The 144,179-nt window shown below is 35.7% G+C and overlaps 2 protein-coding genes across 2 annotated transcripts in view; both read left to right on the top strand.

Moving 5' to 3' along the window:
* Nucleotides 1–25,219: 25,219 nt before the first annotated feature.
* On the top strand, nucleotides 25,220–83,008 carry LOC122788724 (proton channel OTOP1-like). The gene is made up of 4 exons (XM_044055615.1): nucleotides 25,220–25,296; nucleotides 25,386–25,513; nucleotides 51,506–52,449; nucleotides 82,675–83,008. Exons 1-4 carry the CDS (start codon nucleotides 25,220–25,222, stop codon nucleotides 82,843–82,845), a joined length of 1,320 nt encoding a protein of 439 aa, XP_043911550.1. The 3' UTR covers nucleotides 82,846–83,008.
* A 55,979-nt stretch (nucleotides 83,009–138,987) lies between these two features.
* The window catches only part of PDZD7 (PDZ domain containing 7), an 809,774-nt gene continuing 804,582 nt past the window's right edge, over nucleotides 138,988–144,179 (top strand). The window contains exon 1 of the mRNA XM_044056491.1: nucleotides 138,988–139,118. The gene's annotated coding sequence lies outside the window, so the exon portion shown is untranslated. The remainder of the gene's footprint in view (nucleotides 139,119–144,179) is intronic.

The raw sequence follows: 144,179 nt of genomic DNA, 5'->3' as shown, positions 1-144,179 counted from the left end.
TCTAGTGTTCATATGCAGAGCCCCTTCCATTCAATATATAATTTATTTCACAAAATAAATCAATACAGCATTGCTTAAAATACAATAATAATATTGTACTTATTAAAACCAGCAGAGTCTAGCATGCATTTGATTTATATTTCAGTATTACTGTTATGATGTTTAGAAACATCATCTGACACATGTACATCTTGTATCCCAAAAATAATCTGAAAAAAATTACTCTCACATTGAGTCTCAATATATTCCTATTAGTCATTGGCAGTATTAGCAAGGTGTTGATTGTACATAAAATTTTACATAATGTGAGATTTTAAATGTCTCAGTTTTATTTGCACTGGAACCTGAAGAAGGCCGTGTTTGCCTGAAACAAAAAAAACTTGTTTGTTTGTTTCTTATTAATAAAGTAAATAGTTTCCCAATTTGCAGCTTGCAATTTTGGTTTCTTGCAGTGCAGTTTCTTTCTAATTTATTATTTGTTTATTTGCTTGCTGATTTATTTATTTTGGGAATAAGTATTGTCCATTGACCAGTTTTGGTCTTTAGTTCTAGTATTTTTTAATTATCTGACAGGAGCTTCAAGAAGAGACCCAGTTCTGCTTGCAAATGCATGTGCAAGAATTCTGAGAGATTAGCTGATTCACCAAAATATGTATGTGCACATGCTCATATCTCTTTTGATTGAGAAAATAAAACTGAGAGAATGATATTCCTATCTTTCTAAAAATGAACTTGTTTCTTGTAGGTGGACTCTGTTTTTTTGCCTTGGCTACTTTGGTGCTTGACTGCTTGTACCTTGGTTATTTCTCTGAAAGTTTCCATTGCACATCCATCCTGATGGTCGCATACCCTGTGACTCAAGCTCTGTTCACTATGATCCAGGTAAATAAAATTCTGATTTGGCTTTATTTAAACTCTCTAAGGATTAATGTGTGAATGTTATTCTATTTATCTGGTACAGCAATTAAGTTATTGCAGATTAGTAAATAATGTAAATAACAATGTGATTTACACAAAAGGGTACTTGATATATAACCCAGTCAGTAATAAGATTTCTTGTGTGCAGATAGCTAGAACCATAGCTGAAATGTTTATTTTATTTATTCATTTATTGACATTTGTTTACTGAGAAAGTCCACTGGGTCAAGCTAGCTCATTTTCAGTGGAGCCACGGGGAGAAAAGCTTCAAAGTAAAGAAAAGTACATAGAGTTAAAAAGTAAAGCATAAGAAATACATAAAAGTAATGCATAAAAAAATACATAATTGCAAAAATGAGTACATAAAGGTGTAAGAAGTTTAAGTAATTACATTAATGAAATATGCATGAATAAAGCAATGTATAAACAATGTATAATTAGAATAAAAGATGTATAGGACTTTAAAATAAAATAATAAAGGAGTAATGAGGAAAAACTGGATACAGACAGAACAGAGTTCAGGGTTCAATTAGTAGCTTAGGTTTAAGTAATGGCTGAAGACAAAAATGAACAGTTACATATCCATATTGAGGAGAAGTGACTGTGCAGGGCACTTTTGATGTTAGAATGTCTTGGTTGTAATTGGATCGATAGTGGAAGGTTATTCCAAATTTTGGAAATTGTCCAGAAGTATAATAACTGACCTGCAGGAAGTTTGAGTTTGTGTGTTTGGAACAGATATTGGTGCTCAGAATAAAGAGGTTGGGCTGGATTGTACAGGGTGAATAGAGACCTGAATGCTGGTCGGCCATGGGGTTTGTACATCAGTTTATGAGCAGAAGAGAGCTGGAGGAGGAGTAGGTAGTGGGGGAGTTCTAGCCATTGTAATTGTTTTAAGGCAATGCAGTGATGAGTATAATGGTGGCTCTTTGTGACAGATTTAGCAATCTTATTATAGCATGTATCTAATTTAGCCTTCAGGGAAGAGTGAAGATTAGCTAATAAAGGGACACCGTAAATTAGTGAAGGTAGAAGGTATGATGGTGCTAATGCGTGAGATATATGATTATATATTAGATGTCTTCTGTTCACTAGTGACATCAGCCATATAAAACACACCCTTGTTTTCTGCCCCTTGAAGCACATTTGATTTGACCTTATAAAACCACTCTACATGTTAAAGTATGCCTTTGTGCATAAGTTATTAATTATTAATAAGTAAAGTCAATCTGCACTTTAACAAAATAATTATGTTGTGTACAATGAACAAATAAGCAAAGTGTTTCGGTGTTAGATTGTTAGGCTTCCCTCTTTGTATCTTCATACTATGCATACTGCTGTGAAACATTGCTTACAATAGAATAATATTGTTGGACTTATCAAAACTAATACATTCTAACATACATTTGATTTATATTAGAGTTTTACTGTTATGATAAAAAGAAATGTCACCTGATGCATTTACATTATGAATCTCAAAATGACTCCATAACAAACAGTTGTGCTTTTGGATTTTGCACTCTGTCATCCTGCAGTAGGCAGACTTAGTTTTTGTTGTTCTCTGTTTACTCCATTATCTGTAGACTTCTTCTTTTATGTAATAATATAGAATCATGACAAAACAGCTCTTCTGATCAAATATATTTCCACAGCCATAATTTAAAAAATGCTGTTTCTGCAGGTTGTTCCTCTTTCCTGAGTGTCAGGTGCCCAAGTCAAAATGATGATGCTGCCACTTGAAATCCTACTGATGCAGACACAGAAACTACACAAGCAGTGACTCCTTTATTTTTGGATGTTTCTCTCCTTTTCATGTTTGTGCAAATGTAACATTGGTGTATGTATAACATTAGTTGTGGGGGTGCAAGGGAACTTTCTCCCCACACAAAACTCATCGCCCTTGTATATTTCAAGCACCTTAAACCTACTAAATTCTTCACATCTACTACATCTCCATTTCTATTTATCTCTCTCTCATCCATATAATTATATAAAATTTATATTTCGTTACCACAGTACAAATAGATGATCATCCTGTAACAATCATATTGCCGTCTACTTTAATCACTTTACATCTCGCTACACTCTTCACTTACCATCCCCTATAAGACACACTCAAGACTATTTTATCTTTCATCTCACAACACCCCACCTCATACATTTTTTTCTACAACTACACTCTTTTTTCACAACATCTGTATTTACATTATTGTTGTCTTTCCTAAAATTTTACCCCTCCACTGACATGCTCTCACTTTAACATGTAGAACTCCCTACCCATCTCAAACTTTTGAACTACACACTTTTTCCTGTTTTCTGCACCATCAAATCACATCTCATACTCCCCTTCATAGCTTCCAACCCTTCTCCTACCACCATTCTCTCCATCTCAAATACTAAGTTTCACCTCATCCCTCTTGTTTTCCTATTGCTCCAGTTATTCTCCTTAACATATTATCATACCAGCACCCCCATCAAATCTTCTATTGGCTAATTTCTTAACAAGAAGCTTTTCTCCCACCCTCACCAGTTCTCTTCCATCTCTGCTAACCTTTTCAATCCAAACTTCCAGCACCTTATCTCACCTCTTCACTTAGACTCTTATTTCACACCACCTCCACTTCATCCATACCTACATATAAGTACAGTTGCATAAGTCTTACTTACCTGTAACAGTAGATGTTCAAATTCCTACCTGCTTCACTGGCATTGTGGATTATCTGCCAAGATAACCCAGTACTGGTCAGCATTCAGATGCCCAGACTCCCCCTTCCTGTGGCAGCTGATTAGCTGATCATATCCTGAGAGGGAAATCTTCATCTGTGACAGAAAGTGAGTATTCAGACTTTTTTACTTCCACAAAGAAGAGGAAAGTACCTGAAGCAAGAATCAGCTAGCAAGAGTAAATTTGTAGCCAATCACCATACCATATAAAAAACAAATCACAACTCTTTGAATCAACGAGGTTGATACCGACTTCAGCTATGCACAGTCTGGCGGATGGCTGCTGCCACTGAGGCAGTTAGGAATTTGAATATCTACTATTACAAATATGTAGGACCTATGAAAAGGTACTATGTTCATCATTCCCACTGCCTCAGTGGCATTTTGGGTAGATTCCTTGAGCTCATCCTACCGGAGAGGTGGAATGATAAGGATCCAGGAGCCACTGGAGAACTGTCCTAGTGAAGCCTATTCTTGACTATGAAAAGGAGAACAGTTTGTAGTACTTTGAGAATGAATTAACACAGAAACAGGTTGCTGCCTCTAGAATGATTCTAGAGTCCATCCTTTCTAATATGCCATCAAAGAGGATAAGTCTCTAGTCGAATGAGCCTTAACCTTATCCGGAAGAGATTTATGATGGTGGGAATAACAGAAAACAATAGCAGAGAGCAACCATTGTGCAATAGTTGGTTAAAAACAGGATGACCTTTCTTTGCCCCTTATAGAGTACAAACAGCTGTTCAGCATTCCTGAAGGGCTTTGTTCTGTCAAGGTAGTACCCAAGCTGCATGTGTGCATCCAAGATATGTAGAATCTTTTCTCCTTTGTTTTGTGGATCAGGATAGAATACTGGAAGATTGATGGCTTGATTCAAGAACCCAGAAACAACCTTAGGCATGAATGATGGATTTGTGTGTAACACACCCCTATCCTTATGAAAAATCAGATATGGTTAGCCCCCCATGAGAGCTTGCAGCTCAGAGAATCACCTTGCAGATGTCAGACCAATGATTAAAACAGTCTTCCAAGTAAAGAACTGTAAATTAACCTGACAGGCAGGTTCAAAAGAAGGCAAGATCAATTATTCAAGAACAAAGGTGAGATCCAAGGAAGGAGGAATTTTCTTTTGAGGGCATCTGACATGCACCACTCTTTTAATAAACTTTTTGACCACAAACAGATATATAAGAAGCATATGACAAACTATCCCTAAGTTGTCACACAAATATTTCAAAACCTGAGGGTTTGAAACTCTTTTGAGACCTCTGCTATTGGTCAGGCACTACGTATAACATCTTTTCCACTTGTAAGATTTTCAAGTTGCAAGTTTCCATGCCTTCTTAAAAACCTGAAGTACATCCTCATAGAACAAGTACCTAAAAGGTATCAAAATAGAATTATCCAGGTTGTCAGTAGCAATTGCTCTAAGCTGGGGTGTACCATTCACACTGACACTGTGCGAGCCAATCCAATCTGTGAAAAAGCTTGTGGTAATTGCCCTTGGTGAGTTCCATTAAAAGGGAGAACCAATTATGCCAGGGCCAAATGGGGGTTAACAAAATGATCTTTGGTAATTCTTTCTGAATATTTAGAAGTACCTTGGAAATTATTGGAAAGAGTAAAAAATACATAAAGGAAAACTCCAGACCTTGTAATGTGAAAGGAATACTTTTTGTTTGGTTTTGCAGAGTTATCCTTTTGCCATTTACTTTGGATCCCTGACTTTTGTTTCCCTGGGAATTTTTTTTCTGCCACTAGAAGGAAAATGTGTTTCTTGGGGAGAACCTGGATACATGAAACATCCTATTTACACCATAGATTAATTTTCCTCTATCTTACCACTGTTTGAGAATCTGTATAAGAGATCGCCCAAACATCAATTCAGAATTTAAAGGTGCACTCAACATTTTGGCTTTTAAATTATCAGAGAAGTTGTAATTACATAACCAAGCACACAACCTTAATACAACAGAAAAAGCAACATTTCTTGAGACTGCATTTGCACATTCAAGTATACCTCTAGAAGCTTGTTTTGAAACCTGAGTCAAATTAGAAACAATTTCATTCATATAAGACTTTTGATATGCAGGTAAGGATGCAGCAAAATCATCCAAACTGTACACATGGTGTAAAATACATTTTCTTATATAGTCTTGATAATTTAACATTCTAAAGGAGAGATTAATAGAAAGAGGCATCCTTTGCCCTAAAGATCTAACCATTTTCCCTCTTTATCAGGAGCATTGGATTAGTTGAGGCCAATGAATTTTTATTTGAGCTGGCAGCCAGGGAAACCATATTCTGTGTCACCAGACAAATGAGAAAAGAGGCTTGTCATCTCCAAGGAGACCGTATCTTTTCTCTGAGCCTTTTTAAGGACTGCTGGAATAGATACAGGTGCCTTGCAAGCAGCTTTATAAACATATTCTAAGGTCAGTAAGAGAGGGGAGATAGCCACATAATTGGGATTCTTGTCCTCTGTAAGGTCATATACCTTCAGATTTGTGATGGTCTAGTGTAACCTTTGTATGGATAAGAGAGCCCATAAAGCATTTCTAGATAGTATTGATAAATATCTTACCCAAAAGAAATCTTTTTCTTATTGGGGATTTTAAGGATAATATCAGTTAGTATGACTATCGTACATATAATTTATATGGAAATCAGTTTCTGGACTTGTTAATTTTTCATCAATAAATCTCCTCCTTAACCCAGGAAGACCTACCACTCCACCCCAGCAACTAATAGCACTACTGACAATTCAGTACCCACTTTATCACCTCCAACAACTCATTACTAAATAACAATGTCAATTCCACACTTTCCTTACCACCTCCTCCCTCTGACCACAATACTCCTCCTTTCTCTCTTAAACCAGTCCCAACTAATTATATACAAAACCTCTTAACTAAAATAAAACCATGTACTCCTGCTGTAGATCAGTTACCTGGTGAATTTCTTAAACTTCCAGATAAATCAATCTCCTATCCTATATCTATTCTTATTAACCATTCTATCTCTGAACAGTATGTCCCCTTGCTTTGGAAAATATCTCATGTCATACCCCTTCACAAAGGAGACTGCACTTCAGAACTTTCAAACTATAGGCCCATAGCTATAATTTCTCCACTTGCCAAAATCTTAGAAAAAATGCCTTCATAAACAAACTTTAGACCACCTTCTAACACATAACCTTCTATCTTCTACTCAGCATGGCTTCTGCCCCAAACATAGTACTAACACTGCCTTATTTAGTTTCACCAATACTGTAAACCACCTCAGAAACAATAACCACATTGTCTCTGCCAACTTCCTTGATATGTCAAAAGCTTTTGACACTGTATCCCATCAAACACTCATAAACAAACTTGCCTCTCTCAATTTCAGCTCCAGTGCACTTTAGTGGTTCCACAGCTACCTCTCCAGCCATAAACAAGCCACCTTATGGGAACATAAACTATCACCCCTTTTGCCCATCACTGTCGGCATCCCACAAGGCTCTCACGTCTCTATTATCTTTACCAATAATCTCTATACTGCAGCATCACCTGCCTTTATTATACAATATGCTGATGATGCTTCCCTTATTTGTTCTGCCCCCTCAATAAATGAACTCCAAGTAAAATCTCAGACTGCCCTTCATAACATTGAATAATATCTCTCAGACCACCAACTGATTCTATATCCAAACAAGATAAAACTTATGATATTTTCTAGTCCCTTGAATAAAAACCAACAAAAGCATCTCTCTATCTTCACCTCTAATGGCACAAAAATTGAACCTGGTAAATATACTAAACTCCTTGGTGTTACCCTAGACTGTAACCTAAAATTTGACAGACATATTGCTTTAACAATCAAAAAAGTCCACACAAAATTAGGTGCTCTCTGCCGGGCAAAACCATATCTTTCTAACCATGCAGGAATTGCTACTATCAGAACTCACCTACTATCCACCCTTCTCTATTGCTCACAAATCTTCACAAATCTGATCTAAATAGCCTAGAAGCTTGCTATAATAAAATTGCCAAATTTGCTACAAACCTTCCCCGTAGAGCTCACCATTGTATAGCCCTCCAAAAACTAAACTGGATTGAACTCCCAAACTTACTAGCCCTAAACCAACTAATAGTTGCTCACTCCGTTATTCATAACAATGACTATTACCCAGCCTTATCCAACCTTGTACAACCCTATTCCAACCTTACCTCACTCAGGTCTGCTAATAAAAACTTTCTCAAAGTCATCAAAACCCACAACACCTATGATGATTCTTTATATAGCTACTCCATAGCCAAAACATGAATTCCCTTCCCCAGCATTTGCTATCTATACCTAATACCCATAGCTTCAAACAGCTGCTCTCAAATTATTTCTCCAATTACTGGCTATGCTCCTGTACTGTCCCTGGCTAAGCAAACACACTTCCCGCCTACTGTGTTTTTTCTACCTATGTAACTAAATATTCTTTGAGTTCTACTGTAGTTTTATATCATATTTGACTTTTCTGGTTTAAGGTGTGACTTTTCATCTTATATTAACTTATTTTTACACTGTATTCATTATTATGTAAACTTTCATAACAATGTTTTGAATGCTGTAATTATCATACCTTAGTATAAGTATTGTAAACCTACTTTTTTGGGAGCTTTTCTCCCTGGGTCTCTGCTGAAAATGGGCTTGTTCATAGCCCAGTCAGACACTACCCAGTTACCAAATGTAAATAAATAAAAATAATTAAATTTAAATCAGGTCATGACAGAGAGAACTAGAGGCAATAATATATTAGATTTAGTAGCCTCTAATATTCCTGAAGTTATTACTAGTGTGGAAATAGGTCCACCTTTAGGTTACTGTGATCATAATTCCATTATATTCTCTTTACAGAACCATTTGTCTCTGTGTCATACCATCAAAAGATTTGACTTGAGGTTTTTGGACTTTGAGAAGAATATTCTTCAGGTCAAATGGAATATATCTGCTTCAGGGAAAGATAATGATTATGGATATTGTGTACTTTAAGAAATATTAACTCATTACATCTGAGTGATGCCTCTACATGCATTTGGCAGTTAACTCCTACTGATGCCTCTAGGTGTCAAATATTGCTTGTTCATATTTACAACAATAATTCCAAAACTATGCTGTGTACAAGGTTTTAAAGGATTTCATCTTAAAGCTTACATGATGGCAAACTCAGCTGCATTAATATTTGACCTCTGTCTAGTGCAGGTAACTAGATATTAACTGTTGTTTTTATGATAATTTATATAGATATAATTTTCACATTTTTTCTAAATATCTCAACAACCAATTAACACAGACAGAACTCTTTAGCCTCATGCAAAAGCTCTTCTCTAGATGAATAAAATGTTGCTGACAATATGTGTGTAATTTGAATGATTGCTGAGATATTGTAAGATGTTTACAAAACATTACAAATGAAATAGTTACTATGTTTACTCTGACTTATAAAATTCAGTTTAAGACCTAGAACCTAAAGAATACTACCACTATAAAAATAGCTTGTGATGAACAGTTTGCCATTTACACTTCTTTCATAACCCTGTGGTTCCAGGGATAAGGCAGTCAATGATTTACAATTCTTTGCAGAAAATTAAAAATATTACTTCAATGGATCCTGACAATATACCAGATATTAATAAAGTTATGAGTAACTGACCGCCAAATAACCTGATGAACACTCCGTTGCCGAATCCTAATAAAGCAAAGATAAAGTCAACAAACTGATAAGGATGGAGTGAAGCAGGAAAAAGTATATCAATAAAAACGTAGTTTATTCACTGGTGTCTAGACAGATAAGCGCTTTCGCTAAAAGCATCATCAGATCTTTAAAACATTCACCTTAAAACAAGATACTATATATACAACTTCAATGTATATATTGCCCAATCAAAACTTACAACCAATTAATTCATTTAAAGTGATACTGCAAGTAATACTATATATTAAAAACAAGTCATTGCAGCATACAATACTTGTTATAAACATATTTTACAAAAATATATAAAATGCTTTCATATATAAAAAACCTAAGTGCTGCATATATATGTGCAACGCATCTCCTGTCCCTATAAATGTATATTTGTACAAACATTAAATAAACTATATGTGTCTGTGGACATATATATGCAAGGAATGAATACATAGAAATAACTAGCATAAAATGTTGAAGAGTGTGCATGTTAGATAAAAAGACTAATGTTGAACTAATCATACTGTCATAAATAGTATATATGGAAAAAATAATGCTACTCAATATTCATAATACTTATTAATATTCCTACGTCTTCTTAGCACTGGCTTGATGGATGCCCTTTCATTGAGTCCCATATATAGTATGTTGTTTTAAGGTGAATGTTTTAAAGATCTGATGATGCTTTTTAGCGAAAGCACTTATCTGTCTAGACACCAGTGAATAAACTATGGTTTTATTGATATACTTTTTCCTGCTTCACTCCGTCCTTATCAGTTTGTTGAGAATATACCAGATATACTGATTAAAAAATTGGAAAGTATATTAATACTCATTCTTTCTCTTATTTTTACCAAACTACTGCAGAATAATAGTTCTACCTTTGTGGAAAATATTATTACACTAATATTAAAGAAGGGTAATGCTTCAGATAAAAATAATTATAGGTAATGAGTCCCACCTCTACAATCTGTAAGTGCTTTGAGAGCTGCATCATTGGTCTTATACAATGTGAGGATAGTCATCCCGATATTGCAGACATTTGTCAACATGGCTTTGTAAATGGAAGATCTGTATTGACTAATTTGATTGATTTTTGGGATAAAGTTACCCTTACTGTTGATGCTGTTTTTTGCCCATGGTGTGGCCTATTCAGATTTTGAAAAAGCATTTGACTCTTTATTATATATGTTTGCATGTAAATACTAGTACTATGTGAATTGGATTATAATCCTTTCATTATCAAATGAATATCGGACAAGCTTTCAGATAGATCTCAATATGTAATTTTGAAAGGGCATACTTCCACTGCAATGAAAACTCAGAGAGGTGTTTCCCAGGGCTCCACGCTCAGTCCTATACTCTTCAATTTGGTGTTTTCTAAAACACTACTGAATAAGTCTTTTTAGTTAAACAAATCTACAGGTGATTGTTAAATTGGTTTTGCTATATCTAATAACAATGATTTTGTGGAATTTAATTAAAACGTAGTTAAGGTTAGTAAATGGGCATCAGATGTTGGCCTTTACTTCAGTAATGGCAAATGTAAGATTATGTATTTTGGTAAACCAAATCTATGGCAGAATATAGTCTTACAATGTTTGTATTTGGATTAGGTTACCCATTATAAAGATTTATTAACTCTAATTGCTAATGACATTACTTTTTCTAAAAATTTAAACACTGTTATTAATAAATCATTACTTCAAGTGGGTATCCTGTAAAAACAATTTCAAGTAGAAACATAGACATTATGGTCAGTTTATATAAGATGTTTATAATACATTACTTGAAATATAATAACTATTTTCTGTATTTACTTAAAGAAGAATTTAACAAGAACTGAGAGATTTCAAAGAAAGTTCATGAAAAAGATTCATGGTTTATTTCACATTAATTATTCTGATAGACTTAATATATTCAATTTCATTACTTTATGGACAGTATAGGGGCAAAATGATTCTTGCCCATAAGACAAGTGTTGATCTCAGAACTCTGTTGAATTTGGAGTCGCAGGATATGTCTAGATGTTCAAGGCACAATGTTTTAAATTTTAGAGTTGGTATCAATAGACAAATTTATACAAAATTTCATCACTCAGTCTTTACCTGTTTCATTGAATTGCTTACCATTTTCTGTACGATCTTCACTTAATGTTGGTTTTTTTTTTTAAATATGAATTTATGGGTCGGCTCAGAAGTTTTCAACCCTCTTTTTAAGAAGAATGTGTGCCATGAAGACCTTAGGAACAGGGCACCATTCTTGAACTTAAGAATTTATGAACATATATACCCTGCCAAGCTCTGTATTAGTTCCAGACTGCTCCCAAGCAAAGACATTACTAAATCTAGCAATCACCTAAGGAAATGTGAACACTTGTTTGGACTTAAGCTCAGGTTCACCTTCTGAAGAATCAGAGTGACTGGATTCAGTGTCAACTAGGAAATCGCCATTATCTTCATAATTCTCTGAAAGAGTACTAGCACTAGAGCCATGTATGGGAACACAACCACCAGAATTAGCTGTCTGAGAACATTGTTAGCCAAGGAAACAACATCAGTCTTATAACATCTATAATCTGATTATCAGCTCTGGGATGAAGCTTCTGTTTCCTTATGAACTTCCCTATTATGTAAAATATCTGGGGACAGAGTAATGTCTGGCAAGGGGTCTCTTATTCATAAATTCATAGACGGTTACTAGACTAATAACCTAAGGGGCCTTTCTAAGCCTAGCCAAGTTTTCCCAAAAAAGTAATGATGTCCTAACTTCCTAATAGGACACAGAGGCCCGGGCATTTATAAGCTACATCTGTCCATATGAGTCATGGGTGCCAGGCCTAGTGTAAATTTCCTATTCCCCATCTACTTGTCTAGATTGTGTTTAAACTGGGTAATAGACAAACTCAGTTTTACATGGAAGCCTTTTCCATAAGAGGGGCAGTCTCTGGGAAACACATCTATCTCTCCAGCATGTTCTGTTTATGTCACAGACAAAATTCAGGTCCCTAGACCTTCTATTTCTGGTACCCTTTGACTTATGAATACGTAGGAGATTCGTAAGTGTGGGGTTTATGGATGCCTTGTAAGCCAGGCATAGATCACCTCTCAGGAATCTATAGGAGACTGAACAGAGGTAAAGGGCTTTAACCCACTCTGCATAAGGCAAGTTTGTTATACCTTGCATTCTTTTTGTAAGGAACCTTTGAGGTCGCTCTAGTTGCTGCATATGTCTGGTCAGGTACATAATAAAATGAGCATTGTACTCTATGACTGGCTTGATAAGGGCAGAGTACAGTGGGATAATGACCTCTATGGACCTAGATGCCCAACACTTACTTATAAGTTGCGCAACATAAAAGGATTTCCTCACTATTGTGGCCATATGGTGTTCGAAGGTAAGGCTGCTATCTACATGCATACCCAGATCCCTGACCACTGGGTCAGCTCTTAGAGCTGTATTATCAACATGATAATTAGCCAGGATGGTTGATTTCTCAAAGGGTACAATTATGCATTTCTTAGCACTGAGTTTAAAACCATGGATTTGGCACCATTTATTAGACAGACATACAACTTCTTGAAGAAAGCTAGTATCTGCAGGGGAGTTTATGATAACCCCCAGCTTGTAATCATCTGCAAACTTACTCAGCCATAAACCTTCAGTATTTGCTTCCATTTCAGAGAAGTAGTTCCCAAAAAGGGGCAAGACTAATACCTAGCACTGAGGGACTCCATTAATGACTGGCCTCTTGGTGGAGGTAGCCTCACGTATTTTGAACTCCTGGGTCCTATTAGTGAGACAGTTGGCTATCCAGAGGGTGTTAAAAGGATTTATACCTAGATTAGTGAGCTTATCTATAATGCCTGAGTGGGGCATTTTATCAAAAGCCTTAGCCAGATCGAGGTAAGGTGTGTGCACAGTCTTACCTTCAGCAATGCTTTGGTGAACCTCTCAAAAAATCCACCAGATTTAATGTTTCTATATTACATGATTGAAGCTTTACTTAATCGAATAAGTAAAGCTCGAACTTGTAATATCGAAACCGTAAATTGTTGAACGGCCGATTTAACCCAGGGAAACACTTCCCTTGGCCGTTCTGTGGAGTATGCCCATTTCTCCAATTTGAAGTGATCTCGGAGTTGGTATATTTAGGTAGGGAGGTGTGGGGGGGTGAAGCACTCCACTTGATTTCAGATGTAAATTTCATTTTTTGATTTGGCCAAGGGAAGTGTTTCCCTTGGTAGAATCGGCCATTCGGCAAGTTTACCTGTCGATATTACAAGATCGAGCTTTAGTTATTTGATTAGCTAAAGCTTCAATGTTGTAATATGGACGCAATTTAATAGGTATGACCTTCCTTTAACAAAACCAAACTGTGATTGGTCCAGCATTTGCAGGTTACCTGTGTCCTCATTTATCATGGCCATACATATGAGACTGGTAACACTTATGGATCTGTAGTTACCTGGATCAGTGGTTGGATCTCCTTTGTGCAGGGGAATGACTGTAGCCATCTTCCATTCCTTGGGCACAAAACCTGACTGAAGACCTCAGTTAAAAAGTGATTCAAGTTGACCAGAGAAGTCATGTTTCATGCTATTTATTCAATATCCCGGAATGCTATTGGAGCCCATCAATGTAGTATTTTTTGCCATGGAAAGTGCATTAATGACCTGTTATCTAGTAATGGTTGGGGGGATTATGTTATGTGATATTTCCTCTGTACTATTTGGGGGGGGGGGGGATTTGAGCTGCACCTGTCAGCCAAAAATGTTGGCAATGTTCGACATTTCAGTGTGGATGATGCCAATTACAATAAATTCTGTGCATTGTTGTGTATTTTTTCTGAGGTTACGGATATAGCTATAGAAAGCTTTGTGGTTATATTTTGCCTGAGAAGCTATTTTTCTTCAAATTTAGCATTTGAAGTATTAATTAATCCTCTTAACTGCCTGTTTAGATTCATCAAGGCGCTTTTGTTATGTATCGGTTTCTACCTCCTACGCTTGACCAAGATTACTTTTGTTTTTGTTGTATAACCAACTGATAGTGCAAGTCCACCAGGGTGGCTTGTCTTTTGAGTTTGTTTTATTCTTAATATGAGTGGGCACAGCTTAGCCTATACATCTATCAATATGACTATAAAGAGATTTTGTAAATAGCTCAGTGTATTCCATGGTGTTTACTGGGTTGGGAATGCTTGGAATTTAGCCAAGATGTTGTTTAGTAGAGAGAAGTTAGTCTTAGAATAATTCCTAAAGTTTTTGGCTTTGTTGGATCCCCGTATTTAATTTTTATTTTAAGTAATATTGCCTTATGGTCAGATCTGATGAGCGAAGATATTACATTGGGTGAGGAACATTGGCTGTCTGTGTTTGTGAGTATAAGTTCAAGGAAGTTTGTACCCCTGGTAGAAGAACGGACCAACTGTTCCTGGATGTTGGTATTAACAAAGATTAGGAATCACTGGGCTTGTGCATTAGAAGTGGTGTAGGATTCCCAGTCAATAGAGGGGTAGTTGAGATCTCCCATGAATACCATATTGGGTTGAATGATTAGGGACTCTAACACACTGAGATAGGTAGTATGGGTTTCCAGGGACATGAAGGGGGACCTATATGTTGCAAGGATATGGTACTGCACCCCCTGTTTATGGTGAGCGGTACATGTATGAGTTCCAGTGGGTCATACACTTTAACCAGTCTGGATGTGAGACTGGTTTTAATATAGACTGAGACTCCCTCACCTTTAGTTCCCTGCTGTGCAGCAGCTGGTCTAAATGTGTGAAAACATTATAATCTGGCATTGCTGGGGTACTCTCAGCAACTTTAAACCATGTCTCCATTACTACACAGATGCCTGCACCCTCCAGGGAGAAGAAGGCATGCAGGGAATGGAGTTTCTTGTTAAGACTTTTAGCATTGAGTAGTGCCACCTTCAGATATTCCTTCATAGATTCATTTAAGTCGGTAGGTTTATCAGTTTGGCATTACACTATGGGGGATGAAAATATCTTTGACAATATCTAAAAGCCTAGAGGGGGTAAGTGCAGACTGTCCCTGGCAAAGCAGTGTGGTCTGTCAGCCACGTCATCCCAGTCTGTCAAATACTGTACCACTCAGAAGCTAAGCCGATTGTTAATATCAATCAATTTCTGTGGTAAAGTGGCATCATCCTTGGTGAAGGTAGTGTGCTGCACAGTGCTAGGCTCATACTTGCCTGAAACACATAATCAGTGATCTCAATCTTGTCTTACTTCATATAGTAAAGGGAGGTATGTCCCAGGGCATTAACACTCACACGGACTATGACAGAGTCATACTGGTACTATGGTTCAGTGACCCGAGTGCCTGTGTCACTTCACAGATCCTAGCCTCAGAAATGCAGCTAACCATGACTCCTCTCTCCTTACTCAGTCTGCTGAGGGTGACATCAGTGTGCCTCACCATAGAATCAACAATGACCAGGAAATTTGGCTGTGTGCTGGATTGCCTTAAGGGATTAGCAGTGGAGGCATTGGATACAGTGTTACTATGTGTAGCTGTAGTTGGTGTCATAATGGAGTGTTTATGTGATGACTGAGGACCCTTTTTTGAATGTACTGTGCAGGTGGTCTTAGTGTTTTAGGAAGGTTACCTGTAAGTGCCTCTGCATAAGTAGTTTTATGTGTAAGGTCTTTACCATGTGCAGTAAGTGTGGAGCAAGTGTCACTGACAACTGCTATAAGATTAGTTATGGTTGTATGAGAGAGTTTTGCCTCCAGAGTTTCATTAAGAATAAGTGGGTTGTCATTGTATATGAAGCAATTGCTACAATGACTCAGAATACCCATCTCAACCAAACTGACCAAAGATAGAGAGTCAGGAAGTGCATATTCATGGCCACTGATCTACTAGAGTGAGTGAAAAGAACTTAAATATTGAACAAGTCAATAAGACAAGCAACGTGATGAGCAATGCTCAGCTATGATCAAACTAGATGCTCTAATAGTTAAAAAAAAATCGGTCTAGACAGTAATGCCACAAGAGTGTAGACCACAAACCAGACAAAATACACTTAGAATAACAGGCACAATTAGCCTTCATCAGCAATTCCCAGCTCAAAAGGGTGAAGACTACCCTCTCCTCCCACAAGAGTGTAGACCACACACCTTCCTAATGTAAAATAACTGGTTTGGAACCCAAGTGCTTAAGCCTGAACAAAGACACTTAGAATAACAGGTACAATAAGCCTTCACCAGCAATTCCCAGCTCAGAAGGATGGAGGCTTCCCTCTCTGAGTGTAGACCACAAGCCTTCCTAATGCAAAATAACTGGTTTGGACCCCAAGTGCTTAAACCAGACCAAAGACACTTAGAATAACAGGCATGATAAGCCTTCAACCAGCAATTCCCATCTCAGAAGGGTGGAGGCTACCCTCACCACCCACAGGAATGTAAACTACAACCCTTCTTAATGTAAAGTAATGGCCTGATGCAAAAGCGCTTACATTAGAACTAAGACACTTTTAGAATAATAGACATAAGTCTTCAACCAGCAATTCCCAGCTTAGAAGGATGTAAGCTACCTCTCCTGTCACAAAAGAGTAGACCGCAAACCTTCCTTACGTAAGTTTACTAGTTTTAACACCAAGCGCTTAAATCAAAACTAAGAGGCTTAGAATAAAAGTTACAATTTAATTGGGCTAATAAATGCAGCAGAATAAATGCAACTTAGCTTTAAGAGCAAGCAGCAAAAAGCAAAATAAAGTAATAAAGTAGGAAGAGACACAGATACACTAAAAGCATCTGAACAAAGCACAAATTATTTTTTTAAGTAAGTGGGAAGGGAGGAAACAGAAAATAATTAAAGTTTAAGAGAGTAAGGGGGTAGTCCTTCCCAAATGATCTCTCCATACCCAGTATAATGAGCTGATGAGATGGGACTGGGAGGAGATTCCAAAATCAGATTCATAGTAGTGGTGTGCAACTCAAAAGCCACAATGTTTAAAAGTACAACAGTTGTGTTGGTGGGTGGGAAAGATTAAGAGCATACCAAGATCAGTAATAGCCAGGCTGAGAACAGTAAGCAAGTCAAACAAGCACACTAGCTAAACAAGGATGCCTCCATACATTTCTATTTAAATAAGGAATGCTGTTTCTCAGTTCCTCCCACTACTTAGCTAGATGTTATTCACTCTCTGCAAAGGAATTATTTTCTAACTTTTCAACTAACCCTAGCCAAGACCTCTTAAAACTCCAACAGAACAAATAACTTAAAGCAAAACAAATGCAACATAAGAAAAAGTTAAAAAATAGAAGTAACAAAACTTTAAATGAAAATTTTCAATTCAAAATCAAATGCAGACAGAGATCAGCAATAGTCAGGAAGAGAAGAGCATGCAAATCAGACAAGTACTCCAGCAAAATAAAGATCCTCCAAACATTTCTAGTTAAAGGAGAAATGCTTTTTTTCAGTTCCTCTATCTAATTAGCTGGAAGCTATTCAGTGTCTGCAAAGGAATTCCTTTTTAACTTTTCTAACAGACTCTAGCCAAGACCTCTTAAGACTCCAACAGACCAAATAACTTAAAGCTGAACAAATGGAATATAAGAAAAAGATAAAAATAAAAGTAACCAAACCTTAAATGAAAAACGTCAAAAATCAAATGCAGACAGAGATCAGCACTAGTCAGGGAGAGAACAAGCAAGTAAGTCAAACAGGTACTCCAGCTAAATAAAGATGCCTCCAAAAATTTCTAGTTAAATGAGGAATGCCATTTCTCAGCTCCTCTAACTAATTAGCTGGAAGTTATTTACTGTCTACAAAATAATTATTTTCTAACTTTTCTAACTGACCCTAGCCAAGACCTCTCAAAACTCCAACAGCACAAATAACTTAATACAAAACAAGTGCTATATAAGAAAAAGATAAAAAATAGAAATAACTAAACCTGAAATGAAAAGCTTCAATTTGAAACCAAATGCAGGCAAAGATCTGCAATAGTCAGGCACAGAGCAACAAGCAAGTCAAACAACTACTTCAGCTAAATAAAGATGCCTCCAAAAATTTCTAGTTAAATGGGGAATGCTATTTCTCAGCTCCTCTAACTAATAAGTTGGATTTTATTCACTGTCTGCAAAGGAATTCTTTTTTAATTTTTCTAACTGACCCTAGCAAAGACCTCTTAAAACTCCAACAGAACTAATAACTTAAAACGAAACAAATGCAACATAAGAAAAAGATAAGAATAGAAGTATCCAAACCTTAAATTAAAAACTTCAAAATCAAATGCACACAGAGATCAGCAATACTCAGGCAGAGAACAGTAAACAAGTCAAAGAAGCACTCCAGCTAAATCTAAGTGAATACTAGGCTAATTGCCTTGAATGGTCATTTTAAGCCTAGCCAACAACCCAAGCCTAGAATCAAACCTTGTACTTTGGGCTTATTACATGAAGACCTTAATCATTATGCCAGATCCACTGCACTTATGCCAGGCTACTCCTGCTCCTAAAGGGTCTGCTTTTCCCATACCTGCACCAGGTACAGGAGCAGCTCCAGTGGATGTGTCTAAATATTGTTCCATAATGACCAGCTAAGGTACACTAGAGGGAGATGGGGAAGATGTAAGTGGTCTGCAGGACAAAGAGTGGCCCCAACAGAATCACTAACCATTGGCTGAGGCATATTTTTTTTCTATGTGGGTACAGCTAGATTTAGTTGGGGGGCTACCAGAGTTAGGATTCATAAAGTCTATGGAGAGAACACTAGTCAGAATAATATGCTGACAGTACGGGATAATGTATAATATTAAACACTTAAAGTTTCTCGTAATAAGTATGTCCCGATACAGTTACCAAACTTTCCTATTATCACAGCAAAAAAAGTCTGAAATGTGTTGATAATTATTTTAGAACTGACAGAAGTAACAAATTTGCAGGATATTTCTGAAGTTGGCGTAATGGTTAAGGTTTTTACCTTATAAACACAGGGTGCAGGGATTAATTCTCACATGAGGTAAATGGCTAGGCTTAAAATGGCCCACAAATGCATTTAACTTAGTACTAATCTATATTCTATGTGCCAAACCAGAATTAAAAACTTAGCTCCACAAACTAATCATCTTAAGCTGCCATAAAATAACATTTAATAGCAATTTAAACTATATTTTCCTGTCAGAGAGAATAAAATCCCCACATGCATTCAAATAACTTCACTGACAGTGTGGAAGAAGGATACTCCGTTCCAATAGAAGTAGGAGCAATGGGTCTCATAAATAATAACTTAGAGTTATATTTAGATATGTTACCAATTAACTCCATATGAATTGCAGAAGGAGTCAGTTCTGGTCACATTTTGGATGGTTTGAAGTGTACTTTTGGCTAACATTGAAGACTGAAACAATGCTAATTTCATGAATGTTAACTATAATTTGACTTTGGAATGGGGTTAATTTCCATCATGTTAGTAGAAACCCAAAAGTCTTGGAGAAATTAAAAAAATAATAAAATCATGATCTGATGTTAAAAACATACTAAATAGAGTCATACATCTAGTAAATAATGTATAAATGCTGAAAAAAATCAAATTTCTGAAATACTTTCCTATCAAAAGATGAAAATAAAGTAGATTAACAGTAGTAAAGACAGGTATTATTAATTTGCAGTTCTTACTGCACAATGAGGCGGCCATGGTGGTGCAGCAGTTAGCGTTTCCTCCTTACAGCAAGAGGTTCTCCGGTTCGATCCTCGGATGGGGTGCCTTCTGTGCGGAGTCTGCATGTCCTCCCTGTGGTCGCGTGGGTTTCCTCCGGGTGCTCCGGTTTCCTCCCACATCAAAAAGACATGCTGTAGGTGGATTGGACACTATAAATTGGCCCTAGGCGTGAGTGCGTGTGTGTGTGCCTTCTGTGGAAGGTTGGGCGCCGGGCTGGCAACTCGACAACGTAAAACTCCACTGCCAATCATGAGCGGACAGGTGATCCGCTGTGGCGACCCCTAACCAGGAAAAGCTGAAAGAAGAAGAAGTTCTTACTGCACAAGATGGACCCTACTGTCCAACAGTATACATGCATACTGCATGCCTGACATAAATGCTAAAAGTTTCCTTTTCCTTAGAAACAGTAAAAACAAGCATTTGTCAAAGACTTAAGTGAAATAAACACTGCTACTAGCAGAAATTCCCACAGAAATTACTATAAACACTGATAGAAATAAAATATTAAACTAACTATTTTTAAGTAAACATAAAAATAGAAAGAGAATAATATATCTAATAATAAATGAGAGGAAGGGGCTGCAAATAGGAGGTGTTTGATCAATAAGCAAGAAATCAGCACTGAATCCTATGAAGAGTTATATGACTTTTGTCTTTGGATGGCAGAAAAAGACGAAACACAAACTTCTTGTGACAGCTGAAGCCTTCCCTTTCAGGCTATACTTAGTCAATCAGCTGTCACAGAAAAAGAGAGGGAGGGGTGTCTGAGCTTTGAAAGGTGGCAAATACTAGGTTACCCTGGCAGATAACCCAAAATGTCACTACCCTCACTATCTCATATTTTCATCTTTGTCTTTTGTCATACATCTAAACTGTGGGGATTTTCATCCCAACTAAGCTCAATTCCTTTTCAGTTCTACACCAGACCATAATATCCCAGCACTTAACCTCACTAACAAGCTTCAAACTCTATTAAACTATTCAGCTTAAACATCCACAGTCTGAGTAACAAAACATCACTATGTTATGCATGGATCTACCAGTATACTCCTGATATTCTGATACTAACTGGAACAAGGACCAGCTTTCATAAAGAGTGGGGGAGGGTTCCCAACACTGAATTTTAACTTACAAATTAACTTATATCCAAAACCCAATCCTCCATTTTCTGAGACTTAAATCCCGTGAGCCATTCTACTCATAAACAATAAAAAATAGACATTTTTGCTCTTCACATCCCCTCTGCTAAACCTGGAAAAATGTCCATTATGGAAGATATCTTCTCTTGTTCCTGTGCTAATATAGCCTCTGAAACATTAATAGTCTGGGACACTAATTGGACCAACATCACCCTTTCTCCTCTGTCACTGAAATTGCACAGTTCCCTTACTGCTGCCTACTGTACTACTCCTCTCATGTAATTGCCACTCCTACTAGATTTAACAACTCTACAAACTCAGAAACAACTACTGACTGGATTCTCACAAACAGCTCCAGTAATATAACATAAGTAGGAATATGATCTCACTGCTGAAGTGATCATCACATCACTTTCACCATCCATTCACCCCAATCTTCCAAAACCCTGCCATCTATTGCTATGTAAGAAACGTAACCGATTTTAACACGTACACCTTTAATGAATCTTTTAGACTATATAAATGGAATAGCCTTAATGTTCTCCCCCTCAGTGAAGCAGCCAATCACTTTACTCATAGAATTCCAAGTATACTAAACGGTCAAGCCTCAATAAGAAGGAAACATGTCATTTCCAGCCTTTCTCCTTGACTATCCTTGCAGAGAAACAACTAATGAGGCAATGTGACAAAGCACTGAACATCTGGAGATCAAATAAAATCTCATATTCTTTTCAAATATACTGGTATCTGAGAATCACTACTAAGATCCAAGTCCTTTGTGGTAAAAGGAGCTACTAAACAAAGCTTCACCCTTTAAATAAAAAAAAATCATACAGTTTGATCAGGTATATTTCAACTTCTGAAATGAGGCAGTTCTTCTCCACCTAACCTCTACCCCATTCCTCCAGACTACGGTACAGCTTGAGCCTTTAACTCCCCACTTCAATGCTGCAATGACTCTCTCACTTTATAATGGATCACAAAATCCTCTATTACCCAGGGTCTAAACCAATAAATACATTCCACTTATATTTCAGCCCATTCCCACTGCTAAAATCAAGACCTTACACTTCAGAGAAAAAAATACTGCACTAGCCATAGTTACTGTTCCCACTGAAATTCAGGCTAGCTACAGAGTCTATGGCCTACTGATTTTCTATACAGATCACTGGATCTATTCAATAATCGTACTTACGGATCCTCTAGAAATAAGCCTACATTCTTCCTGTCTACAGAGGTGTTACATCCATGAGCTTGCCAGCTTCTCATCCATTTTTATACTCCCTCCTTCTAAGAGCCTTGAAAAATGCATACATAGGCATCTAATCCACTAACTTCTGTCAAGCAACCTGTTATCTCCACCTCATCATGGTTTACAGCCCTGTCATAGCAGTGACTCTACACTGCTATCATTGTTCAAAACTTTTCATCCGGCTAGAAATAACAATAGCCTAGTATCTGCTTTCTTCAACAGCATTTATCATCAAAGTCTCTTATTGCAGCTCTCACAACTAGGTTCTTTTACCACTCTTGGTTCATGTCTTACCCATCCAACAAACTGTGAAATGGTCATAAGCTATATTCAGCTTTCTGCCTAGTCTTGTTGGGGTACACCAGAGCTCCATCTTAAGCCCTCTACTTTTTAACATCTTTATTAATGACCTACCCTCCGCCCTCACTCTGTCAACTCTTGCATAATCCAGTACATAGATTATTCTGCTATACTTTATTCTGCCAAAACACTCCAACAACTTCACTCTTACACTTAATTATCTTTCTTCTCAGCAGAATTTTGGATAAAAAAAATAAATTTGGTTATCAATGCTAAATAAACCTTTCCATTCTTTATCCTATGCATAGGGTCCCATCATATTATCTATGGTATGATCCTAGTTATTGTTATTGGAGTAATATATAGTTATCAACCACGGAATGAGTAAGACTAATCTCTAGCCAAATGGGAAATGTTAATTCAAGCATAAAAAAGGGAAACTGGCTTGGCTTAAATGACTCACAAAAGCAGCTAGCCTGATACTTACCTATGAGCTTATTAACATTAAAAGCCGTTTTCCAGTAGAACTGAACTGCCTCGATAGCATGAAAAGCTTTGCCATTCTTTTGGTATATCCATATTTAAATACATCTGAAAAAGACATCTATAATCATGCAAAGTCATAGGAGAGGTTCATAATATCTATGTTTGGTTTTCACTTTTTCATGTCATATTCCACTGCGCCTTCAATTATTATGCAAAAAACACATTCTTATTGCATCACATGCAGTAACAATTAATTTCAAAGGCAATCCACAAATATATCACCTGTGAGATGGTTCTTCATGCATGTTATGTCAGCTTATAATATTTCTGAAAGTTAAATGAAACAGAAGAACAGTATGTCTACAACAAAACAATTAAAAGGAAGCAATTGTAGTTCATTGATTGTTTATCTACAAATTATCAAAGTAGCGCATATATAGAATACGTTTCTAGAAATATTAATAAAAAGTAAAGGCAGAGCTTACATGCACAATGTGATACTTTCTTTGTTGCCCAATGTCAGCAAGTGATTAAAGACAGAAAAAAAATGTATTGCGTGCATCCCAAAAATTGTGTATAGCACAACATTTTGAAGTGACTGAAGGATTCCTCCTTTAATTTCTGTTTACCACCTTCTTCATACATTCCCATTTTATTCACCACGTTTTCTAACAACTATTTCAAGTTTCAGTGAAGACATTTGGCAATGGCAAGTTCATGTTTTGGTTCTGTAACCATAAAGCACTCATGCAAACATTCTGTAATTGATTCTTATTGGTTAAATATCCCATACTCTTTCATGCTGTTCTCATAGACTTTAGATGAGATAGAGTTATGCTGTACATTAAGCTCTGTATTTGATTAACATTATTTCTTATTGCATTTACTTTGATAGTACATCCATATCTTCAACAAAAAGTAATACCTGTTTGCAATCAGTATAACTTCAGAGTGGTATTATAAATAAACTTCTTAATCCATTAACTAAAATGTGATAACCTTACTAGCAAATGGTTCCACTCATTACCTCAATTTTATTTTATTCAGAATTTACTTTGCATCATTAGCTATAAAATTAATTTGGTTAAATGCTTTAAAGTATTTATATAATTGCTGGTTGGTGTGTTTTTTTATTAGTGTCTGGGAATGGATGTGCTCTGTTTACTTACACTGATCATTTCTGTGCAGAATGTTTTTTTTTTATTTATTGCTAAGATCAGTGGGGTAAGAGAATTTCACCTTTCTCCCATTGTTATGTGATCTCAGAGTTGGAATATACAAAGTAGCAGGTGGAATAGGGGTGAAAGGGCAAAAACATAGTCTTTGCATCTTGTTTTAAGGATTTCATTAAGTTTGATGATACCCTGTAGTTTGATGTTTTCATTTCTGATCTGTTACTGCTAAATGTAGTATGACACAGATGACTGATACAGATTCATATAGGGTCACTCTACACTCATAGCTGCTACAAGAGAAATAAATTAGGTCAGCTGTCCCTACTGATAGCAGTTCTTCAGAAGATGTTTGATTGTTCTGCATTCATTAGCCAGGAATGGCAGATTCAGCAAGAGTAAAGCTTTATTTCTTTATAACATCTGTTCACTAAGGTTTTCTGCAAACATACAAGTACAGGAATGACAGTGCAGACATTCTTTACGTAGTTATGTATGAAGTAATATGCATATAAATGGGTTCAGTCACGTCCTTGATGCATGAGAAATCTTGAATACTGTGGTTTGCTTTACCACAGTTGTGCTGGAGTGTGCCATCTGGCAGTATACCACATGTTCACAAGTGTCAGCGCAATGAGATGACATGCGAATAATTCACAAGGTGTGCAAACTGAAGCAAGCAGAGCAATACATGACCTGATGTCGTATACCACTCAAATATCATGCTCCTTTTTGTGTCATTTTCCCTTACTGAATACTGCAAAGTAGGAATTGCTTAAGTAAATAACCACTTACATCTCAAAAATGTCATGCTTCTGTCCCCACAGGTATCCTTCCTTTCATTTAATGCGAAAGTTTGTATACAGGACCAGCCTAATATTAACAGGTATGTTTATCTCTGCTCTAAACTATGCATTTGTCCTAAAATAAGCCATTCATTTGAATTGCTGTGAGTGTTCATATGTTTCATTCCAGGTTTGGTCTCATGCATACAATTGCAACAAATATCTTAGTGTGGATGAGTACAGTATTGGATGAATCTGCTGAGCAGTTGAAGGAACTTTACCATGTCAACAAAACAGTGGGACAAGCCATTCTGCAGGGTAAGACTAATAATGTTTAATGCTACTTTAAGACTGGTAATGTTTAATACTGCTTTAAGACTAATAATGTTTAATGCTACTTTGACTGGTAATGTTTAATGCTGCTTTAAGACTAATAATGTTTAATGCTACTTTAAGACTGGTAATGTTTAATGCTACTTTAAGGCTGGTAATATTTAATGCTGCTTTAAGACTAATACTGTTTAATGCTATTTTAAGACTGGTAATGTTTAAAGCTACTTTAAGACTGGTAATGTTTAATGCTGCTTTAAGACTAATAATGTTTAATACTACTTTAAGACTGGTAACGTTTAATGCTGCTTTAAGACTGGTAATGTTTAATGCTGCTTTAAGTCTAATAATGTTTAATGCTACTTTAAGACTGGTAATGTTTAATGCTGCTTTAAGATTAATAATGTTTAATGCTATTTTAAGACTGGTAATGTTTAATGCTGCTTTACGACTGGTAATGTTTAATGCTGCTTTAAGACTAATACTGTTTAATGCTACTTTAAGACTGGTAATGTTTAATGCTGCTTTAAGACTAATAATGTTTAATGCTACTTTAAGACTGGTAATGTTTAATGCTGCTTTAAGACTAATAATGTTTAATGCTACTTTAAGACTGGTAATGTTTAATGCTACTTTAAGACTGGTAATGTTTAATGCTGCTTTAAGACTAATAATATCTAATGCTACTTTAAGACTGGAAATGTTTAATGCTGCTTTAAGACTAATAATGTTTAATGCTGCTTTAAGACTAATAATGTTTAATGCTACTTTAAGACTGGTAATGTTTAATGCTACTTTAAGACTGGTAATGTTTAATGCTGCTTTAAGACTAATACTATTTAATGCTACTTTAAGACTGGTAATGTTTAATGCTGCTTTAAGACTAATAATGTTTAATGCTGCTTTAAGACTGGCAATGTTTAATGCTGCTTTAAGACTAATAATGTTTAATGCTACTTTAAGACTGGTAATGTTTAATGCTGCTTTAAGACTAATAATGTTTAATGCTACTTTAAGACTGGTAATGTTTAATGCTGTTTTAAGACTAATAATGTTTAATGCTGCTTTAAGACTAATAATGTTTAATGCTACTTTAAGACTGGTAATGTTTAATGCTGCTTTAAGACTAATAATCTTTAATGCTGCTTTAGGACTGGTAATGTTTAATGCTGCTTTAAGACTAATAATGTTTAATGCTGCTTTAAGACTGGTAATGCTTAATGCTGCTTTAAGACTAATAATGTTTAATGCTACTTTAAGACTGGTAATGTTTAATGCTGCTTTAAGACTAATAATGTTTAATGCTGCTTTAAGACTGGTAATATTTAATGCTGCTTTAAGACTAATAATGTTTAATGCTACTTTAAGACTAATAATCCCTCTACTTCCCAACCTTACTCTACTCTACCTCCTATCTAAACCCATGGTACTTCCTCACCTACTTAACTTATAACCTACTAAACCTCTTCATACACTCTCCTTTCCTTACTACTTCACCTACTAACACTTCTTACTCCCTACTTAAATCCTAATACTATGGCCCCATCTAATAAAACTATATTCACCATTTTTTTATTTCTAACTACCACACTAGCCTTTCTTACCATACCTTACTCACTTACCTCCTACGAACATCTTTCTCTGTCTGAACAAAACCATTGCAGCCAACAGACTTTACCATCTTCTATCACCCTTTTCCTTAACCATAGTAACATAACCTGTTTCTCTAACTATATATTACCAAAATTCCACAGAGCAACCCACATTATTTACTTCTCTACCAAAAAAACTTTTAATAACCTCTATAAACTCCTAAAATCTCTACTATACCCCCAGCAACACCACCTCTTAGACGGTGACATTCATCCAAACCCTGGCCCCTTTACTGACTCCCCCACTAACTCTACCAATTTTACAGTACCTATACTTTCTACAATTACAAATCCATCTAACTCCCTTCTGATAGCTCACCTTAACATTAGAAGTATTAACAATAAAATCTCCCACCTGCATGCACTCCTTGATATCCACTCATTTGACATTCTATGTCTTACAGAAACCTGGCTAAAACCATCTACTCTAGACCAGGAAATTAGCCCTCCTGGCTATAACATCCTCAGAAATGACCGTAAAATAAAAAAAGGTGGGGGGTTAGCCATTCTCTTTAAATCTAATCTCCAAATTTCCCCCATTAATGTGCTTCCATCATTAGACTCTAAATCTGAAACCCTATCTATCAAACTCCAAATCAATAACTCCAATTCTATCTATATAATCTGCATGTATCTACCTCCAGGTAATAACACACATTCTCTGGAGAACCTGCTGAGTCATCTCTCTACCCAACTACCCCAGGAGACCATTGTACTTGGTGATGTTAACATAGACTGGTCCACTTGTAGTTCTCTAAACCCTACCAACCACATAAACCTCTTCGGATTCTCACAATTAATAACAACTCCTACAAGAATCCATAAACCTAGTAACAAGGAAAGTACTCTGGACTGGATTCTTATCAATAGATACCCTGAATCTTATACTCCAGGAACCCTTCCAGACGATATCAGTGACCACGTACTTACCTACATTATTAGACAAAAAGTCCATATTGCAACTACTCATAATCTCAAAACCTACCGCTTAAAAAGATTCTTTAATCCAGACAGCTTCTTAACCGAATTGCAAGCATGTGACTGGTCACCACTAACCTATCTAGAACTAGATGAAGCTGTCACCTATTTTAATACAAACTTTCTTCAAATCCTAGACTCCCATGCACCTTAGCGCTCCACTAGAATAAAAACCAAAACTGCCCCTTGGCTCACAAAACAAACTAGGCAAAAGATACTCCTTAGAAATAAAATCTGAGCCAAATGGAGATCTACCAAATGTACAACAACCCACCTCCAATTTAAACAACTAAGAAATACCACCAAAAAGGATATTCTTAGAGACAAAAAAGATTTCTTCCTACACCTTCAACAAACCAATCAACAAACTCCACAAAAATTCTGGTCTGGGATAAACAAACTTCTTCAGCCAGGTCACACTACTACTCCTGACCCAACCGGTTTCAACAATAGCAACTCCAACCTAATCCCCGATGCCTTTAATAACTATTTCACAGATGCCATTCAAACCCTAGCCAAGTCTTTACCACCTCCCACTGCTACCCAACCTAATAACTGCAATACTTCTTTACCCACCTTTCAAATACAACCTGTATCTACTTGTCTCATCTGTAAGCTTCTTCAAAAATTTAAACCTTGTACCCCTTCTGCTGACCATCTCCCATCTGAATACCTACAAATTGCCGCAAAAGCCATAGACTATCCCATCTCAATCCTTATTAACAGAACTATCTCTGAGGGCAAAATCCCTGCTTTATGGAAAATATCCCATATCATCCCTCTACATAAAGGAGGACCATCTACTGAGCTCTCTAACTTTCGCCCTATTGCTCTACTCTCCCCATTAGCTAAGATAATGGAAAAATGTATTCACAAACAACTGCTTAACCACTTACTACAAAATAACCTACTGGCAAACTGCCAACATGGCTTCAGGCCATTCCATGGCACATCTACTGCCCTTTTATCCTTTACCAACACTATATATAAAAATCGTAACAATAACTCTTTTTCCTCTGCTCTATTCATTGACCTGTCAAAAGCCTTTGACATGGTTAACCATAACCTACTATTAAACAAACTAAAGGCTCACTCTCTCGATGCTCAAGCCATACAGTGGTTTAGGTCTTATCTGGAAAATAGACAGCAAGCAGTACTTTGGCATAACAATCTGTCCTCACTACTTCCAGTAAATATTGGAGTACCCCAGGGCTCTATCCTAGGTCCCCTACTCTTCTCCTTATTTATTAATAACTTACACATGAACTTACCTCAAGCCACCTGCATTCAATATGCTGATGACTCCACTTTAATCTGCACAGCCAAGAATATATCCTCTCTCCACTCCCTCACCCAAACTGTTTTTCATAATGTCGAAAACTGGTTTATGCAACACTGTCTCCTCCTTAATCCCAAAAAAACAAAGCTACTGCTTTTTACTCCCACTCATAAATCACCCATTCCTTTCTTCTCTATAACCTCTAACAATGGTACCAACATCAACCCAGAGACTACAACCCACCTACTAGGTGTAACTATTGATAATCATCTCAACTACGATGAACACATAAACTCTACTATAAAGTCTGTTAACAGAAAACTTGGCACCTTCTATAGAATAAAACCCTTCCTTACCCCTTCTGCAAGGAAAGCAATTGCCCAAACCCACCTTATTTCTACCCTCTTCTATGCCTCTGTTATATATACCAACCTATCCAAAAACAACCTTTCCAAACTCTCCACCTGTTATAATAGTATAGCTAGATTCATCACATGTTCCCCCTTTAAAACTCACCACTGCCTTAACCTCAAACAACTTGGATGGCTAGAACTGAAAAACCAGATACTCTTTCAACAATTACTTATTACACACAAGACCCTGTACCACCCTAACAACACCCCTATCCTCACTCATCTAATTACACCATACACTAATCTAGCTACACTACGCTCTGCTAACAAGCTTCTAGTTTCCTGAAATAAAGCCAACAACAAAGCCGGGGATTCACTTTTCTCAAACACTGCAGGAAAATTCTGGAATCAGCTTCCTGCTGAATTATCTACCCTTGCTTCTACTTCTCTTTTTAAAAAACATCTTAAAGAACATCTGAAAGCTCATTGGCTTTCTCCATGTACTAACCCAGACTGACATCTTTTTCCCCTTCTATTCTTAACCCTATCCCTTCTCCTTTAACCTGTACTTCCAAATCGTAGTACTACTCTTCCTCTGGAATAAGACAATGACATATATATTCTTTCACATAACTATGACTTGCTCATACCATCTAGTGTGATTTTTAGAATTGTTTTTAGTTTAGTTTTTTATAGAATTGTTTAGTTAATTTCTACTAATACTGTTTAGTACACAAATGTATTATTATAACTGTTCACTAGACCATTGCTACCTCTGTATTTATTCTTAATGGTTCTACGTATTGTTAACTGTCTCAATATTCATGTTTGGAGCTTTTCTCCCCGGGCCTCTACTGAAAATGGACATATATCCAGCTAGACTAGCCTGGTCAACAAATGTAAAATAAAAATTAAAAATAATAATGTCTAATGCTACTTTAAGACTGGTAATGTTTAATGCTGGTTTAAGACTAATAATGTTTAATGCTACTTTGAGACTGGTAATGTTTAATGCTGCTTTAAGACTGGTAATGTTTAATGCTGCTTTAAGACTAATAATGTTTAATGCTACTTTAAGACTGGTAATGTTTAATGCTGCTTTAAGACTAATAATATTTAATGCTACTTTAAGACTGGTAATATTTAATGCTGCTTTAAGACTGGTAATGTTTAATGCTATTTTTAAGACTAATAATGTCTAATGCTACTTTACGACTGACAATGTTTAATGCTGCTTTAAGACTAATAATGTTTAATGCTACTTTAAGACTGGTAATGTTTAATGCTGCTTTAAGACTGGTAATGTTTAATGCTGCTTTAAGACTAATAATGTTTAATGCGACTTTAAAACTGGTAATGTTTAATGCTGCTTTAAGACTAATAATATTTAATGCTACTTTAAGACTGGCAATGTTTAATGCTGCTTTAAGACTGGTAATGTTTAATGCTGCTTTAAGACTACTAATGTTTAATGCTACTTTAAGACTGGTAATGTTTAATGCTGCTTTAAGACTAATAATGTTTAATGCTACTTTAAGACTGGTAATGTTTAATGCTGCTTTAAGACTAATAATGTTTAATGCTACTTTAAGACTGGTAATGTTTAATGCTACTTTAAGACTAATAATGTTTAATGCTACATTAAGACTGGTAATGTTTAATGCTACTTTAAGACTAATAATGTTTAATGCTACTTTAAGACTGGTAATGTTTAATGCTACTTTAGGACTGGTAATGTTTAATGCTGCTTTTCTTTTACCCTCTGTGACCTTATTTATACAGATTTGCAAAGTGATGATTTTAAATGCTGAATGCTGATTGGTGTTTGATGTAGTGAGTATGCATACATGGGAGTTAGCGTAGATGTACTTATGTGTCTGTACATGCGTTTGCCTGCTGTGCACATGCATATATGTATGAGTGTTTTTGGTTTGTATGCATCCATATATACAAATATATGTTTGTGAGAAATGAAAGAATTTGCATTCTTTCCCCTGTTTGTCCCTTGGACCACTGCTGGCATCTTACTCCTCTATCATCTCTATATTACTCCTGATGCACTACTCAAAAATTATCCATGTTCTAGAAATTTCATGATTTACTCATTCTAGTCACAAAACCAATGGAGGCTTTCTCTGCTGTTTAGTAAAAGATGACTGTCTAGATAGTCTAAATATTCTTTCACCAGATCACTACCTTTTCCATGTATTCATCTCTTAAAATGTTTTTGTCAATGTTCCCTATTACTTGTATGCTATGGCATTCTTTAATGTCAGTTCTGGTCAAGCTTAAAGTCATTAGTGTTTCATATTTTCATTTGAGATTTATGTCAGCTTTCTTCCTCTCTAATAGATTTCCCTCACATTTTCTTTGATGGTCCATTCCTGATTCTATAGTCTTTCTTCAGATTATTTCCTTCACATCCTTCATCTACAGGAAGTGCTAATGAGGCCTTAATATGATCCCTTTACCGTATTGCATTGTGGGGTACACAAGGCATCAGTATTATCAAATTCAGTTACAAAATGCCATTGGTGCAACCAACTATGTTAACTTCCCCTTCAGTAGACCATATTCTCACACTCTATATTACACCTAATGACCTCTTGTCAGGAGCAGGGACCTACCTGTATATGAGTAACACCTCTTCCTTTCCTGAGCTCCCATCATTCAGACCACTTTGAGATGGCATTACAAACTCAACTGCACATAATTACACAGGCACTATTTTTTTCTCCAAACCAAAGACATGCAGCCATGTTATTTCCACTGGCGCAACTACACACAGTATAGTTTGTGTCACATAAGGTACAGCTGTGTAAATAAACTTACATTAATAGTACATACTCAGCTAGATAAATGTTGCAGTAGCCTAAGGTATATGGGATGTTTTGCCAAGGACAGAACTAGCCAGGCAGCTTTCTAAGGTTTCTGGCACCTTCCAGGCACTGTAGCCACTGTACAACTCAAGAAGAACAGTATAAAACCAGTGGCTAAGGAGCCACAACTTCAGAAGAGACAGGCTAGATCACTACCAGATAGAAGCAATGCTAATAAAATGCCACACTCTGGCATAAACATAAAAAAAAGTGGGGAATGGAAGAAGGGTGTTGCTGCTATAACAGAGATTTTTTTTCTAACATCTACTGTTATGTTAAGTTTACTTACACAACTGTACTATGTTTATCATTAGATTACAGCTGCAGCAGCCTAAGCTATATGCAATGAATATCAGAGCTTACAAAGAAATGAAGGTGGAAGTATCAGAGGGCAGGAACCCTGAAAATAGTCCTACCAAAGCCACCTCTTGACATAGAAAAGGAATCCCGTGTGTAGTACTTGGTAATGGTATGTACAGATGGCCATACTGCTGGCCTTAGTGTATTTCTATATTCCACCCCGTTTCAAAAACTACAGAAGTAGCCAGGTCAGTCACTTGTAGAGTAGGTTCTAACATTGCATGGAAGTGTCTTGTTATGGTAAGAGTAACAAAGGTAATAGCATAAGGCAACCATTTAAAAATTCTCTGTCTTGACAGAAAAGTCAAGAAGGGCTTTGTCCTGACAGTGTAGTATCTGAGTTGCATATGGGCAGCCACAGTGTCAATTTTTTGTCTCCCTGGTTTTTAGATTCTAGAAAGAAAACGCATAGATGCATTTCTTTGCTCAGTGTAAACTCTGAAACAACATTAGTCATAAAGAAAGGATTTGTTCTCAGAGTTACCCAATCTTTGAGAAAATGAGATGGGATGACATACCATAAGAACTTGTAACTCAGATATGCTTCTTACAGATGTCAGAGCAATGAATAATTTCCAATGATAAGAACTTCATAAAAGTCTTAAGTTTTGCCAAATCAGTATTAAGATTCTAAGAAGGAGTCACTTCCCTTCCCCTTTGAAAAACTGTTTCATTAGAGGTGTGGGTCTAAGTGCAGATGGGTAGAGATAGCTGAGAATAAATCTTGACAGAAGTGAAGGAAACACCAGGGATTAAGTACACACACAAAAATAAGGTAGAACCAAAGGAGACTTAAAAGGATGGCAGCAACTAGAAAATCCTTTGTACGTACCCCTATATGATTTTCTGGTAGCGGGTTTCATTGCCACTTTTAATACATGTGCACATCCTCAAAACAAAGCACCTATGCAGTCAGCTGAACAAGTAGAATGTTGAGGTGTATCAGACAACACCTGTCTTGTGTGAATAAGTCCATTCTTTGAGGAAACTTGTAGTAATTGCCCTTGGCCATTTTTAAAAGAAGGAAGAGCCACTGTTACAGGGCTAAAAGACAGTCACCACAATTATCTTTGGGAGGTTCTTCTGAATTTTTAGGAAAAACACAGGTTATCAGAAGGAAGGGTGGAAAAGCATTCAGGAACATTCCTGTCAATATGATTGGAAAAGGCATCTGACTCCATGGTCTGTGTGCAGGAGTCCAGGAGCAGCACTTCTGTAACCATGTGTTGTAGCTGGAGGCAAATAAATCTTCTGAGGTGTTCTCCACAAATGGATTAATTCCTGGAAGGCCCCTTGGATGTATTTTCATCTTATGAGTGCCCTAGTCCTGCTCAGCTTTTCTGCAATGTTTTCATTGATGGAAATCAGGTAGCCTGGAGAGACAGATTATGCTGATTTGCTAGTTTCCAGGCTAATAGCTATTATGCAATGGTTCCCCACTGTTTATATACTACATCACCATGATGTTATCTGTGATTACTACAAAAAGATCTAGTGTCCAAAGATAATTTAGAGATCTGAGGGCATTTATTAGGTGCATAATATCTTTGACATTTACATGCTTTAGTTTGTCTTGCTTGATCCAAAAGGCCCAGGATTTTCACCTCCTTGGACAGAGCTTTCCAAACAAAGCCTGATGTATCTGTGGTTACAGACTCAGTCATAACTCTCAACCTCTAAGTGCAAGAAATCTGGACTAATCCAAAAAGTAAGGGGACAAGTTTTAAATATTGTTCCTGTAACCTTAGAAAGTTTCTAGGATAATGGGTTTTGTGTTAACATGCATCTGCAAAAGGTATGACTTTTTAAACTCAAATATATGTCACAATTCAGTGACTTTAGTCTTCAATAATTTGCCAGAAAACCACAACTTTTATGAGAAGTAGACCAAAAATCCAAGGCAAAGATCTGAACATTCTGCAAAAATTAGGACAGTTGAGACATATGGACTGAGTAGGGGCTAGAAGGGAAGAAAAGAGACCTGAATTGAGAAAAAACTGATTCATCCACCAGAGTAACTCCTTATTCACAATCCTCAACACTGTAATCTTAAAGTGGGTGCTGGTGTTGGGTCATAACTGATTTGATGAACCATTGAAATTTCCTTATGTGAAGTTTCTCTAAAAGAAATCATGAGAACAGTAGAGGCCATGGCACCTAGAATTCTGAGATATTCCCTGGCTAATGCCAAAGTCTGATTTGAAAATGTTGAAATAAATAACCCCGAGGAATTAACTGTGTGATAAGCCAGAGTAAATATTCACATAAAACAAATGGAAAAGCACAGAAACACGGCTAAAACAAAAACTTTTATTACAAATATGGTAAGCGCTTTCACACTCTAAACAGTGCTTCATCAGACCATATTGAAAAACTAAATCATGTGCTTACATAATAAAACCATCATAGTACTTCCAATCAACATCATTACAACATTCAAATAGACTAATTTTCTTTAATTATAACTTGCCCAGAACATTTATTCTGTTTCTCATAAAAGGAATAAGAGCTGTAAGAAAACTTTCTATTATATTTTAGCAAGAAGGATTGAAAAATCTAGGTATCTCCATGAATTAATTTTCCCCTTTAAAGACCTAAGCAGCAGAAGGACCAAATAGCAGTTATTTTTCCAGGGTAGCATTTGGAATGTCAACTTTGACATCAGGTAAATTCTGAGACTGCAGCCAGGCAAATATCATTACTGACTGCATGGCAGGTGCTGTATGAACAGTATCAGCAGTGTCATGAGCACATTTTAGAGAATGTTTGGTTATCCGAGACTCAGATGACAGTAATAAATTCAGAGATGCCTTAGTCTTTGAAGAAGGGAGGGCAGCAATTAAATGTCTCACATCACCAAAGGAAGCCAACAAAAACATAGATGTGAGACTAACAATTCACTCTTCTGAAAGCTAAGGTGGAAGCGGTGTAAATATTCTTCCCAAACCTATCAAAGGCTTTTCTCAGCTTGTCAGGTAGAATAAAGCTAGTTGCCATAAGAAGTTTGGTAGGAGTTGATTTTGCTAGAGAAAGTAATGCAGGATTTGTCCTGGGGTTAGAAAAAAGAAATTTGTGAGACTGGAGAACCTTGTATCATTTTATTAGAATTTCTTGGAGCAGGTGGCTGACTGTCAGGAACATTGCTGGTTGCAAAGAAAACATCCCATAAGGCTAGCATTACAGGAGGAACAGGTACATGGTGAGGAAAATCCAACTCCAATAAATCATGATATTGTTGCTTGGATTCTGTTACTTCTTTTTCTTTCCACTGAAATAAGACTTTTTTTCTGGCAATAGTATCAGAAAAATATAACTTTTCAGGTGTGGAATAACTTTCTTCTGAGTCAGATTCCCATTGTATGGAATGGGAATTTGAGAAACCTAAATCATATCCCTCAGAATGGGATTCAGAATCCTTTTTGCATCTACTTTTCTGAAGTAAAAGCCAATTCCAAAGGGCTCTTGCTGACTAAATTTACAGATAATGATGAGCAAGGAGCAGACATTGAATCCCCAAATGAAATAGCCTTTCTGCAGGAAAGTTTGTCTCAAATGAATAACTGTTGTCAAAGTCATGGTTTGAAACTAAGTACCAAAAATACATTACTGTATCCTTCAGGAACTCATTACCCAAGGGAACTACCACAATAACAATAGTCCCCAAAGAGATGACCCAGTTGTTCAGAATTTGAGAATGTATGTGGACAGTGACTTAACTTTTGACCAATATGGGTCTATTGTTTTAAGAAAGTCCTTCTATATTGCACAACTTATAAACAAAGGGATTGTGTCTAGATCTAGGAATGTCATTGCCCCCTCTATTCAGCCCTCATTAGGGCAATCATTAAATATAATGCCCAGTTTGGCATGCATTTGTCCAGACACATGCAACAACTGAACACCCACATAGATACCTTACTAAAAGGATACAAGGTCTAAACAACATGTCCTACATGGACTGACTTAAAGCCCTGACACTATACTCTATACTGCTAAGAGGTGACTTGTGTCTGGCATATGAAGCATCCTCAGACCCATTACTGATAGATTTACTGTATATCAGCAAGTCAAATGGCATCATAAATACTTGCTCTAGGGATCTAAACCTGTTCTGCAAAATCAACAGAATGGTTTGGAGGGATAGGTATACCACTGCTGTAGAACAGACTCCCCATCCATATAAAACAAAGTTCATCCCTGTCCATTTTCAATAGTAATTTAAATCTAGAGATGGAAAACAGAAAATTTACCCCAGGACTACTCCCTATACTACTAATGGACAGATACAGCTCCTAAATGCTTTATTCCATGCATGGGATCCCCTCAAATATCTATGGTATGATCACAATTATTCTTATTAGAGGCAATGTAATTATTGACCATTGGATGGGTAAGACCAATCTATAACCAAATGGGATGGGTTAGTCTGAACACAAAATGGGAATTTGGTTGGCTTTAGAATGAACTGCAATGGCAGCTACCCTAGTACTTACCTATGAGTGAATGAAAAATATTTCCTTTTTAATGAGGGGAAAACAGCCTGTTAAGATTGAGACTGAAAGGCTTTAAATAAACCTTTATCAAAGCCCAGGCAATTTTCTGTATCTGCTTTAAGGGAAGATAAATGTCTTACAATATACTTTCCTTTTCTGGGAGACATCCCCCAAAGAAAAAGTGGCTTAAAGGATGGTCCTTCCCTGGGAATGAAGACCCTCAGATGGGCTTAATGAAAGAGCATCACCTGGTCTCTTACTTACCATGAGCAAGAGTGGTTCTTCCTTTCCTGATAAGGGTTGCTGAACTGCCACAAAGGATGTTGGTCTTTAGTGGGTTCCCAAGGAGCAGCATAATAGAGACCAAGAGAAAGTGATGAGCAGTCGAAGAAACAACCACAGTGGAGTCACACATCAGTGGCTGAGGTGAAGGGGAAGCCAGAGACAAGAACAAAGCCTCCATGATAACTATTCTCTTCTTGTGGATTGGGAAGGGAACAATTGGGACCCACACCCATGTGTTTGCCACAAAAGCTGCCTTACAAGCAGTTAGGGGTGGTTTGATGAGCCAGTCTTATCTTCTGACAGAAAAGTTAAGTTCTGAGGTAAAGCTGTTTACTGATGACTACCAAAATGTTAGCCACTATCCCTGACAACACATTTTGATAGAAAAGTAATACTTTTCCTTACAAAAAATGAGAAATTATAAGGGATCCTCACAAGGACCCAGGACAATCTCTCTACTGAAAAAAAGGTATATGTCAAGCAGCTAACAGATTCTTGAAGAGTTTGTCTCAATTCCTAACAAAAACATTAAGTTCTGATTCAGAATTACTTAGTGGCAACCACAAAGCACAGTAGCCCCAGTTTCTGCAACAGCTTTTTGTAGAAAAGTAGCACATTTCCTCACTTTCCTCTGTACTGGAAAATACTATAATAGCCTTAACAATATGCCAACGTGTTTTTTTCTGCATCCTGCAAACTCCTAATGATATAAAAAGTCCCAGGAAACTGTGTCCCTCTCATAGATGCTGGTTTCACTCCTAAAATTCTTCAGCTACCATTTCTTACTGTAGGTCACTTGCACTGCTGCTGGTACTTGTGCAATTACTTTCACTCAGCACATATTTCTTGGCATACTTAATAGCAAATCTCTCTGCATAATGTGCAAGACAGTATAGAAATTCTTACTGTTCTACCCTACTTTACCTTGTCAGGAAGAAAGGTAGACACAATAGTTGTAATCCCTGGGAGGACAGAAGATTTTCTCTAAGGAGGACAGCACATCTGCCAACACTCCATCCCACTCTGAGAGGTCATTAGGAGTCCTAAAAGCTTTTCTCTTGCAAACAGCTGCCTAGAGTATGTAGATGTCATTTTATTGTGGTTTACCTTCTTGCAAAATGTACTGGGTTAGTGGAGGCTTGTTCCCCTGGGGTATTAACCTAATACCCAAGTCATGCAGCTACTAAGTTCTATATGCTCACTGCCTCCCAAGCAGTGCTCTTCTGCTCAGGCATTGCTCTGTAAATATTAAAAGGTCTTTTACAGGGCTATAGGAAGGATAATATCACCAAATAAATAATATGGTGTAAAATAACTTTTGGGTAATAGTAAAACATCACAACATACAAATGAGTTTCTCTTCTAGTATAAAGTGGCTGTACTTATGCCATCTAACCTACTTTATAGACTAACAGTAATGGTTCAGTCAGCCATTATATATTGTTTTCAGCTCGACAGAGCCTCACTTTGATACTCTGCTCTTCATTATCCACCGAACCCTACCTTACCTCACACCACCTACCCCCCCCCCATTCCTGCCCACCACCAATGTTATTTTCTTTAAACATTCAGGCTACACCACATCTTATTCATCCATTTTCTTATTATCCTTACAAGCAATCAGGTAACTCAGTCAAATTACTTTTTCTTATAGCTTCAAGTGATGCCATATGCTTTTCTGCCAACTACTAAATGTACTCATAACTAAGCAGATTAACTTCTGCTTGTCTAAGATAACAGCAATGAGATACCTAATGACTGTGGTCCACTAATTCTCTTCCTTTACCCTCTTTTCTTATATTTTAATATGCCAAAAAATCCCCTCTCTTCCACTCCAGTACTTGTTCTGTAACACAGCGATGTTAAACATTCTTCTTTCCCTAAACTAGCAAAATGTATAAACTTCTTCTCATACTATTATCCATCAACATACTGAATGACCTTATTGTTCAGTCTCTGGCATACAGATTCCCTGAAAGCATAGCAAACAATACAGCAAAACAGAGGCCCAAAACAAACTCTAACTGTTATTATACACACTATGCTCAGCTGACCCAAATTCCAGCCATCAAGCAAGCAGTAATGCCCAACAAGGTGTGTGTTATTGTGTAAATAACATCCACTCAGGGATGTTCTGAGACCTGATGCTGCATGTGTCTTACACACACACACACACACACACACACACACACACACACACACACACACACACACACACACACACACATTCTAGCCTTTAAAAATGCACAATTACACTCAGTATATAGTGCTAGCAATTAGAAGTTTCATACCTCCATACCTGTCAGTTGTCCAGATTTTCACAGAATGTCCAAATCCTTTTTCTCATTTTTTTTGGTCTGTTCCTCATAAAGGTTGTTGTTTGATGGCAAATCATTGCAGATTAAAGCTACAAAATAATGAATTATGTCTCAGTTTCAGACTTTTATATGCTTCAGAAAATGTATGTTATCATAATCCCTGTTATTATAGCAACTTCTAATTTTATAAGAGCAATATTTAAAATCTGCCCTATTGTATAGCATTTGCCCCAAACTGTTTTAGGCTTTGTCCAGATTTCTTAAGCTAAGAGGTTGAGAGATATGTATATCTCTTAATAGTAAATTACTTGTATCCACTACTCAATTTCTCTCTCTCTCTCTCTCTCTCTATCACGCACACACACACACACACACACACACACACACACACACACACACACACACACACACACACACACACACACACACACACACACACACACACACACACACACACACACACAGTTTTATATATTTTTTTGCTTGTTTGTTTTAATTTTAGACTGACTAAACAGCTAAAGCACCACTTAGCAAGTGTAAAATAATGGCAGCCATTAGCTCCTTTACACTCAGAGCTGCAGATGCACCAGGAAAGTCATTTTTATTTACATAGTTCTACTGGTACTACAAGAAGGAGACATGCAGTTGAATCCAGGTCCAGTCTCTTAACACACCACAAACAATAACTCAAATCCCACCCTCCCCAAAAATGCTCATGAGTCAACAGCAAATATAAATGGACTAATATTATCCTATATGAACACAGCAAACATAAATAACAAATGGACACAACTGGAAGCATCATCCACCTATATCCCAAAATAATGTCCTTAACTGAATCTCTGCTAAGGGCAGATAGTTGTATATCCCTTTGTATTACTGAGATATACCATGCCTTCACAGACGATCTGCCTAGAAAGAGAGTCAGGGAAGTTGTGATATCATCATCATCCTCATCATAATCAAGCCCCCTTTTCCCATATTTACATGTGGTGGGGTGTCATGTCCACTTTCACCACCTCTGTTAATTTATTGCTACTCTCCTTCCTTCTTTGACAGTCATACCTGTCTGTCGTACCTTTTCTCTCACATAATCCATCCATCTCTTGGCTGGACATCCTTGTCTCCTCTTGCCTTCTTCTTATCTCTCTCATATTTGATTTACCAAATAATGCTCTGCTTTCCTGCATATACATAAATACATAGAGATAGTTCAAGCACAGGCATTAATGCTCTTCTAACCTGCCAATATACCAAAACACTTGTTCCCATAATAAGTGTCCAGGCTGTTCTTAAAAATATCTAAACTAGTACTTGCTTTAATGTAATTGGTAGTCTGCTCTATGCATCAGCTACTCTGTCAGAGAACCAATTAGTACACTTCTCATTTTTATAGAATCTTCTACATAGATGACTCTAGTACTTTTTGATAACCGCAAACAGCTAAATGCTGTATATACCTGAATAAGAGCTCCTCTTAGATATCTGTAAGAGACACTGTACAAGTTCAAATATTTTAGTCTTTCATAATAACTTAAATTTTCACATCCATTGATGCCCTGGGTATATTTCCACTGTCCCTTTTCAGTTTACTCATGCTTGTTTTCCTATAGGTTTTCCATGTTGCAATTCCATACTCAAGTTTGGGTCTAATGTAGCTAACAAACAATGACTTCATCATTCTTGATTTCCTAGACTTTATAATTCTTTTTATATACATGTGACCAAGTCACCATAATCTGTTCTCTGTGACCTTCTCTGTAATTGGGATGGCATTGGCTTCTGCTCTGATTTCCTTATTTCTTCATCTGTCCCACAGAGCACATCCTGCCATCAATCGTGTGGATTTTATCTCCATCACCCCAAGCTTCCTCAACTGTTCTGCATTCTCCAGCCAAGTTTTTCTACCATACAGAAACAACAATCAGATTGTTGCTTTCTAAACCTTATGATTCAGCTTCTTTGGCATTCTTCTGTCACACTCTACTCTTGACACTTTGTGCCAGTTGGCAGCCATACTTCTGATACTAACATTGACCTGAAGCACAAATCTCTGAAGCTTGAAGTTGCTAACCCAGCCCACTATCTTACCTGCTGTCTCAATTTTTTTGAAAGGTCAGGTCACTAGCTAAACAAACACATGTCTGTCAGAACCAAGAATGTAGCAATATTAGCATTGCAGACAAAATAATTTGTCTATTTTATTTTATTTTAATTTTTAAAAAACATTTAAATAGTCACAATTAATGACTGTTAAGCCAATCACAGTTCCCATCATATTATCCACTCATTAAAGGCATCTAACCTGCTTAAAAGTATACCACTAATAAATAAATGCTAATTTAAACTACCTACACCATAATATAAGTACTAACAAATCATATTGTAAAAGTAAAAACAGTAATATAATCTAAATAAACATTTCAAACTAAAATGGTCATATTGTAATAATGTATCATCATCATCTTCTTTCGGCTGTTCCCGTTAGGGGTCACCACAGCAGATCACCTGTTTCCATTTCTTCCTGTCCTCTGCATCTTTCTCTGTCACACCAACCACCTGCATGTCCTCTCTCACCACATCCATAAACTTGATCTTAGGCCTTCCTCTTTTCCTGTTACCTGGTAGCTTCATCCTTAGCATCTTTTTCCCAATATACTCAGCATTCCTCCTCAGCACATGTCCAAACCAACGTAATCGTGCCCCTCTGGATTTGTCTCCAAACCTTCCAACCTGTGCTGACCCTCTAATATACTTATACCTAATCCTGTCCACCCTCGTCACACCCAGTGCAAATCTTAGCATCTTTAATTCTGCCACATCAAGCTCAAACTCCTGCCTTTTTGTCAATGCCACTGTCTCCAACCCATATAACATAGCTGGTCTCACTACCCTCTTGTAGACCTTCTCTTTCACTTTTACAGGTACTCATCTGTCACAAATCACTCCTGACACTCTTCTCCACCCACTCCATCCTGCCTGTACTCTCTTCTTCACCTCTCTTCCACACTCACCGTTACTCTGAACTACTGACCCCAAGTATTTAAACTCATCCACCTTCGCCACCTCTACTCCTTGCATCCTCACCATTCCTCTATCCTCCCTCTCATTCACACACATATACTCTGTCTTAGTCCTGCTGACCTTCATTCCTCTTCTCTCTAGAGCATATCTCCATCTCTCCAGGGTCTCCTCCACCTGTTCCCTACTCACAATGACATCTGCAAACATCATAGTCCAAGGGGACTCCTGTCTGATCTCATCTGTCAACCTGTCCATCACCATTGCAAATAAGAAAGGGCTCAGAGCTGATCCTTGATGTAACCCCACCTCCACCTTAAACGCATCCATCACTCCCACCGCAGACCTCACCGCTGTCACACTACCCTCGTGCATATCCTGTACCACTCTTACATACTTTTCTGACACTCCTGACTTCCTCATACAATACCACAACTCCTCTCTAGGCACCCTGTCATATGCTTTCTCTAAGTCTACAAAAACACAATGCAACTCCTTCTGACATTCTCTGTACTTCTCCATCAACACTCTTAGAGCCAAAGATCGCATCTGTAGTGCTCTTTCCTGGCATGAAACCATACTGCTGATCACTAATGATCACATCCCTTCTTAACCTTGCTTCCACTACTCTTTCCCATAACTTCATGCTGTGACTGATCAATTTAATCCCTGTGTAGTTACTACAGCTCTGCACATCACCCTTATTCTTAAAAATCGGTACCAAAACACTTTTTCTCCATTCCTCAGGCATCCTCTCACTTTCCAAGATTTCATTAAACAATCTGGTTAAAAACTCCACTGCCATTTCACCTAAACACCTCCATGCTTCCACAGGTATGTCAACTGGGCCAACAGCCTTTCCATTCTTCATTCTCTTCATAGCTATCCTTACTTCCTCCTTGCTAATCCATTGTACTTCATGATTCACTATCCCTACATCATCCAACCTTCTCTCCCCCTCATTCTCTTCATTCATCAACCCCTCAAAGTACTCTTTCCATCTCCTCAACACACTTTCCTCGCTTGTGAGTATGTTTCCCTCATTATCCTTTAAATAATGTATATATTCCTCAGTTAGTTAAATCCTGTATTAGGAAACTATAAAATACAGTACTGAATGTTAAATAATATTCAAATATTATTTAAAGGTATATTTAAAGATGTTTAAATACAAAACAATGCCTTCTATAAAGGAAACATTACATCAAAGGCTAAGACTCCTTAACATAAGAATGCTACTAATTGAGCATGTTTCATTCAACCCAGGATAGTTATAGGCATACAATCTAATCTGCCAAGCTAATTCTAATTCTTCCAGACATAAGGGTGCTGGGCCACCTCTTACATCTGAATTTATCTGGTCTATAACTGAAAATTTAAATCTATGGTCCGTATAGGACTGGACATGTTTAACTAAAGCATTGTCTTGTAAATTCTTATTAATAGCATATTGATGTTCGTAAATACTTTCACGGAGCTTACGCTCTGTTTTGCCTACATAAAATGCAGGACAACCCTGACATGTTGCTAGGTAAACAACCATCTTCGAGTTGCAATTAAACCTAGATTTCAATTTTATGTGAAAAGCATTTGCTGTTACTGAATATAAATTATCCACAAATTTACAATAATTGCAACTTTGACATTTAAACATCCCTGAAATTTTTGGTTGAGCCCGTCGTTGTCGCTCAAGTAAGTCTTTTAAGTTCCTACCTCTCCTAAATATTGCTCGTGGTGCATCACCCATTTTTACAACAATAGAGGGGTTTGATTTAAATATACCCCAATTTTTCTTAATGATGTCCAAACAGGTGTAACTATGTATATTGAATGTAGTAATAAAGTTCACTTCATTTTGTAAATTGTTTATAGGGCTACATGTAGTGATACCATTAACATCTGAGGTAGAAGTTGATGTTTCAGTATTATTAAGTTTAAACCCCAGTAAAGGTTTATATGTTCCATTAGTTCTTTTATACTGGACTTCATTTATTAAATCATCCAGTAAGGGTAGCAGATAACCTCTGTGTAAAAACATGGACTTTAATAGCTGCCATTCTTCCTCAAAATCTTGGTCATTGCTTACAATTCGTGTAGCTCTCACTAGCTGCACTTTAACCACGGAACGCTTCTGGTAGTGATGATGGCAACTTGAAAAATGCAAGAAAGAGTTATTAAAATTACTCTTCCTATAGATATTGGCAACATAACTGCCTAAATCCATATTCTTAGTTATCCAAATATCTAAATATGCTATAGCTTCTTTATTGAAAGTAGCTGTAAATTGTAAAAATTGAGCTGACTCATTAAACTATTGAACTATGGAGTTACTTGTTTCAACATCTCCTTTTAACAAAATAAAACTGTCATCCAAATACCTTGTGTAATATATAATCAAGTCATTAATACTCTTGTTCTTAAATACGTTTTCGGATTCCCAATAGGCCATAACAGAGTTCGCTATGCTTGCCCCACATGGAGAGCCCATAGCTTCTCCAACTTTTTGAAGGTAGAAGTTGTCACCAAACATAAAGAAATTGTTGAACAAAATAATTTCCAAAAGTTTTGTAATTAATGCCACCTCACTAGCCGAAGCCCCATGTTTTTTAAGCAACAAATTTACCCATTCATTACCTATGTCCAGAGGTATACATGTATATAAGTCCCTCACATCCACTGTGAAGAAGTTATAATCCATGCTAAATTCTAGACTATCCAGATTTCTAAGGAATGACCACGAATCTTTGCATATCTGTTGTTCTTTAATCAAATATTTTTGTAAAATTGTGTCTACAACTTTTGCACAAGAATAGGTAGGTGACCCTCTTCCATCAACTAATGGTCACATGGGAGGGTTTACCATATCCTTATGGATCTTCGGTATTCCGAACATATAAGGATATCTGGGGTAAGTAGTGAACATGTAGTTATAAATATTCTGTTATATCCTCCCCTCAATGAACAAATCTTCTATACTACTTCTAATATAGTTATATGCTTTGTTTATTTCCGATCTAGAACTCACGACATATGCCGGATTATCCAGTAATGCATGCATCCTTTCTACATAATCCAAATTGTCAAAAACTACCAAGTCACCACCTTTATCTGGCTTGCAAATGCATATGTCTTGTGATTTAATAAACTCAAGACATTCACGTTCAAAGTGATTGGACCTGTGTTTAGCACTAACAGGTAACCCTATTTTAATACTCTGTCTTATGTCCAACTCACAAAGTTGTTCAAAAATTTGCAATAAAGGATGCAAAGGAGGGTTGAAAGTACTAGGGATGTAAAATTGACTGGAGTTAAAATCATTTACCGCAACACCCATCATTAAATTAAAATTGAACTTCCTAGTAAATACTTTAAGGTCAATGACAGTTTTCACCAAATCAAGCTTTTGTTCAGGGAAATAAGTGTACCCTTTAGACAAAAAATCTACTATGTCTGGGGTTATAACAACAGATGAAAAATTAAATACTTTAAAATCACCTGTCTTGTTAGTAATAATAGTTGGCTTAGATATTAAATTGTCACTAGATCTGCTAAAACCTTCAAAACCTAATTCAACCTCAAACAAGACAAAATCTAACATGTCTTCTGATAAAGCTTGACAAATTACATCAGGAACAAAACTGACATCAACATCCTCTACAGTTAAGTCATTCATTTGTTGTGTTTACATTGTGTTCTGTTCATCTGGTAATTGTTCTGCTGTTTTGGTCTGGCCCCCATATGATTGGCTAACTGAAAATTTGAATTCTGATGAAACTGGCCATTACTGTTCTTATCATGTTGGAGGTGAAGTAACCTTGCACTTCTTCTCAATTCTTGTTGCCCATACATATTCCCATTGTTAACTGAGTTGTAGCAGAAGGTTGTAAATTGTCATTCTCACACTGGAATTGGTTGTTATCCATGCTGCCATTATTAGAATCAGACAGCAAGTTGGAACATAGAGAATTGTTATGCCAAACTTGAGCCACTGAGGGGACTGGATATGCAACACCCTCCTTGTATGCTTTATAATTGCGGTCAAGTTTTTTCATCTTATTACTTCTCAACTTGACTAAATATTGATCAATGCTAGAAAACATACGGGTGTATTCATATCTGTACCTATGAAAGTTAACACCGAGTTTAATACTTGTATCCAATTCTGTTACTTTTATATTAAGCTCAGCGACCCAAGTGGTGTAATGTTTAACCATAAGGTCCAACAATTTAAACCCTTGTCGGTCAAACATCTCTAACAATTCCTTGTGGAAATTTGAATTAGCAACCAAACCTGTTGGAAATTGGTGGAGTCTTAAACCTTCTGACACCACCTTCCGTGACAAGCATTCACGAAAATATGCTATTTCGAGTTGTAGTTTTTTTTTAGTTTCATCAAGTGGCTATCTAAAAGTTTAAGCTTTGCCACTATATCAGATAGTAAAATGTTATTACCTTTGTCATGGTGCTGAAGTTCCGTGTTCATAGATACTACACTGGTGAAAGAAAAACCTTCAGAAAGCCACTGATTTAACTCCGGAAACAACAGTGAATTGAATTCACCCATAACGGGCACACTACTGGCAAAGCAAGGTTGTTGAGATGGTAAATCACTCATATGATTTACTTTACATTTCCCCGATAAATCTGATGCTTCCATATTGCCAACCGAGCAAGTCGAACTTTTAGGTACCGGTTGTTGAAGCAGTTGACCCTGCGGGACTAGGGCCAAACCTGTGACTGCTTCTGGCCTTAAAGCTGTGGTAGTAATGGTAGTTGTTAACGTATTCATTGCCTCCTGGTTACTGACATTCCCATTCACCGGAGGTAGAGTGGTTAAAGTGGATCGCACAAGAACCGGTAGTTTTGAAGGTTTTAGTAGATCTAGTGACAATTTAATATCTAAGCCAATCATTACTACTAACAAGACAGGTGATTTTAAAGTATTTAATTTTTCATGTTGTTATACCCCCAGACATAGTAGATTTTTTGTCTAAAGGGTACACTTATGTCCCTGAACAAAAGCTTGATTTGAAAACTGTCATTGACCTTAAAGTATTTACTAGGAAGCTCAATTTTAATTTAATGATGGGCGTTGGGGCAAATGATTTTAACTCCAGTCAATTTTACATCCCTAGTACGTTCAACCCTCCTTTGCATCCTTTATTGCAAATTTTTGAACAACTTTGTGAGTTGGACATAAGACAGAGTATTAAAAGAGGGTTACCTGTTAGTGCTAAACACAGGTCCAATCACTTTGAAAGTGAATGTCTTGAGTTTATTAAATAACAAGACATACGCATTTGCAAGCCAGATAATGGGGGTGGCTTGTTAGTTTTTGACAATTTGGATTATGTAGAAAGGATGCATGCATTACTGGATAATCCGGCATATGTCGTGAATTCTAGATCAGAAATAAACAAAGCATATAACTATATTAGAAGTAGTATAGAAGATTTGTTCATTGAGGGGAGGATAGAACAGAATATTTATAACTACATGTTCACTACATACCCCAGATATCCTTATATGTTCGGGAAACCGAAGATCCATAAGGATATGGTGAACCCTCCCATGTGACCGTTAGTTGATGGAAGAGGGTCACCTACCTATTCTTGTGCAAAAGTTGTAGACACAATTTTACAAAAATATTTGATTAAAGAACAACAGATATGCAAAGATTGGTGGTCATTCCTTAAAAATCTGGATAGCCTAGAATTTAGCATGGATTATAACTTCCTTACAGTGGATGTGAGGGGCTTATATACATGTATACCTCAGGACATAGGTATTGAATGGGTAAATTTGCTGCTTAAAAAATATGGGGCTTCGGCTAGTGAGGTGGCATTAATTACAGAACTTTTAGAAATTATTTTGTTCAACAATTTCTTTATGTTTGGTGACAACTTCTACCTTCAAAAAGTCGGAGTAGCTATGGGCTCTCCATGTGGGGCAAGCATAGTGAACTCTGTTATGGCCTATTGGGAATCCGAATACGTATTTAAGAACAAGAGTATTAATGACTTGATTATATATTACACAAGGTAAATACAGAAGCACACAAACCTAGATACACCACCAGAAGGAATAAACACCAATCCACGGAATATACTTTTAGCGCTTTCATTTTTAATAAAAACTTCATGAAGTTTTTATTAAAAACGAAAGCGCTAAAAGTATATTCCGTGGATATTACACAAAGTATTTGGATGACATTTTTATTTTGTTAAAATGAGATGTTGAAACAAGTAACTCCATAGTTCAAAAGTTTAATGAGTCAACTCAATTTTTACAATTTACAGCTAACTTCAATAAAGAAGCTATAGCATATTAAGATATTTGGATAACTAAGAATATGGATTTAGACAGTTATGTTGCCAATATCTATAGGAAGAGTACTTTTTCTAACTCTTTCTTGCATTTTTCAAGTTGCCATCATCACTACCAGAAGCGTTCCGTGGTTAAAGTGCAGCTAGTGAGAGCTGCACGAATTGTAAGCAATGACCAAGATTTTGAGGAAGAATGCCAGCTATTAAAGTCCATGTTTTTGCACAGAGGTTATCCGGTACCCTTACTGGACGATTTAATAAATGAAGTCCAGTATAAAAGAACTAATGGAACATATAAACCTTTACTGGGGTTTAAACTTAATAATATTGAAACATCAACTTCTACCTCAGATGTTAATGGTATCACTACATGTAGCCCTATAAACAATATACAAAATGAAGTGAACATTATTACTACATTCAATATACATAGTTACACCTGTTTGGACATCATTAAGAAAAATTGGGGTATACTTAAATCAAACCCCTCTATTGTTGTAAAAATGGGTGATGCACCACGAGCAATATTTAGGAGAGGTAGGAACTTAAAAGACTTACTTGAGCAACAACAATGGGCTCAACCAAACATTTCAGGGATGTTTAAATGTCAAAGTTGCAATTATTGTAAATTAGTGGATAATTTATATTCAGTAACAGCAAATGGTTTTCACATAAAATTGAAATCTAGGTTTAATTGCAACTCGAAGATGGTTGTTTACCTAGCAACATGTCAGGATTGTCCTGCATTTTATGTAGGCAAAACAGAGCGTAAGCTCCGTGAAAGGATTTACGAACATCAATATGCTATTAATAAGAATAAACAAGACAATGCTTTAGCTAAACATGTCCAGTCCTATACGGACCATAGATTTAAATTTTCAGTTATAGACCAGATAAATTCAGATGTAAGAGGTGGCCCAGCACCCTTACATCTGGAAGAATTAGAATTAGCTTGTCAGATTAGATTAAATGCCTATAACTATCCTGGGTTGAATGAAACATGCTCAATTAGTAGCATTCTTAAGTTAAGGAGTCTTAGACGTTGATGTGATGTTTCCTTTATAGAAGGCATTGTTTTGTATTTAAACATCTTTAAATATACCTTTAAATATTATTTGAATATTATTTAACATTCATTACTGTATTTTATATTTTTCTAATACAGGATTTAACTAAGCGAGGAATATATACATTATTTATTTATTATATTATACATTATTACAATATGACCATTTTAGTTTGAAATGTTTATTTAGATTATATTACTGTTTTTACTTTTACAATATGATTTGTTAGTACTTATATTATGGTGTAGATAGTTTAAATTAGTATTTATTTATTAGTGGTATACTTTTAAGCAGGTTAGATGCCTTTAATGCGTGGATAATATGATGGGAACTGTGATTGGCTTAACAGTCATTAATTGTGACGATTTAAATGGTTTTTAAAAATTAAAAATCGTTTCTGAAGAAATTTGCTTATGCTAGCAAACAAAAGGCGCTTCAATAAATTGTACCAGTTTTGCTGTTTTCGTGCTATTGACTTGCCATACTGCCTATTTTTTTACTTAGTTTGTGGTTTAAGCTTTTAGTTTTTATTTTATTTTACTTTATTTTATTTATAGTTAGGTGAACTGGTCCACTAGGGTCCTTTGTAGTTGAAGTCTGGTCATAACAAAATACTTACCAAAACAATAAATAACAGGAAGAGAAAGAACAAAACATTAAACAAAACTATAAAAGGAAATCAAAAATAATTTACATAATACCATCATAAACAAAGGCAACATGGTACTGTCCAAACAAACAGTATGAAGTGATGTGATGTTACCTATGAATTTACATGTAGCTTCCTCTTCAAAAATGATTTGAGTTTGTTTTTGAAAATTGTAACAGTTTGTAATTCCTTAGTCATTTGTGTTTTTAACCCAGTCTTGCTAAAAAGATAAACAGTGTTTTTTTTCAGATATTAGGGATGACAGGATAAAGCATGTGCAGTTATCAGTCACTGATTTAATGTTCTTTTTCCTTCTGCAGATTCTCAGTACACAAACAGCTGTGAGTGCTTTACTAAAGCCTGTTATGTCTTTCGTGAAGGATCCATTTACTTATATCCTTTTAATATTGAATTCAGTCTCTTTTCATCAGTCATGCTATACATCATGTGGAAGAATGTAGAACGAGTCCCCCATGTTGATGAATTTGTGAAGACAAAAAGGAGAGCAGTCTCTTTCAATGGTATACTTATTGGACTGGTATTTGGTGTTCTTGTTCTATTATCCACTTTTGGGGTTATGATCTTATCTGGTGTTCATGCCAAAAAATCTGAAATTTTGCCTTACTATAGCTTTGATTCTGGGCTGCTCTTTACAATGTTTGTAGCTTCAGTGACAGGCATTGCCACAAACCAACACAGAAAGAATGATTCAGCCTCAAAAAGACCCAAGAGTGTGGTTAGAAATGTGGATATCTCCCTTCTGCTGGGAAGCTCTTGTGGTCCTCTGATGGGTTCTGTCTTCTCACTGGTCTCGTTTTTCTTCTGCCAAGTTCGAGACTATTTTAATTTCTTGGATTTCTGTTTGTCTGTCTGCAGAATTGTTCAGCTGCTTGCACAAAACCTCTTTATTGCTGAGGCATTGTATTCTGTTCCCAATGGGTTAGAAAGTGAAGAAAAGGAGAGTCTAGTATTTTCAATATCTCAATCAGCGCACAGCTTTGTTTTTCATCATGGAGTCTGCAATGAAGGCTTTGATGATACAACTGAAAATTTCTCATGTTTGGCAAAAGAACAAAATTCAGATATATCAACATCTCAGGAGTTCAAAACACTATCTTCACTGCACAAACCAGACTGCAGCTTTATACCTAGAATATCTCAGACAGATGATATTTTTCAGTTAAGAGAAATAAAAGAATCTAGAGTTCTCAAGAAGAATCTCATACCCAACATTTCTGTCTTTCTGATTTTCTGCAACATATCAGTAAGTATGACAATAACTAACTTCTTGACATTTAAGATACGAGATAAATTAGTGCAACGTGCATTTTATAATTTCATAATTTAAATAAACTGTACTGCATGACCAACGGTGATTTAACTGATCTGCCATATATGTCTGATTCAGTGTGGTTATTGGTGAAAATGATTTGAGTGTCTTATTAAATTTCCTCCCTGTTATGAAATGCATGTTGCTGAAGATGAACATTTTAGTAGCTTTAGCAGTTTTCTGATTGTTTCAATGTGAAATCTTCACTGTCGGAATTCTTGTAAGAAGGCAGAAGCTACTACTGTCATTTCTGGGGTTGCTCTGGAAATGTGCACATATCAAGGTAGCAGTGCAAACTTCTATAAGTGAAAGAGTTAAGAAAAAATGTAGAGTATTACCTTTCATGTATTGAAATGTTATTAGCTAGAAATACAAATGTGGATTCCTATAACATTTTAAACAATTACTGTATATCTGGTTGACTGTGAATTTTAAATGGTATCTAGACTGAATTACTTTTCCTTATTTACCTGCTATAAGTGAAGAATCTCTTTGTCTGAAATAGGACATTCATAGTATGAATATAAAGGTTTGGTATCTTTTTCTCAACTTCAGGCTTTCTGAGAACTAGTTTTCATATTGATAAAAAGACTGTAGAGATTTTCTTTCAAATACTGGAATTATTAAGTATTGCCTGCAGGATTATTCACTAAATCAAAAATAAAATCTTCTGATAAATTAGGAATCTGAAAAAAATTATCTATATGTATTAATTCCTGTCATGAAACTGTTATATTGTATGTTTAGTGCTAAAATATTTAAAACTGTACAATTTTATAAGGTTACATGCTAAATTAAAATGCATGCTCGTAAAGTTCATACATTCATACGTTTTGGAAACCAGAAATGAGACCCTAAGGCCATTATAATACATTGACTCCTTCAAATGAGATTTGAAATGTCATGGTCCATCCAAGAATCCAAGGTTTATTTGTACAGTGATAGTTTTTCAGAAGCAATTATTCTATGAAGTAATTTATCCAAATTCTCAGGATAATTTCAGTAACATAATTGACTTATTATTGATGTTTTGTATAGGTTTAGACAAAATTAATATTCCTGTGCTTTTTAATAAAGCTGCACAGATTTACTCTCATATGCTATGTAAGCAAAGATAGCTTTACCATTGAAATATCTGTAATGAAATGAGAACAGATATAATGTTATCTATCTATCGTAGATACCACTGATATCTTTTAAACTTGGGATATGTTTTGTGAACTTTCCCTGAACTGTTTTTGAAGCTCGTTACTTGTGTCCATGCAAAATGAGTTACTGCACTCCAATATTGGTCTCAAGTAAGTTTTGTAGAGCCTGATCATGTTATTTTTATCTCTCAAGGAGAATTTTTTATATTGGTCCATACACCGTAAAGCTTTCCATCATATGTTACTAAAAACCAGTACAAGGCGAAACAAACCTACCTTATGCAGAGTGCCTTAATGTCCTTTCCCTCTACTCAGTCTCCTATAGGTTGCTGAGGGGTGATCTATGCTTGCCTTTCAAGCCATCTGCAAACCTCACATGTATGAATCTCTTACATACTAAGTCAAAGAGTACCAGAAGTACAAAGTCTAAGGACCGGAATGTTGTCTGTGACATAAACAGAACATGCTGGAGAGACAGATGTGTGTCCCAGAGACAACTTCTATGGAACAGGCTTCCCATCCATGTGAATCTGAGTTCATCTATTACCTAGTTTAAGCACAACCTAGACAAGTGGATGGGGAATAGGAAATTTGCACTGTGCATGACACCCTTGCCCCTTATAGACAGAGATAGCTTATAAATACCCGGCTCTCAGTGTCCTGTTTGGACACAGGACATCATTATTCTTTTGGGAAGACTTGGCTAGGATTAGAAATGCCCCTTGGGTCATTAGCCTAGTAACAGTCTATGAATATTTGAAAAAATGCTTTTTAAATCACAAGTTACTGGTAATTCTAATCCTAAGATATTTATATTCATATACTTCTTTCAAGAGTGTGCCAGTTTTTACTGACTGGTATCTGGAGAGATTGGAATCATTTACACATACAGAAATATCATAAAGGTACTTATATAATACAGCCACATCATCTTTTGACACTACCACAATCCAGTCTTACAGTCAACAACAAATTAACAAAAAAGGCCCAACACTGAGCACTGTGGGACCCCATGGATGCTGGTAAATAGTCAGTGTGGACTTCTTGAATAGTGACACAGTGAGAACACTGTACAAGCCAATCGATGACCACGTAATATGTACGAGTTGAATACATATGTATTTACTAGTTTAATAACTGAATAATGATAGAAGGTGTCAAATGCTTTAGCAAGATCTGAAAACAGGGCACATGCAGTCCCAGATCCATAGTCAGGTTAACTTGATCATAAAATTCTGCTAAACTGGAAAAGTTAGACCTCTTATGAGTAATTCCATGTTGGCTTATGTCAGTGAAATTTTCACTATTATCTGGATTTGTTAAAAGATGAAATAAACATCTTTCAAAATATTTGCCCAAAAGTGACATTGGGCTATAGATTTGAAATTCCAATTTGTTATCCTTTTTTAAAACTGGCGCAATCTTGGATTATTTTCAGGAATTAGTGACACTATCATTATATAATAGTCCATTAAAAATTGTATGTAGGATTGGATTTAATTCATTTTTAATGCTTGAAATTAAGATTGCTACAATATTACATACTCCAGTTATGGTTTTCTGTCCAATTTTATTAAGTAAGATAAAAATAAGGAGATCAGATATTATCAAACATACAATCTCTGTGGATAACACTGTTTCTTGAGCAGGTGAAGATGAATCCAAAAGTGAACTAGTAAAACTGAAAAGATGCTGGTTAAATTCATCTACAAGTGTTCTAGTTTATCTATTACCTTATCATTACAATTATTGTTCTTATAGAATTGATATTCTTTTAATGCAATTTTATTATGTATAGCCAATCTAATCTCAAATGTAGTTTGTTCTTCCCTCAGTAAATGTTTAACTGTAGATTAATTCTATTTAATTTTGCTTTGTTTCTGTGAGTTGCATATTTCCTATGTTTTTCAGATATAGTGCACCAATAAGGTAACCTGCTCTTGTTAGTTTTATGTGAATAACCTTTGGAAGTTTATTGTACTGAGTTTATTAATTTTTTTTTCTAATTTTAAATATCCCAAGTCCATTTTGTCACTTGTAACTTCTATCTAGTTAGTTTGGGATAGAGATTCAATAATTTCATTATAATTAAGTAGTCTTTAGTTGAATTATTTCATAACGGGTTGAGGTTTGTTACTGTGATTTCAAATTTCAGTGAGCTGTGTTACCTAAAGCTGAGCCTAAATTAATGTTCTAGATTGTATTCTCACAGTTAGTGATGATAAAGTCCAACTATTTTTATCTGTTGGCAGACGTCTAACCAATTGGGAAAACCTTTTAATGTAAATGGTACATGAAAATTCTTCTCCAGTGTTTGAGCCTGAACAATAGTTATCCCAGTTCACTTTGGGATAATTTAAATCACTCATTAAATTAACTTAATTAGGAAAGGTCCAGCATGTTTACAAAATGGTAAGACTGAATCATGCACACAGATAAGAGTGTAAAAGTCTGTAAGTTAGTCTGAAGTCATATGAATAGGTAAATATATGAAATCGGTTGACAAGAAATTAGATGAGTTCCTATGGCTACCTGCTTAGTGGTCTCAAGAACAAGGTTGCAGGGTTAAAACAGAGAGCTCTGATGGCTCCACCACAGAGGCTGGTGAGATAAAAGAAATATGGTTGAACTTGGGGGATATGAAGATGTTGAGCAGCAGCACTACAACATTGCCATTATTGCAAATGCAGTGCAAGTATAAATGTTGAGAAGAAATGTAGAAGACCTGGCAAGTTTTTCCAGATAAGAGAATCTGCATCTTTTTGGACAGAAGGAATCATGTAGTGGCAAACACTTTAAGGATAAGCTCAAACCAGAACTAAATGAGATACCTGAATGCACAGGTAAACACTTTATGGGTGTGTGTGGCACCCACTACATGGATTAGGTGGAGCCAAGGAAATTAAGCTTAAAGTTGCATGACTGTTTTTAAAATAGTGGCTAATGAGGAGTGACAGGGAGCAAAGTGGCCCGGAGAATGGGGTCAGATTGTCCATGTACAAGGATACTCTGGTTTTCCATCACAAAAGACAGTTATACAAGGTAATGTCATGGAAGATGTAGCAGGCATAAGAGGGAGTGTGGCTAAAATGTCTGGATTGGAAGGCTGCTATATAGAAAGGTTATCACTGGTCCTTCAGCAGAAAAAGCATGACACCTGGGTTAAAACTGAGATGGTGTCAGGCTTTAGAGAGAACAATGATGCAGCTAGGTGCTGGTGGGCAAATGGTTAATTCTGTCAACAGAATATGAGTATTCCACCCCATCATCTGAAAAAATGTTAACTGAAACCTCAAAGGAAGATGGGATAGATGAGGAATGCAATGTTGTACCCAATGTGGTTGAAATCGGCCAGGAGCTGCCTGTATTAAATAAAGTGAGACATGGTACTCAAGATCTAAATGAGAGAACTACTGCAACATTTTAGAAAGTGGCCTTTCTGGTGATTGGAAAGACTGAGGTTGGGTCCTGTGGCTGATAAGTGCAAATGGAATTATAGTAGTATATCCTTGGTACACACACACTGAGGGAGTGATGATGTGTTTCACCTAGAGAGAGCAAAATAATGCACAGCATTACCTGGAGGTTGTGAAAATGTGTGTGTGTGTGTGTGTGTGTGTGTGTGTGTGTGTGTGTGTGTGTGTTGGGGGCATCAACCTAAGAATACTTAGAGCAAAGGTGAACTGGTACTGTAGAAGAGAGGCTGAGCAATTTACAGAAGGGTTTTACTAAGGGTGCAGATGGTCTGTGTCGCTCATCTAGTCAGGATGAAGTAGACAAACATCGTGGGTTCAGTTCAAGCAGCTTTATTATATACAAACATAAATGTATATACAAACTAGTTATCTGATGCATAGATGTTCACACTCTGGCTGTACTCACAAAATGCCAATGAAGCTAACACATGCCTGCTATTTATATGCAAGTTCAGGTCTTAGAAATGCTATCTAGAATCTAGAAATTCTTCTTAAAGGTACAACACACATGTTATTCTACATCCTCCCTCTTTGAGAAATAACATTGATAATACTGACTGATATGCTATAGGTACAAAGTAATTCTTCATCACACAATTATACAAAACTCTATCTCTCTCTCAATCTCTCTCTCTCTCTATATATATATATATATATACAGCTACATACAAGTTGCTGTGTATCTCACACTGGGTCTGCAAATAAGACCAAATCGTGTGACATAAAACTGGAATTGGGGTTAGCAACTGGGATTGTCTCTGCTGAATGTTCAACCTTAGGGACATTATGAACATTATCAGAAACGGTAGTGGGAATCAAGACATGCTCTGGAACAGAAACATTGTCTGAATCACTCTGAGGTTTAGGGTCTGTATCACAGGAACATTGCTGTGATAATGGTTCTAATACAGGAAGTAAGTGTTTGCGATTTCTCCTGTACTCCACACCCTGAAATTTCACAAGATAGGATCTTGGCTGTTCACATATATCTGTTACTTGACCAATCCAGTTGAAACCTTTTGCCGTTTGTATCCTCACTGTCTCTCCTTCTTTTAACGGACAAAGAAATCTGCTGGATTTGTCATAGCTGGACTTCTGGAAAGAACACTTTCTAAATAATTGGGCAATGATTGCCTTGTTGTTTTTAGCTTTAGGCATCAATAAACTAGCACTGACAGGTAATGCTGTTCTGGTTTGCCTAGATAGAAGTCTCTGAGCAGGTAAACCAAGTATATTGTCACGTTTTTCTGAGATTGAGTAAATTCAAAAAGACATCAGTATTGTCATGCTTTGACTTCTCAAGTAATTGAAATAATAAAAAGAAATCCGGTTCCTGGATAAAGATTCTGCCAGTGGTACAGTAACAAATACACAAAAATAACAAACTGAACAGAATCATCACGACCTAAAGGCAAAACAACTTTAATATAAAAAATGAGTAAGCGCTTTCACGACAAACTGTCACTTCTTCAGACTCTCACAATAACAGCACCTGCTCCCAATTTAAAACACATCCAATTAACCAAATCAATTAAACATACAGCTCTCTTAAAGAAATACACATATCTTCCCATAAACATTATGTAAAAAAATTATGTAAAAAATATAGCTAATGCAAATCAACCTATAAAGCTTCAATGGGGGAGTGCACATTCATGCAGCATATCATTAATTCCAGGTGCATTCGCTGCATTAAAAAAGAGAATCCACCTTTGTTCAGCCAACTCAGTCCTGTTCTTGATGCCCCCCTCTAAAGCTATCCTTCACAATTTCTAGCACAAAAAACTTAAAATTTTGCTGGGGTCCACTGGCTTTAATATGACATGCTAAAGCATTACTTTCCCTACTGTTTCTGATATCTCTCAAATGTTCTAAAATACGTTCCCTCAGAGAGCAATTAGTTTTACCTACAGAGAATGCAAAGCAGACCATACAAAAACTGAAATACACTACATTTCTAGTTTTGCAATCTGCATAGAACTTACATTCAACCATTACCCTTGTCTATTGATGTATAAACCTCATACCTGTATAAATACAATCACAGGTACTACAACTTCTACAGAGATATGTCCCTTATATCTGTGATTCTGTGATACAGAAGCTGATCTAGCCAATCCTGACCTGTAGCATAACTGCCTTTTTAGTGAGAGATTATTCTTAAAAGAAAACATTGGTCTGTCACTCACAGCCTCTCTAAGTTCCTCAGACACTTTTAATATACCCCAGTTCCTTTGAATGATGTCATAGAAAACATTGACATCACTTGAAAAAGTCATAGGAACCCTCACCTTTCCAGATTCACTATGTTCATGCACATTCCTTTCTCCAGGGGGTTGCTCAGAAAAGTACGGTTGGCCTCTAGTATTCCTCTCATTCAATAACTGGGTAATACTAGCATCCATTTCTTTCTCAGAGAATCCTCTCTTCAGAAAATCACCCTTAAGATCCTTAAGGGCTACCATAAGTTGTATATCCTCATTATGTAGCTACATCATTCTCAAAATCTGGCCCCTAAGTACATCCTTAACAACATGCCGTGGATGCCTATTATCCTTATGTAAAAGTGAGTTCTTTCTGCTCAGCTTCCTATATAAACTAGTTTGCAGATTCCCTAAATCAGACATTCTCACAGTAACATCCAAAAAAAAATCTATCTCATCTTTGGAGTACTTAAAGTAAATCTCAAAAAAGTCATAGTATTAGATAAATACTCAATGAAACGAGAAAGTAACTCACTTAAAACATTCTATAAAAAGAATATATCACCCACAAATCGAGTGCACCATACCACGTACCTATAGAACTCATTGTTACATAGCACTGCACTCTCTTCCCATTGTAGCAATGCTAGACTGGCATAGCTATTGGCACAAGCCATGCCCATAACCACTCCAACCTTCTGCAAAAATAACTCATTATTAAAAACAAAAACATTATTTTCTAAAATGATCTCCAACAATATATAGACCAAATCAATTTTTTCAGGAGGCAAATTCCTCTGATGTGAAGGAGTTTGGACATAATGATGACTATGTTTTTGTTACCATGGATATTAAGTCCCTGTTTACTATCATCCCAAATACCTGGGGTATTGATAATATCAGGGAATTTTCGGTAGTAGGGAGTGAGTTACTTTCTCATTTCATTGAGTATTTATCTAATGCTATGAATTTTTTGAGATTCACTTATAAGTAGTTATTTTTGCAAATGCAGTTTAGTACTATTGCATACTGAACAAGAAGAAAGTACTCTATAAGTGTCTTTTGCTAGGCAAATCCAAAAAAAACCACTTCAGCCAAGTCAAGTTCCTGAATTACTTTGGTCAACAGTAGCCACTGACATATACAAGTGGAACAATCAACATTAGTTAGTACTGGTAGGCTCATTTTCAGATTGGTTTGAGATTGATTTACTACCTAACCTAATGTCTCTTAAGATTTCTGTCATGCTGTCCTTCACCATTGCCTCCAACTAACAAATCATCTACGATTATGACACAAGGATAACCTGAAAACATTTGCTCCATTGCACGTTAAATGACATCACTTGCAGAATTTATTCCAAATGGCATCCTAAGAAATCTGTAACTTCCAAATGGGGTACTGAATGTAATCAGTAATGAAGATTTGCAATCAAGCATCACTTGCCAAAATGAGCCTTTTGCATCTAAGACAGAAAAAACAATGGCATATGGTATTAGAGCTGCAACTTCTTTGACTGTGTGCATGGGATGATGTGGTCTTTCTAATGCTTTGTTCAAATCTTTTGGGTCAATGCATATTTTGATTTCATCTGAGCCTTTTTTGTGAGCTGTTACCATGGACGAGACCCATTTGGTAGGTTCTGTAACTAAACAAATTACACCTTGCTGCACAATTTTGTTCAACTGAGCTTTGACTTTATGCTGCATAGCTATCGGAACTTTTCTTGCTCATCTGACTACTGGATTGATCTCTGTGTCTAACTTCATAGAATACACAACTGGAATTTTGCCCAACTTGTCATCAAAAACATCAGCATACTCTGAAAAAATAGTTTTAGTGAAGTTGGAACTAGGACATGTGCTTATTTGATGAACTTCTTTGGTAAAAGAAAGCAAATTCATTCTCAAACTGTCTCTGAGACCTAATAATAACTGCAAAGGTCTTAAGGCTACATAGAATAATAAGCTATAACAGTTCTTGGCCACATAACATAAAAGCACTACTAAGCCTTTGGTTTTATTTGCTTCACCTCCATAAGCAACAGGTTTTGCACAGCTAGTCACATTTAGTTGTTCACCAGCTCTCACCTTAGCAAATGTGTCTGCTGACATAACATTATACTTCAAAACAGTGTCTTCATTGAACTCAATGGGTTTGCCATTGATCTGGACAGTACAAAAATACTTAATTCTTTGCCAATAAATCTACTGCATCAATCTTTCACCAATTACTGCTACACCATCTACATAAAAAGCAGACAGTTGCAGTTCATCTTGATCGATTTGCTTTTTTAATGGCCCTTCTTTATAACATTGTGAAGCTTGCTTGATTTGAAAAATTTTTGAAAATGGTTCTATTTTTTACATTTATGGCATTGCTGACCAAATGCTAAGCACGTTTCTCTTTTAAACTCATAGTTGGCATCTTATTTGTGACAGTTAACAATAAAGCTTGATTTGGGTTTTGCTGACTCACCCTTGTACGGCACTGAGCATGCACCTTTAACTGAACTAGTCTTAGAACTTGCTGGAAGATTGTGGGTTTTCCTTGCCACACCTACAGGGGCTACAGCTACCATGTGCTTAGGCCTGTTTCTGCTTGCCACATGTTGCATACTTTCTACATTTGATCTGGAGCTTGCTGAAACCATACTCTTATCACTTGCAAGCATGTTCGTGTGCTTTTCTGTAACTTTATGAATTTGACAAATCTCAATAGCTTTGCTCAGTGTTAAATCACTGTCACAAATCAAAATCTCTCTCACAGCAGCATTATTAATAACACACATAAGCCTGTCCTTTATTAACTCATCTTTTAAGTCACCAAACTTACACATTTTAGCTTTATTTCTCAGGTCAGCAATATAAGCTGCAAAAGTTTCTCATTACTTTTGATGTCTTATGTAAAACAAATGCCTCTCTAATGTAACATTGGTCTGGCGGTTGCACATTTCTCTAAATATGTGCTTCAGACACTCAGATTCTTCCCTTGATTCAGCTTGTATAATAATCTGATGATTTCCCTTCACCTTCAAATACTGCTGGTGCATATACAAATGAGCTGTCCATTTCAATGGCTTCTAATCCTACTAGATTTAGCAAAACAAATGCCCTTGTGCATGCATATTTGTCAGAATAAGCTGCTTGTATTAATATATTGTTCTCTTGCTCAAATATTCTGTAGTTCTCTGCAATATTCTGATCAAATACGAGTGGTCGCAGTTTTTGAAAGCTGTCTGCCATATTAATACATCTCAGTGAAGACTTTTGCCAGTATGCATGAACACACACACATGTACATATGCCTGAAATGTATGCCAGTACTTGTAACTATGCCCAATAGCACAATAGGCCTCCGTATAACAAACTTTGTGAAATATGTTTTCAGGGCAATGTAATATTCTTGAAATTTTAAAAATTATTTTTGCCCTTTGTTATATTAATTTTGCTCATTTAATCTCTTTTCATGCCCATTATATTTTCTTGTGATCATTTTAACTCTAAACATACTTGTTTACTTTAAACATGCTCATTTTGCAATTCTGAGGTAATTCTAAACCCTTTATGTTTTGTTCTGATGTTCATTTTATCAAATCTCTTAATTTCGAACATTTTGTCTGATTAATAAACTTTTTATGCTTCTCGTTTGTTTAATAAATGTTTTATGCCATTCATTTTCTTAGTAATGCTCCATTTTATCTTTTTTATAAAATAAATCATTTCTGGCCCTTTTTGCTCTTAGTTCACTTTGTTTGCCTTCACTGTTAACTCTGCACCTCATGGCTCTGAAAAGTAGTCTCTGGAATCCCACTTCTGACACCATGTTGCTCATCTAGTCAGGATGAAGTAGACAAACATTGTGGGTTCTGTTCAGGCAGCTTTTATACAAACATAAACATATATACAAACTAGCTGAATCATGCATAGATGTTCACACTCTAGCTATACTCACAAAATGGCACTAAAGCTAGCACATGCCTGCTATTTATATGCACATTCAGGTCTTAGAAATGCTTCTTAAAGGTACAACAGAAATGTTATTCTGCAGTCTGGAAAGCAGGGGAATAACACACTTAAAGGTACTTAGCAAAGTGGACATTACAGGATCAATGGGGCTGTAAGCAAAGGAATTTTTGGGTGTAAAGACTGCCCATGTGACAGAGGGCTGTTGTTGTTGTGTCTTTCGGCTTTTCCCGGTTAGGGGTCGCCACAGCGGAACTCCAGTCCGCTAATGATTGGCAGTAGATTTTAAGTGCCGAGTTGCCAGCTCTGACACACAACCTTCAACGAAGGTATGTCCATTCATGCATGTCTCCACACAGAAGGCGCTCTAGCTGAGAATCGAACAGGACAACATCTTACTGTGAGGCGACAACACTACCGCAGCACCACCACTCTTTATGATGCTGTAGCACAGGAGGTATGAAATGGGATAAATGGGTAAGAAGGATGGTTGATGTGAGAGAACCCTCTTCTCCAAAGAGGTTTTAACTGTGCCTTTTTAAAGGGTATTTCTAATCTGCAGCTTTCAGCTAGGAAGATAATCATTGTTGCAGTATGCACCCTAAGGTCATACATCTAGAACTACTAGAGGATGAGCTGGTAGGCTGCTAGATATTGAGAGGAACTGGGGTGGTGGAGAGGATACAAATATTTTAGGATGCTGGCCAGAAGGATGGAGACAGTAATACAGAAATTGATTCATGAAATTAACTGGGTTTATTTAGGAGCAAACATTAAAACATAATTGAATGTAGGTGTTGGAGTGTATGCATTATGTAGAATGAGTGAGTCAGAAAGGGCAGAAGACCCTAAGAAAGTACTTGACTATACGGAATGAATAATTATGCACAACGTACTTAGGGAAATAAATTTTAGGCACAGGTGTAGCAATAGATTTAGGGCATCTGCTAGTTAACAGGTGGTTGTTCGGGGAGGTGGAGTTGAGAAAAGGTATAATACATGACTGTGTGTTATCACCTTTGTTATTCCAAGAGGTAAAGGGAAGGTGAAGGAAATAGGTAAGCTATGACACCTTAGGAACAGCTGGGATGGGGTGCTATTTTGTTTAATGTAGAAGTGGATGATTACCTAATCCTGTGAAGAAGGTTTTTCCAAAGATCAGGTATCTTCTCTGTAAAAAGATACTTTTATAAGTTAGAGAACTTAATTATTGCAATTTGCTGGTATTCTTTATTTCCCCCTCTGTCCTTCCTGTTCAGGATACCCCCTTCATATCTTCCTCATGTCACTTCTGGCCTCAAGTGAAAAGAACTATTGTTCCTCTCATTTCAGGTCATATCCCTTTCCTTTCTTTCTTTGTTTCTTTATCAGGCCAACAACTATTTTTCTTCATTCTGTCTTCTCTGATTTTTTTTTCTCCATGCCCCTATTTTTTTGGATCTTTATTTTTGGAGAGATGGGCTGGTATCTTATAACAGGAGTTTTGTGCCTCATATGTTAAATAAAACTTTACATGGCATAAAATTTGCTCGTTCAGAATTAACCAACATATTCCCAACTTGATGCAATAGCCTTTATATATTTTAGACAGCTTGCCTGATATATTCAAATGTTTTCATTTCCTGTTATAGCAAAAACATTTGGGAGTACTGCAGACAAGGTCTAAGTACCAGTGAGTCCACTGATACAAATATTACATTGCAGGCACATGAACTACATCAAAAACTCTGATAAAATTACTACCACTCCCAAGCAGCACTATTAATTGTTTAGAAGCAATAGTTTATGATTACATTCATGGGAAAGGAGGAAAGGGTTTAAAAATTAATAGAATATAAGCAGATATATCCCAGCCCCATTCACTGAATATCCTCATTAGGATAGCATATGCATTCTTATCTAGGGCTCACCACACCAGTGACATATTCTAACCATATGAGTCATAGATGCTAGACAATATACATTAATGATCTCTCAGGTAATGAAAAATGACAACATGATAATTGTCCAAGACAACAGAGGAGTATACAGCAGTCAGTTACATGATATAACAGAGCATGTGTAAAGTAGTCAGTGACATGATATAGCAGTGTGCGTGTATAGTAGTCAGTGGCATGATGTAGCAGTGTGCGGGTATAGTAGTCAGTGACATGATATAGCAGAGTGTGTGTGTGTGTGTGTGTGTGTGTGTGTGTGTGTGTGTGTGTGTGTGTGTGTGTGTGTGTGTGTGTGTGTGTGTGTGTGTGTGTGTGTGTGTGTGTGTATAGTAATCAGTTACATGACATAGCAGTGTGTGTGTGTGTGTGTGTGTGTGTGTGTGTGTGTGTGTGTGTGTGTGTAGTAATACGTTACATGATATAGCAGTGTGTGTATAGTAGTCAGTTACATGATACAGCAGTGTGTGTGTATAGTAGTCAGTGACATGATATAGCAGTGTGTGTGTGTGTGTGTGTGTGTGTGTGTGTGTGTGTGTGTAGTAATCAGTTACATGATATGGCAGTGTGTGTGTGTATGTGTGTGTGTGTGTGTGTGTAGTAATCAGTTACATGATATAGCAGTGTGTTGTGTGTGTGTAGTAATCAGTTACATGATATAGCAGTGTGCTTTTGTGTTTTCCTTTGCTAATCCAAAGCAATTATGCACTCATATTTTGGTAAGCTAGCCATTTAAGAATGTATTATTATCCGGTTTCTCAAAAACGTGTTTTAATGCCACTCCATCCAAATATTTAAAATAATTACTTCAGTGCTGCTTACCTAGAGTGACACATCCAAAGGACTGTGCAAGAAGCTCAGGAGCATGTCATGTTATGTGCCTGGTTAATGCTACCTGATGCCTCTATTGCACTACTACTCATGGTAAAATGGTCTAGTCTTCAAATCAGACTGTAATAGATATTAGATAATAAGATTAATATAAGCCCTCACAGTCTACTAGCTATATAAACAATTTAGTTCATAATTTCAGCAAGGTATCAATAGGTCCACAGCTCATGTTACTCATTGCACAATTTTGCCATAAAAGGCAAATTCAAATAAGTATTCTCATTCCATGCTTTGAAAGTTATTCATCATAAAGGCCCATCACTTCAAAATCTGTTTCTCATAAATGGATGACCAGATTGCAGAAATTAATTTAAAACTAGATGGACATTTTTATACTATGTTACCTCTACTCAGGAATATATACAGTACACTACGTACTTTCTAGAGTATAGCTATATTGTTGTGATGCATTTATCAGATGTCCCAAAAAGTAAAGAAATACAAGATCCATAACTGCTGCATATGTGTGATCATTAAAAATATAAAATACATTAACAATGTTGTTGTGTCTTTCGGCTTTTCCCGGTAAGGGGTCGCCACAGCGGAACTCTGGTCCGCTAATGATTGGCAGTAGATTTTTACATGCTGAGTTGCCGGCCCTGACGCACAACCTTCAACGAAGGTATGCCCATTCACGCATGTCTCCACACAGAAGATGCTCTAGCTGAGAATCAAACAGGACAACGTCTTACTGTGAGGCGACAACACTACCGCAGCACCACCACTGCAGTCAAATACATTAACAATAAGAGTGCGAAATATGAAGGAAATGCTAAACTTGAAGTGGCTGAGAAAATTTGAAGAGGAATTTTCGGTGTGCTATGATTATGGCAGAATAAAAATACAGGAGCAGGATGCAGAAATTAAGGTTCTATCCTCCTCCTACTCCTGTACTCAGATACCCTTATAATGGAACTGTGGAACAGCCAGTCCCTCACATCCTAAAATTATAAAACTAATATAACAAACATACATAAAAATATTTCAAGCACAGGCATTAATACCCTTTTAGCCTTCCAACATACCAAAATAGTTATTCCCATAATAAGCATCCAGGTTGTTAAAAATATCTAAACTAGTGATTGCTGTAATGTAATTTGGTAGTGTGTTCCATGTATCAGCTGCTCTCAGAGAACCAATTAGTACACTTCTCATTCCTATAGAATCTTCTACATAAGTTGTCTGATGGTTCTGTACTAATTTCTGATAACCCCAAACATACCCTGGGCGGTAATCTCTAAATGCCCTATGTACATAAATAAGATCTCCTCTTAAATATCTATAAGAGACACTGTACAAGTTCAGATATTTTAGTATTTCGTGATAACTTAAGTTTTCACATCCATGGATGCCCTTGGTATATTTATGTTGTAGTCCTTCCAGTTTACTCATGCTTGTTTTCATACAAGGTTTCCATATTGTTATTCCATACTCAAGTTTGGGTCTAATGTAATTAACAAACAATGATGTCATCATTTCTGATTTCTTAGACTTTATAAATATTTTAATACAACCTATAGTTCTATAACTATCATTAATTAATTGGTTGATACAATTAGAAAAACTCAAAGCTGGATCTATCCATATACCCAGGTTCTTAAATGAATCTACAATTCCAATGACTGTGTGCTGTATCAAATAGAAAAACACAAAGCTGGATCTCCCCATACACCCAGGTCCTTAAATGAATCTACAGTTTCAATGGCTGTGTGCTTTATCAAATATTCACATTTCAATTTATGTCTCCCAAATCTCATATGCTTAGTTTTTGATGTATTTATCAGCATATTATTCTCCTGTGCCCAAATGGTCAATTTAGTCAATTCTTTTGCAGACATGCCTGATCTGTAATGCATGTAATCAGTTTACCCAATTTCAGATCATCTGCCTACTGGCTGTAGAACACATCAGATGAAAAAGTTAGGTCTGAAAGATACAATTGAACAAGTAAGGGCCTAGGACAGAACCATGTGGTACACCATGACTTTTACCAAGAATTTCACCTATCCAATTGTGTCCAATTGCTGTATAAGACTTGCCATGTTTTATATGTAAAGCCATGCAGCTATCCTTTTTATCAAGATTAAATCAATACCTAGTTGTTCTAATTTATCAATCAGTTTTTTGTGTAGGACCCTTTCAAATGCTGAAGTTAAATCAATATAAATTACATCACAGCATATTGTTTCATTTATACTGTTGTTATACTGTTATAGAACATCACATTACAGGTGGTAATAGATATATTTTCAACATATGCATGTTGAATTATGGTTTCAACCTCAACCTTTCCAATTCTGACAATAACTTTTCCAATATTACCTTCTCCATTATTTTTCCACAACATGAAAATAGACTTAAGGGTCTATATGACTCTGGGTTTGTCCTACTCTCCTTTCCCTTAAAGACAGGAGATGTCTCCAATCATGAGGAATCTCCCCATATTTATACTTGCTGAAGTGTTCTCAGGACATTATTACTAATTCCATCTCATCCGTGTGTTTTGTTTGGATCCAGTTTGATAGTTTTTTTTTCAATATAATCTAATTTTATTCCAGTATCTCAGGTTATCTGGATGTCACTAGAATAACTTATAACCCCTTCATGTAATCAAACTGTTTTGCATAATATTTTACAAATATATCTATAACCTGTTGTATCTGTGAATAAATTTTAGAATCTATACACAGTTTATCAATTTGTATGTCTTTATTCCTTCCACATCATATACATCTATAAAATGGTTTCCTCTTATGCTTAATATCTTTATATAAACTTTCTTAAAATTTTTTTGATCATGAATCACACTACACTTAATTTGATTGCCCAGCTACAGCTTGTTTATTTCAGTTTTCAAAGGTATAATTTGACCTTTTTTCCATTTCTTATGTTTTTTCATATTTTTACTTATATTTTTTGTCTCTTGCCTTATATGTTTTGTCTCTTGTCTTAATCAGGGTATCTTGTTCTTATGGAAATATATACCCCTGATGTTGTATGCCGAGATCCTGATGTTAAACATTTTTTTAGTTCTTAACCATGTTTCACAAGCAATAACAATATCAGTCTTATGGGAATGTTTCCAATAAAAGCATTATTATTAATGCTTCTAGCATTAACAGCCATCAGAGATGCATCAAATGTTATCTGTAAACTGTTAAATTTTTGACCTCAGAAAAATCCTGCCTTGTGTTAGTCAAATATTGCAAAATAACTGCTGTAACATTTCTTTCCCCCCCCAATCCTGACAAATGCATGCCATCATGCCTGAACACGTTTGCTCAGAATTAGGCTTGGTTGCGCTACACATTTCTATTTTTTTTTAAACAGTACATTTTTTTCACGTAGGTATTTCCCCAAAAATCTTTTCATTCATGGTAACCTGATTTTCCTTTCTATATATGATTTGTAAAAAATACGTCCTAACACCATTATAAGCTCTACTGTGTAAGAGGGCTATAAGTTCCCTATTAACATCCAAAGAGTCCTTGTGGATGAGGTCACTTGTACCAACATGAATAAAAACAGATCCATACTTCCTTACATCAAGGTATTCCAAGGCTTATTTCACATCCTCTATTCAGTGTTCATTATCTTCTATGCAGATATAAGTATCAATTTCTCTAATAATTGAATCTCCAGTTACTAGAATATCATTTCTGACCAGATCTGAAAAATCTTCAACTTCTAATACAGTAATATCTGCTCTATCGATTGTTACAATGGAATGATCTTCATCTCCATAAATCTTATTAATCCCACTGTTTTCATTGCGTATTACATTTGCAAGCATGCAGTTCTCATCCAGCAGGCTTTGTACAATGACAGTTTGAGTCATGTTGCTAGTGTCTGTCTTTCTCATCTTTTTTCTTACAGTAATATTCTTCAGTCCTTCCCCACTCAGTTTTGATTTCTTCCTTTTCACTTGCCCCTTGTCTTTTTTTTTTCCACCTTCTCTTTTAGAAAAATGCTGCCCTTTTCTGTAGGCTGTAGGTCTTCTGATAGAAAATGTTACTATACTCTGTAAACTGTGTGTTACTTAATAAAGCAGTGTCCTTTTTAGTAAGTATTCTCTTTACTTTACAGTCATCAGTTTATTTTTCTTCCTTGCATTTGTTGTGAACTTCATTTCTTTTTTTTATTTCCTTCTAAACACTCTGAATCCTCAGATTCCTGAATACTTGTATCCAGAATTCCAAAGTTGTCACAGGTTTTGTTTTGTTTCATAGGGGCTGAGGTCGTGATATTTATAGACAATACACACCCTTTCCTAAATGTTTTCTATTTGCTCTTTGCCTACCATTATTTATCTCATCAGTCCACTCATTAATATATGTAACAACAGTTCTCCAAGCCGTGACAATTGCAGAAGTGCAATCATCATCAGTAAGTTTAGATTTACTACTGATAATGGAAAGCAAATCATCCAGCTTTTGACATGAGGAACAGAATCACCAGTATTACCAGGTGTTACCTTTAAATATACATAGCATTTAGTACACTGTACAAGATATTTGTACTTTAGCAAATCATTAATGGCATTCTCATTTAAGGAATCCATATTCAGCTTCAAATTAATAAAAAATTATAAAAGAAAAAAATAATCAAAATCTGTTACCACAGAATTCAAAAAGAACTTAAACCAACTTCTATGAGAAAATTCACACAAACAACAAAATACTAAAGTAAGTACAGTAAAGTTGTTGCTCCAACCGTACAAGTTCTGATAGTCAGACCAAAGCTGGAATTTGCTTACATCGCATGCAAATGTGCACAGTAGCTTCTGAGCAAGATTGCTCACAGTTGCACCTCTTTTAACAGAAAATATCAATAAATCACAAAGACATGATTGTTTAGATATGTTCTGGATTTCCCTATCTGCAGTCTGTGCAATTTTGTAGCTGACTATGTCCCTTAGGATAATATTTCAGTATGCAAGTTATCCCTTCCTTCCTATAAACAGTGAAAAATAGTGGTAAGAAATAAAATATAAATTCAAATACAATTCAAATAAAACTTGTCTTACCAGGCAACTCTGTGCTTTACAATAGCAACTACACACTTCATCTTTGCCCTGTTCAAGGAGTATTGTTTTAGTATATTTATAATAAAAGTAATATTCTCTTCATCTCTTCATATACTTTTTAGTTTGCATATTTACACCTATGACTCTTAACAGGTAACACTGAGGAGACCCTAAGTAACAGTGATCCCTGTAATGGACCTTCTTTGCTTATACTTTCAGTATTATGCCTCACAAAACAAAACACCATTGTTTTCTGTTTACCCGTAAATATTATAGGTTCATAGGTAGGCTTTTGATTTGTGAAGATATTAAAAATCCAAGCTTTGTGTTCCCATGGTAATCAATAGCCTTATAGTTTGCAAAATGAATCTCCAAACATAGGCCGCCCAAGTATATGTTGAGTACTTACATGTTTCCCCTATCCATGAGGGCTGTTGGTGTTAAACACAGGGTGAATTTGTGGTTAGACAATCATTCATTCATTCATTCATTCATTCATTCATTCATTCATCCAAGTTACATTTGAATAGAGTAAGCAAAGTACTCTTGCTTCAAATGGAGGTGAAGTCAGTAATAAAAGTGGTAATTCCTGTGATACATACTTATCCATCCAGAATGTTCTGTTAGTCTTGCAAAAGAGATTGACGTCCCTTGAACAGGTGTTTCTGATACCATTAGACTTCTGATTGTACACTGTGTCTGGGAGACCTCCTATATATGAGGCAGAGGTTCTGATACTGAGAAGCGAGGCAAGGCTTTGTGATGGCCTATGCAATTTTTCATGATTTAGGCCCTTGACTTTTTAGAGAAGAAACACTGCAGTCATTCCAGCTGTGACAAGTGCTTGGACAGGTACATATCAAAAGGGGCATTATATTCGATTAACTGTCCTTTGATCACCATGCATCCACTAATGACTGCCAAGTACTTATAAGCTGTGCACTGAAAAGGGACTTCCTTACAATAGTGGATGCATGGTGAGCAAAGGGCAGTTCATTGTCAACATAAGTACCTACAAGTCTAACTATGGGATCAGTTTTCAGGGGGGTGTAATCAATGTGATAGTTGCAAAGAAGTTATACTTGCCAAAGAATATGATTATATATTTCTTGGCATTTAATTTCAGTCATTGGATTTGGCACCAACTATTTGTTTGAGACAGGCCTTCTCATAGCATCATGGTCTCTTCTGGGGAGTTTATGATGATATCAAGTTTTCAGTCATATGCAAGCTTGATCAGCCACAATCTTTTAACATTAGCTTTGACCTCCAAGAAGTAAATGCAAAAGAGAAGTATCCCAAGTCTGGAGATAAGATTTTTTTTTTACTATAGAGATACTGCCTTTGGTGCCTACTTCTAATATGGTGGGCCTGTATGATTGATAAGCACTGAAGCTCTCAATTGGTTGAGAGCTTTCACTTTTCTTGAACCAGGTCTCTGTGATGATGCATATACTTATTTTCCAAGATAAGTACAGATTGTAGGTTATGGAGACTTTTGTAAAGACTCCTGGCATTCAGCAACCTTAATGTTGTCATGATTTTACTTACTTAGATTCCCCATTCAGGTGAAACAGAGCTCTTCAGTAAGCCTATTCTAATGTAGTTTGGACCAGTGGATTGGAAATCTCAAATTCACCCCTGGCTTGTGACCTATGGACTGGGCAGTTTGTAGATGTCCTAAAGTACAGGCATATACCAAAGCCATTCTAACCCATGGACAGTGATAATTGCGAAAATTAAGACATGAATGGTTAGGCTTAAAATGAGTCTAGCGCCACTAGCCTTGTAATATCCTCTAATTTTGTGATACAAGATTTTGAAGACTGATGCCACCTGAAAAAAACACAATGGGAGTAGGCAAGGTTTTAGCCAATATATGGAGTCCTTGGGGACTCCTATGGGGGAGAGGTGCAGGCAATTCCTGGCAAAGCAGTTTTGCCTGCTTCCATCTCTTCCTAGGTATGTATATATATATATATATATATATATATATATATATATATATATATATATATATATATATATATATACACACACACACATATAAATATATATATATATATATATATATATATATATATATATATATATGGAGATATCTCTCTCTTTCTATCTCTCAATATATATAGATAATGATATATCTATATATGTATATATATATATATATATATATATATATATATATACATATATATATATATTTTTTTTTTACCCCCTTAGAATGGCACAAGAATCAAAGCCACTTGTTGAAGTCAATTATCTTTTTAAAGTATTTTGACATCATTCTTGGGAATAACATAATGCTGCTTGAGGCTATGTTCATACTAGCTTCAGATACATATTCCTGGAGCTTTATTGTGTTTCTCTTCATATAGTCCAGGGAGGTATAGCTCAAGTTACAATCGCAGTGCAATATGGTACAGTACTTCTGTTATATGATGAATCCTGGTATCTGGTAGGCAGCTGACTATGACACACTCTTAGCACAGCCTAGTGACTGCTACATCAGTGTGCCTCAATAAGGAATCACCTCTGACAAGGATATTGGTATGTGTGGTGCTTTGCCTTATGGGCATTTGGACTGTGCCTGTGTGACTTATGGATCTATGTTTCATGGTGACTGATATCTGTGATGTGTATTTGTCATGGTGTTGAGGGCACATATTTCTTGAGTGACATTTAGGAGGCATATGTGGTTTAGTTTGGTTGCTCCCAAGAGCCTCAGATTATGTTGGTCTGTTTGGTCTGTATTTAAGATTTGTTTAGTGTGGCGCTGTGTGATACTATCAACCTTATTATTTGTAGTGTCTTTATGCGAGAGCTTTGCCTCCTTTAACATTACACAGCTACATCTCCCTCACACTGTGGCAGGTTGTTTAAGTAGGAGGTGGTTGTCAACTAACATGAGACAATTGCTATATCACTTAGGAAGTACAAGCAAGCTGGCTACAGAGACAGTTGGGAAGTGCAGATTCCTGGTTCTCGTTGCTTACTGCTGTGGGTTGGAGAAGAAGTAGTGCTTAAGAGAAAATAATGTGCTTATCTGGCGTACTGTCCATCTAAGATGAACACTACATATCTGCACATGAAGAGAAATGAGCCAGTTCTCTCAACTACTGACTACTAAGCAAACTCAGAAATTCTGGAGCAGGTTATATACAGAAAGGCATGGTTACAAGCACCTGCATCTATACAGTTCATGGATAAAAAGGCCACACAATGAGCAGTGCTGTGCAAACAGGCAACAGGACAGCAGAGAAAAGTGTGAAAAAAAATCAAACTAGCTGACTGAACTAAAGCATGTCACTGCAGTATAAGGTTCTACAAGCAAGCAGTGGTCTAGAAATTACTTAGTTCTTCCTCTACTCTCATTAGATTTTAAAACCAAAGAAAATCTTTCATAGATCACAATAAATGTCAAAAACAAGGGTATAGCTATTTCAGTAACTCATGTAAGATCTGCAACTAAAATTTGTTGTATTTCCATGCAACCTTTCTTCTTGTAGACCCCCTCCACAATGGATTAAACAAACTTATCACCCAGAATTTCAGTATTATTTGTATTCCTTCTTTGTGAGAAGTGTATGAACTGAGAACATTGTATTGCATTATTTCATATAGCCATGAACTCAGAAAGGACTTGAGGCAGAAAGTGAGAGTGGAGATGATCGGTCTTGATTTGACAGGTGAATGGTCATATTTTATGTAATTATTTCATAATGAAAGATACTAACTTGGCTAAGTGTTGACATTCAGCATTACATACAGTATATGCCAACATGATCGGTCTTGGTTTGACAGGTGAATGGTCATGTTTTATGTAATTATTTCATAATGAAAGATACTAACTTGGCTAAGTGTTGACATTCAGCATTACATACAGTATATGACAACATGATCGGTCTTGGTTTGACAGGTGAATGGTCATGTTTTATGTAATTATTTCATAATGAAAGATACTAACTTGGCTAAGTGTTGACATTCAGCATTACATACAGTGTATGACAACATGCTACCTCAGCTGACATATTTTCATGCCATATTTATGTCCATAAGGTATATTATCACCTGAAAGTGAGGAATTAACTCTTCAGGGTACAACTATATATAAGCAATTTTATAGTACAAGGGGCATTTCTCTGCACATTTTGGAAGTCTTTTCCAAATGAATTAATAACTGCTGAGGTTGCATGCCTTTGTTTGATCTGATTAAATACTGCTTGTGACTTTGATGGTTTTCAGTAGTTTGAAAGCACATTTTCAGCAAAACCTGAGCAAGGTTCCATTTTTAAATTCCACTGCACTTCCTTTTCTAAATAGGATTCTGCACACATAGTGCAAAATCACTCATTAGGTACAACTGTGTAATGAAAGTATAATTTCTGACCTCCAGCTATACAGCCGAAGTTTACTGACACTTTATTGATCCTACTGTGTAAAGCCAATTTTTTAGAGGGAACCTACGAGAACAAAAACATATGAATTGCAAAAACAGGTTCATAGGATAGTCAGAAAATGATTACAAACTGGAGTTTCATTCAATAAAGTAAACAACTGACAATCTATGAATGCATACATGTTGATTCAATGAATTAAAGGAAAGAAGGAAAGAGGATATTAAGTTAAGAAGATGAGTGGAGTAAGTTAAAGGTTTAAAAGCAGAATGAAGGAGAAATAGCTGGGAGATGGACACAGAGATGTATACATGAAAGAAGGGAATGTGTAAACTTCAGTTTGAAATTAAGATGGTGGTCTTTGTGTTATGCTAATAATATGGAGATGTTGTTAGAAAGCAGAAATGATTATGTAACACCATATTTATGACAGAATAATACTGTGCTAAAGCAGAATTATAAGAAAACAACTAGAATAGCTATCAACACACTAAAGCTACCCATCTTAGAAGAACTCAGAAGTCCTTATGTCCACCCCAAAACACTTCTGAGAAGCATTAAAAAAAAACAACTTGGCACATTAAAGACAATGGCTACTCATCAGCCTCAATAGGACTTAATGATGCACTAAATTTCTCCAACAGCAATCCAAACGTCTTAATAAATACAATAAAGGAATTAATATACATATTTCTAAACCAGTACATGACTCAACTACCAGAAAATGACCAAAATCCCTTTCAGGTATACCTTCTTGCAGATTACAGCCCCACAATTTATTTTAAAAGATTACATTGAAATATACCAAAGAACTTCCAAAATATTAGATATTATTCTGGAGCCAAATTCAGCAAGTTTCACCCAATTTTCCTAAGAATGACATCATCACACATTGCCAGACTGCTCACTTACATAAATATCTATCTTCTGATATAGTCCCTACAACCATTAAAAACTCCATTATTATGCCCCTGCCAAAAGTACCTGCCCCCCAAAAAGTCTAAGTACTACAGATCAGTTACTAATTGTGCCTTTTGATCAATATACTTATAAAGTTGGTATTCGATCAGATCTTTGATCATATAAATACATATTACCTACTTATTAACTAGTAACATGGGATCCATAATGTCTTTCATGCCAATGGAAACACTATCTACAGTTACTAGCAACATTTACTGCAAGATAAATTATGGCCTCCTTACAGCTGGCCAGTTTGCAGACATGACAAGGCTGTTTAAAATTATCAATCACTTTTTTCTCAGTAATAAGCTCTGTTAGCTTATCTTTAGTCCAAACACTATTATGTTGTTCAGAAGATATCTTGAAAACAAAAATGACCAGGTGAATGCTGAGATGTGGTGCATTCAACACTGGTATACTGTAGGAACCAGTTCTCAGCCCATAACTCTCTTCACTTATTATATATGGCCTAACCGACAATCTCCACTACACCAAATTTGTCATACATGTAGATGACTTAGTACACAATTACTAAACTCTGCAAAAATAGACTAATAATTACGCCCCCAAAAATAAAAAAATATTTTATTTTTCTCTTCCCCAAAGCTAATCCAAGTACACATCCCACTGAAAGACAATCAAAATAATTCAATCACCAATGTGACAGAACAAAAATAGATTGTATTCGCTATCAACCCATCCTAAGTTTTCACATTGAACCTAGACAAGGTAGTCAATAAAATGCTTACCCAGTTAAAGCCTTTTTACAAGGCATCCCATCAAGCAGTAGCCAGAAGTGTTCTTATCCCAGAAAACTGAGTGCATGCTACCGTTAATAACTGTTTACTCCAACACACACACATAAGTAACTGGCAGAAAATAAAATGTGCAGATATGCACTGTTAGTGGAGATACATACCCAACATTCTGATATACTAAAGGTTTTCACTGGATAGTTACTCAGAGTGAAGTTACTCTTTTCCTTAATACTCTTCTTTTTAAAATAATTAAAGATGGAGAATGCTGGTCAGCCATGAGGAAATAAAAAGGGTCCCCTATTGAAATGTCAGAACTCATAACACTGAGTGCCAACAGACAGAGAATAAAAACAACACTGAAAATCCAGGAGAAGAGATACTCTTGAACATTACTCTTCTGCATTAAACTTTTTTTTGTAGTGGGGCAAGTTTTCCTCATACCCTGAAATTATATATACCGATGCAAAAATCACCATATTTCAGTGAAATGTGAATATTCTGAGAAATGGCTATCTCAGACTTGCCTTATTTAAATCGGGGGTTCGGCCATTCGGTCTCCATGTTTTGAGACTCTCTAGCAGGTCTCAATATTTGAAATGGTAACCAGTGAAATGAATTTCATTAACTGGGAGTTGCCACATAAAGCTAAATTTATGTGAAACTATCATAAGCCACTCCATATCTTATGTAAAATCATTCTGCGTTGTTTTGTGCTTTCCTGCAAAATTATTTGGCAGGAAAAGCATAGCTTAATTTATATTTCTAATGTCTGATTTTTTTATTTCATCTTATTAGAAAGAGAAGGATTGTAGTCATGCACATTCAAACCCTCCCAATAGGCCTATCTAGTTATATTTTGAACCAGGACTGAGGGTGGTCACAGGCACATGCTATCAATCACACATGACATAAAGACACATATAATATCTTAGTATGACATTGGTGACTGACATGGTGGGTCAGAATAACCTTTTATATGAAGCACTTCTCTTTAATCAAGTTTAGTTCAGTATACTTCATTTAATAATTGAATAATTTATGCAGTTTAACAATGTATTAATTGTTCTATGTTTTGAATTATGCAATTATTGATCTAGATACTTTTTTTTTTCTTTAAACAGTCCTTACTTTGACACAGGAAAGGGACTAATTAAATAAATATGCCATCTGCACTTTGCTTTGGCATAAGTATCTTGCCCAGTGTACTTTCCACTATGTGTATACATATATGTAAAGATAACATGTGATAACAATAAAGACTTGTATTCCCCACATCAAAAGTTGAATGATTTGCTTACAGTTCATGGGAAGTCAAGATTTGCTTAGCATGATTGTTTCTGTGCCATTGGAACTTCTTGGAAAACTGTTTTTACATACATTACTGACTAGACAAATGAGATAAATAATATTAGTTAAGCTGCAAATAAAACCCAAGTTGGAAAGGAAGTGTCCTCTACAAAGCTGAGTGTAATATGTCAATCTCAAGTTAAGATTGCTCAACCCTTATTAAAATAAATACTGTAGATAACACATTTATAATTCAAGATACACACATACAACAGTCTGAGGATTCAGAACATATAGGAAAAAAAGAAAAAATAGAGAGAGACAGAGAGAGAAAAGGTCACCAAAAATAACTCAGAAGAAAAAGAAATGTACTAATGCATATATAATGCTAAGCAAAAATATACTAAACAAAAATACACTGTTTTGATATGTAATACACAGATTATACAAAATGATAGCATTCAGTAAGGTAGGAAAAACAGACAAGGGGCAGGCTAAAAGAAAGAAATCGAAATTGAACTTCAGATATTTAAATAACATTTCTGTAAGGAAAAAGAAGAAAGACTTGGAATGACAACGTGGCTCATGCTGTGGAAGTATAAACATATCTAGATGAGAATTGTATGCTTGCAAATGATGTAAGTGATGAAAACAATAATATTAATAAGACTAATGCTAATGGAGAATATTATTTTGTAGCAGTTGAAAGAGAAGACATTACTAAATTAGAAGTAGAGGATTTTGCAGGTAAGTTAGGAAAGAAATATTAGCAAATGGAGATTCAATTATTAAATGAACTGATACATTTGACGAGAGGAATATGAATATCAAAGTGTTGTGCCTGCCTGGAGTAAAATACATGGGTTGGGAGTAGGGCCTTAGGATGCCTAAATATAAGAAAATATGGAGATTGCCTCATTCAAGGACTCACTGACCATAAGTAGGAACTTGCAGTCTTCATAAGTAACATAGGTTGTACTTGTCTTAGGACTTATTTTTCACAAATCACATACAAAAAGGATAATCAGATCAGTGTGAATGAACAGACTGCTTGGTAAACACTGACATGATAGAAATGGGGCATTAAAAACGAGGAACTGTATAGAACATTCAGGCCGAATTTGGGGCACTTGTGTATTTAGGCAGGGTGGAATCCACTTTTCAAGGCAATGGAACCAATTTAATCAGCAGATATATTGCAATATTGGGTGTTGTTGACTGTACTGCTTGGTGGTGTTTGCTTATTATCAGTTTATATTGCAATATTTGACTAACACAAGAACAGGATATTCCTCAGGTCAGAAATTTAACAGTTCACTTGTAGCAAAAACTGAATTAACTGAGTTAGTTGTTAATGTAAGGAGCATTAAGTAATGCATGAGTCAGTACAATCTATGAATGAAAAAAAAAATATATATTTTTAATTAGTATAACTAATAAGAGTGTTTATAAAGAAAATTTTAACATAGTGTCTGGTGGTTGCATAACTATGTAAAATACTTTTTAACAAATGTTTTTGTATGTCCAATATTAAGTAATTTGCTTGAAAGATGCCACATAAATCAAACCCTTCAAATGGCAATTAAAGCATTCTGATGCGCCATAAGATTCATTAATTTATTTTTTTTTCTACTAGTTGCTTTATCCAATGGAGATTTGAGGGGGAGAAATGTGTCTAATACCAGCATTCAGTGCAACCAAGTGAGAGAAAGCATCACTGTGTATGATGCCAGTCTCTTGCTAGACACACACACACACACACACACACACACACACACACACACACACACAAAACCCCCCTAAGCTCCCCTACAGTTAATTTGTAGCATCAGCATTTCAGCTAAAGAATATTTTTGGATGTGATAGGAAGCCAGACTGCCCAGCAGAAACCTATACAGGTTTAGAATGGAACTGCAAACTTCCAGTTGTGATCCAAAGTGAAGAACAAAGCACACTGAGGCAGAAAATCTAACCAGTGTCACTGTAATGCACATTATTTTTCATTTAATATGAATTAACTGTGATAAAAAGCTCCATTATAGATTAAAAGTACAAGCTGTATTTCCAGTGTCCCATGCTTCCATGACCTTTGGAATAATCTTTTATTATGTGTAAAACAGAATGATTCCCCTACTTCCATTTAGGTAGACCTTGATAATTGGATGGACATCCATAATCTTATCTTGGGCTTGACTTGTTTTGCCCTTTTGAAGGTTGGTGTTGTCAAGACATATATAATTCATGGACTGAACTCTGTGAAGCTGCGAATATACCGTGCATGTCACAATATCTGCAGGATACTGTAGAATAATAATTCTTTAATATTACCTGCCACCCAGTCAAACAGAAGAGCCATGCTGAGTGTCTACTGCTTGCTCCAAGTGGCTTGGAAAATAACAGGCCCACTTCTTGACTATCCTCTGGTTTCCTCCTTAGTACAGTAATAGTAGCTATTCAGTACTAATGAAACTACAGTGCTACCTCATTCTTCACTATTTCTCACTAAAACAGAGTCACCTGTTATAATGCAGTTCCACGTGAGGTAAACATACAATTTCCTTGAAAATAATAGTACCATTGGTCATTTTTGCCTCCTGTGGTATCACATTCTCAGTACAATGTGCATTTCTGGTGAATATTGCAGCACACCACTCAATTAGATAAACATTATCTGAATGCAGCACTCCTTTGATAATCAAAGAAGGGGATCCTGAGACATCAGCAAATATCTGCTATGTTAATTTAGTCAACACAGAAACAGAGCACCTTCTGTGTGGAGTCTGCATGTCCTCCCCACAGTTGAGTGGCATTCAAAAGACATGTGTGAATGGGATTGCCTTCGTTGAAGGTTGGGCATCGAGCTGGCACCTCGGCACCATAAAAATCTACTGCCAATCATTAGTGGACAGGAGTTCTGCTGTGGCGACCCCTAACCAGGAAAACCAAAAGAAGAAGAAGAAGAATCAGAATCAGAGTAGGTCATTACACAATCTCATTTGTTTACGTTTTAAACACACTATTTCTTCCAAAGTAGCAGTACATAGGCTGTGCATATTTATTTATCACATATGTTTTACTCTAATAATTGATATTCTTGCTAAACTGCAGTAAATAAAAAAAATCAGAGGGTATTACACATTATCACTTACGTTTCATTCTGACACATAATGTGTTTTATTTCCGTGAATAACCTCATAAGCCAGAGACTGCCCATGCTACGAAATAGACTTCCCATACATGTCAAACAGAGCACCTCACTGGCCCTCTTCAAGAGAAATCTTGATGAGTGGATGGGAAATAGAAAATTCATCCCAGGGATCACTCCAGTGGCACTACTCGACAGAGGCACTGAGAACTATGGTCAGGTGGCACGATGACAGAGTAATCCTATGGGCTAGTCTAGTAAAAGCTCCAGGGCCATTAGCCTAGTACACATGTATGAACCTATGAATAAAAATGCACTTAAGTGAAATAAAACAGAGCAGCAGCTAGGACAGGGTGATGCAAACTGGTGTATCTCTTTAAATGAAATAAGTACATCAAAAGCATCATTTTTTGCTCTTCAAGTCTGGTTTTGGTAAGTCAGTGAAGAAGACTGCTCAGGATGCAAATCTCCCCTAGCTATTTCTCTGAAGTAAAGCATCGTCATGTAAAAACAATAACATATGCACAACAAGGAGATGTCAGCATTCATTGGTGTCCACCTGTGTTAAGTAGAAAGCAATAAGATCACAGTGAATTATATGCATGTGGGGAATTCAAAACTACTTTGGAATTTCAATCAGTGCAAGAACTTCAGGGCTGTGTGTGTGTGTGTGTGTGTGTGTGTGTGTGTGTGTGTGTGTGTGTGTGTGTGTGTGTGTGTGTGTGTGTGTGTGCACGTGTGCGCGTGCGCGCGTGTGTCGTGTGCACATATGTGCGCGTGTGTGTGTCTGCGCGCATGTGCATGTGTGTGCGTGTGCGTGTGTGTGTGTGTGTGTGTGTGTGTGTGTGTGTGTGTGTGTGTGTGTGTGTGTGTGTGTGTGTAAGCATGCTTATAAATTATGTCTTTCACATAAAATTGCTCATTTTGGCATGGCTGTCTGTTAATTTTTTTGTTTGTTTGTTTAGGTTTGGATACTCTGTGCCTATCTGATCAGGCCTCACCTACATAGCCAAATTGAACAGAAGTTCTATGGTTCTACCCTATGGGCTATCATTGAAAACATTTCATTGCCACTTGGAATATTTTACCACATGCATTCTGTTGCAAGTTTGTTTGAAGTTTACTGTAGATCTTAATTCATGCCATCATCTGATGTTCTATGAAATGAAACTGTGGTCCTTTGTAAGGTACTATGTAAGAACTGTAAATGATGCAGGTGTTTCTAATCACCAAAACTGAACGTAATATGGTAATCTCAAGCAAAAAGTACATTTTAACAAAGACTAATGTTGTATCCAAGCTGAATGGAATATTGTAATCTCAAGCAAAAAGTACATCTTAACAAAGAATAGTCTTATATCCAAGATGAGCGTAATATGGTAATCTCAAACACAAATTACATCTTAACAAAGAATAATCTTGTATCCAAGCTAAACATAATATGGTAATCTCAAGCAAAAAGTACATCTTCACAAAGAGTAATGTATTTCTTCTGAAGAGCAAGTAAGACAAGAAACGGATTTCTTATTCACTCCACATAACAGATTACCATATGCTTTTTACCAAAACAAACACAATGTGGGCTGATTTCTTGCTATTTAAAAAAGGAATATGTTGAACAGATGTGTATGGGTGCCTGGGTTTAAGAAATGTTGTTGATAACAAAAACAAGTTTCATGCTGCCATGCAGTTTGCTCCAGCCTTGTCCAGTGTACTTTTATTTAGTACTGATATTTTTTTCAGAAAAATGTCAAACTACATCTGGTTAACATTTTATCAAACAACAATATTCAGTTATTATCTACATAACACATTAGCTATGTATGCTATACAGTATCATTGCTAGAATTTATTACCTATTTATGCATCATGGTTATTGTTTTTACAGCAAATTACAAAACTAGAGCATAAGTTAGTGCTGCAGACTGATGCAGCCTGTAGAGCTGCTGGCTCACACCACTTGGTTCTCCAGTTCAGCTCTCAGGTAGTGTGTGTGTGTGTGTGTGTGTGTGTGTGTGTGTGTGTGTGTGTGTGTGTGTGTGTGTGTGTGTGTGTGTGTGTGTATACTCTGTGAAGAAGAAGACACAAGAAACACTACTTGCAGTGTTTTCTCTGTACCATAATGCTAGATTTTGAATTTCTGTCCCTCCTTTTGCCTAGTACGTAAATAACTATATTAATGACTGACAATGTTCTTTACAGCAGTTAAAGGAAGTGGCTGTTATCGACCAAACTAGTGACAGATTGGTAGCACTCCTAAGCTTGTAGTATTCACAGTCTCATAGACTCACAGATATTCCATGGTCATTGTGGCTTATAACTTTTTATACTTTGCCATTACCCTCCTTCAGGCCACACCTTTTTTCTCCAGGACAGCCATATCACTCAATCTCAGAGTAAATGTTTGTATACCCACTCAATCATATAGGTTATTTTTAAAGGAAAACAACAAGTCATGGTGCTTAACATGCAGTGAAAGATCATTCCAGTGATTTGTGAGACTGTTGGTTATAAACCTGTCCATCCACTGTGTTTTATTTATCTGTTGGTGAAGTTTTAGATCACTTGTTTTGTACTGAAGGAGCATCCACAAGCCCAATAACTCAGTTCTAGCCCAATGACTCAGTTACGCCCTTTGTTCTTATACTGAAGGAGTCGCTTGGCTTGCTCAGATACAGGAAGTCTAGGACAAGCAGGTCAATAATGACACAATAAGCAAGACAGGGATGTCCCCTTAAAAGTCTATAAGACACTGAAAAAAGGGATTAGGCTTCCAGATTCCACTGATAATTCAGGGACTTTAGGCCACTGACTTTTTTGGTTAGAAACCTTTGGGATCTTTCAAAATGTTTGGCATCATAAAGATCCCAAAATGTTTGGCATCATTAGTGAGATGCACCCCAGAGCACTTGATAACTGGTCTGATCAATGATGAGTATAGTAGAGTAATTCCCTCTTTAGACTTTAATGATATTCTTTTAGAAATTAGTTTTGCTAAATAAAACAACTTCCTGTTAATTATCACATTATCGTCAAAAGAGTGGGTTTCATTAGCTCAAGTTAATAGGTCTCAGAATATATTTTTGTGCTGTAGTGGTATGTTGTATATAGAGTATGATAAGAAAAAGAGTTGATTACCAAATGTAATGAGACTACACTTTTTAGCATTTTGTTTGAGCCCATTTTTAGTACATCAAGAATTTATCAGGGAAAACTCATTCTGGATGGTTTGGGTGTAAGAGGGTGACTTCACCACCACCCCCAGTTTGCAGTCATCTGCAAATTTTTGTTAAGTAGAGGGATTGATTGTCTGCTATAAGATCTGGGAAGTAAAAGCCAAAAAGAAGAGGTCCCAGCACTGAGCCCTGAGTGATACCACTAGTAACTTTCATTCTTTTGAATGAGACGCCTACAACTCACACTACGTGGATTTTGCTTTCAGCCAGTTTACTATGCAGCTTACCCCATATGGGTTCATTTTAAAGATTTAGTTTGTAAGACACCAGTATGGAGAATGGTATCAAATGCCTTGGCCAGGTGAAATACACTGTGCATACTGCATGGCCACTATCTGCAGCCTCTGTAATCCTTTTAAAGAAGTTTACCAGGTTCAGTAGAAAGGATCTACCATTCACAAAACTAATGTGTGTGGGGGGTCAAGTCAAATAAGATTATTGTTATGATAGTTTATGTGGTCAGTTATAATATATTCCATGGATTTGCAGATGACACTTGTAAAACTGATACATCTGTAATTACCTTAGTCAGTTGTAATGACACTCTAATGGAGGGCATCACAACTGCAGAGTGCCGCTTTTCAAGGATGAAACCAGTAGGTAAACATAAGTTAAACAGTTTAATGTGTAGGTTGGCAAGGTCATGTTTAACATTATTAATTAAGCAAGCAGGTATTTAGGTCCCATGAACAAAGTATTCTTGAAGTTGGCTAGCACTTTCAGTAAATGATCACCACAGATAATTGGAGTATTAAAGGGTTCCGGTATTTCAGGGCTTTGGATTGACATCTCAGGGATGAGTTTGATACTAAATTTGCTTGCAAGGATGTTGACAATGTCTTTTGGATCAAAACAGGAGGTGCCATTATGAATACATTCAGGACAATGTAAGGTGTTGATTATTTCTTAGGATTCCAACATAGCTAAAGGAGGATGTATAATTACCTTTAACTTCAGATGCCATCCTTAGGTTGAGGTCTCGGATAATAACTTTCAGTCTTTTTGTAGTGATTTTAATATTTTCCTTGAGAAGATGGGTTTGGGACCTGCTCAATAATCTTATGATTTTTTTATGCTGTTGTAGAGTTTATTTATGGTAGTTGACCAACAGGGTGGTTTGTTTTTGAAATTCCGCGATATGTGGTTCTGTTACAGTCTGCTAGCCCTATGCATTTTTATAAATGGATCTAGAATTCTTTAGTAAAGCTTGCTACTGTATCAAGGACAGAGGTCTTGCAGTTATAAGTGAATCTTGATATACCATAGAATAGGTTGAGGTTGGTATGTGTTCTTTAAATTCAGTGGTGTTTGCTGTAGAGGGCTTTAGGGAGTTAAAAGAAGACTGTCACAAGTTTTTGACCAGACTGTACTCAGAAAGTAATAGAAAATAATGGAGCTTTGCTGACAGGGAGATCATTTAGAGCACTCAGGAATCTTACATAGCCATCAGTACAAAGTGTGTTCTATACCAAGCTGCTAGTTAATAATTAATTTTCCTAAAGTTATTTGTAGTTTAATGAGCTCAGTTTGTGTGTCCCAGGACATTTGCCTGGAGGTGATACGTTCTCTGACAAATATGGAGAGTCAACTACAGTTGCCATCTGATCTGCAGATATGACAAGCACAAAACTCAGGAGTAGAGGAAGTTCTTTAATTACATTTGAAACAATTTTCAGTAACTATGCAGATATGAATGCTTTCCAAATATAGGAGGCCCCCAAGATCAGGTAGTTATTGTTTAGACTTCTGGCTTTGAGGAGAGTGACTTTAATGTAATCCCAATAGAAGAGGTCTTGATTTACTGGATTTCTGACAGCCAGAAATGCAAATCACATATATCGCCCCACAGGAGTCTGTGAGGCATGGAATACTGGGACAGGGCTTGCAATATCTGCTGTTAGCTCTGATTTTTTTAGCCTGTGATCTTCTTAGCTAGGAAATTCTGTGGTCATTTCAGTTGTTTCGGAAGTCTGGTAAGATACATCTCAAATCCAGCATTATATCCTATGATAGGTTTAACCAATGAGTAATATAGAAGGGTAAGGACTTATTTGGAGCTAGATGAAATACTCTTTACATTCGGGCATGCCAGGTCAAAATTTCCAAGATCTCTCACAGCACTTTCATTTTGAAATGGAGTGTTGTCTATACTATAAGTTAGATGGAGGGATTGTTTACCAAATGTAACAATATTGCATATTTTAGCATTTTATTTTTAGCACACTTTTTGTTCACTGGTTATTTACAAGTATACGTTCAAAGCATAGTGTCTGCATATCATATGGGTACTTGTTGGTAACATTTAGATTACAGTTATCTGTAAACTTTGTTAACCACAGATCCCCATTTGTAATTTGAAGATCTGTGAAGCAAATAGTGCAAGATTTTAGGTGAAAGGGAAGTCTGCACATTAATTAAGCATTTATACCTCTCACAAAGAGAATAATTAATTATAAGGCAGTTTGCATTTTGTCTTCGGAGACCTAGTGCCAAAAGGCTGGTGACAGAGGTAAAACTAGCAGTCTCCCCGTCCACCTTGTCCACTGTTTACATGTTTATACAAGAAAAGTAAATGCAGCAAAGGGTGCATGTCATTATGGTAGCATTCACAAAATATGCAGAAAGCCCTCAAATGACTGGTAGTCTTGTCATATATATTGCAGATTTTAAAAGTAAAGATGTATATAAATATAAAAATGTGGATGTAATCAGTCACCTTCTGTTTTATACCTGTGAAGATATCTCTTGTCACTTGCTGCTGTATGTACTATCTGTGAGTAATTCTTTGCTTTCATGTGTTGCACCAGTCTTATGCAGTGGTATAAATACATTGAACTCGGGTGCTTTCTGTAAATGAGCACTGGGCACTGGTGAAGGGGGCCAAGTCAACAATAACAAATAAATATATATAATGTAAAACAAAAAAATCTGTCTCTAACCAGTCAACTACACTAGTTGAACTAACGACACAGACAAATCAGATGAAAACCCCTTCTGTTTTATACCTTCCAAAGTTATTTATTGTCTACTTCATAATCATAAATGCAGGAGTCCATCAATATACCATTTTAGTTGAAGTCACCATACTTACAATTTATGGATGCACTGGTGGTAAGAATTCAGATAGAGTAAGGACCCTTTTCTTGGATCCTAAATGGTGAGCAATTTCAGAATTATATATAAAGTAATAAAGAGTGTGGGCATTGTACCGACCCACCATATGGTAGGTAGATGTTTTTAACACTTTCTTCAATTTTTTCTAAAAGTTGTTTATAGCATTTTACTTTATGGACCAATGTCTCATTGTACATCATTATTCACACATTCACTAATAGTCATTAATTCCACGACACATGTCCTCCTACCTGCCTAGCAACTATTCCTTGCTAGAAAAGAAAACAACCAGAAAATAATGCCTGTAGCGAAAGTTAAATTCTTTATTGACCATAAGCTGACTGACCTTTTAGGTCAGCAAGTCCATAACCCAATTTTTGTCCCCACTAATTTTAAGAAGATTCAATTCAGGAGGGACACAGAAGTTTTAGCAATGAGGAAGAATCCTCTTCAAACCTCACATTAGCAGTCAAAGAGCACACTACTCAGAATTTTAAGTACAGGAAGATTAATCTTTCACACATAGTTACATAGTGTGTTCCACAATCCTCCTAGCAATCTATCACTTGAAACCACAAACCACTACCCCTGTAAACCTAGACCCTTATACAGTCTGTAAGCCATCATCACAAGAAGCCATCAGTTCAAACCACCAGCCCACTTCCCTCTTAGGCCTAATCCCTGCAGGCAACATCCTTATCTTTGCATTATGAAGTGCTATTTACTTTGGACCTAATAAAATCTCACAGTGCTAACTTGTTCAGCTTCAACAATAACAGCTTTGCCTGTCCATTTTTGCATTTATACTCTGAAAAATGGGTTCAAGTTACGGCAAGTTGCCTTTTGCATAAGCTGAGCCATTAATGAGCTCTAATGGTCAGCTACCTTCATTATATTTGGCAAGGCAAAGGAGAAACTAAGAAATTAAAACGTCCTGAAATATTTCTTGTCAGTAATCCACATCTTGGAGATACTAGGCAAAGCCAAATTAACTCTGGGATAAGGTCACTTACACTGGATTGTGAAATTATATTGCCGGGGGAATTTTGCACAAGTTCAGTAAATATTAATTAAATCCACTATCTGACATGCCTATCCTAACATTGGATGTCTCAGAATCAACTAATGTACTGTGTTACTTTCCCCCATATCAGAAGGAAGGGGACACGTTATGTAAGCTAAAAAACTCCTCTTCTTTTTGGGTATGATATTCCTGGGGTATCTATAGGAATAAGAGTATATCAGCTGGCTCTAATTATTCAGTCCAGCCTTCAGATAAGCCTACGGCTAGGTTATAGTAATAAAACCCTTATCAATCTTTATTATTATAAACCTAAGAAAACTGCAAACTCATCACAGCAAATATGGCCCTTCCTTCCAAACACCAAAACTAGCATGCTAACTGTGACTAATGTCATTCATGGAGTTCAGTCTCTTTGTGTATTAAGTGTGTCCCATCAATCATGAAGATAGGCAATCTCCAGGCACACATCTTAGAATACCTAATGATGTCCTCACTTAATGACTTGGCATGAAATATCTCCTATGGGTATTACCGTAACCCTTTTTTTTTTTTTGGTCTGTACTCAGTACCTTTACTCTAATTTTTTGTAAAACCCATTCTTTCTCACAAGCAGTGTTGACAAATCCAGAACTGGACACTTTTACTGCTCTATTTGCAGTCAGCCCATCAGTCTCCCTCACATTCCTCTTCTCCTTCAAAGAACACCGTTGAAACTATTCTTGTGTATGAAATCATAAGTTTCCAATTCTAAACCTGCCCCTAACTCTCTTGATCATATTAATGTACATGAAACTGCCCACATAACTGCCTTGATCTGAGCAACTGCTTTGCTACACATAGAGGATGGTTACAGCATATGTTGTCACTTGTAATTTAAATTTCTTTCTAACGTTCACTTCCCTACTACCTTAACAACACACTGGAAGCCCCTATCAAAGATTATGTATGTAGTGACACTCTGGATTTCCTAAATTTCTTTACATTTCTAGGGCCAAAAGTGATTTGTGCTTATATCTGTTTTACTTTATCAAAACCAATGCTTTGATTTTACTTAACTGTAATGCTTCAGGTAATATGCTACCATTCTGCTGGCTCCGTGGTCAGATCAAACTTGCCAAACATCTCCTGGTTTCTCTTGCTTCAGATTAAAATATAATTACACTATTCAGCCATGGCTACTGGCTATGCATCCTCCCATTCTATCAACTGACATATGTAAACCAGCACCACAGCTATCGTTATCTGCTCTGCCTATCTGATATTAAGGCCTTTGATAGTGAGTGTGACATTTCTCACTGAAATCTTACAAAGAAGTACTATAGGAGTGTTTTCTTCATGCTTATTAGTACCATGGTAAATAAACACTTCCAAAGAATGGAGAATAGAGTCTTCCATTAATTTATCTATTCTCAAAATAAATGCAAAAAGCATGGGTAAACATCTAAACATAAAACTTTCCCAGGTTCTCTCCACTTCCCACTTGCTGTTGCATATAAGAACTGCTCTTTGACTATTTCAATAAAATGATAACACTGATCTCTGATGTACAATCATAATTAACTGGTGTTGCAAAATTAATGATGTAAATTATTACCATTCTGTTTGAAAGGACATGAAGCAAGATATCTATACACAGACACAGTGCTTGTGTATATATATATATATATATATATATATATATATATATATATATATATATAAGCAGACACTGACACTGCTTTTGTGTATGTCTTACATAAATATATAAAAAATCTAAGTCATGAAAGGAGGGAATACATTGGCTAACTCCCTAAATCAAAAACAACTCAGACTAAATGCTATTTCAGTTTACATCTTTTGGAACCACAGGCCTTAGTCAAAGTCTTGGAATATAGTAGTGAAGAATATACATTTTAATTAAGACTTCCACCTAGATCCTAATGACTGCTATACCTATATACATCTATGTCCATATATGTACATCTATATATATATATATATATATATATATATATATATATATATATACATACACACACACACAGCGAAATAAAAAGTGCACACACCCCTATTAAAATGCCAGGTTTCTGTGATATAAAAAAAATGAGACCACAATAAATCATTTCAAAACTTTTCCCACCTTTAATGTGACCTATAACCTGCACAATTCAATTGAAAAACAAACAAATCTGTTTGGGGAAAAAATATAAAAAATAAAAAATGTACAATAAGCTGGTTGCATAATTAATTAACATAACCATAAAAAATTGTATAAAACTCATGTTAAAATTATTATAGTAGAGTTAACGCTTCAAAGGTCTGTCAATTAGAAAATGTTTAAGCGTAACGTTATTATTAAGTCCATATTCCTTATCTGCTTGTAACCTTATTATTCACTTCAGCTTTTTCGGTTAAGTTCTTAAGGTTGCCCAAACGAACATTCCTATGAACTAACTCCAACATAAGAAATGTAAATCTATGGGTGGACTCGTGAGCAAGGACATGTCTGGCAAGAGCATTGCTCTCATCTTCTTTATTAATGGCATATAAATGCTCATGGACTCACTCCTTCAATGTCCGATTAGTTTTACCTACATAAAATGCAGGACATTTACAGCACTGTGCTAAATACATCAAATCCCTAGACTTACAATGTGCAAAATGTCTAAATTCATAGGCTATACTGGTGGTAGGGTGTACAAACTTACTCTCATTGGTCATGTATGGCCAATAGTTACAACTTCTACAACAAAATGTACCTTACCTTTGCAATAAAACCTTCTTAGTTTCACCTCCCGTATAACAAAGCAGCCTTTTCAAAGATTTACGATTCTTTTATGGAAAAATAGGATCTTTCCCTGCTACACTAAGCACTTTCTCATAACTTGATAATCTCCCAATTCTTGGTTATAATATCACGAACCAGCTTATTATTTGAAGAATAATGAATGATAACTTGACATCTATTAACCTGATCCAGCCTGGTATTAAGAGGTGGCACAGTGTTCCACTGTTTATCACTAAAGGATGGGGGTTTATAGATAGATCATGTAGAGGTAATGTAGAGGTAAATCATTTTTTAGTGATAAACAGCAGAAGTGCTTAGTGTAGTAGGTAAAGATCATATTTTTATAGACACAGTCTGTAAACTGGACACACTAAATTGGCTGTAGATGTGAGTGTGCATGAATGTGTGTGATATGGAAGAACAACTGTGGCAGGGCTAGCAACCCGGCACTGAACACGGGCTGTAGATAATTGCCTCTATTGATGTGACTCCCTAACCCCGTGTGCAAAAATGTAAAAAAAATATGTTGGATGGAAGGATAGATATGCATGTTTTAGTTTATGGGTGATCTAATAGTTCAAGAAACTATTCTGCTGCAGGAATAGATCTTTATATTTTATTTGTAGTCAAGAAAATGATTTCAAGGCACTAGGCAGAGTGGTGTGTTTTAAGAAACTGCAGTTCAAGCTATCATAAGGGATGGAAGCTCAAGTTCTATTCACCTTGTAACAGGCAACCCAAAGTGTAGCTGGACTTGTACATGAAAATGTTATCATTTGTAAACCCATGAATCAGTAATTTTTTGTGACTGTATCAACCAAGAAATCAATATAAAATAGCTCATATATCCATTTTATAAGTATCTAAATAAAGGCAACAAATAAGTGAGAAATATACAGAAGATAATTATGCTTACTTTGCTACAAACACGAACTTAAAATGATTGCAAATTATAAAACAGTTTTAAAGTATCACAGATTAGTTGGACCGACTGTAACCTCTGCCTGACAATGACGTCATTTTTTTCAGCTCTAAAGTCTGCATAGTAAATTAAACAATAACAAGAGCACTTAGATGATTTTGTAATGGACATCAGTAGATTTGGTTTTGTTATTAATTTGTAAAAATTAATATGTGGAATTCTTGGAGTAAAATGGCAAAACATTCAAGACATTTCATTCTTTTTTTCTGCTGTAATGTCTCCATAGTAACTGAAAAAGGAAACATTCTAGACAGACTTCTTGCTTCCTTTTTTTTCTTGTTATAGTACTGTGAGAGAAGAGAGGCAAGACTGAGCTAGATAATGCTGAAGAGCAGAGGGACTGTGGAAACAAAGGGAATAGTGGCACGGTTTTAAGGAGTTTGAGTTATATTAGCCACAATGAACTCTTAAGTACTACTTATGAATATCTGTGGTTCTAGGAATCTTGACCTGTGCTTATGATGAGTTCTTATTGTATCTAACTGACAATCCTAACCTCAGTAAATATTTTTACAACTGGACAAGTGTCATTAGAGATATTACACTGCAGAAGTTTATCTTTTAACACATATTTATATGGTGAAGAGCAGATGTATTCACAAGTATGCTTTCACACAAACATACACATACAAAACACAAGTGAACACACATACACATATGCAGAAAAATCAGTAGAGTATGGTGGTATTGAGAATGTTGTCTAGAAGCAGCTCATTTTCCCAGCATGCCACCCCAAATCTGTCAGATATCTGACATTTAATTATTTATCAGCATACTATATGTTTTATCTGTTAGAGACTACAATTCAATAAAAATGTTGAGTGAGGATTAATTGACAACAGCTGTGCATTGTATGGCTTTGCTGAAAATAATCTGAATGTTTAAGTTAATAATTTAATTCTCCTTTCTGAAATATAAATATTTAAAAAATACAATTGTTTTGTAAACAGTATACTTGTACAACTTTAACAGCCATGTATGAGCCATAATAAAATCAATTTTATGTTTCAGCTCTGAAGTTTGTTTGTTTTTTTCAGCTCAGATGAGAAGAATAAATTGTGGATTTGCCTCTTGCCAAATGACATGGATAAAAATATATCCACTGAACACTGTGGATCTGTAAAAGAATCACTGAATATGGGATCTTTGGACTTAGAATGTTTGTCTTCACAAGATTAATAGTGTAGACCAGTAAGGGAAGCACATAGTCAGGTGAAGGAGATCAAAGAAAATGCAGCTTGTAGTTCAATAACTACTTCAAAGTTGAAGAAAATAACTCAGGTTTAAAAAAGAGATACACAGACATTAAAAAAAGAGAGAAAGAGAAGACCAACAAAATATGCAGGGTGCTAGATATTATACATGCTTAGTTTGAATATGTCAGGATGAAATTGCACGAGGTCAAATAAGATGGGTTTATATGCAGAGATTGAAGGGGTGGAGCTCAACATGCATCAGATATTTTTGAGTCTCACATCTTATTTTGAGTGGATGAGTCAGAACAGGGGATTGATGGTGCAATGAATTGTACTTACACTTAAGGTAAATAGATTTCAGCGATAGTTGAAAAGTTAATACAAGTGCCATAGCTGGCTCATCTGGTGACAGGTGCTGCTTCCTGATTTGGTGCCCCTGCAACAATAAAATTAAATGTAAAAAGGTCTCTTCTCCTACTGGCGTTCAAGTCATATGACAATGTGAGGAGAAAGCAAAGGTCCTTTCTCGAGAGGCACTCCTCAGAGGAAGAGAGTCATGTCATTCTTGTCACTTCCTCACATCTGACCAAGATGAGGAGCACAAAATAAGTCATTTGTTAGCACTCACAATTGTCCCCCATAACACCTTGTGCCCAGGACAAATGCCCCTTTGCCCCATTCTAACCATACTTTGGGCCGATAATACTGAATATATTGAAAGCATCTTTAAAAATAATATGCCAATGGTAAGAAATAAGGATATTATATACTGGTCAAATTGTTTAAAGGGGGTAAATATTTTATCAACTAATATATTAATGAGTAAATGTCATTTGGAACATGTCAACTTGTGTCTATTTTTTAAAATAAGAAAAAGAAGAAAATTTTAAAAAAAATGATCCTAGAAAATAAGAAGTCTTATCCAAAAATATTGAAATATTTTCTTTAATTATTAATAAATGGAGATATTAAAGTTCCCCATTTAAATTATATAATATTGGATTTAAAATCTAAAATTAATAATAGGTACTTGAACTTTATTATAATATCTGAATGACATCAATAATGACATCCATAAAGAATTGATTCTCAGATTCACTGGCTTGACTAAGTCCAATATGTTTTAGAAACATTCACATGGAGAAACATGAATACATAGAATCTGCATTACACCTTATAAAGAGAAGAAAATATATAAAACCAATGAAGTCACCTGCTGGAGCTAAAATAAATAATTAAAAGAGGATGGGTATCACATCTAAAATGTGAAAAAATGCTAATTACAGAAATGATATTCACTGTTTCATTATGGCATGATAAATGTGCCATTTCTAATTCTTTGACAGTAAATAATACTCATTCATCCTCTTCTATTAATTCCTCACAATACTCTGTAGTCTGGGCATTATTAACAATAGTAAAAAAACAAGTAATCTCTGTGGTATCCCCAAAGTCTCAAACAACCCAATAAACAAGTATAGTGGGTCCAAAAATAAAATAGTATAAGAAACTTCTCTGTGTGGAAGATTTTTAATCCATATAGATCTAGTTAATCACTATATTTTAATCAGTTCAGATAATGGTAGTAGAAGTAGCGAATGTAAACTCACCCTAAGTCAAAAGAATAATAAAAGTATATAATTTGAAATATTGTACAGAATTACTAAGTATTCAAAAGTAATCCGAGCAGGGTAGGCAGTCTGTTTCCAGTCGTAAATCCTTTATTAAGTAAAAAGTCAAGTGATCCACGTAAAACAAAAATAAGAGAGTAATAGTTTCCTCACAAGCTTTCTAACTATATATTTATATATATATATATATATATATATATATATATATATATATATATATATATAATTTTTTCTTTTTTTTATCAGGCAAGGGAAATGTATGATGATGGAAACACGCCTGGAATAAACTATTACTGTTCACTTAACAGTGTACTGGAACTTAGAAAATTGCCACATTGTTTACATGACTAATTTTATTTTATTCTTCCAGTTGGTTTAAATACCATGTTAAATCATTTTTAAGTGTATATTTTGTTTCCATCATCATACATTTTTTTCTTTTTCTTGTTCTTTTTTCTACTTTATTAAAAATTGTGTGTAATAACAATACTAACTAATTATACAATAATGTTTTTGTAGATAGTTTATAGGGTTCTTGTACACAGACCTGAAGAAGTCTAGAAGGACAAAAGCAATTTGTGTTAACAATAGGTTATGGAAATAGAATATAATTTTTACAATGGATTTTTTGCATGCATAGTGTATATGTATATATTTATATATATTTTTAGATTGCCAAATGGTCTAAGGTTTATATATTTCCAGTCATGCAGTATATTGTCTTGGATAAAATCACAGACTTAATAATCTGGTTAAATAAGAGGTACCACATTATTAATTTTATTTAAAGTACATAAGGGTTATATTATTATGACAGCTACTAAGTAGGACAGGACCAGCTCCAATGTCACACTGATTGGGGAAGGGAAGAGAATTTAACATGTATACCAATAACACTTTGATTTACAGCACAATAAATCACTCCCTTGCCTGATAAAAAGTATATATATATATATATATATATATATATATATATATATATATATATATATATATATATAGATAGATAGAAAGCTTGTGAGGAAACTATTACTCTGTTATTTTTGTTTTACGTAGATTGCTTATCTGTGTACTTAAAGGATTTTCAACTAGAAACAGACTGCCTACCCTGCTTGGATTACTTTTGAATACTTAGCAATTCTGTACAATATTTCAAATTATATATTTTTTATTATTTTTTTTTTTTACTTAGGGCAAGTTTAAGTTCACTACTTCTGCTACCATTATCAGAATTGATTAATATACATTGATTAACTAGATATATATATGGATTGAAAATGTTCCACACAGAGAAGTTTCTTACACTGTTTTATTTAACAATAGTAAAAGCTAACTACAATGAACTGGAATAGGGATTCACCCCCAATCTAGTATGCGTTTATAAAATTGGCCACTGCTGTATTTCAGGAAGTAATATCTACTATTACTATCTTATATATACACACACACACACATATATATATATATATATATATATATATATATATAGATATATAGATAGATAGATACCCATATCTTTTATTTATATATATATATATATATATATATATATATATATATATATGTGTGTGTGTGTGTGTCTATATATACATAACGTGTGTGTGCGTGCATGTATCTTTATACATAATGTGTGTGTGTGTGTGTGTGTGTGTGTGTGTGTGTGTGCGCGCACACACGTCTGCCTGTCTGTCTAGCTACATACACACAAACACACACACACACACATATTGGAGAAAATTGAAATTGTTACTAGAAAAAATATAACAAAATTTCTGCTGTAAAGAAGAATAAGAATTCTTCAGTTTTAATGTGTTTGAAATGAACACACACACATATATATTTATTTTTATGTAAATAATGCAAATAGTTATGCTTGTTCATCACAAATAATAAAACACTGAAAAAAATGTTTTCATATAGAATTCTACATGTTACAGTTTATACATAAATGATACACTCCTGTATACATTTTAAATGATTTATTGTCAATACCAATACAACAGGTACTGCACTCATGGTTAAAACTTTAAACAACTCTTTCATGTTACAGGCAGTAAAATAGTTTTATTTGTACTTGACCTCATTAATATTGCATTCTATAGGTGAATCCAAGTATCTGCAAATTATACATGCATGGCACTTAAAAATGCTTTCAAATAAAGATAACGTCCTTATTTATGTTTGCACTCAAAGCATTAAATGGCTATTTAGTAAAATGAATTAATATTACAGCCATGAAATACACTGATTTTGGGTGTATCACTATATAGCTAATCCTTTTTTTTTAATCATCAAACTATTTCCAAATTCATTTTACTTTCCTCAAAAAAGTAGACATAAATTTATTAATCAGATCAAAACAATCAAGACACAGCACACATGGCAGTGCTGTATATTCAAATCGATACATTTTATTGTAAGCGCTTTTGCGTTGTCCATCCAATGCTTCTTCAGACAATTAAAACATTAATCACTCATTCAACATTTAAAATAAGGTATACCAATCAAAAAATAGACTCATGTATGCCACTGTGACATACAGTATGTTATACATTCATAAAACGTCAAAGCATAAGTGAAAATTAACTAATCAATATTCCTAAAATAACTTTTTTTTTTTAAATCATTAATGATCACCTCTCACATAGGATATATTGGTACCCTCATTTTTATTTACTTTAGAAATAAATGACAATTCAGTTGTGTTTTAACCTAATTGATGAAAAAAATCACAAAAAATGGAATTATTTCCACTGCAGACAAAAATAAGGCAGCGTGTGTAACAAAAATAAAATATTCAACTTTAAACAATGAATGTGACTTTCAATAAGTTGTTCTGTTCAAAATCCATTTTAAAAATATTGGCCTAGCAGGGTTCAAATGATGCACTCACTGCTATGCATTTCCTTTACAAACATTATCATGGTAAAGAAAAACATTGTTGGTTAGGAAGAAACACAAAATTCCCACATAATTAATTCAAAAAAGAAAGATAATTATCAACAATCACTCATACTTGAGTACAATGTATTAAACAGTAAGGTAAAAGAATTATTTCAACATGAGTGGGAAAAATTCAAAGCCTTTACAGACCTAGAAGGACTACTTGACTCGAATCCTAAGATAGTGTTTAAAAACTCATATAACATAAAAAACATATTAGAAAGAGGAGATCCAGGACATAATGTCATAAGGGGAAACTATAAAAAAACAGGCACATATAAATGTGGAAGATGCAGACAATGTGAGTATATATCCAACTTAGATAAAATTTATTTGGAAAGTAGAAAGATTTGGTTACACAGTAAAGGACACTTTAACTGTGAGTCAAAGGGACTGGTCTACTTAGCCATTTGCAAGGGATGCACTTCTTATTATGTGGGGAAGACAGAGCGTACCCTAAAGAAAAGGATATACGAACATGTTTATGATATTGGTAAATGTAAGGAATCCAATGCACTATACAAACACTCACTTGTCTGCAGGAGATACAACTACTGTTTTTTTGTACTGGACCAAATAAAATTGACATAAGAGGGGGTCCATGGGAAGAAAATATAGGCTACAAGGAGTTGTGGTGGCAATTGGTATTAGAAGCCAATAGACCCCCAGGGTTAAATGAAAACATATCTATTTTACCATTCTTAAAGTTAAAAGCTGCTAAGATATAATTTTGTGTGCAATAATAAAGATGGTCAGGAGATGGCAGTGTTCATTGTTAGTTTTAAGAAGTAAACCCAACAGTGAATAATTCGTTGGAATAGAAATAATTACATTTTTCTTGAATGAATTAACTTATACAATGTTGTTTTTAAATAATGACCTGTTTTTAACTTAAATTAAACTTTTATACATTTTTTATCACATATAATATGATTATAACTGTTATATATAAACATTGGGAAATGTTAAATTGAAGTGGGACTTTTTAATTAGAAATGAAACATGATTGGTTAGAAACAGTATGAATTTTATTATAAAGCTTTGATTTGCAAGTATGTACTTGATCTGATGAAGTCTGTTGGACGAAAACGCAATACTCAATAAAGCGTTCATTTTGATTTACAATTGAGACTGGAATTTGCATTCTCCATATCCCTGCTTTTCTTTTCTTTTTTCATTTGTATTTAGTAAAATGAATTAATATTACAGCCATGAAATACACTGATTTTGGGTGTATCACTATATAGCTAATCCTTTTTTTTTAATCATCAAACTATTTCCAAATTCATTTTACTTTCCTCAAAAAAGTAGACATAAATTTATTAATCAGATCAAAACAATCAAGACACAGCACACATGGCAGTGCTGTATATTCAAATCGATACATTTTATTGTAAGCGCTTTTGCGTTGTCCATCCAATGCTTCTTCAGACAATTAAAACATTAATCACTCATTCAACATTTAAAATAAGGTATACCAATCAAAAAATAGACTCATGTATGCCACTGTGACATACAGTATGTTATACATTCATAAAACGTCAAAGCATAAGTGAAAATTAACTAATCAATATTCCTAAAATAACTTTTTTTTTTTAAATCATTAATGATCACCTCTCACATAGGATATATTGGTACCCTCATTTTTATTTACTTTAGAAATAAATGACAATTCAGTTGTGTTTTAACCTAATTGATGAAAAAAATCACAAAAAATGGAATTATTTCCACTGCAGACAAAAATAAGGCAGCGTGTGTAACAAAAATAAAATATTCAACTTTAAACAATGAATGTGACTTTCAATAAGTTGTTCTGTTCAAAATCCATTTTAAAAATATTGGCCTAGCAGGGTTCAAATGATGCACTCACTGCTATGCATTTCCTTTACAAACATTATCATGGTAAAGAAAAACATTGTTGGTTAACATTTCCATATGTAGTTCTAACAATAATGTTATATGTTATGAATAAGCTGTCTATTTATGTTGCAATACCATGTTTGTGAGTCAATATTACACAAAAACTATCCAGATTTCCATACCATTTTTTTAACGTTTGTAAAAAATAACCAGTACCTTGAATGTAGAATAGTGAACTGTATGCCACTGGTTGCAAGACTCTAGCTACTCGTTTATCTAAACAGTAATATATAGAGTTATATTATTACTGATAACATTCACGGTAAAAAAAATCTGGAACTGCAGCATTCTGTTTCTAAACTGCCCTTACTTCTATTCAGTTTGGTAAACTTGACTGAAAATCCTACATAGTGTTATACATCAGTAAATGGAACTTACACTAATCATTCCAAATAAAATAATACAGTTGTATAAACTTTCTCTGAATCAGAATGTTCCACCTTTATTTGAAGGTGTTAATAACATTTAGGTTTTATACATTTTCATGTGAAAGTTAGCAGTTATAGACTACAGTGCATTATGCTTATTTAATTAATTATTTATTTATTTATATATATTTGTTGACCGGGAGTGTCCGACTGGATGTAGGTCCATTTTCAGTGGAGGCCTGGGGAGAAAAGCTCCACAGTTAAAATAAACAGACAGTAGTTACATTGGATTACATAGCGATTAACAATTTACATAGCAATTACTTACAACATATTTACAGATGAAGAACATAGTACATCAGTAGACAACTAGAATCTTTATCTGTGAAGTACATAACAGACATTGACAAATGTTAAAATAAGAAGTTCCTGCTGTATAATAAGTACTAGGCTTATGAGCATCTGAGCTTGCTATAATCAAGGTAGTTAGTGGAGTGGAAAGAAAGGTAGTGGTTGGATGGGGTGGGTGATATTAGAGTGGGAGTTGCAAGGGCATAGCCAGCATGTTTTTAGGTGCGCTTTTAGTAAAGTTTTGAAGTGGGTGCATGATGGTACGGAGGTAATTGTGGGTGGGAGGGAGTTCCATAATTTTGCTATGGTGCAAGAGAATAGTGCTTCACCAGCAGAGTTATTGGCTTTAGTGATCTGCAAGTGATTTTTGTTGCTGGATCTAAGTGGTCTGGTGGTGCGATAGGGTTGGAGTAGATTCTGGAGGGATGGGACATTTAGTGGATGGTTTACTAGTTTGTGGGTGAATGAGAGTTGATATCATTGAAGGAGGTGAGGGAGTTCAAGCCAGCCCAGTTCAGCAAGTGAAAGACAGTGGTGACTATGGTAGGATGCCCCTGTGGTGAATTTGGCGATTTTGTTGTAGCAGGTCTCTAGCTTGTTTAGATTGCATTGCCTTAGGTTGGTATATATTGGAGAGGCATAAAGTAGGGTGGAGATAAGGTGGGAATTTGCTATTGAAATCTTTGCTGCTTTGGTGAGAAGATGCTTATTTCTGTATAACGGTCCTAGTTTTTTTGTGGACTATTTTTATGGTCATGGATATGTGAATGTCAAATATTAGTTTATTGTCTATTTCCACTCCTAGCAATTTGGTGTGTTCAGTTGGGTATATAGTGGTGTTGTCTTTTGCTGTGATGTTAAAGTGAGAGTTGTTTTGAGTATGTTTGGTGGGCTGGAAGATGAGTAGTTTAGTTTTGTTTGGGTTGAGTATTAATTAGGCATCGGATAACCAAGTTTCAACAGAGGAAAAGGCTTCTTGTGTGACTTTTTGCAGCTTGGGTAGGGACTGGGCTGAGCAGATGATGGTCAAGTCATCTGCGTATTGTATGAGTGTGCCATGTGTGGTGGCAGAGGCTAGATTATTGGTGAAAGCAGAGAAGACTAGGGGTCCAAGGATGGATCCTTGGGGATCCCCCATGGAGACAGGTAGTTGGTGAGATATGTCATTCTGCCATACAACGGATTAATGGCGGTCAGACAGGTAACTCTGAAACCAGTTGGTGACTGATTGTGAGAAGGATAGGTTATTGAGGACAGAGATAAGTTGTTTGCGTGAGACCATGTCAAATGCTTTAGATAGGTCTAGGAAAGTAGCAGAGGAGAGATAGCCATTGTTTTTATGCTGAAGGATAGTGTTAGTAAAGGAGAGTAAGGCAGTGGTGGTGCTATGGTTTGGTCAGAAACCATGCTGAGTATTGGAAAGGAGGTTGGTAGTAAGTTTTCCCCTTTTAGTCATCCCCTTTTATAAGGGAGGACCTTCAACAAATCCTGTAAAATACAGCTCCATTAATCTGACTAGTTTTAGTTGCAAAGGAATGTAAAGAATTATCATGAAAACTTATGTGTGTTATACATCAACTGGATTATTGCTGAAATTAAAAGTGTTCATTGAATGCAATCAGGTTCTCAGCAAGGTGGAAGCATCAACTATATTTGAGATTAAGTACTACAAGCCCCACTTTGTGGGACGCCAGATTGCCTGCAGTACTGATCAATGGAGGACTACGACAGTCATCCCCTTTTATAAGGGAGGACCTTCAACAAATCCTGTAAAATACAGCTCCATTAATCTGACTAGTTTTAGTTGCAAAGGAATGCAAAGAATTATCATGAAAATTTCATCTAGGATGTAGGAAACCTCCAGACACCAGATCCATCTCAGTTTGGCTTTGCCAAAGGAATGGCGTGTTTACTGCATTGAATGGACTTCTTTGAAAAGATTACTAAGGCAATGGATGAGGGGAAAATGGTACATACTGCCTACCTAGATCTGGGTAAGGCATTTTTTTTAAATACACCACTCTGTCATTGTCAAAAATCATACAAATCTAGTTAAAAACCCCTTTATAACACACTGGATAGCTAGCCGGCTTACTGGTAAGACCCAGGAGGTTAAAATCAGTGTGGCCACCTCCACAAAGGTGCTGGGCCCACCCCTCTTTGGTATCTACTTATTGGATATCAAAGCCAATGTAAAAGGCCTCTGTTTAACCAAGTTTGCTGATGACTGCAAACTGTGAACAGTCATTGAATCCCCTCAAGACAAGAATACCTTTCAGGAAGGTCTAAAACAAATAAATGCTTGGTGCTAAAGCAATGGCTTAAAACTCAATTCCAAGAAATGCATTACAGTGACCACCCCTTTCAACCCATCTTGATGTTTTGAAAATAGTAACTCTCCACTAAACCTTAACTTTTTAAACAGGTAAAACTTAAGTTACCTACTTTCACATCTTACTTCTTTAGTGTACACTGCAGTGTGCATTTTTTTTCATCTTACCTTTAAGCATCCCTGTGACTAGCACTTTCCCTAATACCTGCTGGAAAGCACTAGGAAGCCTTAAACTGATACAAGCACTCAACTCTCATTGTTAATAAGAAGAAATTAATAGTAGGCACTAAACAGCCTATAATTGCAAAGTACCTTGCTAAGGTAAGGGAAAACAGCTCCTGCACTTTACAAAAAAAAAAAAAAAAAAAAGCACCAAACCAGGCATGTCCAAGGGTCAGCTTCCGGTGATTTCTCCTGTCCACCTGGTGAATCTGGGCATACTGGGGCAATGCAGCAATTGCCTCATGTACACAGACAACCCTCTCCTCCTACCACCCAACACTACAACCTGTGAGAGATGCACTTACATAGCCAAAATGGAAGCAAAGCACTCTCCACCCAAGATTGTGCTAGACAGTCAAGAGGAGAAGGTTAACACCCACACTACACCTCAAGCAACACATAGCCCTTCTAAACCCACACCACCAACACCCACATATAGCAACACTAAATCCACATATGCAGAAGCCCTTAACTTTAACCTGCCCAAGCAATAAGGACCTCTGAAGCTGAAAAGCAAACAAACACCAGTCACAACCAAAGTGTCACATAGTTCACAACACCAGTGTGCCACCCAGCAACAGCCCCTAAGACAAGACAATGTACCTAACACTTTAGTCATAGGTGACTCTATAGTCCAGCACACTGATATCCCCTCTCACCAGATTGAACAAGGAAAAAATTACAGTCAGCTGCCTGTCGGGTGCCAGGATCCACCACATAATGCATGCACTCAAGTCACTCCACAACAAGTACAAATATGACTCTGTCATTGTCCATGTTGGAGTGAATGACTTGAGACGTACCTCCCTGGACTACATGAAAAGAGACATGGAAGAGCTCTCGGATCATGTGGCCCAGGCAGGTATGACCTTAGCCCTGAATAGCATCCTGCCTTCGCCCAGAATGATACCACAATATAAGGACAAAATGATTGATTTCAACAATTGGCTAAGCTTCTGGTGTCATTCAAAGGGGATCCAATATCTGTCTGCCTGGGACGACATGATTGACAGACCATGATGCTTTGCCAGAGATGGTCTGCACCTGTTGCCCCTGGGATTCAGGTTACTGGCTAAGGCTCTTGCCACCCCTATGGTGCCTTTTTAGGCAAAATTCAAAGGACAAAACCACCACCGTAACTGGCACAAGCATGCAAAATCTGAAGGTAATGCTCAACCTCAAAAATGCACTCTCTCGAGGCACTCCTAAAAATGGAGAACATCAATATCTGTGCAGTAACTGAGACCTGGTTCAAGGCTGCAGAGAGCACCCCTGCAATACCAGGCTACAACTCTTACCACACTTTTCGGCCACCAAAGCAGGACTGAAACACTAAAGGTGGAGGCATGTCAATATTCACCAAGGATATTCACACCACCAGGCTAGTTGCCCAACACAATGCGTCTGAAATTCTCCAGGTGCAACTAACACTAGGTAAGACTGCAATCCAAATTGTAGCTTTCTACAGATCCCCCACCATACCCCAAGATTCTCACTACACCTTTCTAAACATACTGGAAAATATTAAGATAGAACCAAACACCCTAATACTGGGTGATTTTAACTACCCTGCCATTAACTGGGAAAATTACTCATGTACCAACACCTTTGCCCAAAGGTTCTTGGAATTCATACATTCCAACGCCCTGGATCAACTAATCCATAGTCCCACCAGGGGCTCCAATATCCTAGACCTGGTCATTACCAAAATGGGAAATTGATGCTCCACACCTATGGTCACCCCCTCGTTAGTCAGGTCTGACCATAAGCTAATCACGCTTGACATTCACATCCCACCCCCACCCCCCAGTAAGGAAACCTCCATAAAAAACTTCTCCAAAGCCAACTTCATGCTACTCAAGTCAGAAGTGACAAACTTCATGACACCCATACAGACGGGAACTGAAAGTTCAACTGCTGAATCCTACACTAAGGCACTGTACGAGCACATCCTCTCATGCATAAATTGTACCATCTCAAATAGAACCAAGATGCTCTCATCCAAAAAAAGGAAGCCAGTCTGGTGGCCCCTGCCATAAACAAACTTTACAACAAAAGGAAGAAACTGTTGCAGAAAAGAGGAAAATTCCAGGATGCAAAAACCTTCCTTACCAGCCTCAGTAAGAAACTGAGATCCCTCATAAAATCCTCCAAAGCTAGTTACGAAAATAAAACTGCCAAAGATTCCAAAGACAACCACAAGGCATTCTATAACTATGTCAAGAATCTAAATGGCAATGCTCAGATCTGCTCTGAGCCAAAACAGAATGGCATTAAATACACTGATCCCAAGGATATTGCCAATATCCTGGCAGATCGATTCAGTGCCAACTTCACCCCCCTTTCACTCCCTAAATGGCCCATCTCAATACCGGAAGATTGCCAAATTCTGGTAATAATGGCCACACAGGTAAAAAACGCACTCTCCAAAGCTAAGAATACAGCATCCATGGGACCAGATGACATCCCGGGCTGTGTTCTACATGAACTACAATATGAACTGGCACCTCACCTAAGTGTCATGTTTAATCATAACCTCATCTCAGGTTTTGTGCCGACTGATTGGCGCAGAGCTACAGGTATCCCACTCCACAAGGGGGGAAAAACCTTGGATCCTGGAAACTACCGTCCCATCAGTCTGACAAGCCTTATCTGCAAGGCCATAGTGCATATTATCATGGAACTTATAAACAAAGACATTGGCAACCTTCAAACACTGGACCCCACCCAGGTTGGGTTCGTGAAGGGACAATCTTGTCTCCTGAATCTGATTGACTTCTTCGAATCAGTCTCCAGAGCCATGGACAAGGGTAAGGTGGTCCACACAGCCTATCTAGACCTTGCCAAGGCCTTTGACACCATTCCCCACTCTGGAATCATAGACAAACTTAATACGCTGGGCATTAATCCCTACATCACCCAATGGGTTGCTAACTGGCTTACTGATAGAACCCACACTATAAAAGTAGCCGACTCCAAATCCAGCTCCAGACAAGTGGAGTACCTCAGGGTTCAGTCAGTTTGGCATCTACTTCTCTGAAGTACAGGCCAACACTAAGGGACTCTAGATAACAAAGTTCGCAGATGACTGCAAACTGGGAGCCATTATTGAATCCCCAAATGATGTGGATACTCTACAAAAGGGCCTTACAGAAACAGATGCTTGGTGCCAGAGCCATGGGCTCAAGCTCAATGCCAAGAAATGTATAGTTATCCCCTTTGGGAAAAAACATGTACCCATGAATTACCATATAGGTGGCAGTACACTAAACACCGAAAGTGTGATACGAGACTTAGGGACACAGGTGGACAGTGGTCTCACCTTCGATAACCACATCGCCACAACAGTCAGGAAATCCTTCTATGTGGCCCACCTCATCATTAAGGGCTTTTCATCCAGAAAAAAGGAGGTCATTGTCCCACTGTACTCATCCCTCATTAGACCCATTATAGAATACAACGCCCCGTTTGTCTCTCAAAACATCTGCAACAACAGGAAAGGCTGCAGAAATACCTCACTAAAAGAATCACAGGCCTAAAGCAGATGCCCTATGCTGACCTCCTTAAAAAACTCCAGCTATACTCTGTCACATATCGTCTACTCAGAGGTGATCTCTGCTTAACATACAAGGCCATGTCAAACCCAGAGCTGTTGGACATGCTACACTTAAAGAAATCCCAATCCCTCAGACCCACACACTCCAGCGATCTAAACCTTGTCATCACAATGAACAAAACATGCTGGAGGGATAGGTTCCTAACCCAGAGACTCCCCAGACTCTGAAATAGATTGTGCATACATGTCAAGCAGAGTGCCTCTTTGGCCCTCTTCAAAAGGAACCTTGATGATTGGATGGGAGAAAGGAAATTCACCCTGGGGATCACGTCAGTCACCCTGCTAGACAGGGGTATATGGAAGTAAATAGTGTGGGAAGAAATAGCCAGGGAATTGCTATGGCTAGGCTTGTATAGGCCCTAGGGCTGATAGCCTAGTACCAACCTATGAACCTATGAACCAGTACCTTTAGAGAAGTCTGTCATCCTGGGTAACTACATCATTGATAAAACACTCTTAAAAGTTGACTCACTAGCCAGGGATCTGGAAACCTATGTAGATATTAACCTAGCCTTTAACCAATATGTGCCCAAAGTTGTAAGGAAAGCCTTCTATGTTGCTCAGCTTTTAAGTAAGGGCATGGCATCTAGGCCCAGAGAAGTCATCTTACCACTCTTCTCACCCCTCATCAAGTCCATCATAAAAGATTATACCCACTTTAGTATGTAGCTGACCAGACACATGCAGCAGCTGTTCCTTATAAAAAGAATACAGGGAGCAAACACAATGTCCTACACTGCTCACCTCAAACACCTGTCTCTTTATACAGTATCATAAAGATTTCTGAGAAGTAACCTTTGCCTGGCACACAGGACATATCTGGACCACGTTTTGTTAAATCTTTTGCAGATCTGCAAAACAAACAGCATCAGGACTACTAGACTAAAAAACTAAATTTTGCTTACAACATAAATGGGACATTAAGGAGACACAGATATGTGTCTCAGGCAATACCCATTCTCTGGAAAAGGCTCCCCACCCATGTGAAGCAGAGTTCCTCCCTATCCCTATTTGAGGGCAACTTGGACCAATGGATGGGTAATCAGAAATTCACCCTGGTCTGGCTCCAGTGCCTCTGATGGAAAGAGGTAGTCAGTAAATCACCCCTTATTAATCAAATATAAACCAAATTTGCAGGTCCCATTTGGGTTGCACATTTAGGCTTTTAAGGGTCTTAGTAGTTGTTAGCCTACTGCACACCTATGAACCTATGAGTTCCAGAGTTTAGGTAGTGAGCCTTGAGTGATGCAGTCCAGTGTAGTGTGAGCCATTGCCCAAACTTGTATGCGAATGGTTCACAGTTTTCTGTTTCCAAGTTCGAGTTACTTCCATGGTGGGCTAGTCCCTTATCTTGGATGGAGAGAAAGCAGGTATGAAAGCTATGCCACCATAGAGCCTTGTGGCAATGAAGCTCCACTAGTATGTCAAACCAGGATCACTTGAACAGTAGCAGGTCTGACACACAGGTGGAGCTGCTTTAACACAGAACATTGGCCAGACTTATGGTTACTACTTATCCCTGTTTAAAAAGGACAGCCTTATATTGGCAATTGTGTCCTGTAAAAAAACAGGCCGAGATGTTATCACAAAAAAATTGAAAGCTTTCCACCATAGTTGCATAGAAGATATATTTTCTGTATAAGACACCTTAGCATTATACAAAATTACAGGAGCAACTAAAAATTTACAACAGTGAGTTTTTATTTTGGTAAAAAAGAAACTGAATGGCAAGGCTTTTGTGAGTATGGGTTGTCTTGCAAAATCTTGCATTTCCATAAGAAAATTACCACTTTTGGCAACTAAAATAGTGGTAGCCCTAGCCAGACTTAGCAGACCTGCAGATTCCTCTGGTAAGTTTTGGTTATGTTCAGAATAGTTAGAGAGATTCATTCATGGCAATCAGACTTCTATGTAAAGACGGGGCAGTGGTCATAACCTCAGCCTATGCCCCACAGCACAATTATGGTACCAAGGAAAACATTATATTCAGGCAGCAGCTGTAGGGCCTACTAAATAAAGCAAGATAGTATTTGCTGGTATTGATAACAGGGAAACTGAATACTCCCATTGGAACAGACAGAACTGGTTATGAGGCTGGCCTGGTCTACATGGGTGGGGTAGCAGGAATAAAGAAGGACATAACATTCTTGACTACTGTATAGAAAATTGCTTAATATGGTTCAGTTAGAGAGACAGTCACATGATCACATACAAGAGTGGGCACCATGTAAAAAAAGGTAGACTTCCTCCTAGTAAGGAAAGGGCACTGGAGTAGAATCAAAGATTGCAAAATCATTCACAGTGAGACAGTCAGCCAACAGTGTAAACCACAGATGTCCACAATCAGCTGCAACAGTGATCAGAGAAGGTAATAACATCAACAGAACAAGGCTGAAGATCTATAAAATGATGAGATTGAAAGCACAAGAGTTCAAGGAAATCCTCAGGGCTCTAGCACCTCAGAAAGTAGATGAAATAGCTGGAGTGGAAGAAGAATGGCAGAATTTCAAAACAGTGCATGGAACACACATGCGGCTTAGCCATGTATGGAAACAAGCTATAAGAAAGACTGGTGGTGGGATGCAGAAATTTAGAACATTATCAAAAGAAAGAAATGGTGCAGGAAAAAGTAAGAGATAGAAAAGACAGAACAGGCCAAGAAGGAATACTGGTTGGCTAACAAAGAGGCTAAGAGAACAGTTGTAATAGCAAAGAACAAGGCATCAGAGACAGTTTATCAGCTTCTGAGAAGTGACTCACCAGATGGCACAAAGAAACTCTATAATGTTGCAGGGCAAAGATGGAAAGATAAAAAAGATAGTTATCAGACACCCTTCATAATTTATGCAAGCAAAAGCCTACTTACCAGTCTGCAGGGCATCAAAGGCAGATGGAAGGAGTACTTCCAACAATTTCTGACTGAAAAAAAAAACTGCATAAGCTGCACTGCCTCAAACACATCCTACAATGAAAGAAAGAGAGCCCACCTTAGAAGAAGTAAGAAAAGCATTAAGGAAAATTAAATCAGGGAAAGCAGCAGACTTAGCTGAGATTGCAGTAGATAAAGATATTGTGTGAGTTAGGGGATAAATAACTCCAGAGGATAATCATAACAGTATGAAGAGTAAGGAATACCCAAGATGACTGCAGAATAAGCATTGTGGTGCCAATGTGTTCAAAAACAAAGGGGCATTTACAACTGCTGGCATTACAGAGGTATCAAACTCCTGTCACACTGCATGAAAGTTCTAGAAAGAATGACTGAGCATCCTGATGTCAGTGTACAAAAACAGAGGGGACATTCACAACTGTGGGCAGTATATAGGTGTCTAACTCCTGCACACTGCATGAATGTCCTGTTTGGTAGCTACTTTTCTTTTTTTTTTAATTTTTTTATTTGGTTTTAAAACAATAAATAAACAAATCAATTATAAAGCAAACAAATAACTATTTAGATAGGTCCACAGCTGCTCAATACATCACAGTTACAAATGTCAACAATTAATATTTTTCAAGCAAGTCTTTAAGCCAAGATTTATATAAATGTGCTATAATATAAGTTCTCATCTTTATAGTATGCAATTTACTACTGCAAACAATTTGTGCCATATTAATAAATTCAACACTAGAGGGGGTATTTTACTTTTCAAATTTTTAGTAATTACTTTTCTGGCTATAACAAGAATAGAAGAAAGAAGAGACACTTCAGTTTTTGGAATTATCTCAGGAATTGGAGCATTAAATAAAACTAAAGATTTAGAAATAATACATCTATCTGACCACAGAGCCTGAATGAAGTTATTAATTTATTTCCAAAAAAGGGGAGATGATTTCACATTCATATACCAAATGCGTCTAATCAGCTATTATTTCAGAATCACATCTCCAGCAATTAATTCTATTTGATTTATACAATTAACCAATTCTCAGAATTTTCATTGTATTTGAACCTTAAATTTTCAGCAATATCAGTACCATTTAAGAAATGATTGAATCAATAAATGAGACCGCAACCCATCTCCACTAGGTTAGCTAGTTCAAACAGTGAAGCAGGACTCGAACAGGGATAAGGCAGCGAATTTATTAACACACAAGAAACTGAACAAGACAAGTAAGCGCTTTCATCTGCGATGCAGACTTCATCAGACAAAGTACATCCTAATTAACACCATATTTAACAACTTTTTGGCGCCAACTTAAAATACAAAAAAATCATTTCAAATAGTTGACGTCAACTTTTAAAGTGCCAGTGCATACAATTAATAAAACCTGAAATTCAGCATACAAACACTCAAGGATGCGTTTTAAAACATAACATTGCTAAAATGTCAACAAGTACTGATAATCATAAAGCCCACTACTGTGAAAATATTAAAAATGTAAATATATGTACATATAAATAAATAAATAAAATAAATATATATATATATATATATATATATATATATATATATATATATATATATATATATATATATATATATATATATATATATATATATATATATATATATAAAAAAACATGAATATGTATACCAATGAAACTGATCTACTAAATTCATAACATGTCAAATAATCTGTATAATTTACTACATGTTGCTAAGGGACAACCAAAATATCCTACAAGGTCAGTTCTACATATACATAAAACATTTTCCTTAAACATGAGAAAGACAAAAAATATATAAAATCACATCCCACTTATAATAATTGTAATAAGGGTTTGATGGATATAAAATCATTAATACCAGGAAACTTAGTGGCATTAGTCTTCATCTGCCACATACTTTCCTTTTTTCCAAAGATAGCTTTAAAATTTCCTCCCCGTGGTGATTTTTGTATATGATCAATTATGGCAAATCTAAAAACATGTCCAGCACCATACTGTTTTGTATGTCTGTATAAGGCATTGTTAGTGTCATGAACCTTAATCTTATACAAATGTTCATAAATCTGTCTCCTAAATTGCCTTTCAGTTTTTCCAATATAAAATGCTGTGCATAAATCACATTTTGCGAGGTATATTATGTTTGTACTATAACAATTCCCTTTTATAAACTTTATATATGTCCTATTTATATATCATCTAGTTTACAACCCTTATTTTCATTTATAGCAAAGCATTGTCTACATGAACCACACTTTTTTGTGGAGACGTCCTCCAACAAAGGGTTATTACAATTGTTTGTAGTACTCTCTAACAATCTTTTGATATTCAATCCCACCTTGTATACACAGCATGGTCTGTTACCAACTACATTATTTACTTCCTCATCAACAGTTAAAATGTTCCAATGTCTTAATAAAATATTTTTAATTTCGTTAACATGTGGTGAATACATTAAAGCACATACATTTTTAGACTCAAAGCCCTCTATTGTTCCAGATTGTGTTGCATTATTAGTGATAAGTGCTGTACCCAAAATTGGGGGGTACTTTTTACCCCATTCCCGTGTGACATATGAAGCTATATCATTCAGTAGTCGAATAGGGTACTTTCTATTAATAAACATGTTTTTAATAAAATGTATCTCCTTAGTCATTACCTCATAAGTGGAGGACATTCTAGCTGCCCGAATACATTGTCCCTTAAAAATATCTCTTAAAATATGTTTGGAATGATTACTGGAAAATTCCAGATATCCATTTGAAAATGTTTCTTTTCTATGAATCTCAGACTGAAAGCCAGTAACTGTATGTCTGATAAATGTATCCAAATAAGCTATCCCTTCGCGCCTTATTTTGTATGTAAATTTCAAAAAATCCCTGGACTGATTTAAATACACCATAAAGTCATTAAAAGATTCAACTGGTCCATCCCATAACAAAAACATATCATCAAGAAATCTTGTATAATAAACCACATACTGGAAATAGGTGTGACTAAACAAATATTGATACTCCCATGCCAGCATAACCAGATTGGCAAAAATAGGGGCACAAGAAGCCCCCATAGTAACACCCCTAGTCTGTCTAAAGTATTCCCCTTCGAAGTAAATATAATTATGGTCTAATACTATTTCCATCATATCGGTTATCAAATTAATATGATCCCAACTGAGTTTGGAATACCTTTTCATGCTCTCACAAAAACCTTCTAAGCCTTGAATTTTAGGGATGCAAGAAAACAAATTTATAACATCAGTGGTTATGTAAAGCAAACTCTGTTTCCATTTATCAGTAGTAAGGTTGGACAAAAACATCCATGAATCCTTTATAAGGTGTGGTGTATTTCCGTAAATGCTTAACCCATCTGTCTATGGCTACCCCTATATTAAAGGTCTTAGATTTACTTCCCGAAATAATAGGGCGAAAAGGAGGGTCAAGTATGTCCTTATGAATTTTGGGAATACCTACAATTGTAGCAAGCATGGGGTGTTCTACCCTTAAAAAATTGTAAGTCTCCACAGTGATCCTATTGTCAATCAAATACTCTTCTAAAGCTAAATCAATCTTATGATATCCAATGTTAATTTCATTTAAAGACACTATTTCATAAGTATCCGTCTCAATTAATATCCTCTGTATATTGTTAACATAATCCAACGTATTGTACAAGACGATCCTCGCACCCTTGTCGGGTTTCATAACCCGTATGTCTTTATTACAGACTAGTTCTTTCAAACATGTTCTCTCCTGCATAGTAAGGTTGTCACTAATAATACATTTCTTACTTTTCCTATTGTATCTGTATATATCCAAACATGTAAGGTCCTCAAAATTTAATACATTCCTATGTGACATGGGAATAAAGGTACTTTTTTGCCTTAATTCGTTTTCAGGTAACAACTCCATGTTATTTTGCATGGTAACAGCCAGGTTAAGTCTATGGCAATATAGCTTAACCTCAGCTATAGTGTCAGCTAAATTAAACCTAGCAGTTGGTATGTATTTCATACCCTTCTTAAATAAAGAAAAATGCTCATCCAAAATATTTAAGCTAGTATAATTAAATATTTTCAAATCATTTTGAGCAATAACTACCTCATCAATCTGTTTATTGTGTACCATACTATTTTCCAAGATAGGTACATTAATAATTTTAACCCCAGTCTGTAAAAACTGACTGTTGGTATTCTCAATATCATTAACTACCATTTCTTTTGATGGTTCCTTTGTGGGTAATTCCATTTCTGTTGAGGTGTGAAATAACGGCCCCCTTGAAAATTTAAACCAGAATCCTTGTGGGTTTCCCTTCTATCCACAACAACATTATTAGGTACCCTATCCATCTCACCTTTCCATAAATAAGCCCTATTATGGTGATATTGTTCAATATCACCTATTAATTTCTTATTCTTTCTGTCAAAAATCTTAGTGGCTCTACTTTCAGCTAATTTAAACTGTTTTTCATATAAGTCCTTCCATTGAGGGAACACCAAATCTGTAACAATGTCATTGTTTAGCTTTTCAAGCTCATTAACTAACCCACTTAGTTTCTCATCATTCTTTTTTATAATTAAATTCATGAAACTAATACCATAACTGTCAAACAATTTGTTAAATTCCATCTTTGTGTCATTATCTAAGTTTACCCCCATTGGCATTTTAAAAAACCTTAAACCCATCGGTACAATTCCTAAATTAATACATTTCAACAGATATGCATTGTCAATCTTTACACTTTTCACAGCTAATAACATTTTCCCTAAACTGTAGATCATGTCCTTTACAGTCCCTTTATAATTAACTGAATTGTCCATATACTTTTTGTTTTGATGGTCTTTAGTTTTAAAATCATAGTCATTAGTTAAAAATTTATCCAAATTACCAACATCATAAGTAGTGGGAGAAGCATTTACAACATTGCCCCTAGGGCTAGAAAAATTCACAGAAGAACCTTTTTCAATATCCAATTTAGGCTTTGCTGACATAGCATAAGTTTTTACAGGATGTGTGCACTTAGGACGAGCTCCCAAGCGCTGAAAATCCTCGTCGACCTGAAACAAAGAAAAATCAAACATAAAATCCTTGTCAGATGTATGACTTAAGTCTTGAACACTGTTATGCAGCAATCTAGATCTAGTCACCTTGTTGTAAACCTTGCTAGATCCACCTTGGCAATTCGGAATGTCAGCTTGGGTGGACACATGAGTACCAAGTAACGGTTGGCTTATTTTCTCACTAGGAGCTGCATTTTTCATATCCAGAATCGTTTGTTGTAACTGCCCAACTACTTCAGTTAGGCGAGTAACGTTATCACATAACACATTAATTTCCGCCTTAAAGCTATACAGCATATCCTTGTCCAAAGGAGTCTTGGTCACCACACTTGAACTGTCCATAGCTCACAAAAAACTTGTACAAAAACCCAAACGAAGAAAAATAACAACTGAATCAATAAATGAGACTGCAACCCATCTCCACTAGGTTAGCTAGTGCAAACAGTGAAGCAGGACTCGAACAGGGATAAGGCAGCGAATTTATTAACACACAAGAAACTGAACAAGACAAGTAAGCACTTTCATCTGCGATGCAGACTTCATCAGACAAAGTACATCCTAATTAACACCATATTTAACAACTTTTTGGCGCCAACTTAAAATACAAAAAAAATCATTTCAAATAGTTGACATCAACTTTTAAAGTGCCAGTGCATACAATTAATAAAACCTGAAATTCAGCATACAAACACTCAAGGATGCGTTTTAAAACATAACGTTGCTAAAATGTCAACAGGTACTGATAATCATAAAGCCCACTACTGTGAAAATATTAAAAATGTAAATATAAATAAATAAATAATATATATATATATATATATATATATATATATATATATATATATATATTTATATCAATAAATAAATAAAATAAATATATATATGTATATATATATATATATATATATATATATATATATATATATATATAAAAACATGAATATGTATACCAATGAAACTAATCTACTAAATTCATAACATGTCAAATAATCTGTATAATTTACTACATGTTGCTAAGGGACAACCAAAATATCCTACAAGGTCAGTTCTACAAATACATAAAACATTTTCCTTGAACATGAGAAAGACAAAAAATATATAAAATCACATCCCACTTATAATAATTGTAATAAGGGTTTGATGGATATAAAATAATTAATACCAGGAAACTTGGTGGCATTAGTCTTCATCTGCCACATACTTTTCTTTTTTCCTAAGAGAGCTTTAAAATTTCCTCCCCATGGTGATTTTTGTACATGATCAATTATGGCAAATCTAAAAACATGTCCAGCACCATACTGTTTTGTATGTCTGTATAAGGCATTGTTAGTGTCATGAACCTTAATCTTATACAAATGTTCATAAATCCGTCTCCTAAATTGCCTTTCAGGTTTTCCAATATAAAACACTGTGCATAAATCACATTTTGTGAGGTATATTATGTTTGTACTATAACAATTCCCTTTTATAAACTTTATATATGTCCTATTTATATCATCTAGTTTACAACCCTTATTTTCATTTATAACAAAGCATTGTCGACATGAACCACACTTTTTTGTGGAGACATCCTGCAACAAAGGGTTATTATGATTGCTTGTAACATTTTTAATATTTTCACAGTAGTGGGCTTTATGATTATCAGTACCTGTTGATATTTTAGCAATGCTATGTTTTAAAATGCATCCTTGAGTGTTTGTATGCTGAATTTCAGGTTTTATTAATTGTATGCACTGGCACTTTAAAAGTTGACGTGAACTATTTGAAATGATTTTTTTGTATTTTAAGTTGGCGCCAAAAAGTTGTTAAATATGGTGTTAATTAGGATGTACTTTGTCTGATGAAGTCTGCATCGCAGATGAAAGCGCTTACTTGTCTTGTTCAGTTTCTTGTGTGTTAATAAATTTGCTGCCTTATCCCTGTTCGAGTCCTGCTTCACTGTTTGAACTAGCTAACCTAGCGGAGACGGGTTGTGGTCTCATTTATTGATTCAGTTGTTGTTTTTCTTCGTTTGGGTTTTTGTACAAGTTTTTTGTGAGCTATGGACAGTTCAAGTGTGGTGACCGAGACTCCTTTGGACAAGGATATGCTGTATAGCTTTAAGGCGGAAATTAATGTGTTACGTGATAACGTTACTCGCCTAACTGAAGTAGTTGGGCAGTTACAACAAATGATTCTGGATATGAAAAATGCAGCTCCTAGTGAGAAAATAAGCCAACTGTTACTTGCTACTCATGTGTCCACCCAAGCTGACATTCCGAATGGCCAAGGTGGATCTAGCAAGGTTTACAACGAGGTGACTAGATCTAGATTGCTGCATAACTGTCTAGGAGACTTAAGTCATACATCTGACAAGGATTTTACGTTTGATTTTTCCTTGTTTAAGGTCGACGAGGATTTTCAGCGCTTGGGAGCTCGTCCTAAGCACACACATCCTGTAAAAACTTATGCTATGTCAGCAAAGCCTAAACTGGATATTGAAAAAGGTTCTTCTGTGAATTTTTCTAGCCCTAGGGGCAATGCTGTAAATGCTTCTCCCACTACTTATGATGTTGGTAATTTGGATACATTTTTTACTAATGACTATGATTTTAAAACTAAAGACCATCAAAACAAAAATATATGGACAATTCAGTTAATTATAAAGGGACTGTAAAGGACATGATCTACAATTTAGGAAAAATGTTATTAGCTGTGAAAAGTGTAAAGATTGACAATGCATATCTGTTGAAATGTATTAATTTAGGAATTGTACTGATGGGTTTAAGGTTTTTTAAAATGCCAATGGGGATAAACTTAGATAATGACACAAAGATGGAATTTAACAAATTGTTTGACAGTTATGGTATTAGTTTCATGAATTTAATTATAAAAAAGAATGATGAGAAACTAAGTGGGTTAGTTAATGAGCTTGAAAAGCTAAACAATGACATTGTTACAGATTAGTGTTCCCTCAGTGGAAGGACTTATATGAAAAACAGTTTAAATTAGCTGAAGGTAGAGCCACTAAGATTTTTGACAGAAAGAATAAGAAATTAATAGGTGATATTGAACAATATCACCATAATAGGGCTTATTTATGGAAAGGTGAGATGGATAGGGAACCTAATAATGTTGTTGTGGATAGAAGGGAAGTCCACAAGGATTATGGTTTAAATTTTCAAGGGGGCCGTTATTTCACACCTCAACAGAAATGGAATTACCCACAAAGGAACCATCAAAAGAGATGGTAGTTAATGATATTGAGAATACCAACAGTCAGTTTTTACAGACTGGGGTTAAAATTATTAATGTACCTATCTTGGAAAATAGTATGGTACACAATAAACAGATTGATGAGGCAGTTATTACTCAAAATGATTTGAAAGTATTTAATTATACTAGCTTAAATATTTTGAATGAGCATTTTTATTCATTTAAGAAGGGTATGAAATACATACCAACTGCTAGGTTTAATTTAGCTGACACTATAATATTGCCATAGACTTAACCTGGCTGTTACCATGCAAAATAACATGGAGTTGTTACCTGAAAACGAATTAAGGCGAAAAGGTACCTTTATTCCCATATCACATAGGAATGTATTAAATTTTGAGGACCTTACATGTTTGGATATATACAGATACAATAGGAAAAGTAAGAAATGTATTATTAGTGACAACTTTACTATGCAGGAGAGAACATGTTTGAAGGAACTAGTCTGTAATAAAGACATACGGGTTATGAAACCCGACAAAGTTGCGGGGATCATCTTGTACAATACATTGGATTATGTTAACAAGATACAGAGGATATTAATTGAGACGGATAATTATGAAATAGTGTCTTTAAATGAAATTAACATTGGATATCGTAAGATTGATTTAGCTTTAGAAGAGTATTTGATTGACAATAGGATCACTGTGGAGACTTACAATTTTTTAAGGGTAGAACACCCCGTGCTTGCTACAATTGTAGGTATCCCCAAAATTCATAAGGACATACTTGACCCTCCTTTTCGCCCTATTATTTCAGGCAGTAAAACTAAGACCTTTAATATAGGGGTACCCATAGACAGATGGGTTAAGCACATTTACGGAAATACACCGCACCTTATAAAGGATTCATGGATGTTTTTGTCCAACCTTACCACTGATAAATGGAAACAGAGTTTGCTTTACATAACCATTGATGTTATAGATTTGTTTTCTTGCATCCCTAAAATTCAAGGCTTAGAAGGTTTTTGTGAGAGCATTAGAAGGTATTCCAACCTCAGTTTGGATCATATTAATTTGATAACTGATATGATGGAAATAGTATTAGACCATAATTATATTTACTTCAAAGGGGAATACTTTAGACAGACTACGGGTGTTGCTATGGGGGCTTCTTGCGCCCCTATTTTTGCCAATCTGGTTATGCTGGCATGGGAGTATCAATATTTGTTTAGTGACACCTATTTCCAGTATGTGGTTTATTATACAAGATTTCTTGATGACATGTTTTTGTTATGGGATGGACCAGTTGAATCTTTTAATGACTTTATGGTGTATTTAAATCAGTCCAGTGATTTTTTGAAATTTACATACAAAATAAGGCCCGAAGGGATAGCTTATTTGGATACATTTATCAAACATACAGTTACTGGCTTTCAGTCTGAGATTCATAGAAAAGAAACATTTTCAAATGGATATCTGGAATTTTCCAGTAATCATCCCAAACATATTTTAAGAAATATTTTTAAGGGACAATGTATTCGGGTAGCTAGAATGTCCTCCACTTATGAGGTAAGGACTAAGGAGATACATTTTATTAAAAACATGTTTATTAATAGAAAGTACCCTATTCGACTACTGAATAATATAGCTTCATATGTCATACGGGAATGGGGTAAAAAGTACCCCCCAATTTTGGGTACAGCACTTATCACTAATAATGCAACACAATCTGGAACAATAGAGGGCTTTGAGTCTAAAAAAGTATGTGTTTTAATGTATTCACCACATGTTAACGAAATTAAAAATATTTTATTAAGACATTGGAACATTTTAACTGTTGATGAGGAAGTAAATAATGTAGTTGGTAACAGACCATGCTGTGTATACAAGGTGGGACTGAATATTAAAATATTGTTAGAGAATACTACAAACAATCGTAATAACCCTTTGTTGCAGGATGTCTCCACAAAAAAGTGTGTTTCATGTAGACAATGCTTTGCTATAAATGAAAATAAGGGTTGTAAACAAGATGATATAAATAGGACATATATAAAGTTTATAAAAGGGAATTGTTATAGTACAAACATAATATACCTTGCAAAATGTGATTTATGCACAGTGTTTTATATTGGAAAAACTGAAAGGCAATTTAGGAGACGGATTTATGAACATTTGTATAAGATTAAGGTTAATGACACTAACAATGCCTTATACAGACATACAAAACAGTATGGTGCTGGACACGTTTTTCGGTTTGCCATAATTGATCATGTACAAAAATCACCACGGGGAGGACATTTTAAAGCTCTCTTAGGAAAAAATGAAAGTATGTGGCAGATGAAGACTAATGCCACCAAGTTTCCTGGTATTAATGATTTTATATCCATCAAACCCTTATTACAATTATTATAAGTGGGATGTGATTTTATATATTTTTTGTCTTTCTCGTGTTCAAGGAAAATGTTTTATGTATATGTAGAACTGACCTTGTAGGATATTTTGGTTGTCCCTTAGCAACATGTAGTAAATTATACAGATTATTTGACATGTTATGAATTTAGTAGATTAGTTTCATTGGTATACATATTCATGTTTTTATATATATATATATATATATATATATATATATATATACATATATATATAGATAGATATATATATATATATATATTTATTTTATTTATTTATTTATTTATATATATATGTATTTTATTTATTTATTTATATGTACATATATTTACATTTTTAATATTTTCACAGTAGTGGGCTTTATGATTATCAGTACCTGTTGACATTTTAGCAACGTTATGTTTTAAAACGCATCCTTGAGTATTTGTATGCTGAATTTCAGGTTTTATTAATTGTATGCACTGGCACTTTAAAAGTTGACGTCAACTATTTGAAATGATTTTTTTGTATTTTACGTTGGCGCCAAAAAGTTGTTAAATATGTTGTTAATTAGGATGTACTTTGTCTGATGAAGTCTGCATCGCAGATGAAAGCGCTTACTTGTCTTGTTCAGTTTCTTGTGTGTTAATAAATTCGCTGCCTTATCCCTGTTCGAGTCCTGCTTCACTGTTTGAACTAGCTAACCTAGCGGAGATGGGTTGCAGTCTCATTTATTGATTCAGTTGTTGTTTTTCTTCATTTGGGTTTTTATTTAAGAAATTATGCCAATAAATTAAGTTACTTTGTTGTTTCAATACTAGCACTTTGTTGATGTTATCAGTTTCTAAGCAGTCATTTGTATATGCAGATGGAAACATAGAAAATATTCAGCCTTTAATATAATGGGTTGAGTATGTGAACCTTTGGAAAAATGAAATGATTTTATTTAAATAGGGAATTTGAGAAGAAGGTGTAACTCCATTTACAAAACAATCTTTTAATAACAAGATAAAACTATTAGGGACTATTTGTTTATGACTGGTTGTGATATATTTATTTACTAATAATATTTCTTAATGTATTTGTTTCCATTTTGAGTCATAAGATAAATTTATCTACAGCACTATAACTTTTAAATTAAAGGGTCTATATTACAAGACCGAAGACGCATTCTTTTGAATGCATCTTGGTCAAACTTAAAAGGCTAAAAACACAAAATATCAAAGCGGCTGTTAACCGAATTCTTTCACTGGGAAATAATTTGCTTGGCCGCTTCAGTACTTTGCCATTTTTGGCACTGTAGTATGGTCTCGGATTTGGTATATTTAAGTAGGCAGGTGTGGGGGGCAAAGCCCCCACTTAATGCAATATTTGAAATTGATTTTTTTTTGTTGGAACAATGATTTTTTTTTTCCTTGGAAAAAAATCACTGTTCTGACATGTCAACATTGTAAGCTTTCACTTACATAGGGTGGATTAATCACCGTTCACTTATTTAAGCATTCGGTGATTTAATATAGACCCCAATTAAATATCAGGGAATCCTGTTCCACCATTGTTACAACCTTTTCTGTGCCACTCAATGGAAACTCTTGGTTTATTAGGATGCCAAAAATAATTAAACAGAATATTATTGATCTTCTTCAATTTTTTTGGTGGAGATAGTACTACAGATTGTAAGACAAACAAGATTTTAGGGAGAATTACCATCTTAATAAGCGTTAATCATACTTCCATGGTAAAGAAAAATCTGTTCCAATGTGACAAAACTTAAAATTATATCAACAACCTGTTGAAAGTTTGCATCATTTCTTTACTATTACATAATAGTTATACCAGCGCATTTCATCTGATTGCTATTTCAATTGAAGTTAGAATATTTTTGTATGAATTTTTATGTTTTTATTAACAATGTTCTTGTTTTATTATGATTAAATCTTAAGTTTGTGATTTCTTCAAAATGACTCATAGAACTAATTATATATTCTAGTGATTTCTCTATATTTCCTATTGTTAGTAAAATATCAGCAAAGTGTTGAATTTTTAGTTCAAAATGTTCTATTATTTTGATACCATTAATGTTCGTATTGGATCTAATACTATTAGCAAAGAGTTCTATAGTTAATGCAAAAAGTAAAGGTGATAATGGACAGCCTTGTTTTCTGCCATTTTGTAATTTAAATGAATTAGAAAGAAAAGAACCTATTTTGATATAAGCACGGGTGTTATTGCATAACTTAGAAATTAATGCAACAAACTCATGTGAGAATGTATACACTTTAGGTGTTTAAATAGGTACAACCAACTAACTGAGTCAAAAGCCTTTTCTAAATTGAGACTAATGCTAGAAAGTTCTTTTTTATTTTATTTACATAGTCTGTTAATGTATATGTTTTTAATATATTATCATGTACTTGGCTATACAAAATAAACCCAGTTTGATCATTAACTAGTTTAGGGATAAGTAGATTAATTATGTTAGCTAAAAAGGATATGAATATTTTATAGTCCACTTTTAAAAGTGAAATGGGTCTTTATGATTGTAGGATCCTTATTTTGATTTAAAATAAGTGATATAATGGGATATTTACATGATGGGGCTACGACAGTTGTTTTTATTTCTCTGTAGACTTTATCTAATATTTTAACTGCATCATCCAGTAGTATTTTATATAGTTCTCATATAAGGCTATCTAAGCCCAGTGCCTTATTATTATTTTTTTTTTACTTTTTTATTTGATCTTTTATTTCTTTTAAAGTGATTGATCTATTATTTTTATTTTTTTCACTTATTTTATTATTTATATTTTCTCTTGGAAAAGTTTCATATATCATCATTATCTAGGTTATTTGTATTATTATTTATATTTTCATAAAATATTTTAAAGCCCTTAAGAATACCTTTAGTATCTGTTTTTCTTTCTTTTTTATTTGTATGTGTTATAATTTCTTTGATATGATTTAGTTTATTCATTTTTTTTTATCTAAGAGCACATTTATGAAAGCTTTAAGGGTTTACTGAATATGCCTGAAGTTTAAATTTATTTTTTTTTCAAGTTTACTGAAACCTTATGGTTTAGAATTTCGACATATTTTGTATTTAACTTTTTAAGTTCAGACTAACTGATAATGTAATTTGGTTTTATATTTAACTTTAGTGTATCTGATTTGCCCTGTACTATATCCAAAGACACACTCCAAAATTCAAAATTCCAAAAATACCAATAATGCTTAAACACAAGCAGCCCAACTGTGCAAAAACTTTTTTTCTTTAATTCTGGTACCTCGGCCTTCGCCAATTCAATTGAATTGTAAATGTATTCCATGAGAAGGTGAAGGCCGAGGTACCAGAATTAAAGAAAATATTTATTTGCACAGTTGGACCGCTTGTGTTTAAGCATTATCGCCCTGTACTATATTCAATTCTTTGTCCCAGTCTCTTGTTTTACTATCATACCAGCTTATAACTCTTCAATTTAAGTAAGTCTTTAGTGAATCCCACAGGACAATGTCAGATTCACCATTCATGCTTATTTCTAGGAAATGTTTGATTTCTTTAACATACCAGTCCTGAATCCTTTTTTTTTAATAAGTGCACTAGTAATCTCCTGTGATGCATTAAATTGTCAGTTTTTAAAATAATATTAAAGATTATAGCATTATGATCCAATAATGGATATTAAACTATGAACACTTCTCTGATATGCGAGAACAGGTTGTTTGAGACAAAAAGTTTATCAATATCTGTGTTCCATACCTGTATGAATAATGGTTAAATGGAACTGAATATGTTTTCCTTAGCTCATATACATCCTTTAAATCCATTAGATTTACAAACATTTTAAGTGTTTGGCTGAAGATGTGATTCTCAGCTTTCTATATGCATTGGAGTCTTAGTCTGATAAAATACAATTAAACTCACCAGTCACCTTTCATGTAATAGGCTATATTGTTTAAGACATTTTTATATCTTTAGCTCCAGCCCCTGTAATCCAATAACAGTTCACCAATGTATATAGGTTTCTGTTCCACTCAAGTATAACAATGCTTAACATATAATTTTTATCAACACAGGTATCTTTTACTTTAGGCATTACTGGTGAGTTTGTCCATAAAATGGGCACACCTCTTCTTTTAGCTCAAAAGCCAGAACTTGTTAAAGCCAAATAATTCTTTAATGAACGTTTATTTGCATCCTTATTAAGTAAATCTATTTCCTGTAGAAATACTATTTGCACTTTATGTAATTACAAGTATTTGAACAGACTCCCTTTTCTGGATTATTCAATCCATTAATATTAATGGATAAAATCTAATAAAAATATTAAAATCAGACATTTATATAGAGGAAAAAAAAACAGGTATAATGAAATTACATTTATGTACAGAACGTATATACTTGATATATATATATATATATATATATATATATATATATATATATATATATATGAAATTGCCAGCTATTGACAGAACTTTTGAAACATAAAAAATTAACAAATGATATAAACCTAAAACATTATATCGTGGAATGATATATTCCTAGTTTGTTGAAAAAGATGAACAAACTACCTCTCAAACTCTTCATTAGACTAACAATGCTTAGCTCATGCTTTTGATTCATATTAATGTCTCATAGTTTAGTATGCTCATCTTAAAAAAAGCCTGTCATTGAGTTATTATGAATAAGAAAAGTAAAACAGGTGTTTTGTATAATCTTTGTTATAAGTTGATTAAACTGAATATCTCTACATTCATCCTTCCTTGTACCTCACATTATCTCCCTGGTCTACTATAGGGAGGAAGTCAGTTGTTATTTTCATATTTATTAATTTATAGGTCAGATTTTTTTTTCTGTTTTATTTACTGTGTGTAAAGTTGTTTATAGGATTATAAGTTCATAAATTAGTACCAGGCTAACTGCCAGAAAGGCAGGCCCAGGCAACTACCCTATGAGAGAATCAAACCCTGCACCTTGTGCCTGTAAGGTGAACACCTTAACCACTATGCCAACCTCCTATCCTTATAGACATATTTATGTTCTTGATGTATATACATATTTAATTATTCTGATCTCTTTCTATTTCTGTTTGTATAGAATGTATTGTACTATTACTGTCTATTTATTTATTTATTTATTGACATTTGTTGACTGGGAAAGTCCACTGAGCTTGGGACCCATTTTCAGTGGAGCCTTGAGGAGAAAAGCTCCAAGTTACTTGAAAATCATTACATGAATTTGTAAGGAAACAATTACTCATAAAGCAAGTGAAATAATACAGAAAACTATCTAAACAGCACATATGTTGTAAAAAGATACAAAACAGTAACAAAAATATTTAACAATACAGTTCAAATTAAACAGAAATATTTAACAATACAGCTCAATATTTTTGGGGGGTAAGAAAAGGGAAAGGTAAGTGTAGTGGGAAGTTAGAATTAGAGAGTTAAACTTAAAGGTAGGATAGATATAGTTAGAATCTTATAGCTAGGTGGTGGGAATATGTAGATTACAGGTGGTATGTATTTAATGGTAGTATTAAAAGTGGAAAGTGACAGAACAGAAAATGTGTTAAGATAGTTGTATAGATGTGTGGAGTAGGATAATAAAGATTAGGGATAACTCATATGGTATAACAGTATAACATACCTAGGTTTTATATTTTTGCCATAATCCAAGTGTAGAATACCATATAATAGAACATTTATATTTACCCTTATATATTCGATACTTGTAATCAAGTACTACTGTTAGAATCAGTCATATTTTTTCCTTAAATGTTATGTCTAATCATATCCAATAGTATCTAATAGCATCTGAAAAAACACCTGAAAAATCTTCTCTTTTAAGATTCAAACATTCCATGATAAATTGTTCTGAGATAGTAAGTGTTGTTATCATTAAAAAGAGACAATAACAGAGAAACACAATCCTTTTTTTTTTTATCAGAAGTGTCTTTCTATAGGCTAGTATATAAACTATCTTTTTGGTATAGTGCAAGCATTCAGAAATATTTAATAACTGACAGTGACTTAGAATGCAACTCACTGTATTTTGCTTATTGCCTAACTTGTATTCTTTGACATCTTAGCATATGATTCAAAATACTATGATTATTTAATTTAAGACAGGAAATAGTAACCCAGACAGTTCTTCTCATTTTCAGATCTCCCACAGCATCACAAAAGTGCTCATGACTCTAAGTTGTTTCAAATTGTCCATTTTGCTTTCTAATTTATCTTCGCAGATGTTATTTAGTATAGCCTGTATGTCTTTTTATTTCATTGTACTGTCCTGTACACGGAGCTGTCTCATTCTAAGACAATTAGTTCTTTCTAGTTTTTGTGACTCTGAAAAGCAATTAAAATGCTTTCAGGCTTATTAGTTTTTGCAATTAATCCTTCAGTTGATGCTCAACTATAAATCCGTTAAGTTTCAAAATGTTCTATTTGGGGTTTCTAATAAAAATGCTGTCAGAGATGTTCAATTGAAGCAGAGCTAAAAAACAGTGCTGTTAACTGTTCACTATCTTGGCCACATCCTTGCATCTACATTTCTGAATTAAAAGGAATTACCAAAGGGCTTTGGCTGACTAAGCTTGCAGATGATTGCAAGCTAGGGGCATCCATTGAATCCCCAAATGACATTGTCATCCCACAGGAAGGATTGTCCCAAATAAATAACTGGTGCCCAAATCATGGACTGAAACTAAAACTACCACATAATACAACTCTGAGAGTTGATCCAGTTGTTCAGGATTTGGGAACTTTATGTGGATAGTGACCTAACCTTTGACCAATATCTGTCCATCATTATAAGAAAGCCTTTCTATATTGCACATCTTATAAACAAAGGGATTGTGTCCTAAATCTAAGGATGTCATTGTCTCCTTTTCTCAGCCCTCATAATGCCAGTCATTGAATATAAGGCCCTTTTGGAATGTATCTGTCCAGATACAACCAACAACTGGAATGTCCACAGAGATACCTTACTAAAAGGATGCAAGACCTATAAACATGTGCTAACATGGACTGACTCAAAGCCTTGTCACTATACTTTCTATCCTACATACTGCTAAGAGGTAACCTTTGTCTGGCATGCAAGATATACTGTGACCCAATACTGATGGATTTACTGCACATCAGCATGTCCAATGGCATCAGCAATACTCAGTCTAGGGATATAAACTCCTTCTGCAGCAACAGATGAGTTTGAAGGGACAGGAATATCTCACAGATGATACTGCTGCTGAGGAATAGACTCCCTAGCCACATAAAACAAAGTTCATCTTTGTCCATATTCAAGCCCAACTTGGATCTATTGATGGAAAACAGAAAAGTTACCCACCGGCTGCTCCCTCTACTACTGATGGGCAGAAGCAGTTCTTAAATGCTTTATCCCATGCATGTGTCCCTTCAAATTATCTGTTGTATGATCCCAGTTATTATTATTAGGTGTAATATATAATTATCAACCATAGGATGGGTAACGCCAATTTCTAACCCAAAGGGATATTTTAATTCAAGCACAAAAGGTAAATTGGCTAGGCTTAAAGTGGCCCTCAAGGGCAGCTAGCCTAGTACTTACCCATGGACCTATGATTCTTTAAATAGTGGTTGATAAATGAATACACAGAAAAGTAGAAAGTAAGACTGGAGATGAGCAATTCAGATTTAGATAAACATGAAGCACAACTGCCCCAACATTTACAGTGAGACAGTGAAGAAGCTAAATATGAAGAAAGAGTCCAACTGGGCATTCCTAGACATGGAGAAAGCATGGAACAAGGACCCAAATAAGATGATTTGGGCAGTCCTGTGATGTTTCAAAGTCTCAGAAACATTGGTAGAATTAGTGCAGGTAGTGTGCAAGAAATCAGTGACACAATTCCAAATAGTCTTCATACTCACAGAAGGCTTCCTAGTGAGGGTGGGTGTGCATCAGTGTTCAGCTCTGAGCCCACAGATGTTCATACTACTGATGGATTACATTGGCAAATAGGTCATAGGGAACAGATCAACAAAGCTGCTGCATGCAGACAGTATTGCACTGCAAGCAGATTTTAAACAAATCTTATAACTCTTCAATTTAAGTAAGTCTTTAGTGAATCCCACAGGACAATGTCAGATTCACCATTCATGCTTATTTCTAGGAAATGTTTGATTTCTTTAACATACCAGTCCTGAATCCTTTTTTTTAATAAGTGCACTAGTAATCTCCTGTGATGCATTAAATTGTCAGTTTTTAAAATAATATTAAAGATTATAGCATTATGATCCAATAATGGATATTAAACTATGAACACTTCTCTGATATGCGAGAACAGGTTGTTTGAGACAAAAAGTTTATCAATATCTGTGTTCCATACCTGTATGAATAATGGTTAAATGGAACTGAATCTGTTTTCCTTAGCTCATATACATCCTTTAAATCCATTAGATTTACAAACATTTTAAGTGTTTGGCTGAAGATGTGATTCTCAGCTTTCTATATGCATTGGAGTCTTAGTCTGATAAAATACAATTAAACTCACCAGTCACCTTTCATGTAATAGGCTATATTGTTTAAGACATTTTTATATCTTTAGCTCCAGCCCCTGTAATCCAATAACAGTTCACCAATGTATATAGGTTTCTGTTCCACTCAAGTATAACAATGCTTAACATATAATTTTTATCAACACAGGTATCTTTTACTTTAGGCATTACTGGTGAGTTTGTCCATAAAATGGGCACACCTCTTCTTTTAGCTCGAAAGCCAGAACTTGTTAAAGCCAAATAATTCTTTAATGAACGTTTATTTGCATCCTTATTAAGTAAATCTATTTCCTGTAGAAATACTATTTGCACTTTATGTAATTACAAGTATTTGAACAGACTCCCTTTTCTGGATTATTCAATCCATTAATATTAATGGATAAAATCTAATAAAAATATTAAAATCAGACATTTATATAGAGGAAAAAAAAAACAGGTATAATGAAATTACATTTATGTACAGAACGTATATACTTGATATATATATATATATATATATATATATATATATATATATATATATATATATATATATGAAATTGCCAGCTATTGACAGAACTTTTGAAACATAAAAAATTAACAAATGATATAAACCTAAAACATTATATCGTGGAATGATATATTCCTAGTTTGTTGAAAAAGATGAACAAACTACCTCTCAAACTCTTCATTAGACTAACAATGCTTAGCTCATGCTTTTGATTCATATTAATGTGTCTCATATTTTTATTATGCATCATCTTAAAAAGCCTGTCAGTGGGTTACTATGAATAAGAAAAGTTAAACAGGTGTTTATAATCTTTTGTTATAAGTTGACCAAACTGAATATCTCTACAGTCTTCTTTTTGTGTACCTCACATTATCTCCCTGTCTACTATAGGGAGGAAGTCAGTTGTTATTTTCATATTTATTAATTTATAGGTCAGATTTTTTTTTCTGTTTTATTTACTGTGTGTAAAGTTGTTTATAGGATTATAAGTTCATAAATTAGTACCAGGCTAACTGCCAGAAAGGCAGGCCCAGGCAACTACCCTATGAGAGAATCAAACCCTGCACCTTGTGCCTGTAAGGTGAACACCTTAACCACTATGCCAACCTCCTATCCTTATAGACATATTTATGTTCTTGATGTATATACATATTTAATTATTCTGATCTCTTTCTATTTCTGTTTGTATAGAATGTATTGTACTATTACTGTCTATTTATTTATTTATTTATTTATTGACATTTGTTGACTGGGAAAGTCCATTGAGCTTGGGACCCATTTTCAGTGGAGCCTTGAGGAGAAAAGCTCCAAGTTACTTGAAAATCATTACATGAATTTGTAAGGAAACAATTACTCATAAAGCAAGTGAAATAATACAGAAAACTATCTAAACAGCACATATGTTGTAAAAAGATACAAAACAGTAACAAAAATATTTAACAATACAGTTCAAATTAAACAGAAATATTTAACAATACAGCTCAATATTTTTGGGGGGTAAGAAAAGGGAAAGGTAAGTGTAGTGGGAAGTTAGAATTAGAGAGTTAAACTTAAAGGTAGGATAGATATAGTTAGAATCTTATAGCTAGGTGGTGGGAATATGTAGATTACAGGTGGTATGTATTTAATGGTAGTATTAAAAGTGGAAAGTGACAGAACAGAAAATGTGTTAAGATAGTTGTATAGATGTGTGGAGTAGGATAATAAAGATTAGGGATAACTCATATGGTATAACAGTATAACATACCTAGGTTTTATATTTTTGCCATAATCCAAGTGTAGAATACCATATAATAGAACATTTATATTTACCCTTATATATTCGATACTTGTAATCAAGTACTACTGTTAGAATCAGTCATATTTTTTCCTTAAATGTTATGTCTAATCATATCCAATAGTATCTAATAGCATCTGAAAAAACACCTGAAAAATCTTCTCTTTTAAGATTCAAACATTCCATGATAAATTGTTCTGAGATAGTAAGTGTTGTTATCATTAAAAAGAGACAATAACAGAGAAACACAATCCTTTTTTTTTTTATCAGAAGTGTCTTTCTATAGGCTAGTATATAAACTATCTTTTTGGTATAGTGCAAGCATTCAGAAATATTTAATAACTGACAGTGACTTAGAATGCAACTCACTGTATTTTGCTTATTGCCTAACTTGTATTCTTTGACATCTTAGCATATGATTCAAAATACTATGATTATTTAATTTAAGACAGGAAATAGTAACCCAGACAGTTCTTCTCATTTTCAGATCTCCCACAGCATCACAAAAGTGCTCATGACTCTAAGTTGTTTCAAATTGTCCATTTTGCTTTCTAATTTATCTTCGCAGATGTTATTTAGTATAGCCTGTATGTCTTTTTATTTCATTGTACTGTCCTGTACACGGAGCTGTCTCATTCTAAGACAATTAGTTCTTTCTAGTTTTTGTGACTCTGAAAAGCAATTAAAATGCTTTCAGACTTATTAGTTTTTGCAATTAATCCTTCAGTTGATGCTCAACTATAAATCCGTTAAGTTTCAAAATGTTCTATTTGGGGTTTCTAATAAAAATGCTGTCAGAGATGTTCAATTGAAGCAGAGCTAAAAAACAGTGCTGTTAACTGTTCACTATCTTGGCCACATCCTTGCATCTACATTTCTGAATTAAAAGGAATTACCAAAGGGCTTTGGCTGACTAAGCTTGCAGATGATTGCAAGCTAGGGGCATCCATTGAATCCCCAAATGACATTGTCATCCCACAGGAAGGATTGTCCCAAATAAATAACTGGTGCCCAAATCATGGACTGAAACTAAAACTACCACATAATACAACTCTGAGAGTTGATCCAGTTGTTCAGGATTTGGGAACTTTATGTGGATAGTGACCTAACCTTTGACCAATATCTGTCCATCATTATAAGAAAGCCTTTCTATATTGCACATCTTATAAACAAAGGGATTGTGTCCTAAATCTAAGGATGTCATTGTCTCCTTTTCTCAGCCCTCATAATGCCAGTCATTGAATATAAGGCCCTTTTGGAATGTATCTGTCCAGATACAACCAACAACTGGAATGTCCACAGAGATACCTTACTAAAAGGATGCAAGACCTATAAACATGTGCTAACATGGACTGACTCAAAGCCTTGTCACTATACTTTCTATCCTACATACTGCTAAGAGGTAACCTTTGTCTGGCATGCAAGATATACTGTGACCCAATACTGATGGATTTACTGCACATCAGCATGTCCAATGGCATCAGCAATACTCAGTCTAGGGATATAAACTCCTTCTGCAGCAACAGATGAGTTTGAAGGGACAGGAATATCTCACAGATGATACTGCTGCTGAGGAATAGACTCCCTAGCCACATAAAACAAAGTTCATCTTTGTCCATATTCAAGCCCAACTTGGATCTATTGATGGAAAACAGAAAAGTTACCCACCGGCTGCTCCCTCTACTACTGATGGGCAGAAGCAGTTCTTAAATGCTTTATCCCATGCATGTGTCCCTTCAAATTATCTGTTGTATGATCCCAGTTATTATTATTAGGTGTAATATATAATTATCAACCATAGGATGGGTAACGCCAATTTCTAACCCAAAGGGATATTTTAATTCAAGCACAAAAAGGTAAATTGGCTAGGCTTAAAGTGGCCCTCAAGGGCAGCTAGCCTAGTACTTACCCATGGACCTATGATTCTTTAAATAGTGGTTGATAAATGAATACACAGAAAAGTAGAAAGTAAGACTGGAGATGAGCAATTCAGATTTAGATAAACATGAAGCACAACTGCCCCAACATTTACAGTGAGACAGTGAAGAAGCTAAATATGAAGAAAGAGTCCAACTGGGCATTCCTAGACATGGAGAAAGCATGGAACAAGGACCCAAATAAGATGATTTGGGCAGTCCTGTGATGTTTCAAAGTCTCAGAAACATTGGTAGAATTAGTGCAGGTAGTGTGCAAGAAATCAGTGACACAATTCCAAATAGTCTTCATACTCACAGAAGGCTTCCTAGTGAGGGTGGGTGTGCATCAGTGTTCAGCTCTGAGCCCACAGATGTTCATACTACTGATGGATTACATTGGCAAATAGGTCATAGGGAACAGATCAACAAAGCTGCTGCATGCAGACAGTATTGCACTGCAAGCAGATTTTAAACAAGAACTTCAGGAAATGATAGAGACATAGGATGAAACTGAGTACAGACAAGATAGTTGTCATAGCAACAGCTGGGAGAATCACAAGGAGCAGAAATTTGAGATAGAAGAGAATATAGTGGAATAGATTAACAGCTTTACGTCTCTGGGAGAGGTGGTTAAGGAGAAGGACATGCTTAATGAGGGGGTCAAAGCTAGCAACAGAGGGGCCCACTTTGCATGATGAGGGCATAATTGCTACAACAAAGAAGTACATTTTTTTTGTGCATGATCATTAACTTTCATTTGAGGAATACAGACTGCCTATTGTTCATAATGAAAGTTAATGTATGAAATACTAAATATATCATGAAACACTGAATGCTCAGAAGAGTGAGTATAAAAAAGTGAACATTTTAGAATGAATATAATATAATCTAAAATAGGAGACACTAAAACAAATTCATATGAGTGTTCACTCATCTCATCTGTAACCAATATGACAAATCTAAGATACTTTTTGATTGGAGTTTATCAAAGAAAAATGTTACACACTTGGCCACGCCCTGCCAGTAATGTAATTAGGTGTAAGAAGTCAATTATCCACTACGCATTGTTGATTTCACCCATTCTTAAGCTTGGATTTCTTGCCCATACTGCATTTAGCATTGACTTTGTTCATTAGTTTGTGGTTGAAATGGGTTTGTAACACACCACTTCAGTTATTTCGTTGACAGATAAATAAATAAAATAAAATAAACAAACAACCAGTATTGAGTGGAATATAGTGAAATAACATCTAATGATGTTTCTCAAATCTTTTCAGAGTCTTTAACTATATTATAATATCTAATATATGGAAAGATAATTTTATATTCATTACTATAGATGTCATTGACTTATTTTCTTGTATACCTAAAATACAGGGCTTGAATGATTTTTGTAATAGCTTGAAGAAATACTCCAACCTGGAATAGGACAATATTTGCTTAATTATGGAACTCATGTCAATGGTTCTTGATTATAATTACATATATTTTGAAGGGGAGTATTTTAGACCAACCAGAGGGGTGGCCATGGGGGCAGCTTGTGCCCCCATGTTCACCAACCTGGTTATGTTGGAATGGGAGACCACATAACTATTTAGTAGCAGTTATCACAAGTATGTGTCTTACTATTCTAGATTTTTGGATGATATTTTTATTTTATGGGACGACCCCAGGACAGTATAGGGCAATTCATAGACTACTTGAATAGTACCAGTACATTTTTGAAATTTGCATTCTCAAGTAGTCCTGATAGAATAGCTTATTTGGACACCTTTATTTCTAACACCAATAGTAGTTTTAAGTCCCGAATTTATAGAAAAAGTACTTTTTCCAACAGTTACCTGGAATATTCTAGTAATCATCCAAGGGACATGATGACGAATATATTCAAAGGACAATGTATTAAAGCTGCCCATATGACGTCTATGTATAATGATATGATTGATTAAGTAAATTCTATTAAATCCATGTTTGTATCAAGGGGGTATCTAATATGTTTACTGGATGATGTTATGAACTACGTAGTAAGTGAATGGAGGAATAAATATCCCCCTTTATTAGGAAAGGAACGTGTTAAAAATTCAGTAGTAGATGGAGATAGCAATGTAACTCAATATAATAGAGCATGTGTGTTGGAATATTCCCCATATGTGAATGGTATAAAAAATATACTAAGAAAGAATTAGAATATTCTAGCGGCGGATCAAGAAATAAGGAAGATCATAGGTGATACACCAGTGTTTGTTAATAAAATGGGTGCAAACATTAAGAGAAAATTAGAGAATGGATCAATATCGAGAGTAAGAAGTGATCCAAACAAACACACTAGGCATTGTGGTAGCTGTGGGCAACGTCACGCTATATTAGAAGCTGAAGAATTAGTCTTAGAAAATGTTAATAGGGCTAGAATTAAATTCATATATAGTAACTGTAATTCTAAATACACTATATATTTAGCCAAATGCATGACTTGTCCCAGCTACTACATAGGCAAAACAGACAGGCAATTTAAGAAAAGAATTCACAATAATTTATATAGTATAAGAAAGAGGGATATGAATAACGCCTTATATAGACATATAGTCAAATATGGAGGTACACATATATTTAAATTTGCAATTCTTGATCAACTTAGCCTACAACCACGTGGGGGTAATTTTAAAACACTTCTTGGCAAAAAGGAAATCAAGTGGCAAATACTAACTGATGTGACAAGGGAGCCTGGACTCAATGAATACATTACTATAAAACCTATATTACAGTTACGTTAATTCATTAACTACACTAGTTTCCCTTATATGGTTGTGTTCACAGAGCACTATTTTATTGCTTAGTTGTTTTTTACACAGACATGCTTACTTGTTCATGTTATATGATGTAGGTATTATGGAGAGCTTGGATACAATATTACATAATAGTTCTTGGATTAGAATGAATTGATGTTATTACACACATACATATATATTTCATGTTTTCTATTTATATATTGTATTTATATTTTACATTTTGTACAGTTGTGGAAGTTTTAAAGCAGGACATGTAGTCAATTTATTTGATTTATTTATTATTATATATAATATATGCAATATCTATATGATGTATTGCTCATACACACTTTGGTATATATTATGAGTAGAGGTGAGTTCAGATGAACTCTATGTAGTGCTTGTTTACTGGTACTGGTTCACTTTAAATTTTAAGTATTTTGTGAACTTTGGGCGCCAAAATGGGATATTTATATGTACAATTAATGGTGTATTTTATTCTGATGAAGTCCACCTTAGTGTGGATGAAGGCACTTAATGTAATGTGAGAATTTTTTGTTGAACATTAAATGCGATTACTTTTACCTCTACTGGCTTTGGCATTGTGCTTGCTGTGAATCAGTTATACCTCAGCGTTTACTTTGACTTTTGGGGAATTCTATATTACAATTTCTCAATTCATGCTTCACCCATTGTTTACTTCCTTTCACTGTGTCTTTAACATTTCATAAAGAGTATGTTTCCCATTCTTTTAATTTAAAGTATATATGCTCAGGTCTCTTTTTCCAATACAGCTAAAACTCTTTCATTATATCTCCTTTACTTACACATTTATTTATTGATTGATTGATTGATTGATTGTCATTTGATTACCAGGAAAGTTCACTGGGCCAGTGAAAGCCCATTTTTGTGGAGGCCCAGGGAGAAAAGCTCCAGGTTATACATATAACAGAGATTAACAATTTTTTTAACTAACAGTTTTCAAGATTTACAAAACTAAAATTACATGAAAATTATACAATAAAATAATGATAAAATTGCAGGAAGATCATACAAAAATAGATACAAGTGATAGGCCTTATATTAACAACAATGAAGTATTGGTCAGAGTACCGTCCATCAGACATTAAACAAAATACAAGGTAGACGTGGACTATTAAGCAAATACAAGCTAGACAGAGGTGTTAAATATTGTAATGCAAACATGCAGTAAAGGATTTACTAGTAGTGGAGAGTTATACTACAAATATATGAAGGGGAATGCAAGTCAGAAAGAAAGGCAGGAGAAGAAAAGGTGCTAGCAGATTATGATGAGGCGAGAGGTGATAATAAGTATTAAGTTTTCACTAGGATTAGGCAAGCAGATGAGATATATTAGCAGGGGCTAGAGGTGGACTATTTAGGTTCAGTGGGCATATTAAGTAATGGCAGAGGAGGAAATTGAGCAATTACATATCCAGTTGGAGACAAAGTGGTTTTGAAGAGCAGTTTTAAAGTTGCAGGGATTATGTTGTAAGGGGATGGATGTAGGCAGAGTATTTCATTTTTGGCCATGGTCCAGGAGTATAACTGTCCTGCAGGTATTTTTAGGTTGATGGACTTGAAGAATGTTGTTGTTCAGATTGCAGAGGCCTAGTGGGGTTATAGAGGGTGAGTCGTGAGTTAAGTGCAGGGCAATCCTGTGGTTTATAAATAAGTTTGAGTAATTGTGAGATGGAATTGTGGACTCCATTGAAAAAGATGAACAATTAATCTACTGCAATACTTTACCTCCTGCAGAATTTTCTAATATCCAATAAGCCTGAACTCTATCACCTTAGTACTAATCATCCCACTAGCTTTAATGAATTTAATGAGTTCTGTTTAATTCTGATATTATCAGCATAGATTTGTAGTGTGGATTAAGTCTTCGTTGCCGTTCTTATATTAAATATATTATAAAGTTCATACCTCTCAGCTGTCACTTGTTTTCTGGAACATCCATGATTTTCTACTCAAAATTTAGCTCCGGCTCTCTTAATCCCTCCAAAAAATTGTGATTTCGAGAAGAAATGTGATGAAGTAAACTTGAAAATAATGACAATAATTAAAGTTATAGACTGTATTTACTTCTGAAAATACATATTAGTTTACATTCTCTTATTCTTAAATGTCTCATCTCAGGTTAATAGTAGTGATATTTTAAAAGGGTGCTTGATTGTCCCGTATTATTTCTTGATTTGCTCCTGCTTCTGTGGAGATTTGCTCATGGTTGAGCTGTATAATTATGCTCATGCCGAACAATGGACAGCAAGGTCCTGTACGGACTCTTGAGAATAACCAAACAATTCTCTTAAGGGAAAACCTGGTTACTCGCGTCGCGTAATCTTCCGGGTTTCCCTCTCAGTAATGCAGGCAACCTACAAACGCAAGGAACCAATTAGGTGCGACTTCCGCCTCTTGGTCTAATTCGGACACCTCCACAAGGTGGATAAAGGCGGGCGGTTACAAGAAGTGACTGACAGCTTACTGCTCAGGTAAAGAGTACGGTCATTAAGTCGTGTCGCTATTGAAGCAACATGGAGAATGGCCGGTAAGATCCTGGTTAATTCATTAAACAAAGTCAACGGAGTCAACTTTTTTGGTGATCGTAAAAAGTCAGGCGATTCTGTAGATGACGTTCGTTATTAGGAAACGTTTGTTTCTTTTGCTGTCTTTGTTTCCTAATGGTGCTATTCAGTAAGTAGCTAGCTTGAATTTCGTAATATTAAAAGGGATCACTACAGGATGGGCTAGACTGCACGTTTAGCTGAAACTAACTGTATACAAGCATATTTGATGAAGATTTCTGACTAAGGAACCGGCATAGAAGTCGACCCATATTATATTATATGGAGGGAATAGGGTTATGAAGTTTGCACGTCTCTGTCCGTGGTCCTGAACCGGGACTATTGCCCTCCCGTGAATCAACGGAAATACGCTACCACTCTTGATTAAACATTTTCAGTTTTATCTACCCTTCTCCATTAGTAATCTGAATTCTCGTCCATATCCATGCGGTATATTGGCTAGTGAGTTAATCCTTATCACTGTTTTCCTACAATGAATTACACTCTGTTGCTGATTTTATATCAATCATGGAATCCTTGCAGTCACAGGATGGCACTGAGGCACTGAGGAGCGGCGTGTCCTCCCTCTCTCCATCTCCTTGATATGTAAGTTTACCAGGTTGCTTCTGTGACTAGGATGCAAGTGAGAAGATATGTCACTTACTTATTTATAGGGGTCATAAGGGCTCTCTTCACTTTAGCAGACTGTTCTTACTGCTCACATACTATGTTACAATTAAAATGCATGGACACATTCCTTCACATGTGTAATTAACATACAATAAGACCTTTACTTCATATTTTAGGCTGTGATCTAGTCAATAAAGAACAGTGGGTTACTTTTCTCTTAAAAAAATAATAACAAGCAGGAACCTGTACTGAGAGAGTTAAACGCCATGTAAAGTAAGTCAGAATCTACTGGCAGATGTAAAAAAAATGCTTCTGTTATTTTTTTCATTTGCAAATGTCACATGGGTTTTGAAACAACAATTATATTCCATGTGAGGATAGTAATGCTAAATGAGTGTTTCTCGCTGGTAAAGGTGTTAAATAATCCTAATGCAGTTATACAGCTAGGAAAAAAATTGAAACATGTTCTTTTCTACTGGACATTTACTGCTACATTATCATAAGACTTTATTGTCTATTTACTGCTTACTGTTATTTCCTGTAACTTATGATACACCTCATTGTTTTGCGTAACACATTTTCTAAGGCTTACCATAGACGTCTGTTTTTTTTTTTTTTTAATCCTACAGTGTATGGAACTAAGTACATGTGGTTCAGTTGAGGAGTTGAGTAACAAGAAATATGGCATATGCATTTTGAATTTAATAGGGAGTCGATATATGTGAGAATGAATTGTGTATACTTAATTGAGTGGGACTTGGTATTCAACAGATTAAGAAAACATTTTTTATTCTACTATCTTACTGAAATAAAATCTGTTCTCATAAAACAGAAGAACCAAGCCTTAGTATATCTTTGAAATTCTCCACATTTCTTCCCTGGTCAGTGTTTCTAAGCACGTGTGTGTGTGTGTGTTTGTAAGAGAGGAAGAGAGGGAGAGATTAGACCAAGAAGGCATTTTAGCACAGACACCAGTATATGTTTATATACATATATGTCTGTTTATTTATCAAAATGCAGAAGCATTGACACTTAGATGATCAGTGCCAACATTTTGAAAATCAATAAAATGCAAACCAAACAAAGTTGAAAGAAACCTACCATGCATTCAGACATAGTTTGTATTAATAATAGTAGTGTTGCTGTGTGTGTGTGTGTGTGTGTGTGTGTGTGTGTGTGTGTGTGTGTGTGTGTGTGTGTGTGTGTGTAAAATTTCAGAAAGGAATATGTGTGAATGCACACACACAGACACACACACACACACATATATATATATATATATATATATATATATATATATATATATATATATATATATACACACACACATATAGAGGGAGAGAGAGAGAGATGCGATGTTTGCTGTGAGAGTGTTGATGGAGAAGTACAGATTAGGTCAGAAGGAGTTGCACTGTGTCTTTGTGGACTTAGAGAAAGCATATGACAGGGTGCCTAGAGAGGACTTGTGGTATTGTATGAGGAAGTCGGGAGTGTCAGAGAAGTATGTAAGAGTGGTACAGGATATGTACAAAGGTAGTGTGACAGCGGTGAGGTCTGCGGTGGGAGTGACAGATGTGTTTAAGGTGGAGGTGGGATTACATCAAGGATCAGCTCTGAGCCCTTTCTTATTTGCAATGGTGATGGACAGGTTGACAGACGAGATCAGACAGGAGTCCCTGTGGACTATGATATTTGCAGATGACATTGTGATCTGTAGTGAGAGTAGGGAACAGGTGGAGGAGACCCTGGAGAGGTGGAGATATGCTCTAGAGAGAAGAGGAATGAAGGTCAGCAGGACTAAGACAGAATATATGTGTGTGAATGACAGGGAGGATAGAGGAATGGTGAGGATGTAGGGAGTAGAGGTGGCAAAGGTGGATGAGTTTAAATACTTGGGATCAACAGTTCAGAGTAATGGTGAGTGTGGAAGGGAGGTGAAGAAGAGAGTACAGGCAGGATGGAGTGGGTGGAGAAGAGTGTCAGGAACGATTTGTGACAGACGAGTACCAGTAATAGTGAAAGGGAAGGTGTACAAGAGGGTAGTGAGACCAGCTATGTCATATGGGTTGTAGACAGTGGCATTGACAAAAAAGCAGGAGTCAGAGCCGGACATGGCAGAGTTAAAGATGTTAAGATTTGCACTGGGTGTGACGAGGGTGGACAGGATTAGGTATAAGTATATTAGAGGGTCAGCCCAGGTTGGAAGGTTTGGAGACAAAGCCAGAGAAGCAAGATTATGTTGGTTTGGACATGTGCTGAGGAGGGATGTAGAGTATATTGGGAAAAAGATGCTAAGGATGAAGCTGCAAGGTAACAGGAAAAGAGGAAGGCCTAAGATAATGTTTATGGATGTGGTGAGAGAGGACATGCAGGTGGTTGGTGTGACAGAGCAAGATGCAGAGGACAAGAAGAAATGGAAACAGATGATCTGCTGTGGCGACCCCTAATGGGAGCAGCCGAAAGAAGAATATATATATATATATATATATATATATATGTATATATTTATATAGATATCTGGGTCTACTTTACTTAGCTGAAAAATCACATCTCTGACAGTCACTTCACCAAGATGAATACACCGACAAACCAGAAGACTGACATCTGGAACACCGACATTCCTACCCAAGGTAAGTAACCTCTTGACCATCCTATTGAACTTTGCCCCTTACTCCAGTGGTAGTGTGATCTCAGAGCTGGTATATTCAGTTAGAGGGTGTGGGGAGCTTCTCCCCACATGGGTGGGTTTAGTTTTGTTTCGTTTTTTTTTTTTGGAACGGCCAAGCGGTAACTAACCTCTGGTCGGAATGCTGGTGTTCTGGATGTTGGTCTTCTGCTTTGTTGGTGTATTTGTCTCAGTGAAGTGAATGTCGGCGATGTGGTTTTTCGGGTAAGTGAAGTAGATCCACATATACATATATATGTATAAATACATATATATGTACATACATACATACACACAAGTGTCATTCAGTCTGTTGAATCAGTTACTCATCAATGGAGTGAATGACACTGAAATGCCTTTAAGTGTTCCATTCATTTAAATTTGAAGGATCCAGATGAACAATACACTGCATACATGTAGGTAAGGTAAGGTAAGTGTGGCTTTGTAAACAGTTATTCTGAGAGTTTTGGCATCAGTGGTGGGATTATTTGTGTAAGTGTATGTGAGCTACAGTTAGAGCAAGAGCTAAGTAAAGGAAAAGAGTTAGCTTTGTGTGTGTATCTGTGTGTGTGATTGTGTCTTGTGCAGTGGTAATGCTATAGAAAGGGGTCTTCTAAGGTAAGGTGCAAGGTTAGAGTTAGTGCACATTAGTAAGGTGGGTAGGGATGAAGCCCCTCTGCTCACCTTATTAATGTCTGATAACTCTAACCCTGCACCTTACCATAGAAAATCCCTTTCAGTAACACTAGACCAATAATTGAGTATAACACCCCATTTGGGATGTACCTCTCCAAACACGTGCACCAACTGGAAAGGCCACTGAAATACCTCACAAACAGAATCAATGGTCTCCAACATGTGTCCTATGCAGACAGGCTCAAATCACCATCACTCTACTCAGTATATTACAAATTGCTCAGGGGTGATCTGTGTCTTGCCTACAAGGCAATCTCAGACCCTGCCCTACTAGAGATGCTTCATATCCATAAGTCTAACTCCTCACACACTACCCGATCAAAAGACCTGATTCTAATGTGTGACATCAACAAAACCTGCTGGAGAGGCAGGTTTGTCTTCCAGAGGCTTCCCCATCTCTGGAATAGACTCCCCATACACATTAAACAGAGTACCTCACTGACCCTCTTCAAGCGCAACCTTGATGAGTGGATGGATAACCACAAATTTGTCCCAGGGGTTCCACCTGTGTCCCTCACTGACAGGGGTGACTGGTGCTGACTGAGGTTTATTTTTTGGAATAAACTCTTGGCTAGACTTGTAAAGGCCCCAGGACCATTATCTTAGTAACCTCCTATGATCCAATGATACAGGTTACATAGGATCAGGTAATGCATAGAGTTGAACTGAAACCCTTTAATGATACTGATTAATTTTGTAGCTTTAGTTTTTCATAATGAAATCTCAAAGAAGACTGAGTTATGACATTTTGCATATAGTAATTGCATCATGATTTGTAGAAGTGTTCACTGACACAGTCTGATATTTTACATTATACACATTTTACAGTGGGAGTTCGGGTTGTATAATATATATTATATAATACATCCCAAGGAGTACTGGGTCCATAAATGGAGAATTAAGAGGGAAAGTGCCACAAAAAATGGCCTCAAAGAGTTAAATATAGCAAAACAATTTATGTCTTGAGATATATGAAGCTTTTATGTTGGTCTACCATGTATGAACTACTAAGATCATTGCATAAAAAACATTGAGAGGAGGCCCAGCTCAATGGCCTAGTGAGGTGAAGCCTTGACCATAGTCAACATGGCATGAGATCATTTAATAACTTGAACACTAAAGGAACCTGGTGTGGGAGACTGAAATAAAGTGACCATTGTCAGCTCCTGTGGGAAGGGATGTAGGCCTGCCTCCTACAGTTCCAATACCGCCTTGAGACAGAGGTGTGCTGCTTGCAACATATTGGCTATGGATGTGTGAATAGCTCTGAAAAGCTATATTTATGGGGTAGCCTTCCTGGGGTGAATTTAGGAATGCGCAAGCCAACAGGCAAAGAAGTAACACTCACATTGACTCCTGGAGAAGTGGTTATTCCAGAAAAGGCAATACCCCTTATGGCTTTCTGAATGGCTGCTGCACCATAAACAACTCTCTCTCCCTGGTGATAGAGAATGAGCGGGAAGTAGTGGCAGTAGCTAGATGACTGCCAGTTGTGTAGACTGAAAAAAATGGAGGAAAAAGAATCACAGAGGTAATGAAGAACCCGAAACATTGGTGAGTAAAAGGGCTGTGTGTCTCAGCTGAGGTCCATGTAGAATGTCTTTTGAATTTGTTCCTGTAGGTCTTCTGATTTGGAAGGCCATTGGGAAGAAGTTCTTCAACAAACCATCACAAAT

The sequence above is a fragment of the Protopterus annectens genome, chromosome 14.part0 (genome assembly GCF_019279795.1).
Source record: "Protopterus annectens isolate FY-2018-M chromosome 14.part0, PAN1.0, whole genome shotgun sequence".
Classification (NCBI taxonomy): domain Eukaryota; kingdom Metazoa; phylum Chordata; order Ceratodontiformes; family Protopteridae; genus Protopterus; species Protopterus annectens.
The sequence above is the reverse complement of the archived record's forward strand: the minus strand, read 5'-3'. Positions and strand labels throughout refer to the sequence as shown.

Bases quoted from the DNA above. Each gene is read 5' to 3' on its own strand.
- LOC122788724 (XM_044055615.1), top strand. From the start codon at position 25,220: ATGCTTCTGTCCCCACAGGTATCCTTCCTTTCATTTAATGCGAAAGTT. The intron at 25,297-25,385 runs GTATGTTTATCT...GTTTCATTCCAG, and splicing joins GACCAGCCTAATATTAACAG to GTTTGGTCTCATGCATACAA. The intron at 52,450-82,674 runs GTAAGTATGACA...TTGTTTGTTTAG, and splicing joins TGATTTTCTGCAACATATCA to GTTTGGATACTCTGTGCCTA.